This window comes from Hemiscyllium ocellatum, chromosome 6 (genome assembly GCF_020745735.1).
Source record: "Hemiscyllium ocellatum isolate sHemOce1 chromosome 6, sHemOce1.pat.X.cur, whole genome shotgun sequence".
In the NCBI taxonomy this organism is placed as follows: Eukaryota; Metazoa; Chordata; class Chondrichthyes; order Orectolobiformes; family Hemiscylliidae; genus Hemiscyllium; species Hemiscyllium ocellatum.
In genome coordinates, this window is record NC_083406.1 from 68,463,120 (window position 1) to 68,590,768 (window position 127,649).

Consider the following 127,649-nt stretch of genomic DNA (forward strand, 5'->3'; position numbering starts at 1 on the left):
ACAAAAAACAAAAAGGGAGTGGTAATGGCTGTAGTTTAACAAATATTTATCTAATGATAAGTATGCATTGCAGAAGAAGAACTGCTCAGTTCAAATGCAGAAATGTGAAAAACAAAGTTTTATACTGTCACGTGACAAAAAAGACTCAAAATGGACAGTTTATTATCTGAAATTGTTGAGCTTAATGAGAGTTCAGAAGGCTACAAATTGCCTAATTGGAAGGCGAGATGCAGCAAAAAAATGAATTAAAGTGACGAGAAACTGGAAAACTCAGCAAAGTGCTTACAGACAGAGCAAAGCAGTCATCTAATCTGCATTTGGTCTTACTAGTGTAGAAGGCACAACATTGTGAACAGCAAATAGATTATATTGAAGGTATAAAAGTAAACTACTTCTTCCAGGTGTGCGGGAGTGTTGGAAAGGAAAGAGTGGTGATAAAAGGGCAGATGTTACAAAGCCTACACTTGGAAAAGGGACAAGATTTGCTTTTGACTGTAGAGTGAACAAAGTCATCATATAGTGAAGAGTCCCTTCAGAATATTGAAGGGTGTGGGGGAAAATGTATTTTGTGGTGGCATTATGTTGGAAGTGGCAGGAATCGAAGGTGACCTTTTGCATGTGTAAGTTGGTGGGGACAAGAGTAATCCCTATCAGAATGCTGGGAGTGAAGGGAAAGGGTGAGAGCATAAGTGCAGGAAATGTTTTGAAAAAGGGACTGTACACAACAGTGTAGGGGCATTGGGAATCTTTAGATGATGTAAAAAATGGTGTTCTAAAAGGTTGCCTTATCAGAGCAGATGCATTAGAGACAGGGAAACTCAGGCGGCAGATTGCAAGAAAGTGTAAATGAGGTAACAATAATTAATAATGAAAATTGGCAGACAGCCAATCTGGATTTGATCCACATTGGTACATATAGTCAGGTTGACAAAATGGCATAATACAAAAATATAATCAAAACTGTGAAATTCTATGACTCTTCATTCAAACTGCCAAGGTTGGTCAATGTAAGAGTCTTTTCTCCTCCGGTGTTTACAATCCAGTCACAGGATCAAAGTAATTCTCATTCCATTGAAGTAAAAGGCATTTTTCTTTGATAGATCAGTTTATATCATGTTATACATGCTGTTCTCTTATATAGCAATTTTCATAAATGGGGCATTTCTCACTAAAGAGAATTGCGAAACACGGAGTTTCTGAAGTAACAGCACTAAATGTATGAGTAATCTTAGAGATTCCAAGAATAACACATTAAAAAGTGTTGCATGGAGATCAGATTGGTTTTTAATCGAAAGAAAGGTTGATTCACATTTAAAGGTTTTGCTGTAATGAAAACAAAGCAAAGGTCGCTTAAAGTAAAGTTTAATTTAATGTTGTTACAAGTAGCATTTTTGTACTTGTATTTTTATTTCAAAGCTGAACAATGCATTCCTTGCAAAGCAACATGTTACAAACAATTAAAACAAACTACCTATTGCTCTGTCCTTTTTCTGTGGTGTTGAGAAAGGACAGGCAAGAAACAAGATGTACTCCCCACACATCCTTGAATAAAGCTCTAGGATTTAAAATCATATTTTTCACCTTCCAAACTTTACTAGTTTGTGACTCTCATTGAAGTAAATGGGTGAAAAAGACAGGGCTGATCAGTGCAGAAACAGAGAATGAGCAGTAGTGTCCACATGAAACACTAAAGATCCAAAATGGAACACAGTATATAACCAATCCTGATGCTGCAACAGTCATCCACATTTCCCAGAAGTACAATTACAAATGAACATTCAGGGTTGAGAAAGAGATTTTTAATGAAATACTTACATTAGGAAAGGATAGACTTAATTATGATGACAGAATTCTAGCAGAGACACATACTTCAAGACTACACACAGTGAAACTGGGGAAAGTAAGAGGACATCATATCTTATGAAGGAAAGGTAAAATCAGAAAATTAATAGCAATATTGCAGTAGTAAAAAGGTATGGACAGGAGGTTAGAACTTGCACTTGTCCATGATCAATTCAAATCTATACTGCTGAACAATTTGTTTTTGTTTTCAACAGACACTAACTGATAAGTGCAAATCTAGTATAATGTACAACTTATTGCATATGTACAAATTTAAGAGACCCGTGCTTAAAAATTCTTGTATTTACCAATGCTTATTTGCAAAAATCATAATAAATTGATCCTAGAGCTTTTACAGACACGTTTAAGCGGTGCTTTTGACTAGTCACAAGTAAAACAACAGACTGAAGCAAATTCCAATAAAGAAGTTGCAGATGTGTAGACTCTTGCTAAAACTTCCTGACAGTATATTACCATCATAACATATTGATGTCATTTCATTTGTCAATTAGAAAAGCCCTAATATCTTTTCAACTCCTGGCATTTCATTGACTTGATCTGAGCCTCAATTTAAAAAGTAAAGTGCTAGCTAATGATTTATAACTTGGTCTTCAGATTGGAATTTCCTTACAATTCTATAATTTTGCAACATTAATGTAATTATATGTAGTTCATATTGAATAACTGTTTTAACACACTAATTTTGAAATTACTTAGAATGATTTCAGGAGAGTTCCTGAAGTTTTTTTTTTAAAAGTTAATTTTCTTTCATTGCATCATTAAATGATTGAACATGATAAATATTAAAGGTGTATAAATTTTACTCTGTTGGCATAAGGCTCGATGCTTTATTGCTTTTCTTCCACCACACTCAATGAAATACAGTGCAAACATTTCCTCTTTGGCCTGAATTAAAAACATTGCTACTTTTATGACCTGTCATTTTGTATAATGTGGTGACACAGTCATGCAGCAACATCTACTGGAATTAGCTTTAACTGAAAGCTGCATCACTGCTTCATAGTTACACAAAGATTCTTAAGCTTATTCGAATGATTCTTTTTCATGAAATCTTGACTAAATAATTTGTAACACCAGTTTCAGTACATTACTGCAGTTTGGATAATTCAAGATCACAAACTGGGCCTCAAACATATTCTGATTTAATTATATGATGAATATTTTACGACAGCAGTGGTAATCAGAAGTTCAACAGTTTTATTATTCTTCAATATTTTTAGTGCACTTTAATAGAGAATTAATTTTGTTATTATAGATTTATCAAAACAGTTGCAAAAATCAAGTTACTACACAATATCCTTAAAGGAATGATGACTTATAGACAAACCTACTTAGCATGAAAACACTACTAAAAAGATAGAGGACCAAACTAGAACTATACATTACTGCTTCTATATAACATTTACAGATTACCAGTTTCATTAAAATTGTCAATACTGGACAACTAGGTCTAGTACAAGTAACTAGCTCTCTAAACATCTGAATCCTTAACTATTTTTTTCAATGAAAATAATGATATTTGCAAACATATTGTATAGGCTGCAAAGTACAAAGAATAAGATGAAACCAAAATCAATGCACTTGTAACTAAACAATGATCAAAAGTTACAAATTCCAGTTTCAGTAAACATAAAAGTTCAAAGTACGTTTTGTAAAGAGTGGAAGAACAAGAATTTTGCTGTGACTAAGTAGGAGTCCCATGTGTTCTCAAATCAACGTATCCTCTAGAAATCAGTATCTGTTACTTTTAATTTCAACCAAAGTTATTTTATTCAGTTAGAACTGTGATGAGATGAATTAAAAATGCATGATTTGATATTTTGCTGCACTTGATATTTTGAACTATTGTTTTTCCAGAAGAATCCACAAATGGCCCCTCTTGTGCTTTAAATCAAAAATGGATTTTTATCAAAAATATTCATCTGGCATCTGGACATCCAATGGGACAAGACGAACTATCACTATTTCTCTGAATTTCTAAATTCGCTTCTAGAAAAAAAAGAGAAAAGGGAAATCATAAAACTTGAATAAGTCATATAGCCTCAAACTTTTAAAAAGAGCTCATCACATACTGGCTCAGATTCTGCAGTCAATGGCAAAGTGCAGATTTGACACTGAGAATTAATTAAATTTTGCAGACTCTTATCAGAATTTCATCTCTATCACTATGATAGCATTGCAACTGATCCAGTTTCCTGTATTGATATTTAGAGCACGGAGCAGCAGTGTGTCATCAGGATGCCCAAAAGTCAATCCTATTAAAAGGATTTTCAAGCACATGCAAACAAAAAGCTGAAAGAGCTAAAATAAAATCAGTTTTAAAAAAGTGTTTACATAAAGCAAATTAAAGATTAAGAAACACACGTGTGGTGAAGGTAGTAGTTAAGGTATTCTAAGAAAACCATTTTTAAAAGTTTTTAAAAGTAATTTAGCTTAAAAATATACTATAATCGCTCAAGGAATATTAAATCTTCATTTTCAGAGCCAATTCTGTTGTTCATCAAGTTCTATTGTTTAGATCACTATTCGAAACCCAGTTACAGCTTAATGAACAAAGTGTAACTTTTTAAAAAGGGGTTTCAAATGGTGATGAGGTTGAAAGGTGAAATACTTCATCTCACTGGCTTACAGCTCTGGAAGAAGACTCCAGTGACAGACAACAATTTTCAGGTTTTTGTGCTCCTGACATCATGGTAAAGGCCAGGTAGTGCCTGATAACTGGCTTTTAAATTAACTGCTTGATGCTTGTGGGCAGGTAACCATTCCAGGTATAAATCAGCCTCTAGCAGAATGGATGGAGCAAACATTGACTGTGCCACCTGCTGCTGTCGTCACGGTGAAAATTCTGTCCTTTTAGTCAATTAACACTTAATTTAAAATATGCCCTTCAGTATCCAGGAGAAGTTTAATGTTGCCTATATTCATAAAAGTCATGTGTTCACCTGCTTTTGTTTCCTAATTATATTGTTTTACTCAAATTGATAAATATCAATGTAAAAACTTCGCTTTAAAAAGTGACACTGATAGTGGGTTAAAGTTTGGCCAGAGGATAAATTTTATACCCTCCTGTTTTGCTTCTAACTATATTAGGACTCCAGTTTTAACTAAAGTTCATTTTTATGTTTGCTATTACATAATAAAGGAGAAAGAAGTAATGGATCCAATTTTGATCTTTCTACTGACATTCCTTCATATTGAATTACAAGCTCATCACTTTTGTCCTTTTAACCTAATTGCTATCTATGTCGTCACAACTTTGAGCTTATCAACAAGCTTCCTTCAACATACACATGACGTTTGGGTAAAACAGGTAACATTGGGAAGTGGGAGTTTCCAAAATTACCACAAAGGGTAAATATTAACTATGCATTAAGTTGATTATTTCCTGGATTACATCAAAGACCCAGAATCTGCACAAGATACATTTTTAACACATTCTGAATGGGTGATTCAAGACAATAGGTCATCACATGTCTGTACCCAAAGTTGAACTTAATTGCTGAATTCTGAAAAAAAGTCTATTCAGTATTTCCCCAACAGTACACCCAGCTGGGAAACACAAGAGTAAACAAATTTGGACTGTAGATCTGAGCAAGTATAAGATAAGATATGAAGTCTTAGCTAGTGGCAGACCTAGACATCAGGTTACAGCTACCTCCAGCAACCACCAGCACAGTATCTTCCAGGTCAACTTTCACATCTCAACACCAGACACTGGCCTCACCTCAAGGTGAACTTTATTGGACTCAATGTCATTGAATAATGATCCTTACCAATTAAAGCTGCAGCTTCATCCTCTTCCATTAGTCTGTCATCATGCTGTAATGACTCAAAGGTTGAGGAGTTTGGGAAGGTACTTGTTTCAGCTCCTGCACCTTCTTGTAAAGCACCACTTGAATTACCAACTGGGATACTGTCAGGCACAGTTTCTGGTATAACTACTTCAACATTTTCATGAGTATCTACCTACATAAACAACAAAGACACAAATGGAAACAATAAAGACATTAACAAAAAAATTTAATATAAGAAAAACACCCCACAGCAATTCAAAGACTCGGTCAAAAACAAAACAGTCGAAAAGAGGAGAGTCGAGGACAGGTAAACAAATGTTTGGTCCAAGTGTACTTTTAGGAAGATCGTTAGAGAGAAAAAAAATGGAGAAACAAAAAAGAGATTTAAGGAGGAAATCACACAGTAAGGTACATATGTGGGTGATCGCTAATTGTGCAAAGATGAAGCATAGAGAGGAGCATATAAGTGAGGAAAATAAAGATACCAAGGATAGAAGTTTAGGGACTCTTGGATCTCAATGCCAGAGATACTGCAAATATGTTCAAATAGCAGAACGATCAGATAGTCAAGAATGGTCATACCAGACTGAAAAATATAGTATATAGTCATTGGAGTTAGTTGGTGTGGATCACTCGGCCAAAAGGCTAAAGTGAAGTCCAGATGTTGGGTGGACGGATAGTGCACATAATTACAGACAATACAAAATTGCAAGGTAACGTTGGAAGGGCAGAAACTGAATTGAATGAGATTAAAATAGGGAGCTGGAAGGAAAAATAAACAGTCAATGGCAATAGTATTACAGTCAAGGACTTCAAAACATTGAAACATTGGGCAAAAGGACAGTAGCTCGAGAGGAGGAAGAGAAGATGTTTGAAGGATGGCTGATACAGAAAGCTCCAAGTAAGTAGGTCGAGCTATTTCAAATGTCAGTTCAAAAGAGACATGTGGCCAAATTAGTGGAAATAGAGTTAAGGGTGCAGAAACATAAGTACATAGGGAAGAGTAGGTATTTCCAGCTGGTTCTGCCATTCATAATAATTACCGATTTCCAACATCAACAACATCTCCCCACATTAGTCTCATATGCTTCAAACTCCAGTACTCAAAAGATTTATCCATTTCTTACCTTAAATACAGTCAACATCTGAGTATCCAGCTTTCTGGAGGACAGGCATGCAAATATTCTAATCAGGAACCTAACTTGAACATTCACTAGCTGACAATATGCCATTGGAGCAGACTAACTCCCAACCTGCAAGGCCTAGCATCACCTGGGCTGTTTGGACAGGTCCTAATGTGACGTAGGAAACTGGTATGTTGAGGATTGCCATGAAGATGCTGTTGCCACTGGTAGCCCCTCTGAAAGCACACTGTACCAGATTAGAAGGGCCCAAACCACCCTATCCTACCATAAAACAATAGGGTGGCTTCCAAGCCTCAGCAAGTGATCTCCTAAAATGTCACAGAATCCACACCTAACTGGGCAACATTTTGGCAAATAGAGTAATATATGGAAAACTATGAAGTTGTTCAAAAGAACAGAATATTTTTTAAATGGAGAAAAACTGCAGAATGCTGCAACACAAAAGGCCTTTGGGGTACTTGCGCATGAAACACAGACAGCTAGTAAACAGGTGCAGCAGTAATTAGGAAAGCTAATGAAAGGTTGGCCCTTATTTGAAGAGGAGAGAGTGAGGACTGCAGATGCAGGAGTCAAGAATTCCTGATGAAGGGCTTATGCTCGAAACATCAACTCTCCTACTCCTCAGATGTTGCCTGACTGGCTGTGTTTTACCAGCACCACATTGTTTTACCCTAATTTCAAGAAGGTTGGAATATTCAAGCAGGAAGGTAGGAAAGATAACATTTCATTGGAAGGAATTCGAGAAGGCTTACTAGGATGAACCCAGGTATGGAGGGCTTGACCTCTGATCAAAGGGTAAGCAGATAGGGACTCGACTCACTAGAGTTTAAAATAAATGAAAGGTGATCTTATTGAAGCATACAGGATGCTAAGGAGCTTGACAGGGTAAATGCTGAGAGATTGTTTGCCCTCATGGGAAGGTCCAGGACCAGAGGGCTGTCTCAGAATTAAGAGATGCCAATTTAAGACTCAGATGAGGTGGTTTCCTTCTCTCATAGGAATGAGTATTTTTGGAGCTCCTCGCCAGAGAGCTGCAGGGGCAGAGTCCTCCTATATATTAAAGACGGAGATATATACCTCTGATAGTGATGGCTAGCACAAGGGACATAGCTTTAAACGGAGGGGTGACAGATATTGAACAGATGTCAAAGATAGTTTCTTTACTCAGTCGTAAGGACTCGCCAACTTTAATGGCATTTAAATGGTCATTGGATAAACATAATGGATGAAAATGGAATAGTGTAAGATAGATGGGCCGCAGATTGGTTCCACAGGTCAGCACATCATTGATGGCCGAAGGGCCTGTACTGTGCTGTAATGTTCTATGTTTTATAGTTAAGACTTTTGATTAGTGCAGGGTCAAGGGATATGGAATGAAAATGCAGAAAAGTGGACATACTGAATGGTGGAGCAGGCTTGAAGGATCAAACAGCCTACTCCTGTTCCTATTTCTAATGGTCGTATGCAGCTAGTAAAAAGGTTAGTGGTAACAGAGAAATGTTGTTAATTGGTCAACTAAATAGTTCAATTAGTCCACTGATCCAAAACTCTCTCTCTCTCTCTCTCTCTCTCCCGTCACTAGTAAAAGGCTATGACTTATATAAATGCTGCCTCTATGGAGCACCAGCAGCACACATACACAAAAGCAGGCACCATTCACATGCGACAGAAGCAGTTGCCCATTCAGGGTAAACCCAGACCAATAGTTTCTTATTCTGGGTCTAAGGCCTCCCTGTCCACACTGCTACCTCTGTTCTCCACCTGCAGTGGACCACATCTCTCAGACTGCAAAGTCAAAATGAATGATTTCTGAATTACAACTCCACATTAAGACTATGACTGGAATAGAGTGGTGCTGGAAAAGCACAGCAGTTCAGGCAGCATCCGAGCAGTAGGAAAATCAACGTCGATTTTCCTGCTCCTCGGATGCTGCCTGAACTGCTGTGCTTTTCCAGCACCACTCTATTCCAGAATCTGGTTTCCAGCATCCACAGTCATTATTTTTACCTCTTAAGACTATGACTAGCACATGTTCCATTTAGAAGTTGCTAATCCACCTGAAACACGTGTCTCCTGTCATGAAAACAGGGCACATTCGATTTCAGCATAAATTCAAGGTAAGAGCCTTGCTAGCTAAAGGCTGAGACAGCACAGCGGATTGATGGTTGCTTCTGAAAACTAATTAATGAAGTTGGGGCAGTATACAAATACATTTGCACCAATGTCCAATAGAAAATTGTTACATCAGCAGCATGTGTTTGGCCTCATCTCAAAGCATGTCATGGAGTGCTGACATCACCAGTCCCATGCATTGGCAGCCATCTGGAATAATCAGCCCACAGGTAAAATGCCATAGTGACAGGACAACAACTTCTGCACTCCGCCCTGCCTTCCTTCCCTATATTATGGGAACTCCTGCATCCCAACCCAAACCTAGGGGTCTGATGAATAGGTGTTGGGTCACTAATGCCCTGCACAACTGTGGTGAAATGTCTTCACTCCTAACCTGAAGTCCATTTTACCTGAATATTAAAACTCCACGATACATCTCCCCAAGTCCATCTGAACACAGATTTTGCATCAATATGATTAAAAAAAGAATTGTTTCATTTTTCCTACCTTGGAATACAACGTAACAAATTATTTACATCTGCCATGGTCTTGCAAACAAATGTAATCTGTTCTGCTCATTACTAATAAATTTAATTTGCCTAGTTTACATGGCGATTAATATTTCCCATGACTTGTATTACCTTAGTTACATACATTTCTAGTTTGCAGATTTCTTGCCTGCCGTACACCACCATTACTGTCAGCATGCTTAGAAAATATTGCTGAAAATTATTTATATGTCTTGCTGTTTTTCAGCTCCACCCAAATTGAATTTTCTTCTTGAATTTCTGATCTCCGTCCCTCTCTATCAGGCTGCTACTCCTTTTCCATTTTGCCCATCTCTTCTGAAATATATCTTTTCATATCTAGTTCTTAAAACTTTGAAACCAGGTCTCCATAACAGCCCAATAGGCCAAAGCAAATGATTTCCCATCTGTGCCACTAATTCAAGTAACCTGTAAGTGAGACAGGTAGGGGGATTCTGAGTTCAGGAGTGGAGGAGTCCTCAGCTCTTGACCTGGTCCAACAGGTATGAGATTCTTGCTCCCTGTACAGATGAGGGAAAGGGCTGTGAACAGGATAAGCCAGCTGACCACAGCACTATTCAAGAGGAGGGAGCAAAAAGACAAGTAGTTGTTATAGGGGATTCTATAATTCGGGAGTCCCACAGGGTGTGTTGCCTGCCCTATGTCAGGGTGCAGGACATCTCCAACTGGCTTGAAAGGATATTGGAGCAGGAGGGAGAAGATCCAGTTGTTATGGTCCACGTTGGCACTAACAACATAGGCATGGCGAGGAAGGAGGACCTGTTTGGGGATGATCAAGCACTAGGAGGGAAATTGAAGACCAGGACCTTGAGGGTCATAATCTCAGGATTACTGCCCAAGCCAGGTGCTGATTGGCATAGGGATAAGAAAATTAGGGAAGTAAACATGTGGCTAAGAGATTGGTGTGGGAAAGAGGGATTCCATTTCATGGGACATTGGCATCAGTTTTAGAACCAGGGAGATCTGTATCGATGGGACGGTCTCCACCTGAACCAATCTGGAACCAGTGTTCTGGTGAAAAGGATAAATAAGGTGGTCAGTAGGACTTTAAACTTGTGAGTCGAGGGAAGGGAAAGGGAAAGCAACAGGGAGTATGGAGTCAAGTAGAAAGATAAGCAGCTGGTTAGCCAGTGTACAGGGCTTAAGTTCAAGACATTCTAGGAATGAAGCAAAAAGGAAGCATAGCTTAGGACATATTACGAGAAATGTTGGAAATCATGAGGATAAGAAAACGAGCATTAAGGTACTTTACTTGAAAGCTCTTGTATTCGTAACAAAGTAGATGAATTAACAGCAAGAATCATCATGAATGATTATGATGTGTTCGGCATCACAGAGACGTGGTTGCGGGGGTTCAGAGCTGGCAGTTGAACATCCAAGGATTTACAACTTATTGAAAAGACAGGGAGGTGGGCAGAGGGGGTGAGGTTGCTTTGTTAGTAAAGAATGAAATTAAATCTATGGCACTGAATGACATTGGGACAAATGATGTGGAGTCTGTGTGGGGGGAGTTGAGGTAGCACAAAGGCAAAAAAAAAAACCATAATGGGAGTTACGTACAGACCTCCCAGCAGTGGTCAGGACCAGGGGCGCGAGATGTACCAAGAAATAGATAGGGCATGTCAGAAAGGCAAGGTCACGGTGTTCATGGGGAACTTCAATATGCAGGTGGACTGGGTAAATAATGTTACCGATGAATCCAAAGAAAGGGAATTCATAGAATGTTTACAGGATGGCTTTTTGAAACAGCTTGTGATGGAACCCACAAGGTAGCAGGCTGTTCTGGACTTAGTACTATGTGATGAGCCAGACTTTATAAAAGATCTTAAAGTTAGGGAACACTTAGGAGGCAGCGATCATAATATGGTAGAGTTCAGTCTGCAGTTTGAAAAAGAGTAGGCAAACTCAGATGTAATGGTGTTACAGTTAAATAAAGGTAATTACAGGGGCATGAGAGAGGAACTGATGAATATCGATTGGAAGCAGAGCCTCGTGGAGAAGACAGTAGAAAACAATGGCAGGATTTTCTGGGTGTAATTGAGGACATAATGCAGAGGTTCATCCAAAAGAAAAGGGAAAGATTATCGGGGGGCACGGCAGATTTAGACACCATGGCTGACAAAGCAAGTCAGGAAATGTATCAAAGAAAAAGAGAGGACTTATAAAGTGGCCAAGAGCACTGGGAAATCAGAAGGTTGGGAAGACTACAAAAACAAACAGAGGATAACAGAGAGAAATAAGGAAGGAGAGGATCGAATATGAAGGTAGACTAGCCAGTATTATTAGAAATGATGGTAAAATGACATCAAAATTGGAGGTGTAGTGGACAGCAAAGAAGGTTACCTCAGATTACAATGGGATCTTAATCAGATGAAGTTTAATTCAGATAAATGCGAGGTGCTGCATTTTGAGAAAGCAAATCTTAGCAGGACTTATACACTTAATGGTAAGGACCTAGGGAGTGTTGCTGAACAAAGAGACCATGGAGTGCAGGTTCACAGCTCCTTGAAATTAGAGTCGCAGGTAGATAGGAGAATGAAGAAGGCGTTTGTATGCTTTCCTTTATTGGTCAGAGTATTGAGTACAGGAGTTGGGAGGTCATGTTGCAGCTGTACAGGACATTGGTTAGGCCACTGTTGGAATTTTGTGTAAAATTCTGGTCTTCTTCCTATCGGAAATATTTTGTGAAACTTGAAAGGGTTCAGAAAAAATATTTATCAGGATCTGCCAGGGTTGGAGGATTTGAGCTACAGGGAGATGTTGACTAGGCTAGGGCTGTTTTTCTTAGAGCGTTGGAGGCTGAGGGGTTACCTTATAGAGGTTTATAAAATCATGAAGGGCATAGATAGGATAAATAGACAAAGTCTTTTCCCCAGTCCAGATGTAATCGGCATAGATGTAGGGTGAGAGGGGAAAGATATAAAAGAGACCTAAAAGGGGCAACTTTTTCACTCAGAGGGTGGTACGTGTATGGAATGAGCTGCCAGAGGAAATGGTGGAGGCTAGTACGATTGCAACATTCTAAAAGCATTTGAATGAGTATATGAATAGGAAGGGTTTGGGGGGATATGGACCAGATACTGGCAGATGGGACTAGATTGGGTTGGATATCTGGTTGGCATGAACCAGTGGGACTGAAGGGTCTGTTTCCAATCTGTACATCTCTATGACTATGACTCTAAACATTTCTTTCAATACATAAGAAACAGCTGTTCACTTTATATATTAATGATCTGGGTAAAGGGACTTGGGGCATTCTGGCAAAGTTTGTCGATGATACGAAGTTAGATGGACAGGCAGGTCGTTCTGAGTAGGTGAGGAGGTGCTGAAAGATTTAGACAATTTAGTAGAGTGGTCCAGGAAATGGCTGATGAAATTCAATGTGAGCAAATGCAAGGTCTTGCACTTTGTATAAACAAAAGCAGGCATGGACTATTTTATAAACAGTGAGAAGATTCCTAAAGCCAAAGTACAAAGGGATCTGGGAGTGCTGGTCCACGATTTTCTAAAGGTTAACTTGCAGGTTGAGTCCTCGATTAAGAAAGCGAATGTAATGTTGTTATTTATCTCAAGAGGGTTGGAATATAAAAACAGCAATGTGCTTCTGAGACTTTATAAAGCTCTAGTTAGGCCCCATTTAGAATACTGTCTAATTTTGGGCCCCACACCTCAGGAAGGACATACTGCCACTGCACCGTGTCCAGAGTAGATTCACACAGATGATCCCTGGAATAGTAGGCCTAACATACGATGAACAGCTGAGGATCCTGGGATTGTATTCATTAGAATATAGAAGGTTGAGGGGCAAACTAATAGAAACTTACAAGATAATGCATCACTTAGAAAGGGTGGACACTGGGAAGTTGTTTCCATTAGGCAGTGAGACTAGGACCCGTGGGCACGGCCTTAAAATTAGAGGGGCTCAATTTAGAATGGAAATGAGAGGACATTTCTTCAGCCATTGTCATGGAGTGCAGTGGAGGCCGGGACATTAAATGTCTTCTAGGCAGAGATTGATAAATTCTTGATTTCACAAGGAATTGAGGGCTACTGGGAGAATACGCCCATCAGCCATGATTAAATGGCAGAGTGGACTCAATGGGCTGAATGGCCTTACTTCCACTCCTATGTCTTTTGGTCTTATAATCTTTGAAACCTTGCTTTCTCGTTTGGACCGTAGCTCCTTAAATTCTCACAGCAAAACATAATTCCCAGTTCCCTGTATACAGTTGTTTCCTATACCAAAACACACTGGATGTTTTTCTGCTTCTTCTCCAGCAGATGCCTTTTACCCTTTGAAAAGGAAGTGTGTAATGAAGACCTTCCAATCGTCAAAACAGTGGGAGAAAGGGGCAGATATGAAGAAATTAAGGGAACACTCCTGAATATGGGTGAAAAAAAATACGTTTTAGAGAAGAGAAAAGGGCACTGAACGTAAGGAAGAGAAAGCAAGGAAAGCCACAGTGGAAACTGTTCCTTTGTGATCTACAAAATTCTTTGACCTGTGTCTCCAAAGGTTCCTCTTTGATGACATCACCCATGGAACTGATCTATTTCAACCAGTTGTAATCAAAAATGATAATTGATGTCCTACTACATATTTAATGAGCTTGTCACATAAGGCTGCAGAAGGATTTGATGGTTGGATAGGTGGTAACTTTATTCCCTAGATAATACCAATCTCATTGAAATCATTACTGCACCATTAGCTCCAGACAAATGTAGTAAAGTCAGTGCTAAGGACTCAAACCACATACCCTCCACAGTGTGTTCAACTGTCCACAGAGCCTGCCTGTAGTGGAGGCAGTTGCCACATGTCCTGGTCTGCCAGCAACACCAACCCCTTTCCCAATCTTTTACAATTTCAGCATGCCATAGTATCCATTAAAATTATTCCACAAAAGTTATGGAGTCAGAGTCATGCAGTACAAAAATAGACCCTTTGGTCCAACCAGTCCATGCCAAACATAATCCCAAACTAAACTTGTCCCACCTGCCTGCTCCTTGTGGATATCCCTCCAAACCTTTCCCATTCATGTACTTCTCCAAATGTCTTTTAAACATTGTAATTGTACATACATCCACCACTTCCTCAGGAAGTTCATTCCTGATATGAACCACCCTGTGTAAATAATTTGCTCCTCGTGTCTTTTTTAAATATTAAATATCTCACCTTAAAAATGTACCCAGAGTTTTGAAATCCCCCATCCTCGGGAAAAGACAACCATTAACCATTTTATAACACTTCTACAAGGTTACCTCTCATCCTCCTACACTTTGTTGGAGGTCCCAGACCCCATCTTTCTCTGGCGCAGTTATAGGTGAGCAGGCTACATACACAGAAATGATGATGAAAAACAGAGCCTCAAATAGTCAGAGAAATCCGCAAGTTATTTCAGTTAGGTAAAGTTAAGTTGACTGGTTGCTGTCTTTTTATGTCATGATCCAAGTTTGAATCTAACTAAGATGATGAAAAGTCTCCATTCTCTAATGTTTGCAAAAGGTACCTACTTATTTGAAATATTTACAATTAGATGCATTTAAACACCATGTTATTTTGCATCCACCTGGATCTGCTGGATTTAATGGCCACTGTAGTGAGCCCATCCAGGCTGGCAACACCACTATACCTATTCCTGTATGGCCTGCTACAATTAACAGTCAATTAGACAATTATCTGGATAGTGTGTGGACAGTGTCAGGGTTCCTGGGTTTGGAAATCCCACTTCCAGAAGCTGCTGGCCAAAGGCAGGTCTTGACCCTTTCCACTTAGCACCCTAACTAGGGAATCAGGAAAATGTCAGGATCTTCATCCCAAGGCCTCACTGCCTTATTACCAAGACCTCAGCTTGCTCCCAAAGTGAACTGCGCCCAATGTATCTAGCTTCTGGCATACTTAGTTATAGAGATGTACTTCATGGAATCAGACTCTTCGGTCCAACTCATCCACTTCGCAACCTAATCTTGTCCCATTTGCAAGCACTTGGCCCGTATCCCTTTAAACCCTTCCAATTCATATACCCATCCAGATGCCTTTTAAATGCTGACACACACTTTTCAATTGTGAATCCGCAAATTTCAAATTGCGGCTACAAACTTGGTCAGTATGGGGATTGAACCCATGCTGTAATTGTATCAACCTTCACTACTTCCTCTGGCAGCTCATTCCATACATGCATCATCCACCGTGTGAAAATGTTGCCCCCTAGGTCCCTTTTATATTTTTCCCCTCTTACCCTAAACTATGATTTTATAAACCTCTGTAAAAGGTCACCCTTGAGATTGTGGTGCTTGAAAAGCCCAGCAGGTCAGGCAGCATCCGTGGAGCAGGAGAATCGACGTTTCAGGCATAAGCCCTTTATCATTCCTGAAGAGGAGTTTATGGCCGAAATGTTGATTCTTTTGCTCCTCAGATGCTGCCTGACCTGCTGGGCTTTTCCAACACCACACTTTCAACTCTGATCTCCAGCATCTGCAGTCCTTACCTTCTCATCTACAAAGGTCACCCCTCAGCCTCTGACGTTAGAGGGAAAATAGCCCCAGCCTATTCAGCCTCTCCTTGTATTTCAAATTCTCCAAGGAGAAAGTGAGGTCTGCAGATGCTGGAGATCAGAGCTGAAAATGTGTTGCTGGAAAAACGCAGTAGGTCAGGCAGCATCCAAGGAACAGGAGATTCGACGTTTCGGGCATAAGCCCTTCCCGAAGAAGGGCTTATGCCCGAAACATCGAATCTCCTGTTCCTTGGATGCTGTCTGACCTGCTGCGCCTTTCAAATTCTCCAACCCTGGCAACATCCTTGTAAATCTTTTCTGAACCCTTTCAAGTTTCACAACATCCTTCTAATAGAATTGCACACAATATTCCAAAATTGTCCTAACCAATGTCATGTATAGCTGCAACATGACCTCCCAACTTCTATACTCAATACTCTGACCAATAAAGGAAAGCATACCAAACACCAACTTCACTATCCTAGCTATCTGCGACTCAATTTCCAAAGAACTATGAACCTACACTCCAATGTCTCTTTGCTCAACAACACTCCCTGGAACTTAGTGTAGAGGTCCTACTCTGATTTGCCTTTCCAAAATGCAGCATCTTACATTTATCTAAATTAAACTCCATCTGCCACTCCCCAGCCCATTAGCCCATCTGATCAAGTTCCCGTTGTACTTTGAGGTAACCTTTTTCCCTTCCACTACACCTCTAGTTTTAGTATCATCTGCAAACTTACCAGCTATACCTCCTATGTTCACATCCAAATCGTTTCAGAGCAACACTGTAGAGTACGAAACATCTCTACCACGTATTAAGACAAGAACCAATATAAATATTGAAAAACAAAATGGATGATTGTAACACATGAGTTAGGCACACAAGTGTATGAAGATTCCAAAGAGGTTTCACCAACATTATACTGATATAAACATTCATGAAAAAGCTTAACTCTCAAAACCAAACTGTTCACTACAGACAACTGAAGCCTAATGCTCCAGAAACACCAGAAAACTGTCAACAGCACAATTCCTCTTGGAGGTAGATAGAAGCATTAGTTGTACAACAATGCAGTGATGCTGCCTGGGTGCCGCAGAAGCAATGGACAGAAGTAGTCCCCCTCAACTATAGAAGCCAAGTTACACTGGCAGACCAAGAAGTAGATCCTCTTCTCATGAAGGAGCTTCTGTGGAAAAATTTGGATGCTGTCAGACTCCAGTAGTTGTACACCTGCTCCCATTGCTAATTATCCATATCCCAGAAACCTTGGATTGTCCTATTCACGACTCTTGCTTTTTTCACACTGCAGCTAATCTTTAAAAGGCTCCAGTTTCTTCCAGTCTTTCTCTCCTTTGGAGTCTTTCACAGAACTGCCTCCTCCATCCTGCACTCAGGATCTCAGGCTCTACCCCACAAGCTGTTGAGGCCACCACTACTTGCCCCAGAAAGGACCCATAGGACCTGACCAATTCCTCTGCTGCCTAGCACTCTCCCAACTTATTGCAGTCTACTGGCAGTGATCCTCAAAGACTGAGCGCTCCACAGAAGTTGGGGCCTGACATCTAGAATCTGACTAAACTCAGATGATAACTTCCCCATTACATTCATTTAAATATGCTGTACAAGCAGAATTATCTGTGTCTTCATGACGCTACAAATTTTCCAGTGAGTGGCTCAGCCACACAGATAGGAAGAGAAGTTGCTACAGCCCTCTGGGTTAGAGAAAAGAAATTCAGTCAGAATCTCCCCTTCAGATCACAAGCTAGTGTCTCTGCTAGAAATAGATGCTTTATGCAGCATTCCTTTTGAGCCCCAAGAATCCTTAACCCTAATAAGTAGAAAATGTCCAGGATAGGCATGACATTAACAAAAACTGACAAGAGAAAAACAATTGTTCATAAAATTTGACAAATACTCCCAACTGTTTTGGGAATTATGCAGTGCACTTACTGGTAATATACAACAACATGTTCAATGAGGAAAAAGTTTATTTTTATATCCCATCTTTTATATCTTCAGGACAACATAAAGCATTTAAAGTCAGGACATACTTCTGAAATATAGGCACTGCAGTAATGTGGACAAACAGCAAATGGAAAAGATAAGTTGTTTTGGTTGTGGTTGCGTGATGAATGTTTATCAGGACACAATGGAAACTCCCCTGTTCTTCCTTCTCTCATACTGCCAAGGGATCTATTAAAACCACCTGTGCAGGCCAATGCTTAACATTTCATCTGAAAGACAGCACCACTTATGCAGCACTTCTTTAGAAATGAGATGAATCATCAGCTGATAATATGTTCTGCTTTCTGGAGTGAAGCTTAAATCTATAGTGACAAGACTGGGAGGTAAGAGTCTTACCATAGAGCAAAGGACAATACTTAGAGTCATAGAGATGTACAGCATGGAAACAGACCCATCGATCCAACTTGCTCATGTTAACCTAATATCCTAACCTAATCTAGACCTTTTGCCAGCATCCGGCCCTTATCCCACTAAACCCTTCCTATTCATATACCAATCTAGATGACTTTTAAATGCTGTAATTATACCAGACTCCAGCACTTCCTCTAGCAGCTCATTCCATACTCGCACCACCCTCTGTGTGAAAAGGTTGCCCCTCTCACCCTAAACCCATGCTCTCTAATTTTGGACTCCCCCACCCCAGGGAAAAGACCTTGTCTATTTATCCTATCCATGCCCCTCATGATTTTATAAACCTCTATGGAGTCACCCCTCAGCCTCCAATGCTCCAGGAAAGGTAGCCCCAGCCTATTCAGCCTCTCCCTATAGCTCAAACCCTCCAACACAGGCAACATCCTTTGAAACAGATTTAATATATTCTGCTAACTACACACTTCTTTTAACATTATACCAATTAAATAACTTAGTACTTCACCCAATTATTTCTTCCATCACTTACCATAAAGCCAAGTGCTTTAATGACATCAAGTTTACACATTGGACAGGTTCGATGCTCAAGAAGCCATGGATCGATACATATTCTATGGAATACATGCCTAAAGAACAATACAAATCATAAGCAAATTGTTGTAGCCACATGAAGCAGTTGCAAACCACAGCTAGCCAAATTATTTCTTGCTGGTCACGTTTTCCGAGATTGGTTTAGAAGTATGGTATCAATTCAATCTCGATTAAATTCTTGTAAGCTGGAGGCAAAGAATGTACGACTATCTAAGAATGTACAACTTCTGTTGCAGTGATGTTGATATTTGCACCAAATGCTAAGACATAATAGTTTCCAATGAGTTTTCAAAGAGTGAATGTAACTTATAATGGTAAATGAATCTAAGCACAGATCAGATCCAAAAATATTTTAATTGTCGCTTAATTGAGTAGCACAAAAAAGCATTAACTTGATTTTCATTCTACTATTTAGTATAAAAATAATTACCATATGCAGTTTTGGTGTTCTTAACGTCAGTACATACTTGCCACAGGGAGAGTCAAGGGGTGGTTCATGGAGTTAAAGGATTGTCCCATGAGGGAAAACAGAGTGGACTAGACCTATATTCCCTGAAGTTTAGGAGATAGTGATTTAATTTACGTATCTAAAATTCTTCTGTTTGACAAGTACTTCCATTGTTTGAGGAACCGACACACAGAAGATGAGGGGATCAATCATTTAAAACTACAGTGACAAGAAATTTCTTCACTGTGTTCTGAATCTTTATAGTATTCTATCCCAGTGATCTGTGGATGCTCAATTGTTGAATATGTTCGAGATGGAGACTTCTGGATATTAAAGGAATTAATGGATATGGTGACAGGTGGAAAGGTGCAATTAGGATAGAAGCTCCACCAGGACCTTTTGGAAAAGCAGAAGGTTCTAAAGGGCAAAATGGTCTTCTCCAGTTACTTTCTTCAAGAATCACACAATCCCTACAGTGTCAAGCCATGCCATTCAACCCATCAAGTCCTAACCTTCCCTGTAACCCTGCACTTCCCATAGCTAATCCACCTAATCTGCATACTCCTGGACACTATGGGCAATTTAACACAGCCAATACACCTAACCTGCATATCTTTGGACTTGTATGCTTGCACTTTCAATTACAGGCCACAGAAATTTGAGGGTTTGAGGAATAGGGATGGTTATTAATGCTGATGCTTTAAACAGAACTTTATTTATATGACAATCACCTGTGTACTAATAAGAGAAAACCAACTCTCCCCATCTGACTGGTTACATGACCTGTGTACATAATTGCACACAATTTTAGGATACTATTGTGAATTATCGGAAACCACTGAATTAGAGAATCCTCCTAATTGTGTAAGGATTGGAAGATATTTACTCAGTTATAATGCTAAGTTTGAGTTAATTTTTACACTTCAAATTAATACCATTAAACCCAGTCCCAGTTTGTGTTTTTAGTCAAAATTAACGAGAGAGATTCAATACCAAACTGGCACTACTATGCATGCTAAAACCTACACCTCACTGTCTGCGTTTACAAATGATTTTTTTTTAAAAAGAAACAAAATCCAATACTAAAGAATAATAGTTACAGGAAAACCTTCCAAAAATCAGATACAACTGCATAAAAAATACAGATGACAATCCACTTCATCCTTTACTGTAACTGGATTGCACTACCAGAAATGCATAAGACCTTGCATTACTCAATAATCTTTCCTAGGTTAAGTGGATTAGCCATGGGAAATGAGGGTGACACGGATAGGGTCTGGGTGGGATGCTGTTCAGAGGGTTGGTCTGGACTTGATAGGCCGAATGGCCTGCTTCCACACTGTAGGGATTATATGATTCGCTTATTGGATTTACTGTGCATCTCTCCTCTTCTTTTGAAGGGAAAGAAAATGTGCTCTACATGGGGAAATCAAAGGAAAATAGCAAACTGAATTATAGTCATTCAGTCTCACATTAGTGTTTAATTGTCTCAATGGAAATCAATTGCTCTCCATCTTAAGATGTTTTACTTTTAAAGACTGACCTTTTTCAGCTACCTTTTTTTTGCACAGATGGCTTGTGTAAATTATACTCTATTTCCAATTCTTCTTGTGGAGGAACCCTTCCCTTGCCCAGAGCTGGATGACTTGCGTAGCATCAAGATGATCATTACAGCTTTACAGTAGCTCATTTTTCCACTTCAATTTATTAATGCTATTATAGTGAAGACCAAAAAAATTCCCAAACTCCATTTCATTTAATTCACGAGTGTGTTTTTAAAAAGTTGGTCTTTATAAATTAAAGATTATTCAGATTACTTTCTTGTACATATTCCTTCAGGTTAAAATATTACATTACATATCACATTAACAAAAGGTACATACTTGCAAGGAAGAATTCGCACAACATCTCGGGATCTATATACTTCAATACACACAGCACAGCCATCAATATCCAAATCTACTTCCTAACAAGAGTAAAAACGTTTGAAGTTAGATGAAGAATCGGACTGGATAAACAATAAGATACATAAGTATGCACATTTTGATTTAAGCTGCGGACAGTTTGGTTTTATAAATTTAAATTTATTATTGGCTTATTTTCAACAGTAAAAAAAGTTGAGGTATGAATTGAGGTATAGAAAGTGAAGGGTGGAAACAGACAATTTTGACGGTGGGTTGAACATAAGATTTAAAGACAGCTTAGAGTCAAGAATTCAAACAAGAAACATTAATGAGCAGGAATAGACCAGTTGGCTTTTCAGGCCTGCCCCATACAGAACATCAAGGTTTTAAAAACTCTAGTTTGGTTGATGTCCAAATGGAGAAATGAGAAAATCTTCGTTTAATTACTATTGTCTCAAAACTATTAAATTCCTTTCGACCCTCTTTATTCCCTAGATCTCAACTGCCTCAAGAGTGTACTTTCCCACTCACAAAGGTTTAAAACCCCTTCTCATGCAAAACAGTACATTTGGTGGTGTAAAGAATGTTTTGCATTAATTTTGCATTATTTCCTTCTTCCTATTAATAAAAGCTGTTGGACTTTTGAGGATTGAGTGACTCTTGAACTTTCAATGAATTATGTAATTGAAACCAGATCTTTATATTTATTTCGACTTTGCAGAATCTTTACATACTGAGTAAAAACTCTTATCCTTGTTCTTCCTCCCAAAATATACTCCCAAACTTCTCCAGCACTGCGGAACAAGAATTAAACCCATTGTCTGTCAAAGATAAAAAGTGAGAAGTGACACAAGACAGGTCACTTGAAAGGTGGATGTGGGGGATCAGTTTTAGACAAGTTGAAATATTTGTCCAATGCCGAGACCATTCAATTCTTCAGAGAGATTATTGAACTTTAAATATCATATTTGGCTGATTGTTAGCTCTCCTGCCTCTAAATCACAAGTTTATAGGTTTAATCAAGTCCTGTTCCAAGACTCAACTACATAAATCTACGCTAAGACTTCTTTGGGAATGTCAGACTATTAAGAGATGCATCTTTCAGATGAGACATTACAGAGCCCTCTCAGATGTAAAAAAATCCCAGAACTGTTTCTGATACCCTGGCAAATATTCATCTTTTTAATGAACATGACCAAAGCAAATCAATCACCGGATTAATTGTGGTATTATTTGTTGTAAGCAGCAAGCTACTGTATTTTCCAATATCGTATCATTCTCTACATTGCAATAGCTGGGAAGCAAGCTGAGATTGTGAAAAACTGTTTAAATACATTTCTTTTTCTTTCTATTGGCCATTTACAACATTCGGACATAGTACCTTATGGAGATGACAAAAGGGCCACACAATGTCCATTACCCTACGATGATAAGTGCCATCCAAAAATGAACCACCAACTCAGTGGGGAAAGAGTGCAATTTTCAAAGCGGACAATCCATTTATTTTTGTGTAGCAATCAGCCTGTAATTAGGCTGTGTGGGCGGAGGACTGTGTGGTGTGGCACAAGGGGCATTGTACAAAATATGGAGGTAGTCCATGCAAACCAAGAAAATATACCATAACACGTTTAAAATGCCCCAAATAAAAAAATCAATTAGCAGTCTTAGTTTCTGAAAAATAATCCAAGTATCCTTTTGATTCATATGAAGCAAACTTTATGAACTGTGCAAAACAAGACCGTACACCCCTGGCAAAACTTCACTCCCTGCAAGTTGTTGCTAAAATAAAGTTAAAACCAAAATTCTGCCAACAGACATACAGAACAATAGTGCCTTACCCTATCTCCATGCCTGACAGTATGCAGCTGAAGTTTACTAATAGCTTTCTTGGCTTCTCTCCTGTTGTTCTTGTTTTTCTTGTTCTGATAGATGAAAAAAAAATGATTATATTCAAAGCTAGTATGTTCATATCTTTTTAGCTAGTCTCCTAAATATTTAAAGTCTAGATTAGAGTGGTGCTGGAAAAGCACAGCTAGTCAGGCAGCATCTGAGGAGCACCTGCAGTGCTTTTCTAGCACCACTCTAATCTAGACTCTGGTTTCCAGCATCTGCAGTCCTCACTTTTGCCTCCTAAATATTTAAAGTTTAACCCAATTTTAAATTTGTAGAACCTGCTCTAAAATCCAGCTGTACAAGTTGCACTGCCTCTATACCCCTTGGCAAAGAACCTGATTGATATTATGCTCACTTGAAAGAAGTAAAATGGATCCAAATCATCCAATTTGGCAAGTGTCCATTCTTCACTGAAATTGTGCCACCACCATAAATAGTAAACACTGAAGTATTAGTGTCCTTAGCCTGCACATTAACCCAAACCATAAATACTTTTTCAAAGATTACTTCCCAAAAGCAAGCTGTCCAGACTAGAAGTGATACTAATCCAGCTGTATCAAGGTAATTCAATCTACATGTAGCCTAATTCACAATGGCTATAGGAATCACTGGAGGCTAACACCAAAAAAAGCTACATGCAGCTAAGAGGAGCAGGAGCAACCTCAGGGCTGCAATCAAAAACAAAATGGCCCGAAATTTAGCTTCCTTTTTTTTTTAAAATAAACAAAAGGAGACCTGTTGCTGGTCTCCAAAATTCAATGAGTCAAGTTACATGAGCCCGAAGTGGCCTGCTGCCCCAGTCCATTTCATCTTCCCACTGCTGTTTGACCTAACTGGAATATCAGTGAAACCTGTTTGAAAAAAAAATCCTAATTTATTCATTAGTTAGGCCACCTTTGAAATACTGCATTCAATTCTGGTCTTCCTGCTACAGGAAAAAGGTTATGAACTACAAATGGTTCAGAAAAGATTTAAGCATGTTGCCAGATTTGGAGGGTTTGCACTATAAGGAAAGGCTGAATAGGCTGGGGCTACTGTCCCTGGAGCATTTGAGACTGAGGGACGACCTTGCTGAAGTTTATAAAATCATGTGGAACATGGATAGAGGTGTCCAAAGCTACAGGGGCTAGGTTTAAGATGAGAGGGGAATGTTTAAAAGGGACCTGAGGGGCAACTCTTTCACGCAGAGGGTGGTGCATGTATGGAATCAGCTGCCAGGGGTGGTGGTGGGAGGCTGGTGCAATTACAACATTTAAAAGACAGCTGTATGGGTACACAAATAGGAGAGTTTTGAGAGATATGGGCCAAATTAATTTAGGATATCTAGTCGGTATGGATGAGTTGAATGGAAGGATCTGCTTCTGAAATGTATGTCTGTGACTCTATAATCTGCTAGTCACTTTACACAATTGCAGTTCTTTCCAAGGCTTGTTTACTTCTTTAATGATGCAGAGCAATTGAGCACTAAACACGGTTCACTTGTGAGTCGAGAAATCAAGTGTCATCAGGCCAGCTGATTGTTCTTAGTGACATTTTCTGTTAAATAATCCACAAGATTTGAGATCTTTCCATCTCAAATATGGTTTGCTCAGCTCTCAGCCAGAAAACAGAATTCAAGTTGCAGTGTTGCACATTACCTCAAACTAGATTTACCTCAGTGGACAGAGGTAATGAACAAACTATAAAAGTAAAATACACTATTACTTATTGCCATAAATAGGAACAAAAAAAAAGTTGCTTTTGCACCTTTACCAAGACAATGGAACATAATAATTAAAGAAAGTTCAGTATAAAATCCTGCTCAAGTCACTGCTACAATGCATTAACCTACACTTTACTGGAAAAGATTTGAAGGCTTATCAACATTCAAAGTACTACAATAATACAGCAAACTGATGGAGATTGTAAAGAAAGGGTACTTTAAAACCAGGATTTAAAAAAGGGAAAATTAGAAGGAATATGCTGTATATAAAGAAATGGATGTAATTCAGCATGAACATTCTTATTTGTAAAAAGATTATAATGTGAGAGAGCAAAAAAAATGAAAATGTAAAATGCTAATTTAGAAAGAGAAAGTATTCACTTCACACATTGTGATTATTATATAAACTATTTAAGTAAAAATCTAAGCGGTGCACTGATATTCAAAGTCATGCTTTATTTAAAAGATATGAACCTGAAAGTCTGACCGAATATTTCAGAAATATGATGGAAATTTTAAAATATTTTTAAAATTTTCTTCATAAATATTTACCTGACTTGAAAACTGTGATCCTGCATATAGAAATCTCTGGATGTAATAAAAAATGAGCCACGCCAGGGAGATGATCATCATTGTTATGAAAGCAATAATTACAAATACTACTGACTGAGAGCTCATCCACTCCTGCACATGTCGGGTACCAACAGTTATGGACATGATCACTGGGATACCTCGGCGAGCTAACTCTAGAATTTCCATCCCCTTTGAATTGCCAATCATGATAGCAACAGTATTTCCGGTCCCTGAGAATAAAGAGAGTAAACTGTTAGTAAAAGATCATATCCAAATATGAAGTAGAACTGGAATAAAAGAAAGTGACTCCATTGAGAGATTTCAAATTAAAAGATGGATGGCAGGAATCAAGGTTAAACGTAGCTTCCATCAAGAATCATATTTCTTTGTATGGACATCAGTTTCATTGTTTAAAAAAAAATCACACAACACCAGGTTATAATCCGACAAGTTTATTTGGAAGTACAAGCTTTCAGAGCATTGCTCCTTCATCAGGTAGTTAGTGGAGCAGGATCATAGGGCACAATTTATAGCAAAGGATCATAGTGTCATATAACTGATGCAATACATTGAACAAACCTAGATCGCTGTTCAGTCTTTCACCTTTTAGAATGGGTTGCAGATTTCGATTCATTAATATGTAAATCCCAGAACTTCTTTCAAGTCACATTCCCGAGATAACTTAAAAAGGTTCTATAAAAAAAGTTCAGATGATACATTAAAAGGTGTGAAGTTAGAGTCTGTATGTATTGCAACCTTGAGTCAGACGGGTTCTATTTCCAAAGTAGGAATTTATAAAATGTCACATAGATTAACTGCCTACAGATTGTGTGCTTTTTGAACAAAATAGAATGTATCTGCAAATGCAAATTCACACCATAGACTTGTGTGTGTGGACATGCATGTGAGGAAGTGTGAGAGTGTGTGTGTGCATGTACTTGATAGGAGTGTGCGCATGAGTGTGATGGAGTATATGCCTGTGAGTGTGTGTGTGCGCATGGGTGAGAGTGTGGGGGAGGTGCATGTGTATGCGCCTGAACGAGTGTGTATAAAAGAGGGTCTGCATTAGTGAGAGTAAGAGAGTGTGTGCGCGCACACTCGCATGCTTGTGTTTGAGTGTATAGCATTCTATTTTGCTCAAAAAGCACAGAATCTGCAGGCAGTCAATCCATGTGTCATTTTATAAATTCCTGCTTTGGAAAGAAAACCAGTCTGACTCAAGATTGGAATACATACAGACTCTAACCTCACACCTGAGCTGAGATGTCACCTTTTTGACAAAACCTAAGCTATCTCAGGAATGTGACTTGAAATGAATTGCGGGATTTACATATAAATAAATTGAAACCTGCAACCTATTCTAAGATGAAAGACTTAACAGCAATCTCCCTGGTGGTCGAGTGGTTAGGATCCGGTGCTTTCACTGCTGCAGCCCGGGTTCGATCCCTGGTCAGGGAAGCAATTCTCAGTGGGTTTGTTGGCTACCCATTCTCCTTAAATGCGTTGTACAGTCATTTTGGGGCAGCACGGTGGCTCAGTGGCTAGCACTGCTGCCTCACAGCACTAGGGTCCTAGGTTCTATTCCAGCCTCGGGCAACTATCGGTGTGGAGTTTGCACATTCTCCCAGTGCCTGCGTGGGTTTCCTCCGGGTGCTCCAGTTCCCTCCCACAGTCCAGGTGAATTGGCCATGCTAAATTGCCCATAATCTTAGGTGCATTAGTCAGAGGGAAGTGGGTCTGGGTGGGTTACTCTTTGGAGGGTCAGTGTGGACTGGTTGGGCCGAAGGGCCTGTTTCCATACTGTAGGAAATCTAATCTAATATATTATTTCATTTGCATTGCACTGTGATCTTTTGCTATAAATTGTGTCCTACGATCCTGCTCCACTAGCTACCTAATAAAGGAACAGTGCTCCAAAAGCTTGTACTTGCAAATAAATCTGTTAGACTATAACCTGGTGTCGCGTGATTTTTAAACTTTGTCCACCCCAGTCCAATACCAGCATCTCCACATCAGTTTCATTGAATATTTCAGCAAGAAGCATTGCAAAGTGTTTATAACATTGCTGCAACACTGTAGTTGAGCCTCTGCCAAATGATCCTCTCTAGCTATCTTCCCATCGTAAATACTTATTAAAAGCAGCTCATCTGCAAAGCCGTTGGTATTGGCTGAGCACAAGCACCTACAATATACTGCTATGTGGGAATTGAGGTGAATAAAAAAAAATCTGGAATGTAATAAAATTTAAACAGGTGGCTGGGTTTGTTGCCAAAAATACCGATCAGTTTTTAAAACAGACGGAATAAACAGATGGCTCACACACTATGAAACTGCCCCAAAATCTTATCCCTTCAAATGGGGAAGCAGAATTAAGTACATGTACAAAGGACATGGCATTATACAGAGGGGGAAATTACTGAATGTCAATGGAAGCCTGCCACATGAAGGTAGATGGCAATTACCTGGAGCGCCATTTTTTACCCAACAAGCTCAACAACAATAATACAGAAACATCAAGATAATACATTGACCAATATTTCTGTACTTTTTTGGCACCAATAGTGCTCACCCTTTAAAATTAAAATGTTATCCTTCACGTCATACTGTGGTTAAATGTGTCACTATCTTGGGATGTCACAACTTCTGTTCCCACTTCCTCTAACTACAACCACCAGCGATGCAGAATTTGAACTCCACCTTCGGCTTGAACAGTGTGAAACTAGCAGATTATCACAACAGTTCTCAGGAGAATCCATTGCAAGGCATCCATCATATGCAAGCCTTCATTAATTTGCTTAATCTTCAACAGGAGAAGACTGCATATAATTCCTATGAAATGTAGGGGATCAAGGTGACATTGGGCAGCTGGTGGCAGAGTAGTAATATCACTGGACTAGTCATCCAGATGCCCAATTTAATGCTTTGGGCACAGGAGTTCAAATCATACCACTGTAGCTGCAGGAATTTAAATTCAAGTAATTCATAAATCTGGAATTAAAAGCTAGGTTCAGTAATGATGATTCTCTCTAAATGGCGTAGCAACCAACTCCGTTCACAAACAATTAGCAGTGGGCAACATCTCTGCTGAGGATGTAGAGGATGGTGAAAATGATGCCGTATTCCAATTGGCATCTTATTAGGTACACGCCTACGTAGGTTTTGTGGCAACCCTGTAAACAGCAAACTATACTCTGGCTCCTTAGTTACAAGATGGAATATGCTCATTTATTCTATAATTTGTGCTCTCCTTTTCTGCTGAACCATTACAGTAAATTGTGATGCAGAAGTACTGGTGGTGGTGAGGAGGAGACAAAACATCTCACCTGCATAAGTTAATAATGAAGAAATGAAAGTAGGAGGATTGGACCAATAGAAACTCTTGAAGCAAGACTCTGTACGTCAGCCCAAACCTACTGGAAACACCTCTGGTTTACAGCTTTCCCACTATGAAAATTCATTTTGGATGCTATCTTATTTGTGTAAATGTATTAGTATGACTGGGTGATTCACTACATGCAAGAGACCTGCAAGAGTGAGGAGAAGATGAGGATGTAGCTGCTTTGTGGTGCAGACTGAAGATAAGACTGGCCCCAGGTTAGGAATTAAGAGAATGAGATTATATCAAATGAATATTCAAATAACATCAGACCTGCTACAAAGTCTGCAATCTGTCTCTGAGAATATTGGGCAATGGATAGCTGTACCCTATAGTCCATATTTCCAGGTTACCTTGTTCACCTTGTGACAGCACCTCACAAATGCAGAGGCTGAGGCCCTGTGATTGGTAGTAAAACGTAGTTTCAGTCCTGATGGGTTGAAATGCCAACCGCTGTCTCACAAGGCTTTCAGAATCAGATATCAGCAATCTATGACCAATTTGCTGATCAAGAATAAGAAATCCAGGACAGAGTGGAAAGGAAATATCAGGAGCCAATCTGCATAAGGCTGCAGTTGATTAAGAGATAGTAAAAGGTATTCCCTTATGAGCACCTTGGAAAATGAGATGGAAGAGACAACACCAGTGTAAGAGATTGAGATACCTGTGTTGACTGTCACATATGTTGTGTGCGCCGAGGTGGTGGTGGCATAGTGGTGTTGCCTCTAGACTAGTAATTCAGAACTATAGGCTAATTTGGATGAACAAGGGTTCAAATACCGTCATGATAGATAGCCAAGTTTAAATTCAAGAAAATCAACTGGAATTAAAAGCAACTATATAAAACTGTCAGTTGTCGTTAATATCCATCTAATTCAGTAATGTATTTAAGAAAGGAAACCTGCCATCGCTACCAAGTGCTGCCTACACATGATTCCAAACTGACAACAATGACAGTGCAATTAGGGATGCACAACAACTGCTGGCCTAATCAGTGACACCCACATCCATGATTAAAATTTTAAAAGGTCAACCATTCAACACGATAGTAATCTACAGATTGCAGCTAGAAGAATGAGGAGAGACAAAGATTACAAGAGTATGTACAACGTGTGCAAAGATTAGGGGTGGCTTCTGTCCCTTTTGAATTCTTTGTATTTGAGAAAGATGTGGACTTCTTGCCCAAGTACCCTTCACTAGCCAGAAGCCCACAAAGTCAAACATGGCCCTCACTGAATGGGCACTCCTACCATCCATAATTTTTGAGCAGAGGCAAGATGGGAATACAGACGACCCAACATTTCTCTGTGCTTGCAAAATTACAGTAAGGATGGAAATGGGGAATGTCTGGTGATCAAACACCAATAGCATGATGTTATGGTTTCCTTCTGTGAATCTTCTTGGATCGCATGGATTAGTTGGAGCAGCAGTTAGAAGCAATGAGGAATTTACAGGAGCTAGGAGGTGCGATAGATGGCAGTTGCAGGGAGAGAGACAAACTGAAGATACAGTCAGGTAGAGGAGTGACGTCCAGGAAAGGTAGGTGAGGGAGGCAGGTAGTGCAGGAGTCTGCTGTGCCTATCCCCATCCCTAACAAGTATGCGGTTTTGGAAAACGTAGGGGGTGATGGATTCTCAGGGAATGTAGCACTGACAGCCAGGTTTCTGGGACTATGGCTGGCTCTAATGTAACAATGAGGATGCCAGATTCGAAGCGATTAATTGCGATAGTGGACTGTCTAGTTGAAGGCACAAGTTTCTGCAGCCAGTGAGAAATCAGAGGGGTATATTGCCTCCCTGGAGTCAAGATCAAGGATAGCTCAGAGACAGTGCAGCATATTCTTAATGGGAAGATGAACCAGCAGGAGGTCATGCTACACATTGGAACGAACAACATAGTTAGGCAGGAAGTTAAAAGGTCCTCAATGATAGCAATATCTGGATTACACTGGTGCCACAAACTAGTGAGAGTAGAAATAGGAGGTTAGAACAGATGAATGAATGGCTGAGGAGCTGGTGCAGGGGAGAATGGTTCATATTTTTGGATCATTGGAATCTCTTCTGGGGTAGAAGGGACTTGAACAAGAAGGACGGATTGCACCAGAATTGGAAGAGGACTAATATACTGGCAGGGAGATTGGGAAAGGAATAAGTCAAACAGATGGGATAGGCAGGAACAAAACAGAGAACAAAAGGTAGGAGTGATAAACTAAGCTGCATTTATTTCAATGCAAGAGGCCTAACAAGGTAGATGAACTCAGGACAGGTTTGGAAACACAGGACTGGGATATCATCGTAATTACAGAGATGCAGCTCAGGAATGGACAGGACTAGAAGCTTAATGTTCCAGAATACAAATACTACAGGAAGGATATTAAAGGGGGGCAAGAGAGGAGGGGGTGTGGCATTTTTGATTAGGGGTAACATTACGGCTGTACTTAGGAAGGATATTCCTGGGAATACATCAAGGAAGTTATTTGGGTGGAACTGAGAAACAAGAAAGGGATGATCAACTTGTTGGGATTGTAGTATAGACCCCCTAATAGTCAGTAGGAAATTGAGAAACAAATTTGTAAAGAGACCTCAGTTCTCTGCAAGAATAATAGGGTGGGTAGGGTAGGGTAAGGTAGGGGAACATCGACTGGGACTGCCATAGTCTTAAGGGCTTGGATGGAGAGGAATTTGTTAAGTATGTACAAGAAAACTTTCTGATTTAATATGTGGATGTACCCACTACAGAAGGTGCAAAACTTGACAGACTCTTGGGAAATAAGGCAAGGCGGGTGAATGAGGTGTCAGTGGGGGCACTTTGGCACCTGTGACCATAATTCTATTAGTTTTAAAATAGTGATGGAGAAGGATAGACCAGATCTAAAAGTTGAAGTTCTAAATTGAGGATGGCAAAAGGCAGAAACTTTCAAAAGTTGAATGGGAGGGGCAGGTTCGCAGGTAAAGGGGAAGCCTTCAAAAATGAGATAGAGTCCAGAGACAGTATTTTCCGGTTATGGTCAAGGGAGAGGCTGGTAGGCGTAGGGAATGCTGGATGACGAGAGAAATTGAGGTTTTGGTTAAGAATAAGAAGGAAGCATATGTCAGGTATAGACAGCAGAGATTGAGTGAATCCTTACAACAGTATAAGGGGAGTCAGAGTATACTTAAGAGGGAAATCAGGAGGGCAAAAAGGGGACAGGACAGAGCTTTGGCAAATAGGGTTAAGGAAAAACCAAAGGAGATTCTACAAATACATTATGGATTAAAGGATAACTAGACAGAGAGAATAGGGTCCCTTAAAGATCAGCATGGCTGCCTATGCATGGGACTGCAGGAGATGGGTGAGATATACTAAATGAGTATGGAAGGTAGAGAACATGGGGAAATAAATCGTGACACCTTGAAAAATTTCCATATTGGAGGTGGTGGTGCTGAATGTCTTAAATATGCATAAAAGGTGGATAAATTCCTAAACAGATGTACCCTAGACCTTTTTGAAAAGCTAGGGAAATGATTGTTGGGCTCTTTTTTGATAATCAAAATATTTCAGCAGTCACAAGTGAGGTGCCAGAGACTGGAGGTTGGTTTACAAGATGCCACTATTTAAGAAAGGTAAGGACAAGGTAAGGACAAGCCAGGGAACTGTAGACCAGTGAGCCTGAGATTGGTGACGGGCAAGTTGTTGGAGGGAATCCAGAGGGACACAATTTACACGTATTTGGAAAGGCAAGGATTGATTAGGGATAGTCAACATAGTTTCCCACGGACAAAGCTATGTGTCATGAACTTGATTACGTTTTTTGACGTAATAAAGAGGAGGACTGATGAGGGCAAACACCTTCCCATATCAGGGGTGGGCTTTCTAGGCAACATTGGTTGCAACTCACCCTGATTAGTAAAAAAAAAAATCAAAGATGCTCAATGCCACTCTGATGGCAGAAAGTCAGTCTGGGGACGGCCAGTTAAAAGTATTGATTCCACTCTCAATGGCGCAGGTGGACCTCCTAGTGATTAGAGATCGAATTTTAGAGTTTGAGGCCTTGGTGGCTGAGCCAACATTCTTGCTAGACAAGTAATCTAGAGCCTCTGGGAAACCAGGTTCAATTCCACCATGATAAATTGTGAAATTTGAATTCAAAACGTTATCTGGAGTTAAAATTGAATGATAACCATTCATTTTCATAAAAATCTCTGCTTCACTAACTGAAGAGAGAACTATCAGCCTTACCTCATCTGGCCTACATGTGATTCAGCAATGTGGTTGACACTTAATTGCCCTCTGAAATGGCACAGAAAATGATTGGGTTATAACAAATGACTAAAAATTAAATCTAAGAGAAATTAAATCTTAGTGGTCGCTTGGCGTAAACCTCAGGACTAGAAGCAACACTGGCAAATTCAGCCCCATAAACTCTACAAAGACCATTTTATAACATTTGAGGCTAGTACCAAAATTAGGAGAACAGTCTCACTGACTGATCAAACAAGAGCTTGAAAGTCAGTCAGTCATATTCACAGAAGCATACCTTACTCTTAGTCACACCATCACTGGGTATGACCAGGAGCAGTGCTATTTAGCAGGGAGGAAGTTGTCTTGGAAGTCCTCAACATTGACTCCAGACTATGAAGTATCACAGCACCAAGTTGAACACAGGTAAGAAAACCACCACTCTCTCTCAGCTGATGGATCTGTACTCCTTCATGGTGAATACCACTTAATTGAATCAGAATTCCTACAATGTGGAAGCAGGCCCATCAAAACCATTACGAACCTCTAAAATGCATCCTACCCGGACCCACATCTCCTACCCTATCCCTGTAATCCTGCATTTCCCATGGCTAATCCATCCAGCCCGCACGTCTTTGGACTGTGGGAGGAAGTCGGAACACCTGAGGAAACCCAGACAGGCCCAGGGAGAACGTGCAAACTCCACACAGTTTGTAGCCCAAGGGTGGAACCAAACTCAGGCCCGTAGCACTGTGAGGCACCAGTGCTAACCACTGAGCCACTGTGCTGCCACTGCATTTGGAGGAAGCATAGAGGATGTCAACATTCATTACCAAGGGTAGCTCAGCAGCACCACTACCGACCACGCTGGTTGAATTGTAAAGGTCATAACTACTAGACTATCTGCAGCAGATGGTGACGAAAAGAATATATACCTGGCAGCATCTTCATCAGCATGCCAGAGGTTAATCTGTTCATGACAGTATCAACAGGAATGACCACCCTACACTGTCTCTAGAAACTAAAACCCATCTTCATAAGTGAGGAAACCCTGTACTGTGTCCATTTCCAAGGTGGTGAACAGTATAGATTTTTTGAACAGATCAAGCAATTCAAGACTGGGCATCCATGAAGCACTGTGGGTAATCAGAAAATGAAATTGTACTCCAAAACAATATACAACCTTATGTCCTCATGGATGCCTCACTCTACCATTATCACAAAGCAAGGAGATCAACCTGGAGTTCAATGAAGAGTGCAGGAGGGCATGCCAGGAGCAGCACCAGGCATTGCCTTAAAATGAGTCGTCAACCTGGTGAAGCTACAATCCAAGTTTACTTGTGTGCCAAACAACATAGGGAGCAAGTGAGAGATAGGGCTAAGCAATTTCACAGTTAAAGAACTCAGATCCAAGGTCTGCAGTTGTGAATAGTTGTAGATAAATTTAAAAACTCACTGGAGCATGGGATTCCACAAATATCCCGTCCTCAAAAAAGGGAGAGTCTGGGAAATCAGTGCAAAAGATAAGGTTAAAGCATTTATAAGCATCCTCAGCCACAAGTGTCAAGTAGATATTCCATCCCAGCCTCTTTTAAACGTCCTCAACATATATCAATCTTCAGCTAACTCAATACGCTCCATGTGACAGGAAAAGAAATGGTGATGGCACTGGATGTTGCAAAGGCTTTGGGTCCTTACAATATTCAAAGTTTGTGAAAAGATTTGTATTTCGGGTGCTCGTTGTTGTGATTCTGTTCGCCAAGCTGGGAATTTGTGTTGCAGATGTTTCGCCCCTGTCTAGGTGACATCCTCAGTGCTTGGGAGCCTCCTGTGAAGCACTTCTGTAATCTTTCCTCCGGCATTTGTAGTGGTTTGTGTTAGGAGTCCTGGTGGTCACAGTAGCCTGGCTGTCAGTTCGGAAATGCTCTTGATGTATGGTAGTGTGGCTATCCAAAGCAGCATTTCCGAACTGACAGCCAGACTACTGCGACCACTAGGACTCATAACAGTACACAAACCAACAGTCACTCTCAGACAACAACTCACCAGAACGAAGGACCAGATACCCAGCATGAACATAACCAATGTAGTGTACAAAATCCCATGCAAGGACTGCACAAAACACTACATAGGACAAACAGGAAGACAGCTAACAATCAGCATCCATGAACACCAACTAGCCACGAAACGACACAACCAGCTACCCTTAGTAGCCACCCACTCAGATGACAAGTAACGTGAATTCGACTGGGACAACACTACTATTATAGGGCAAGCCAAACAGAACAGCCAGGAATTCCTAGAGGCATGGCACTCATCCACAGATTCTATCAATAAGCACATCCACCTGGACCCAATATACCAGCACTGCAACTGACAACTGGAAACGGCAGATTCAAACCACTACAAATGCCAGAGGAAAGATCACAGAAGCACTTCACAGGAGGCTCCCAAGCACTGAGGATGTCACCTAGACAGGGGACGAAACGTTTGCAACACAAATTCCCAGCTCGGCGAACAGAACCACAGCCCTTACAATATTCTAGCAACTCATACCGGGCACAAAAAAGGTGATGATTGTGGTCATCGGAGGGTCAGTGAACTTAGCTCCAACACATCTCAGCAGGAGTTCCTCAGGGTAGTACCCTAGATCCAACCAAATTTAGCTGCCTTATCAATGATGTTTCCTCTATCCTAAGATCAGAGGTGAGAATGCTCACAGATGATTTGCAGAACATTCAGCATTGTTTGAGAGTCCTCAGATACTGAAGCAGTTCATGTCCAAATCCAGAAAGACCTAGACAATATTAGGTTCAGGTTGACACGTAGCAAGTAACATTCATGCCATCTCCAAACAGAATAAACCTAAACATGGCTTCTCAACATGCAATGCTATGACCATCACTGAATTCCCAAATTAGCAACATGCTGTGGTCACCACTAACCAGAAATTAAACTGAACTGGCCATGGGTATACTGTAGCTACCAGAGCAGGACAAAGCCTAGCAATTCTGCAATGAATAACTCATCAACTGACTTTCCAAAACTTGTTCACCAAGGTAGCACAAGTCAGGAGTGTGAAAGAATACTCCCTATTCTCAAGAAACATGACACCGTTCAGGTCAAAACAGACTGACAACATATCCTCAAACATTCATCCCTTTCACTGCCACCAATGCTCAGTAGCAGCGGGTTGAACCATCTACAAGATGCAATGCATAAATGCACCAAGGTTCCTTAGACAGCACCTTCCAAACCCAGGATCATGTAAGGGCAGGATAGATGGCAAGTGACAGCAGGTGAATGAGAGGCCATGCATTACAAAATACTTGTACATTTTTATAAATATAATGAATACAAATTAAGATCTAAATGCCTTTTAGCAATAAAAGTTACTGCCTTCTTATCTAATTTAAGAAACTTGCCTGGCTAATTTCTTTATTCTGACAAGTACATATGAACTCGCAGTACAGCATGCTATTTTAAAGTTCAAAAACCGGTTGCAATCAAATAAATGGGAAGTTAAGAAAAATAAGAAATCCTGTCCTTACCAGGTCAAAATACAAACTTTTCTGCAATTTCCTCACCCACTTCCTTCAATACAGAAGTGATTTCAGAAACAAGAACAAATACACAATAACTTTGGCATACATAAACTGTTCTGCTGCCATTAAAAACTGTTCGCAATGTTATGAATCAGTTACCTTTGCTCAAAAAGTAAGGTTATTAATCAGTTAGAACTCATTTTTTTTTGTTAGACAATCTCATTTTTATGCAATCAGAACATTTTTAATGTCTGTACCTAAAATTTCAGTAATCTTTTAATAAAGACAACAACCTGTTTAGGAGGCATTGATGACGTCAGGGGGTGATGTATAATTGCTTATGCAACAACATAAGAACAATTCACACCATTGCACTAACAACAAAGAAACACATGCGTTTTCCCAAAAGGACAAAATTACAATTTAAAAACAAGATTATCCAGTTATGGGCAACTGTTTTTACAAACTGTGATATACTAAAACTTACCAATGTGATTCATGGTTACTGTTGCATTCCCAGTACCAAGAAAGTTGTAAATCACAACTGCAGATGCCAATTTTTTGGCAGCATTCAAAATTTTCTCCTTGAAAGTACAATTGCCTCTAGCAATCAGAGCGATCCATGGTTCCCCTGACCTAGGTATGAAGTATTCGGTGTTGGGGCCACATCCCAATTGGTCCCGGTTGGACCTAGGGATCCCTATTACTCCCTGCACACTCTCTTTAGGTGAACTATCACCGTATCTAGAAAAAAAAAGAATAAAGCCCATAACAAACATACGACTTAAATTCTCCTTTGTTAAAAAAAGCTTCCCTTGTCTACCCTCCCCCCCCCCCCCCCATGCTAATCTTGATATCTTGCTCTCTTCTTTCACACCTGATGAGCCATCTTTCCTTTGCTACCCTCACACCCTTCCCCAAAACTACACCATTCTCTTGCCCTTCCTTCTTACCTAATCCCTAGCATCTATCATTCGTCATTTAAACTTCCCTTACTCCTCCTCCACAATCACTATCCTCTCTTCAAATCCCTATCCTCCAAATTCCTTCCTCCTACACCTCTCCTTTCCTTCCTTCACCACTTCTCTGCCAAACCCCCCCATATTCTCCCCGAGTCTCCACTTCCTCCTCTCCACTAACCCCTCACCTCCTACCCCAACTTCCTAGCACCTCCCTCCCCAATCTCCTGACTCCAACCTACCCCCACTTCTCCTACTATAATTCCACTCCCTATCCCCTTCTCCCTGATCCTCTCACCTGTCCCTCTATTACCTTCTTTCCCAGGACCTACCCCCATACCCTCAAAGCATCTGCCCCTTCAAAGCCCTCCCCCAGCATATGCCTGGTGCCCAGTACTTATCACACCCATGTCCCAGGTGCCTGGCCCCCCATTCCCCCCCCCCATCTCTTCACCTCCTGCCACTCCCCTCCACCTGTACCTGCAGCTCCCCCCTCCCCAGATCTTTTCCCCACCCACCCCATACCTCCCCTCCAGATCACCTACAGCTCACTCTCCCCCACCCCCATACCTGACACCCCCCTCCCTGTACCTGACCCCACTCCCTCCTCCCCCCAGTACCTGCCCCCCTGCCCCCAGTACCTGACCCCCCTCCCTCCAAGTACTTGAACCCCCCTCCCTCCCCAGTACCTGACCCCCCCTCTATCCCCCCTCCCCAGTACCTGACCCCCCCACTCCCTCCCCAGTACCTGACCCCCTGCCCCCAGTACCTGACCTCCCCTCCCTCCTCCCACCCCAGTACCTGACCCCCCTCAGTACCTGACCCCCCTCCCTCCCCAGTACCTGACCCCCCCTCAGTACCTGACCCCCCCCTCCTCCCTCCCCAGTACCTGACCCCCCCTCAGTACCTGACCCCCCCCTCCTCCCTCCCCAGTACCTGACCCCCCCTCAGTACCTGACCCCCCCCTCCTCCCTCCCCAGTACCTGACCCCCCCTCAGTACCTGACCCCCCCCTCCTCCCTCCCCAGTACCTGACCCCCCCTCAGTACCTGACCCCCCCCTCCTCCCTCCCCAGTACCTGACCCCCCCTCAGTACCTGACCCCCCCCTCCTCCCTCCCCAGTACCTGACCCCCCCTCAGTACCTGACCCCCCCCTCCTCCCTCCCCAGTACCTGACCCCCCCTCAGTACCTGACCCCCCCCTCCTCCCTCCCCAGTACCTGACCCCCACCTCCTCCCTCCCCAGTACCTGACCTCCCCCTCAGTACCTGACCCCCCTCCTCCCTCCCCAGTACCTGACCACCTGCCCCCAGTACCTGACCCCCCAGTACCTGACCACCTGCCCCCAGTACCTGACCCCCCTCCCTCCTCCCAGTACCTGACCCCCCCTCCCTCCTCCCCCCAGTACCTGACCCCCCCTCCCTCCTCCCCCCAGTACCTGACCCCCCCTCCCTCCTCCCCCCAGTACCTGACCCCCTGCCCCCAATACCTGACCCCCTCCCACCTCCCTCCCCAATACCTGACCCCCCTCCCTCCAGTACCTGACCCCATGCCCCCAATACCTGACGCCCCTCCTCCCTCCCCAGTACCTGACCCCCCCTTCCCCAGTACCTGACCCCCCTTCCCCAGTACCTGACCCCCTGACCCCTCCCCCAGTACCTGACCCCCTGCCCCCTCCCCCAGTACCTGACCCCCTGCCTCCCTGACCCCCGTACCTGACCCCCTGCCTCCCTGACCCCCGTACCTGACCCCCTGCCTCCCTGACCCCCGTACCTGACCCCCTGCCTCCCTGCCCCCCCGTACCTGACCTCCTGCCTCCCTCCCCCCCGTACCTGACCTCCTGCCTCCCTGCCCCCCGTACCTGACCTCCTGCCTCCCTGCCCCCCTCCCCAGTACCTGACCCCCTGCCCCCAATACCTGACCCCCCTCCCTCCCCAGTACCTGACCCCCTCCCCAGTACCTGACCCCCTGCCCCCAAAACCTGACATCCCTCCCTCCCCAGTACCTGACCCCCTCCTCCCTCACTCCCTCCCCATTTCCTGAACACCCCTCCCTCCCCCAGTACCTGACCCCCCCTTCCCCAGTACCTGACCCCCCTTCCCCAGTACCTGACCCCCTGACCCCTCCCCCAGTACCTGACCCCCTGCCCCCTCCCCCAGTACCTGACCCCCTGCCTCCCTGACCCCCGTACCTGACCCCCTGCCTCCCTGACCCCCGTACCTGACCCCCTGCCTCCCTGACCCCCGTACCTGACCTCCTGCCTCCCTGCCCCCCCGTACCTGACCTCCTGCCTCCCTCCCCCCCGTACCTGACCTCCTGCCTCCCTGCCCCCCGTACCTGACCTCCTGCCTCCCTGCCCCCCTCCCCAGTACCTGACCCCCTGCCCCCAATACCTGACCCCCCTCCCTCCCCAGTACCTGACCCCCTCCCCAGTACCTGACCCCCTGCCCCCAAAACCTGACATCCCTCCCTCCCCAGTACCTGACCCCCTCCTCCCTCACTCCCTCCCCAGTACCTGATACCCCTCCCTCCCCAGTACCTGACCCCCCCTCCCTCCTCCCTCTGCAGTACCTGACACCCTGCCCCCAGTACCCGACACCCCCCCGACACCCTGCCCCCAGTACCCGACACCCCCCCTCCTCCCTCCCCAGTACCCGACACCCCCCTTCCGCCTTCCCCAGTACCCGACACCCCCCCTCCTCCCTCCCCAGTACCCGACAGCACCCCTCCCTCCTCCCTCCCCAGTACCCGACACCCCTCCCTCCTCCCTCCCCAGTACCCGACACCCCTCCCTCCTCCCCCCAGTACCTGACCCCCCAGTAGCTGACCCACCTCCCTCCTCCCCTTAGTACCTCACCCACTGTCCCCCAGTACCTGACCCCCCCCCTCCTCACCCAGTATCTGACCCCACTTCCCTCCTCCCCCCAGTACGTGATCCCCTGCCCCTTGGCACCTGACCCCCCTCCCTCCTCCACCCCAGTATCTACCCTCATCCCTCCTACCTCCCAGTACCTGACCCCCAGAAACTGATCCCCCTCCCTCCTCCTCCCCCCAGTACCTGCCCCCCTGCCCCCTGAACCTGACCCCCCTCCCTCCCCAGTACCTGACCCCCTCCCCAGTACCTGACCCCCTGCCCCCAAAACCTGACACCCCTCCCTCCCCAGTACCTGACCCCCTCCTCCCTCACTCCCTCCCCATTTCCTGAACACCCCTCCCTCCCCCAGTACCTGACCCCCCCTCCCCATTTCCTGAACCCCCCTCCCTCCCCCAGTACCTGAACCCCCCTCTCCCCAGTATCCGACCCCCTCCCCCGTACCCGACCCCCTCCCCCGTACCCGACCCCCTCCCCCGTACCTGAACCCCCCTCTCCCCAGTATCCCTCCCCAGTACCTGAACCCCCCTCCCCCTCCCCAGTACCTGAACCCCCCTCTCCCCAGTATCCCTCCCCAGTACCTGAACCCCCCTCCCCCTCCCCAGTATCCCTCCCCAGTACCCGAACCCCCCTCCCCCTCCCCAGTACCCGACCCCCTCCCCCTCCCCAGTACCTGACCCCCCCCCCACCCCCCTTCCCAGTACCTGCCCCCCAGTACCTGACCCCCCCCCCACCCCCCTTCCCAGTACCTGCCCCCCCAGTACCTGACCCCCCCCACCCCCCTTCCCAGTACCTGCCCCCCCAGTACCTGACCCCCCCCCACCCCCCTTCCCAGTACCTGACCCCCCAGTACCTGACCACCCCACCCCACCCCCAGTACCTGCCGCTCTCGCTGCTCCCGGACACGGTCATGTTGCTGATGGGGTCCAGGTAGGCGGTGCTGACGAACGCCGTGTACCACTCGGCGCTGCGGGCCGACACCGGCAGCAGGAAGATCAGGAGAGGCGGTAAACACAGGCCCGGAGCCCACAGCCTCATCGTCCCCGCGATCACTGCCCCCTGCTCCCTGCCCAACGGGGACCAGCTGCTCCACTTCCCGGGCGACGGTGCGAGGCCTCGCCGCCTGTCAACGCCGGCCCCGGCCCGAGCAGTCACTCTCACTCGGGGCTGTGTGTGTGTGAGCCGGGGAGGCTCTGACACTCGGTCTCGGTCTCTGTCCCAGATTCCGGCAGCGACAGTCCGCTCTTCAAACCGTGTCCTCGGGCACGGGCTGCTCCTGCCTCAGTGTCAATGTTTAAACACGGACAGCACCAGGCCACATGCTCAGGCCGCCAGAGCCCACCCCCCGGACTGCACCCACTCTCTGACTCCCCACTCCCCTTTACACACTCACCCCGTCCCCCTCTCTCCTTTACACACTCACCCCGTCCCTTACACACTCACTCCGTCCCCTCTCTCTCCTTTCCTCACTCAGTCACTCCTTCCCCCGTTCTCTCTCTCTCCTTTACACACTCACTCCGTCCCCTCTCTCTCCTTTCCTCACTCAGTCACTCCTTCCCCCGTTCTCTCTCTCTCCTTTACACACTCACTCCGTCCCCTCTCTCTCCTTTCCTCACTCACTCCGTCCCCTCTCTCTCCTTTCCTCACTCACTCACTCCGTCCCCCGTTCTCTCTCTCTCCTTTACACACTCACTCCGTCCCCTCTCTCTCCTTTCCTCACTCAGTCACTCCTTCACCCGTTCTCTCTCTCTCCTTTACACACTCACTCCGTCCCCTCTCTCTCCTTTCCTCACTCACTCACTCCTTCCCCCGTTCTCTCTCTCTCCTTTACTCACTCACTCCGTCCCCCGTTCTCTCTCTCCTTTACTTACTCACTCACTCCGTCCCCCTGCTCTCTCTCTCTCTCTCTTTCCTCACTCCATCTCTCGACACTGCCCTGTTGTTCTGACCTGACGTCAATGGGAGTCTGCAGCTCCCTGTAAGCTGTCACTACCTGGCTGCGACAGCATCTGCTCTCTTCCTTCTCACCGAAATTTAAAGAGAAACCAAACCCTCCGGAGCGCCCAGGAACTGCACCTCGGTCTTCTTCTCAATTACGCTCCTCAAATATGATTCATCGGTTCAACATGCTGTGGGTTTTGATTCTGTTCATTGAAATGGTGCTGTCATCAGGGGGAAAAAATAAGCTACAGACTTTTCGGGGAGAGAGGAGTAAAGTCAGATGTATATGCAATTTTTGTTACAATCTAGCCATTACGGAATGTGATTCGATTGAATTGATAGAGCTGAGAGGCAGGCCTTTCGGCCCGCCATGTTTATGCCAACCCACAAACACCAAATCGCACCAATTCCATTTGCCTGCACTTGGTGCATGGCATACTATGCCCTGGCATTTTATATGCTCATCCAGATGTTTAACTTATTTTATTTCACATTTATGCAAATCTTTAATCCAAAATACATGTTTTGTAAAGTATATTTCTTTACAAAAATGATACCTTTGGAATTGTTATGTGCAATTTAACTGATAAAGCATGCCAGACTGATATTGGTTGATTTATCCACTTTGAGGGATGAATCCCAGCTCCATTTACTAGTTTCTGCCACGACTGCGCAGGAGAAGAAATCAAGGCGATAGGAGAACTTTTGAATCATCGGCTCCATGGTGAACTTAGGTCATTATTAAATGAGACACAATGAAGCAACTTTTACCCAGAAACAAATTCCCATCAGAGACTCTAGTACAGATTGCTGCAAGTACTGAAAATTTTTTAAAAAACAATAAATAGTGGAAATGCACATTGATCACCTGGAACACTTTCTTTCCACAGAGGCTGCCAAACTTTCTCATTCTTTTTAGCCACTGATTCCACCAGACTACCATATTTCAAATTTCCAGTGTCTGCATATTTTGATTTTATGGAATAATCAACATTGGTCCATGAAGTTTGCAAAATATTCCATGCTGAGTTTAAATAAAATAATTTAAACCATAGCAAGCTGCATGGCACAGCAGATGAGAGTGAATTTGATTGTTAGTACCCCCTTTAAAAGAATAATGAACAGCATAATTTATTTAATCCATTTCTCTGAAAATACTTTGAACAAACAGTTCACACTTTTACCAGTATTATAGTTAACATTGTAGTTGAATATGACAGTGTCAGAAACTTGCGTTCACAACAAGAAATCTTAAAAAAACTTTTCAAAATCACAGCAAACTTGTGTCCTGCAAATTTTCACAGCAAAAAAATTTTTTAAAACTATTCAAAAACACAACACAATTGAGCCCTGCAAATGGTAAGGTCCTAGGGAGTGTTGCTGAACAAAGAGACCTTGGAGTGCAGGTTCATAGCTCCTTGAAAGTGGAGTCGCAGGTAGATAGGATAGTGAAGAAGGCGTTTGGTATGCTTTCCTTTATTGGTCAGAGTATTGAGTATAGGAGTTGGAAGGTTATGTTGCGGCTGTACAGGACATTGGTTAGGCCATTGTTGAAATATTGCGTGCAATTCTGGTCTCCTTCCTATCAGAAAGATGTTGTGAAACTTGAAAGGGTTCAGAAAAGATTTACAAGAATGTTGCCAGGATTGGAGGATTTGAGCTATAGGGAGAGGCTGAACAGGCTGAGGCTGTTTTCCCTGGAGCATCGGAGGCTGAGGGGTGACCTTATAAAAGTTTACAAAATTATGAGGCGTATGGATAGGGTGAAAGAAAAAGACGCATTTGGATGGGTATATGAATAGGAAGGGTTTGGAGGGATATGGGCCGGGTGCTGGCAGGTGGGACTAGATTGGGTTGGGATATCTGGTTGGCATGGATGGGCTGAACCGAAAGGTCTGTTTCCATGCTGTACATCTCTATGACTCTATGAGCAGTCACCACTTATGCAAAAACATCACATGCTGTTCCATGTATATGGAGACAATTTGCTGCAGCAACTGTGACTTGTCTGATGAGAGGGGAAAGATAAAGGAAACAAAGATGCCATTTTTGTTTTTTCTGTATTTATGTTCCATGCTTTTACTATGAAAACATGGTAAAATTTCCATGAATACAACCATTCATTAATATTCTCTTCCTTCAAACCCTTCAGACTTGGTCAATTTAAAATAATATGATTGATTTGTTCTAAATAATCTCAACAGAAATAAAATTGATGTCACCCCACGACACGTCTATTTCAACTCTTATATTGTCAGGGTTTTGTCATTGTCGTGTCAAGGTAAGTTATGAACTATATGGTATTCCTAATGTACTGGGACAGAAATCAGTAATGCATTACATTGACTTGATTAGATTCTGGATAGCTGAGACATTCCAGTTGATGGGGTGCATTAAAACGCCTGGATTAATATATCATCTCTCTATTTCCAATTACATTCTTTAGCTCTTCATAAGATAACCTACCTTTCCTTTTGTTTTAACACAGTCATTTATAGTAAATCCCTAGATTGCTATTTCCTTTACAAAGCACAAATAATTTCAACAAGATTAATTCAATAGGAATCTGATCCACAACCACCTGATAAAGGAGCAGTGCTCCGAAAGCTAGTGCTTCTGAATAAACCTGTTGGATAAACCTGGTGTTGTGTGATTTTTAATTTTGTCACCTAAGTCCAAAACCAGCACCTCCAAATCATGATTATTCAAATTAGATTCTTTTTACAGAAGTTCAAATTCCAGGGGTGCATGAGGTATAGAATTAATCTGTGTTTTTTTTAACTCTATTCTTAGGAGGTGGTTCATACAGGTAAGGCATTATTTTTCTTGACAAAAAGGCATAAACAGAATATTTAATAGGTGAGGCCAGACCCGGGGAAACTTTTAAAATGAGGGGTAATCCTCTTAGGACAGAGATGAGAGGAAATTGAGTTCTCTGTGCTTCAGACACTTTGACCAGTTTATGTATTAAAAACACTTTACAAGTGCTCTTGTCATGTGGCAGACAAATGGACACAGAGGTCTGTTTGCATTCAGCTCAAGTTAATTAGAGTCATAGAATAACAGAGACGTACAGCACAGAAACAGACCCTTTGGTCTAACTCATTTAGGACCGACCAGCTGTCCTAAATTAATCTAGTCCCATTTGGCAGCATTTGGCTGAAATCCCCCTAAAGCCTTCCTTTTAGTCATGTAATCAGTGGGCAAGCATAACAAATTCCCACTGTTGCATTCATTCAAGTGCAGAGTGTAACTGCAATAGTCCTTTGTGAGGAAGTGGAGTTTTCTCTCACAGCAACTTCTGATGTTGTCACTTAAATGATAGCTGCCCAATTTATCCATTATACAAGTGTTGTTAGCGTCTCTATTATTCTTGTCACAAAATCTAGCCCATTCTTGATTATGGAGTAAATCTCAAATTAATTCAGCCTAAAAGGTTTGATCCTAGGCATTTTCTTATAGCTTTTGTTGTCTATGTTAAAAAAAAGTATGCTTACATTACGCTTACATCACCAGTCTTTGAAAATATAGTTAACTTCTAACCTTTTTCTGTGTACTCTTTCTGGAATAAATTTTGAACACAAGACTCATAGAACATAGAACAGTACAGCACAGAACAGGCCCTTCAGCCCACAATGTTTTGCCAACCATTGATCCTCATGTATGCACCCTCAAATTTCTGTGAGCATATGCATGTCCAATAGTCTCTTAAATGTCCCCAATGACCTTGCTTCCACAACTGCTGCTGGCAATGTATTCCATGCTCTCACAACTCTCTGTGTAAAGAACTCGCCTCTGACATCCCCTCTATACTTTCCGCCAAACAGCTTAAAACTATGACCCCTCGTGTTAGCCATTTCTGCCCTGGGAAATAGTCTCTGGCTATCAACTCTATCTATGCCTCTCATTATCTTGTACATCTCAATTAGGTCCTCTCTCCTCCTCCTTTTCTCCAATGAAAAAAGTCCAAGCTCAGTCAACCTCTCTTTGTAAGATAAGCCCTCCAGTCCAGGCAGCATCCTGGTAAACCTCCTCTGAACCCTCTCCAAAGCATCCATATCTTTCCTATAATAGGGCAACCAGAACTGGACGCAGAATTCGAACTGCGGTCTAATCAAAGTTTTATAGAGCTGCAACAAGATCTCACGACTCTTAAACTCAATCCCCCTGTTCATGAAAGCCAAAACACCATATGTTTTTTAACAACCCTGTCCACTTGGGTGGCAATTTTAAGGGATCTATGTACCTGCACACCAAGATCCCTCTGTTCCTTCACACTGCCAAGAATCCTATCCTTAATCCTGTACTCAGCTTTCAAATTCAACCTTCCAAAATGCATCACCTCGCATTTATCCAGGTTGAACTCCACTTGCCACCTCTCAGCCCATCTCTGCATCCTGTCAATGTCCCACTGCAGCCTACAACAGCCCTCTATACTGTCAACGACACCTCCAACCTTTGTGTCATCTGCAAACTTGCTGACCCATCCTTCAATCCCCTCATCCAAGTCATTAATAAAGATTACAAAGAGTAGAGGCCCAAAGACAGAGCCCTGTGGAACACCACTCACCACAGACTTCCAGGCAGAATATTTTCCTTCTACTACCACTCGCTGTCTTCTGTTGGCTGCCAATTCTGTATCTAGACAGCTAACTTCCCCTGTATCCCATTCCTCCTGAGCTTCTGAATGAGCCTACTATGGGGAACCTTATCAAATACCTTGCTGAAGTTCATATACACCACATCCACAGCTCGACCCTCATCAACTTTTCCAGTAACATCCTCAAAGAACTCAATAAGATTTGTGAGGCATGACCTGCCCCTCACAAAGCCGTGTTGACTGCATTTAGTCAAGCCATGCTCTTCCAGATGGTCATAAATCCTATCCCTCAGAATCCTTTCTAACACCTTGCAGATGACAGACATGAGACTGATTGGTCTGTAGCTCCAGATGGTCATAAATCCTATCCCTCAGAATCCTTTCTAACACCTTGCAGATGACAGACATGAGACTGATTGGTCTGTAGTTCCCTATTTCCTTTATTGAAGAGAGGAATTACATTTGCCTCCCACCAATCCTCCAGTACGACTCCAGTGGAGAGCAAGGATGCAAAGATCTTCGCAAGCAGTGAAGCAAACACATTTCTCACTTTCCAAAGCAGCCGAGGATAAATCTGGTCTAGCCCTGGTGATTTGTCAATCTTAATGTTTGTCAAAATTTTCAGCACATCAGCTTCCTCAATCTCTATCCATTCCAGCATGCTTACCTGCTCCTCAATGGTTTCATTCACTACAAGGTCCTTTTCTTTAGTAAAGACAGACGCAAAAAACTCATTTAGGGCTTCCCCTACCTCCTCAGACTCTATACACAGGTTCCCTGTGCTATCCCTGATCGGCCCTACTCTTTCTTTGATCATTCTCTTATTCCTCACATACATGTAAAGTGCCTTTGGATTCTCCCTAATCCTTCCTGCCAAGCCTTTTTCTTGCCCCTTCCTGGCTCTCCTCAGACCATTTTTGAGCTCCTTCCTTGCCTGTCTGTAATCCTCTAGAGCTGAACAAGACTCTTGCTTCCTCCACCTTACGTAAGCTGCCTTCTTTCTTTTGACAAGAAGCTCCACCGCTCTCGTCATCCAAGGTTCCTTTATCTTACCCCTTCTTGCCTGTCTCAGAGGGACATATTTATTCATCACTCGCAACAACTGTTCCTTAAACAGTCTCCACATGACTATAGTGCCTTTGCCATGGAACAATTGCTCCCAGTCATGCTTCCTAACTCATGTCTAATCGCATCAAAGTTTCCTCTTCCCCAATTAAATATCCTCCCATTTTACCTAATCCTCTCCTTCTCCATAGCTATGTAGAAGGTGATGCAGTTGTGGTCACTATCACTAAAATGCTCTCCCACCACAAGATCTGATACATGTCCCGGCTCATTTCTGAGCACCAAGTCTAGAAAGGCTCTCCCCTCGTTGGCCTGTCAACGTACTGGGTTAGGAAACCTTCCTGAACACACCTTACAAAAACAGCTCCATTCAAATCTTCTGCTCGAAGGAGGTTCCAATCAATTTTGGGAAAGTTAAAGTCACCCATTACAACAACTCAAGTTCCATCATTGCTCTATCATTAAACCACTAAAACAAATAGGAGAAACTACACACTGCTGGAACTTCAAATTAACAAAGCATTCCTTATTAAAACATAATGTGAGCATTTCCCAAATTTCTGCAATATTTACTCTCTATCTAGTTCTAAACGTCTGAGAAAGGATATTACTTGCAATATTCCACGTGTTTGAGCTAAGACATTCGAATCTTCTTCCTCTCTGACATACGGCTGGCTCTCTTCCACAAAGGCTGGTCTTGCAGGTCAGAGTGGATCTTTTCCCAGGTCTTGTTTGATGGTTGTATGACGTTCTGTCATGAAGTTTGCTCTGAGTCTTCCTTGGAAGTCTTGGTTGCATCTTCACTGAGGGCGTGGCTCCTGAGTGTGTGCTTTTAACTCCCTTTGGTCATAGGTTAACAAGCTGGGTTCAAATCATTCAATGTGGTTGCACTGTCACCTTTCCTGTGCCAGGAGGTATTCAGGGTATGTCCTCAGGCAGTCAAAATACTAGAACATCTGATCAACCCTTCTCCAATATAGAACCTTCAGGCTGATTGTAACTGGTTCCCCTTTGACCTTGGTTTCCACTGCTGTCTGTAGCAGATAGCTACTGGCTCAGACAATTGAGCGAAGAAGTTATTGAATGCAAATATTGTTCTTAATCACATGAAGACTCCCAGCTACTTGGGTTTTTGTTCTTCTCAAATCTCTCAGAAAGACCTGAACCTTTATCATTAACTTCTTAACAATGCTGTTCTGACATTCACTTCTCACAATAACAATGTCAAATCTCCCTTACCCTTATCTGTGGTCAACACAGTCCACCCATTTTTCCTCTTGCTGCTTCTCACAACAGTAACTCTTTTGCTCTTGCCCACATTCTTTCATAATATTTTCACTCCATGTTCACTAAATATCCGGCCAATTTGTTTTCCACCTCAAGGCTCTGTGAAAATCACTGTAGGTTTCTTTTGCTGGTTACATGCAAGGGTAAATCCTCCACCTACTTTTTCTTCACAAATTCAATGAAGATACAGCCTTACTTACAATCCATGCACGAATGATGAGGCTCGTATTTTACAAATTGACATGGATACAAGATTGGCACCTAGCAGAGAGTTGGTAAAAATATGTCTTTTTCAGTTTGGAAGATGTAACAAATGCTGTGTCAAAGGGATCAGTGCAGGGACCTGAACTGTTTGCAAATAATATAATTGACTTGGATGAAGAAACACAAATTATGATTGCTAAATTTTCTGATGACACAAAGATAGCTTGGAAAGAAAGTTGCAAAGAGCAAATAACAAGGCTACAAATATGTACAGATAGGTTAAGTGATGATAGATAAAGATGTGACAAACGGAGTATTATGTGGGAAAACGTGAAATTGACTGTTTTAACAGGAACAAAAAAAAATCATATTATATAAGTGATGAGAGTGTGCAGAGTTCAGATCTCTATGAGGATCTGGGTGTCCTAGTCACAAAAGGTTAGTATGCAATTATAGCAAGCAGGTGAAAGTGAGGATTGCAGCTGCTGGAGATTAGAGTCGAGAGTTTGGTTCTGGAAAAGCACAGCAGGTCTGGCAGCATAAATCGATGTTTGTGGGGGGAAAAAAGGCATCAGGAATGATGAAGGGCTTTTGCCCAAAATGTCGATTCTCGTGCTCCTCAGATACGGCCTGACCTACTGTGCTTTTCCAGCACCACAATTTCAATTATAGCAAGCAGCAAGTCATGAGGAAAGCTAATCGTATATTATCATTTGTCATGTGGATGCAGAACTCTCAAATACTGTTAAATATTTTTAAATCGGAGGTAGATAGATTCTTGTTATCAATGGTTGAAAGGGTATGCGGAAATGTGGATCTGAGGTTACAATAGCTCAGTCATGATCTTAGTGATTAGTGGAGCTGGTTCGAGTTGCTGAATGGTCTACTTCTGGTCCCTGTTCATTTGTATGTCTGCTTTAAAGGCTGGCCTAACTGACTCTCACCCTTGTTGGTTCTTTCATTCCAGCGATGCAGCTGTCTCTGTCCCCAAATTGAACTGTTTGCTTCTGTCAGTCAGAAACCATTCCACTAATCAGTGTTTATACCTCCAACTCTGACCTTGAAGGTAAACCACGTCATTTTTATCTGTAATTAGATTCAAGTTTGTTTGAATTGCAATTATTTATGAATTCCTTATCAGTTCCTCAATAAGATAATCCCATTTCTCCACATTCAAAACTTTTAACTTCTAAATATATGTTTTACTCTAAAACACGTGAATAATTAAGTAGATTTTCACAAAAGCACTGCTCATGATGAAATTGCAATATTATGGATATCCATTGCAGATGTTTTCTCCTTTAATGAATATTTCCATTCTGTTCACAAGTTGGATCTCGATTTCATTGTGCTTGTCTTTTAAACTACCCCTCCTATTTTATTTACAGCTTTTTAATCCTTCTTTATAAGGAAGATGGCCTTCATGTTGTGAGTTTAGATTTACGATGTGTCAAATTAAAATGGATAAAATTCATTCATTTACAATTATTAAAAGCCTCAGTAACAAACAGCTAACATATAGAAAAAAGTTAGATTCACAATGCACAATTGTTCTTTGTAGGTGTATATTTGCCAGACTCCATAATATAAAAGTCAAATGACACAGTCCTTTGCACAAATTGCAAATGCTAGAAAATTTCAGGCACTAGATCATTGGAATAAGGTATAGCATGATAATTTCTTTCTTAAAAATGCTGACATACTTGACAAACCTTAACTTGGAAGCAGTATAAATATGTGCGGAATTTATAAGTACTTTTAAGTATGTTTAAGTAGGAATTTTACAAGTTTGTACCAATCGCAAATGGATCAATTGCAACTTTTTTTTCAATAATATGAAGTACTGGTTTATGTGAACTAATGATCCTTGATTTGGAACCAGTACAAACAGGAAAAAAAGATCATTGGGATGCCTTCTGGGGAAGGTGGGACCTGTACATGAAGGACGGGTTGCACCTGAACTGGAAGGGGACCAATGTCCTAGGTGGAAGGTTTGTTGAGTGGTTCAGGAGGGTTTAAACTAGTATGGCAAGGGGGTGGGAACCTGAGCTATATACCGGTGGAGAGAGTTGATGGAGATGAGGCAATAGCAAGAGGTAGCGCTGCCAGTGGGGAAGTAACTTCCTGGGAAGGAACCAAGGGGTCAGTTAAAGTGTGTTTGCTTTAATGCAAGGAGTATCAGGAATAAATGTGATGAGCTTAGAGCATGGATCAGTACCTGGTGCTATGATGTTGTTGCCATAACAGAGATGTGGGTTTCTCAGGGGCAGGAATGGTTGCTGGATGTTCCAGGGTTTAGAACATTTAAAAAGAATAGGGAGGGGGGAAAAAGAAGAGGTGGTGTAGCACTGCTAATCAGAGAGGGTATCACAGCTACAGAAGTTACCATTGTCAAGGAGGGTCTGCCTACCGAGTCAGTATGGGTGGAAATTAGGAACAGTAAGGGAGCAGTCACTTCATTAGGGGTTTATTACAGGCCCCCCAGTAGCAGCAGGGGGATTGAAGAAAGCATAGGTCGGCAGATTTTGGAAAAGTGTGAATGTAGTAGGGTTGTTGTAATGGGTGACTTTAACTTTCCCAATATTGATTGGAACCTCCTTCGAGCAGATGGTTTGGAAGGAGCTGTTATTGTAAGGTGTGTTCAGGAGGGTTTCCTAACTCAGTATGTTGATAGGCCGATGAAGGGAAAGGTCATTTTGGATTTGGTGCTCGGCAATGAGCCGGGGCAGGTGTCAGATCTTGCGGTGGGAGAGCATTTTGGTGATTGTGTCCACAGTTGCCTCACATTCTACATAGCTATGGAGAAGGAGAGAAGCAGACACAATGGGAGGATATTTAATTGGGGAAAAGGAAGCTATGCTGGTATCAGACGTGAGTTGGGAAGCATGGATTGGGAGCAATTGTTCCATGAAAGGGCATGATAGACATGTGGAAAGTGTTTAAGGAACAGTTGTTGCGAGTAATGCATAAATGTGTTCCTCTGAGACAGGCAAGAAGGGGTAAGGCAAAGGAACATTGGATGATGAGAGTGGTGGAGCTTCTTGTCAAAAGAAAGAAGGCAGCTTACGTAAGGTGGAGGAAGCAAGGGTCTTGTTCAGCTCTAGAGGATTACAGGCAGGCGAGGAAGGAGCTCAAAAATGGTCTGAGGAGAGCCAGGAGGGGGCAAGAAAAAGGCTTGGCAGAAAGGATAAGGGAGAATCCAAAGGGACTTTACATGTATGTGAGAAATAAGAGAATGATCAAAGAAAGAGTAGAGCTGGTCAGGGATAGCACAGGGAACGTGTGTATAGAGTCTGAGGAGGTAGAGGAAGCCCTAAATGAGTTTTTTGCTTCTGTCTTTACTAAAGAAAAGGACCTTAAAGTGAACGAAATCATTGAGGAGCAGGTAAGCATGCTGGAATGGATAGAGATTGAGGAAGCTGATGTGCTGAAAATTTTGACAAACATTAAGATTGACAAGTCGCCAGGACCAGACCAGATTTGTCCTCGGCTACTTTGGGAAGTGAGAAATGTGATTGCTTCACCGCTTGCGAAGATCTTTGCATCCTTGCTCTCCACCGGAGTCGTACTGGAGGACTGGAGGGAGGCAAATGTAATTCCTCTCTTCAATAAAGGAAATAGGGAAATCCCCAGCAGCTATAGACCAATCACTCTCACATCTGTCGTCTGCAAGGTGTTAGAAAGGATTCTGAGGGAGAGGATTTATGACCATCTGGAAGAGCATGGCTTGATTAAATGCAGTAAGCACGGCTTTGTGAGGGGCAGGTCATGCCTCACAAATCTTATTGAGTTCTTTGAAGATGTTTCCAGACAAGTTGATGAGGGTCGAGCGGTGGATGTGGTGTATATGGACTTCAGCAAACCATTGTGAGAGTTGTGAGAGCATGGAATGCGTTGCCAGCAGCAGTTGTGGAAGCGAGGTCATTGGGGATATTTAAGAGACTGCTGGACATGCATATGGTCACAGAAACTTGAGGATTCGTACATTAAGTTTACTTTGCATGAGGATCAATGGTTGGCACAACATCGTGGGCTGAAGGGCCTGTTCTGTGCTTCCCCATGGTTGGGTCATTCAGAAGGTCAGGAGGAATGGGATACAGGGAAATTTAGCTGTCTGGATACAGAATTGGCCGGTCGACAGAAGACAACGAGTGGTAGTGGAAGGAAAGTATTCTGCCTCGAAGTCAGTGGTGAGTGGTGTTCCACAGGGCTCTGTTCTTGGGCCTCTACTCTTTGTAATTTTGATTAATGATGTGAATGAGGAGATTGAAGGATGGGTTAGCAAGTTTGCAGATGACACAAAGGTTGGAGGTGTCATTGACAGTATAGAGGGCTGTTATAAGCTGCAGCGTGACATTGACAGGATGCAGAGATGGGCTGAGAGGTGGCAGATGGAGTTCAACCTGGATAAATGCAAAGTGATGCATTTTGGAAGGTCGAACTTGAAAGTTGAGCACAGGATTAAAGACAGGATTCTTGGCAGTGTGGAAGAACAGCGGGATCTTGGTGTGCAGGTACATAGATCCCTTAAAATTGCCACCCAATTTTCAACAGGGTTGTTAAGAAAGCATATGGTGTTTTGGCTTTCAATAACAGGGGGATTGAGTTTAAGAGCCGTGAGACCTTGTTGCAGCTCTATAAAACTTTGGTTAGACCGCACTTGGAATACTGCGTCCAGTTCTGGTTGCCCTATTATAGGAAAGATGTGGATGCTTTGGAGAGGGTTCAGAGGAGGTTTACCAGGATGCTGCCTAGACTGGAGGGCATATCTTACGAAGAGAGATTGACTGAGCTCGGACTTTTATCATTGGAAAAAAGAAAGAAGAGAGGGGACCTAATTGAGGTGTACAAGATAATGAGAGGCATAGATAGAATTGATAGCCAGAGACTTTTTCCCAGGGCAGAAATTGTTAACACGAAGGGTCATAGTTTTAAGCTGTTTGGCGGAAAGTATAGAGTGGATGTCAGAGGCAGGTTCTTTACACAGAGAGTTGTGAGAGCATGGAATGCGTTGCCAGCAGCTGTTGTGCAAGCGAGGTCATTGGGGATATTTAGGAGACTGCTGGACATACATATGGTCACAGAAACTTGAGGATTCGTACATTAAGTTTACTTTGCATGAGGATCAATGGTTGGCACAACATCATGGGCTGAAGGGCCTGTTTTGTGCTGTACTGTTCTATGTTCTATGTTCTAAGTTCAGAAATAAGCCTTCAACCTGGCACGCATAAAAGAAGTCACAACATGGGAGAGCAAACAGGACACATTTTTGTGGTCTCTGTATGTAAAAAGTTGAATTAAATGGAACAGAAAGCTGAAGACAGGAAACAGCTGAGATTGGACAATTCCACTCATTTTGCCAGAGGTAACCAGATCATTTAAGAAAATCTTTTGCGAGAGTCAGCTAAAACACTCAGTGGGGAATTTTTACCGTCAAGACAGTTCTGAACCTGATTAAAGAATGTATTATGAGGGTGATGACTATCTCTGGGAAACTTGGAAGAAGTATTACGCCTCTTGCAGGCTACTTGAGGACCAAATCAATTGAGTTGGAAAAGTGAGCGATACCATATACTGGGAAGACTGGAATATTGCATATGGTACCATATTTGTAATGCTTGTACTGTATTAAGACCATCTTTGTTATATCTACCATTCCAAGAATAATTTATGTTCTGTATTGACTGCAATCTGCATGTTAACTCGTGTTTACTTTATATTGTTTCTGATTTACACTGATGTAAAATTACAAGAGTGAAATCTCTTTGGTAATTTCTTGGGCCTCATTTGGTAAATTTGTCTTTTTTTCATTTGTGGTTCCCCCATTGGGTTCAGAGTAATATGAGCCTTGAATACTTTATTAACTATTATCTAAGAAAGTGAGAGAGAAACTGGGAAATTATAATCTAACTTGATAAGTTCTTTAATTAAATGGTTAATATTAAAACGTAATTAATCAATAATTAAGGACCAGGTGATAAACATTTAGAGAAATTTGAACTAATTAAAGTCAGCCAGTATTGATTTGTAAAAGTCATGTTTTTGAGGAAGTAACTCAAGTAGTATACTGGAGATGCCAATGTTTATACCTGTTATGGACTTCCAATTGTCATACAATATCTTCTACACAAGAGATAATTATCTGAAGTTACTTTTCATTGAAGGCAAACTAATAACCCCTGGTTAGTAGAATGGTGAGGCAGTAAAAGGTGGAGATTAAGGATAATGTCATGTAGTACAGGCTGTTACGGACCAGGCCAGACCTCCTTAAAACATTTCAAGAAAGTAGCCCAGACCCCAACTTTGCGAGTTGTTTTAAGGAGATGTAAAGTGAGTACTCCAGGAGTGATGCAGCTGGCCCAACCACTTAGTTTTAAACAAAACCGAATTTTATTTGCAAGATTACCAAATGAAACACAAACAAAAGAGAACAGAACACAGAATATGTTGTCGCATGCACTGAGGAACAAGAGGTTTTAAGATATTACATTAATATATGCTTTGTGAAAATATAAAATCAGGAATCCCACAATTATGAATTAGTTGTAACAGTCTTGATCGGCTATTATTAATGTGATCTATTTGTGCTAAGAGTTCAGTTTGAAATATGTCCTGGAATATGTTACATGGTGCTGATTGTGGGCTACCAATAGTTAATGCTGTGTTTCCCACGTGCATACCTTGTGATGATGCTGCTCCTTTAACAAGGTTATTTTGTCCTTGTTTTTTGTTCAGGAGGTTATAAAGACACAGGTTTTGAAATGTCTAGGTTTGATCTACTTGAAGAAGCTTTTAAGTTTAAAAAAACATATAATGAAGGGGGAATGGCCAGTTCTCCCACCCCAACTTAATGATGCTGTTCCAACTACTTTGCAACAATCGCAATAAACATCCCTTGGCAATAAAGGTAAATCAAACACAGGACCTTACAGGAGAGATGTCAGAGAGCGGGTGCATCAGCATGGACCCGCTTCTTTGGGTCTAGCAGTTTCACACCTGACTGCTTGCTAAAACCAAACCAGATCAGAGAAAAGCTGAGCTGGGAGAACTGGCCACTCCCCCTTCATTGTACAATTTTTTTAAAACTTAAAAGCTTCTTCAAGTAGATCAAACCTAGACATTTCAAAACCTGTGTCTTTACGACCTCTTAAACGAAAAACAAGGACAAAATAACCTTGTTAAAGAAGCAGCATCATCACAAGGTATGCACGTGGGAAACACAGCATTAACTATTGGTAGCCCACAATCAGCACCATGTAACATATTCCAGGACATATTTCAAACTGAACACATAGCACAAACAGATCATATTAATAATAGCTGATCAAGACAGTTACAACTAATTCATACTTGTGGGATTCCTGATTTTATATTCTTACAAAACATATATTAATATAATATCTTAAAATCTCTTGTTTCTCAGTGCATGCGCCAATTTTTTGAATTTCTATACTGTAGGAGATAGAGTCAGAGAGTCATAGAGAGGTACAGCACAAAAACAGATCCTGCGGTCAAACTTGTCCATGCTGACCAGATACCCTAACCTAATCTAGTCCCATTTGTCAGCACTTGGCCCATAAGCCTTAAACCCTTTCTCTTCAATATCTAGATGCCTTTTAAATGTTATAATTGTACCAGCCTCGATCACTTACTCTGACAGCTCATTCCATGCAAGCACCACTCTCTGCGTGAAAAAGTTGTCCCTTAGGACCCTTTTAAATCTTTCTACTCTCACCTAAAATCTATGCCCTCTAGTTCTGGACTCCCCACCCCAAGGAAAACATCTTGTTGATTTATTCTATCCAAGCCCTTCATGATTTTATAAACTTCTATAAGGTCACCCCTCAGTGTCCAACTCTCCAAGGAAAATAGCCCAGCCTTTTGAGCTTCTCCCTATAGCTCAAATCCTCCACCCTGGCAACATTCTTGTAAATATTTTCTGAACCCTTTCAAGTTTCACAACATCTACTGATAGGAGGGAGACGAAAATTACACACAAAATTCCAAAAGTGGCCTAACTGATGTCCTGTACAGCTGCAACATGACCTCCCAACTCCTATCAAATAATTATTTTCTTAACCTGAATTAGTGGTTCAGTGATTTTATACAGATATTGTGGATAGAGAGCTAATTAATTAATCAAATTAAAAATATATTGCTTTAATTAGTTATTTGTTTTCTATTCCAACATGGAAACTGCCAGATTATTCTTGGTTCATATGTGTCAGGATATGTTATTTTTTATATTTATTTGAGATTGACATTTTATGCAATTCTCTTCTGCTTTTCATAGAGACTAATAAATTAGAATTTGTTCTTCAAGGCTAATATCTTTACCATGAATTAATAACTGCTAGGAAATAAGTATTTTAACTTTTACTCAACCATGAATTCATAACTGATAAGGATAATCATTTTTATTATACACAGAGTGTTCAAGACCAATTCAAACATCTAATTATGTACATTATGTTCCCTTGAAGCATTTTCTGGTTTTGCAGAAACACTTAAATGTAATTCAGCTGAATTGTCAGCAACAGAGATCCAAGGCTGTACAGATAAAACTTGCAAATTGGAGAATTTGTTTCTACTGACACTGGGTTGAGCTGGGCATTTCTGTCACAAGGCTGTTCTTTGACTGTCCTTGTAACTTGACTCCAGCACAGTAACTCAGTGAAATCATTCTTATTAAAGACACAATTGGATAATATTGGCAGTTTACATTTTCTGAGGATGAATTCTGGTTAGTAAACATTAAAAGTAAACAATAGTAGTGTGGTGCCTCAAACCTTGATATATATGAAGAGGGTTTTAGCAGCAGAAGTGCATTACTATAGATGTGGAAATGGGCTGTTGCAGTCATGCGTAGACACGTGATCAAAAGCTCATCTTGGATGAAGATAGGTTTGTGAACAGTCTGGTTTAGCCTCGGGGAGAGGGAAGCAGTGGCCCGCTAGGTTTTTATAATAGGAATGGCTCAGAAAATCTGATCAGAAACTCCATTTTCAACCCTGATCCGACTGAAAAATATGAAAACTGCCTTTAGATCAGTAGTGTGCTGGGGACTCCTGGACAGGAGTCTCTTGTGATGAAACAGCAAAGAACTGTTAAGGAAATATTGGAACTGATGGGGGAAGAGAATCTTTGCTGAAACCGGGCCTCCTTTTGCAGCAGTAACTGTGTCTAATTTTGAAGGTTAAATGTAGAGCAGTGCTACCAATCACTTTGACAGCTACTGTGAAGGTTGAAGGATATTTGAGTATGTGAGTTGGTTGAAGGTGAGTAAGGGGTAGAGTGGCAGGTGGGGTGAGGTTGGTTGTCAGGAGGGTGAGAGGGTATGCTGTCAGGTGTGACCAGGTAGATTGCCTTGCAATTGGATGAGTGCTTAGAGTAGGCCAAGGGTCAGACTGGGAGGGGAGGTGCTGGGATTAATGGTAGTGGTGGGGAGTGGTGGTTACTGGTCCAAAAGGAAGCATTTAGTAATGTGTCACAAGTGTTGTTGGCTCCTTCAACAGTGGTGGGGGGGGAACCAGGGTTGGGAGTGAATGTAGGATCAGGTTGGGTAGAGGCAGGGGCTATGGCAGGTTGGAGGAAGAGAGCTAATCCTGAGGCTTGTGGGGTTTTGGGTCCAAGGATTGGGGCAGGAGAGACTTGTCCATTAGATTGGGTATAGGGAAGATGGGTTGGGTCTGGCAATTACAGAGAGGTGTTGCATAGGGATGGGAAGTGCTGGTTTTGAAGGATCTGTCAGGTGTCTGTGAAGTGAGGAGTTGGGGGGGATGTTGTTTGGGCGATAGTATAGTTGGAGGGTCAGTGATATGTCAGGGTTAAGATTAGTAACCACCCAGGAGTTCCAGTAGTTTTTTTTTGTAAATATATCTTGCAAAAAAAAACATTTTTGACTTTATTGAAAATATAACAAATACCAATATAATAAAGAAAACACAAATTACAGTACAACTACTGTCTACTAACTACTCTCCCACCCTATAATACAAAACCAAACCAAACATTGTGCAAAATAACACCAATAAATAAGTGACTAATAAAACAAAAAAACATACAAGAACACAAAATAACAATGCTCGATGCAAAGCTCCCAAACAAAAAACGGGAGCGTTATATAAATACCCATATTAACTCAGGAGACTCCCCTCCTGGGCCCAGGGCTCAGCAAACCTAACCATCCTGGCTAAACGAACGCCCAAGTTACAATTGCAGGCAGATCTGTGTCCAAATAACTCAAAAAGGGCTGCCATGTCTTATAAAAAAGGTCTGTTGTGTGGTGCGCCATATTTGTAAAAACAATCCAAGGGAATGTGCTCCATAATTAATTTCCCCAATCCCAAAAAGCCCGGTGGGTTCCCAGACATCCAATTCATCAGCATATTCTTCCTGCACAGTAAGTAAGAATATTAAATAGTTTCTTCCCATGCCCGTCTAAAGATGATAAATTTCGTAGACCTGGAAGGACAGATATTGGGTCTACTTTAACTTCAGTCCTCAATACCCTCACTATCTCTCCCGGCACAGCGCTCCAATAAACACGGAGCCTGTGGCATGTCCAGAAGCAATGGGTAAGAGTACCTACACTTATTTTACATTTGGGGCACATTGGAGATGCCCCTTTTTTAAACTTTGTCAGATGATCTGGTGCCAAATGAACCCTGTTCAGAACTATTAACTGCATAGCGCATGTCAGAGTCAGAGAGATGTACAGCATGGAAACAGACCCTTCAGTCCAACTCGTCCATGCCGACCAGATATCCCAACCCTATTTAGTCCCATCTGCCAGTACCTGGCCCATATCCCTCTAAACCTTTCACACGTTCTCCCGAATGTCCTCCCACGTTTCAGAAGGTACCTCCCCTCCTCGCTCTTGCTCCCAAACCTCACATAGCCAGTTAATATCCTGCCAGGCCCTACCACCCAGCAGGCGGTAGAGGGCACTAACTGAAAGGATGCTTGTGGAACGTAGCAACAACCTCTCTGTATCGGGCTTAACGGGCTTAGTGAGAAGTGTAGTCTTCTTCTGGATGAAATCCCTAAAAAACGGAAAAGATCTCTGCTGGGCAGCCCGTATTTGTAGCTCAAAAACATTATAACCTCTCCCTCAAACAAGTCTTCCAAACTGGAAACTCCTCTTGCTGCCCAAAGTTTGAATCCTGAGTCCATCATCCCTGGTTGGAACCCTGGCATGCCAACTATAGGTGTAAGTGGTGAAGTCTTGGATAAACAACCCTCACTCTGATGCATCGCCCTCCATGCCTTGACTGTACTAATGACAATGGGGTTCTGGCAGTGGTCCATAACTTGCCTCATCTTATTCATGAACAACAGGTTAATAAAAGGGCACTTTGCCTGGAAGGCCTCGATATCCAGCCATATTGAGCCTGGATAGTTACATCAATCACACACAAACGACAGCAGGGAACTCAACTGATACCTCCTGATGTCTCGGAAATCAACTCCTCTCCATCCTTGAGGCAACTGCAATTTAGTAAGTTTGATGAGAGGCCGCCCACCACATCAGACGAAGGAACTAAACCAACCCATAAGTTTCCGCAACGTTGACCTGGGAAACATTATAGGGAGCATATGCAAGGGATAAAGCAAACAAGGAAGACATTCATCTTAATAAGAGTTGTTTGACCCAACCATGAAATTGGAAGAGCCTCCATCTCTGGCGATTCTGCCTAATATTGTCAAGCAGGTGAGCAGAATTAGTCTGAAATAACCGATCAAACATGGGCGTAATAAAGATACCTAGATATCGGTAACCCGCCCATGACCACTTAAAGGGGAACCTAGGGCCACCTTCAACCTCTGGCACTTCCTTCAGGTCCCCCAAAGGCATAACCTCCAACTTTGCAAAGTTAATCTTACATCTTGAAATAGCCCCAAATGAATTAATACATTGTATTACTTGGGGTACGGAGGTCATCGGATCCAATAAAAACAGAAAGACATCATCCACATATAGTGTAATCTTGTGTACCCTTGATCCCACTTCTGGAGCAGTTATATGGACATTCTCATGAATGGCCCCTGCCAGTGGTTCTATCACCAATGTAAATAACAATTGTGAGAGGGGGCAGTCTTGATGACTACCTCGCCAATCCTAAAATTCCCAGCCTTCACCCCATTGGTGATGACCATGGCCAGAGGGTGGTGATGTAAAACCTCCACCCACCTAGCACAGACCCCACCTAATCCAATCTGTTCTAAGACATAAAAGAGATATGGCCATTCCGCCTCGTCAAATGCTTTCTCAGCATCTAAGGAAATCACCAACCCCTGGATCGATCTTTGCGGACATGCTTGGATTGGAATCAGCAACCTTCTAATATTATTAGAAGACCTGTGGCCCCTTATAAAACCTGTCTGGTCCTCTTTGACAATATAGGGCGACAACTTCTCCAATCTCAGCGCCAAAATCTTAAGACAGAATCTTAAAATCTGAATTTAATAGAGAGATGGGCCTGTATGAGGCACAATCCTCAGGAACCTTCCCCTTCTTAAGAATGAGGAAAATATTAGCTTTTCTCAAAGGTGGTAGTAGGTATTCATGCATATAGGAGTGATTGAACATTTCCAGTATCAGCCCTGACAGAATCCCTATAAACTCCTTGTAAAAGTCACCTGGGAGTCTATCAGAGCCAGATGCTTTCCCACTCTGAAGTTGCCTAGCCACCTCCTGTTTTCCTGAACTGTCACAGGGGCATTAAGGAGAGAGACCAGGCTTCCATCTTGGCCCACCTATTCTCGCAATCTTCAGACCGATACAATTCAGAGTAAGAAACCCGAAAAGCCTCATTAATCCTTTTGGCATCATATGTAAGGATCCCGGCGCTGTCTCTAACTGCAGTAATGGATTGGGGAGCACGCCTTTTCCTAGTCAGATGCGCAAAATACTTCCTTGGCCTATCCTCAAACTCAAACAGCCTTTGTCTAGCAAAAGCAAGTTCTTTCTTTGCAGTTTGTGTAAGTATTGAATTCAAGGCAGCCCGAAGGGCCGTGATCTGCTGTAGCTTGATGGCCTCAGAAAATGTACCACCTCAGTGGCTTTCAGCTGCATCTCCAGTAGATGCTGCCGTCCCCCCTTCTGTCATTTCCGGCTAGCCGAATAGGAAATGACTAATCCCCTAGCAAAGGCCTTAGCAGTCTCCCATAGCATAGACAGACTACTAGCCATGCCTGAGTTGATAGTCAAGAACTCCTACTTTAAGTAGTAAAGGATGAAAAGAATACTCGATCATAACCCCTCATTGTAACAGACGAATGATTTCCTTTGATGTTCCAGGTGCACCAAAAGAACAAAAAAGGGGAAAACAATAATGGGCACCCACAAAATTTCCCATAATGAAATCCAGTTATAAAAATATGATAGCTACAACACATTCCAAGATTTTTGTTTTTTTAAAATTATTCAAAAAAGAGAACAGAAAAGGGAAAAGGGAAAGAAGGAAAAGAAGATGAACATTAACCATATTCTTCAGACCAATCAGTCTATTTTAAATTGTCTTCAAAGTTCTTGGCTTTATCCACCGAGTCAAACGTATAAACTGACTCGTCATGGCTGAAATGTTCACTGAAATTTTTCAGTGTTCCAAATCAGGGAAGTTGTTATTTGGAGCTTTTGATTCCAGGGCAATTTCCTTTCAGTCAGCTACATCTGAATCTATGCATGGTTCCAATGCGCAACTCCAGTTCCACATTGCTGCAATATCCATCTGGGCATTGGAATATCTGAGCCAGCTTCAGACCTCCAAGTATTCAATTGGATACTGCATGTCAGATAAAGAATGTGGCAATTTAAAAGGTGGATTTAGTGAAGGAGCTGAGTGTTGTGAATATACATGTGAAAACTACTCACAAAAACAGAAATTGCTGGAGAACCTCAGCAGGTCTGGCAGCAGCTATGGAGAGAGTTAACACTTTGGGCCCAGCAACTCTCCTTCAGAACTTTGAAATCAAAATCTTGCAACACCAGAGATAACAATCCAGGTTCACAAAAGAGAAGCTATTACAAGTGACATTCTGGTTTTGAATTGAAAATGGAATGAGACTTATGAGAATGGAACCAGTTAAGAAAAGCTCCAGCCAAATAAACAAGTGAAACTGAGGAGGACTTTGTGACCAACCATTCCCTTACTTTTCCAATTGAACAGCCAACATTGACATACAACCTGTAATGCCACCGACATCTTACAGTCAGCCCCCATAGTCATTCCATTCCCTCCACACAATTCATTTCTCACTCTCTACTTTCACAAGAACACACAACTCCAGGGAGATATGGAAAATTCATGTAATCCTCATTGTCAGTTGCAAAAAGGTCATGGAAATTGTCAGGGTGTTTGATTTTTGATGATGGAGAGACAGTAATTTCCCAGACACCTGACCTGGGATCTTATCGACTCACAATGTGGACTGGCGTTGGGACAAAATGTGAGTCCTGAGCCCATTTGGGAAGTCTGTGGGCAGCAGGGGCAATTTGACAAGAAACAGCCAATGGACAGAAGTGGCTGCAGCATGAAATTTAAAGAATAATGAATAGGCATCTTCATTTTATGGTGCTCTCAAAGAATTGGTTATTGTGTGGCAGGTCAAAAATGGCAGGGGAGGGGGAAGAGTTCTTCCTCCTTAGGCCACAGAGTACACCAAGGGAGATAACTAGGCTGTCACTTGGTGAAGGGTCTATCACAACTAACTAGAATCAGGCACTGGAGGTGGGACAGCAGTGATGGCATCTTTTAACTACATGACATCTTGATTAAGATTGCGTGAATTGTATACTCTTACGCAAGGCTGAATTAAACTGATTTTGATACGTAAGGAAGTCAAGGATTATGGTAGCTCAGACAAGAAAGTGGAGTTCATGTCACAATCAGATCAGCCGTGATCTTGTGGACTGGAGATGGAGGTTCAAGCGGCCAAATGGCTACCATTATGTTCTTACATGAGAGGTCTGACAATTAGATTAGAATAGATTCCTTACAGTATGGAAACAGACCCTTCTGTCCAACAAGTCCACACTAACCCTCCAAAGAGTAACCCACCCAGACCCATTCCCCTACTCTATATTTACCCCTGATTAATGCACCTAATACTATGTGCAATTTAGCATGGCTAATTCACCTAACCTGTACATCTTTAGATTGTGGGAGGGAGCCAGAGCACCCAGAGGAAACCCACGCAGACACAGGGAGAATGTGCAAACTTCATATGGATGGGGATTCCCCAGGCAGGCATCAAACCCAGTCCCTAGTGCTGTGAGGCAACAGTGCTAACCACTGAGCCACTGTGACAATTGCATATGGGAATACGGGCACATACATTGCCCCTGGCAACATTCAGAATATCTTGTACACGCATGCATGAAACCTTCTGGTACTTATATACCAGGTAATAATTTATGGAGGTGGAATCCCTTTCAATTGACAAATACTCCAGGCAGATCTTAAAATGCCTTTATTTGTCTATCACATGTTCATGAAGTCAAACTGTGCACCTTTATCACTTGACAGTTTTAGCAAGTTTGACAGCAATTTTAGGATATTTTAATATTAGCCAGCAAAAGTAAAACATATGTTATCACAAATTTTATTACAATTAACACATTACACAAACTCTCCAATACAGTAGCTGAAGAACAGCTGAACACAGCTTTTGCATGACAGAGAACAGTCTTGCTTTGATCATGTAGCTCACTATTATACTACCAACACATTAATGTCAAGGTTACATTTGATCACACCAACATGAATAAATTGCTGCTAACAACAAATGCCTTGCCATGGACCTTTTCATATTCTGGCTATTACAAAAGATGATTTAGAAACAGTACATCTAAACTAACTCAGAATAATACAAGTTACAACGGTGTGTTATTTCTGAAAGTCACATTTTGCACTGGGTAAAGCTCATGGTGGAATAACAACACTTGGAACCTTGCAGGCAAAAAGAATTCTGAACAAAGTGTGCAGAATTTTACTAAAAAAGCCTAGTTTCAAAGCACAATCTCATATTGTATATGAAACATTACAATACTGAGGGCTATTAACTGTGCTGAATACCTCACATTTCGTGCCTGGAGTATGAGCGTACTAATGTGGTAATGTGTGGCATGTGTAGGCAAAAAGTATTGGTAAGGAGAAGAGGCAAATTTGCCCATGCTGCATCACACAACGTATCTTCCAACATGACTGGGTCAAAATCCTTGAGGCACGATAGCAACACTTTTCATGTACGAACCGCAACTGTTCAAGAAGAAGGCTCACCACCACCTTCTTGGGAACAAAGGTTATCAATAAATGTTTGTGATGCATACATCCCTAGAATCAAAAATAAAAAAATGTTCCTGCTGTACTTAATCAATATACCTTTATAAGAAACAAACTTTTCCAGTCTGAACACAAGAAAATTAATTCACCAGAACTGCAAACAATGCCTCCTTTTTGAAAAAAACATTTCTTTTAGAACCTATTCAGTGTTCATTGGGCTTGCTTTGAAATAATCTTCCAGTGGGATGATGGCAACCCCTCCAAACCAGTCCTGAAGCCACACATGTTGAATATTCATTTTCATAAAGAACCAGTTATGGTCTGGAGGCCATTTCTTCATTACAGGATGCCTGTTTACACAAATAGTTAAATTAATTAGCAAATACTATATTCGTAAGAGAGGACATCTCTTTTACATCTGCATTGTAAGTACAACTGTGCATTTATTCCTGATTATATTTATGTTTAAAGCACTTTATAATTGTCATAGCAGTTTTAATAGCAAAGCTTTCCTCTGAGAATTCAATTGCAGATTATGAGATGAACCATTGAATTGAATGCAAGTTATAAACTGATATTTTTAATCTACCAAAAACCGTCCACGCATGTAAAATGGACAAAATGTAGAAAAACTATAACTCAAAACTTAAGAATAATACAATGCAAATGCTTGTACTTCTGCAGCACTCATTATGCACAAAGACTTAATTTTGGGTAATGCTGAAAGAGCCAAAGACTTCAATCTTCACAGTGGAGGATGCATCTCACATGCTACAACATGATGATGGGAGGTGAGGACCTCCCATTCAATTGTAATCACTAAAGGGGTAGAGTTGAGTAAATTTGAGGGTCTAAAGGTAGATACGTCCCCTGGTTCTGATGGAATGCATCTCAGAGTGCTGTAAGAAATGGCCGAAGTCATAGTAGATATGTAAGTGGTAATTTGCCAAAATTCAGTGGACTCTAGACAGGTCCCCACCAATTGGAAGACACTAAATGTCATGCTGCCGTTTAAAAAGGGTGTAGGCAAAAAGCAGTAATATAGGTCAGTTAGCTTAACATCTGTAGTTGGGAAAATGCTGGAGGCTACCATTGAAGAGGAAATAGTGATACATCTGGGTGGAAAGGGTTCCACCAGGCAGACACAGCATGGATTCAGGAAGGGAAGGTCGCATTTGACAAATTTACTGGAGTTCTTTGAAGACGTAATAAGCATGGTGGATGGAGGGGAGCAGGTGGATGTTGTACACTTGGATTTCCAGAAGATGTTCAATAAGGTGCCACATAAAAAACTCATCCATAAGGTCAGAATGCATGGAGTTGCGGGGAATGTGCTAGCATGGATAGAGGACTGGTTAACCAATAGAAAGCAGAGAGTTGGGATAAATGTGTGTTTCTCTGGTTGGAGATCAGTGGTGAGCGGGGTACCACAGAGGTCAGCGTTGGATCCGCAACTGTTCGTGAAAAAGGAGACCAAGTGTAACATAGTTTGCTGATGACACTAAATTGAGTGGAAAGGCAAACTACAGAGGATGTGGTGGGTCTGCAGAGAGATTTAGATAGGTTAGGTAAGTGGGCAAGGGTCTGGCAGATGGAGTACAATGTTGGTAAATGTGAGGTTTTCCACTTTGGAAGTAAAAATAGGTCAGAGCATTATTTAAATGGTGAAAGATTGCAGCATGCTGTTGTGCAGAGCGAGTTAGGAGTGCTCGTATATGAATCGCTGAAAGTTGATTTGCAGGTATAACAAGTAATCAGGAAGGCAAACGGAGTATTGGCTTTCACTGCTGGAGGGATTGAAGTTAAGTGCAGGGAGGTTCTGCTGCAATGGTACAGGGTGTTGGTGAGGCTGCATCTGGGGTATAGTCTCCTCACTTGAGGAAGGATATACTGACTTTAAAGGCAGTGCAGAGGAGGTTCACCAGATTGATTCTGGAGATGAGGGGGTTACACCAGGAGGAGAGTGTGAGCCGAAAATGTGTTGCTGGAAAAGCGCAGCAGGTCAGGCAGCATCCAAGGAATAGGAAATTCGACATTTCGGGCATAAGCCCTTCATCAGGAATCAGGCTTATGCCCGAAACGTCGAATTTCCTGTTCTTTGGATGCTGCCTGACCTGCTGCGCTTTTCCAGCAACACATTTTCAGCTCTGATACTCCAGCATCTGCAGACCTCACTTTCTCCTCAGAGATTTGAGCCGCCTGGACTGAACTTGCTAGAATTTAGAAGATTGAAAGAGGATTTTACGGAAACATATAAAATTACGAAAAGGTTAGATAAGGTAGAGGTAGGCAAGTTGTTTCCGAGACGAGGACCAGGGGACATGGCCTTATGTTTAGGGGGAGTAGATTTAGGATAGAGATGAGGAGGAACTGCTTTTCCCAAAGAATAACGATCTATGGAATTCTCTGCCCAAGGAAGCAGTTGACGCAGCTTCATTAAATACATTCAAGACACAGTTGGATGGGTTTTTACATGGTAGGGGAATTAAGGATTATGGGGATATGGGTAGGCGGAGCTGAGACGATTGATGGATCAGCCATGATCTTAATGAATGACAGAGCAGACTCTAAAGGCCAAATGGCCTACTCCTGGCTTCTATTACTATGAAACTATGAATAGTTCAGTGAATAAGTAGATATTAAGTTGTCATGTTGGACGAAGCAGAATCAGATGGAGCCAAAAGATTAGAAATCTCTGTTTTGCGTATTCTCGATCTTAGGAACCACAGAATACAAAAATCTATTCCTGCAATAATGACCAGACAATTCTTGATGAAGTGTTTTGAAAAACATAGGGTTGAATTTTTTTTTGGTTAAGTGTCAGGTTTGTCATCGGGATATTCTTGCTGAATCTTACCCAACTAGGTTCATTAACAGCCCATCCACCCCGGTTTTAGTGCTTCTCTTGTCTGATTCTACCTCCATTCAACCACTCACCTTTCCTAGAAAAACTCACCATTGGCAGGATATTCCGGAATGAAACAGTGCCATCATTAAAAGGCTGCTGTCAGCCCAGAGGTACCCTGCACAGTTCCTGATATTTGCCCTAGACAAGGCAGAGAAGGGAAACATGGTGCCCTCTTTTTTGAGTGGAAACCTGGAGTCCTGCTGGATGGACTGGTACAGAAATGGAATCTCCTCTTTCCCCAGGACCAGCAGTGGAGGCTACGATACCCAGACCATGCCAGCCTGGTTCAAGGTTGCCACTCTATGTTCTACACTCTCACTATCGCCTTGCATCTTACCTTACTTACACTCATCCACCCCAACCTCCGACACCAGCATCATTCCCTCGGGACACCTCCCCACCTGCACCAATAAGTAGCATCTGTGCCCCACTTTTATCTCTTTTATAACCAACCTCTCTTTCATTCCAGGAGGAAAAGAGCCTACAGTAAGACACTAGATTTGGCTCCTCATCCTTTAGAAAGAGAGGAACCTGACTGACTGCTCCAAGAAGAAAACCAACTGCATCAAGTCCCCAGACTGGTATCAGAAGCTGCTCTTGTGTCACTGTACCAAGGCTTTGACTTGACTGGGTACTGACAACCATGATAAATCTCCTGGCTGTGTGTCTGAGCTAAAGAGCACAGCAAATTAGTGGTGCAGTGAGTCTGGCATCTATGCCTGAGGGGCAGGGTGCAAAAGGTCAGGCGTTGGGTGCTGTGAGCATTCATGTAGGATCAGAATGAATGAACACTAAAATGGATGCACATTCATGAGTGCAAAGTGTCCTTCCAAATCACAATAATAGTTGTAAGTACACCTCAAGGTACAGCACTGAAGTGTAGAAATGTTCTATAAGCCAGTTAGAATCTTGCCATAAGGGTTCCTATAGGCTAGCATGCATCCCAAGCCAATGTCCGTGGATGTGGTGTATGCGTGACTGTTGCCGGTAGAGCATGCCTCAAGATATTGTCTCCAACATGGAGGCACTTTGTAGCAAGTGGCAAGCTGAAGTTGCCAAGTACCCCACCATGACTTGCATATTGCAAATTGCTGGCAGCCCGTTTGCATATGGCAGGTCTTATGATAGAAAGCTACATAACAGTAAGGCAGGATCTGCTAGTTAATACGTTTGTGAGCAAATAAAAATTCCCCTAAATTGGCAACTTGCCACTGCCTACTAGAATCTTGTTTTGATGTACTGAACCTAATTACAAAAATCCAACGAATGGTTCCTGACATTGAGATTGGCTTGACGATAGGAGACAGGATGGTGGGGGAAGGTTGTTTTTAGACTGGAGGCCTGTGACCACCAGTGTTCCGCAAGGATTGGTGCTGGGTCCACTGTTGCTTGTCATTAATATAAACAATTTGGATGAGAATATAGGAGGCATGGTTAGTAAGTTTGCAAATGACACCAAAATTGCTGGTATAGTGGACGGTGAAGAAGGTTATCTAAGAGTACAATGGCATCTTGATTAGCTGGGCCAATGGGCCAAGAAGTGGCAGATAGAATTTAATTCAGATAAATGCAAGGTGTTACATTTTGGTCAGACAAAACAGAGCAGGACTTATATGGTTATTGACATGGCCCTGGGGAATGTTTTCAAACAGAGAGAACTGGGGGTTCAGGTACATAGTTCCTTGAAAGTGATGTCACAGGTAGACAGGGTGGTGAAGAAGGTATTTGGCAAGCTGGCCTTCATTAGTCACAGCACTGAATACAGGAGTTGGGATGTCATATTGTGGCTGTACAGACTATTGGATTACTGCATCCAGTTCTGGTATGGGAAGGATGTTATTAAAGTGGAAAGGGTGCAGAAAATATTTCCAAAGATGTTACCAGGACTGGAAGGTTTGAGTTATAAGGAGAGGCTGGATAAGCTGGGACTTTCTTTGCCCAGAGCATGAGAGGCTGTGGGGTGACTTTGTAGAGGTTTATAAAATCATGAGAGGCATTGTTAAGGTGAATAGCCAGTGTCTTTTCTCTAGGATGGGGAGTCCAAAACTAGATGGCATAGGTTTAAAGTGAGAGGAGAAAGTTTTAAAAGAGACCTGAGGGGCAACGTTTTCATACAGAGGTGGTGCCAGAGCAAGTGGTAGAGGTGGGTACAATTACAACATTTAAAAGACATTTAGACAGATACATGAACAGGAAAAGATTTAGAGGGATATGGGCCAATGCAGGCAACTGGGACGAGTTTAGTTTGGGAAACCTGGTTAGCATGGACGAGTTGGTTTCCATGCTGTATAACTCTAAGACTCTAGGCCCCGCTGGTTTTCTAACACAATTCTGCCACATTTCTCATTATAGCCCTGTCATTCAGGTTCCTATAAAATTCCACCCATAGCTTTAAAACTCAACAAAGTCTTGCTGAATAATCAGTCTAATTGTTAATTATCCATTCCTTCACTTACAGAAATTCTACAAATGGGGAGAAACAATCAGATTGATTTATTTTTGTTCTTTTGAACCATGATAGTAGGTCCATTACTTACAGGCCACAAATTAGCTTAAGCAAAATCAATTATGTAAGCACTGCATCCAGTAGTTTAAAAGCACATCACATTTTATTCCTCAATTATTGTGGAAGTGGTACATAATGCTACTACAGCATTCAGAACAAAAATAATGGTATTACCTCAACTGTGTACAGTCTTGGTATATTCTTCCTGCACAAAGTGCTAACAAGCAAGATAACTGTATTCTGTATGCTTAAAAAGACAAACCTTGAAAACATAGCTTGTCTTGCAAATTCAATTTCATCAGCAGGCACAGTCACCATTTGACCAGTAAGAGTCAGCCTGGCACATCTTGGGTCTTCAAGGTCAATGACATTTTGTCTGTACACAAATAAAACAGAACATAAATACTTAACAAATGAAACACAGTTTGAAATTGATTGCATTATAGAATATTGAGCCTTCAACTTGACTTTTTCTCCTCCCATCAATTCATCCATTGCCCAAATCTCCCAAAAGGCACACCCAGTTTGCTATTAACTGTTATTTTAGCATTACTTCCTTCAAAATTTTCAGAATCAACCCAAAACTATAACTATAGTCTATTCCTGATCATTTAGTCATTCATTTTTACAAAACAAAACTGTTCAATAAGTAGAAATAAACAAGATAAATAACACAGCAAACTGTCATCCCTTTTCTCTACTTTGAACTAGTTTTGATCAGTTAGCTGCTTCTCATGCTCCTTTAAATTCTACTCCCTCTTGCCCAATGATCTCTGCTGATTTCTGTTTGTTTCTTACATGTATTGACTCTACACGTCTTTCAGAATTCCTGTTTTACTCTTAACTGAAATGCCTTAGGCACTCTCCTCAAACTCTGATTGCTTTCATAATAATCCTCATCTTCCTTGAGCTGCACCTTAGATGACTGAAACAAATTTACACTGGCCTTACTGTGCCCCAGCCCAGAATCTATTCTCTCATTTCCATGTCACTCCAATAATATTTCATCTATGTGATATGTCTCCTCCTTCCTGGACCCCATTTTCACTTAATCTTTGCCCAGTTAGACTTTCTAGTTCTGTGAATTATTCCCTCTCCTTAGGCATTGTTCTTATTCCCTCCAAAACCTTCCTCAAAAAATCCATCCTGAAACCTAATGTTAGCATTAACTGATGTCTTGTTTCCAATTCCCTTGACTCCAAGCACTTTGAACGTGTTCCCAATGATCTCTCCTACCATCTCTGGTTCAAGTTTCTGCAATTCGACTTCTGCCCTCCTAAAGCAACAGACAGACCCAAGACAAAGTCACAGATGATATTTTCTGTTGCTGGGCCCTGAGGTATGATTCAAACACTATCGTCCATCTATGTGCGCACTTCAACTTGGTTGAATATAATGCCTTTCCCCAAAGTCTCCCATGTTCAGCTCATGTGGGATTCCACATTTACACAAACGATTATAGCCACAGCATTTCCATCAATGTCCTTTCTTCCCATTCTTGTGTCCCCTCCAGAATTAATTCCTACCTCACTTATTTACATAATTGTTGAAGATCAGCAGAAAAACATCTGAAGACATGCCATTAGCTTCCACATGTATACCAATGACATTAATATTTTTACATATGCAGTGCCTTTCTGTTCAGTTAAACTGTTTATCAACATTTTATCTTGGACAAGTCTCAAGCTCCTCCAGCTAAACACTGAGGCCACTACCTTTGGTCTCAAACACAAAGCTTCCTCACAAATGACTCCAAACCCCTCTAAGACCATTCCTGGTTATCAACAACCTTACTGTTCTCTGTATCATACAGACCATATACCTGCAACTTCAGTACACTGTTAGCCTCCAACCCTACCTCAATCTAATTTCTATTGAAACATTTAGACTTGCCTTTGTCACATACAAATCAATAGATTTCTCATCCTCCACAAACTGTGCGCAAATCCTTTTAGTTTTTTCTGTTCCATATGTCACCTACATATTACTTACTTTGATATGTCCAATGTCTGAACCTTAAAAATTGTTCTTCATTCTCTACATGGCCCTGTCCCTCCCTGGACTAGGTTTCAAAGAGTGGCTTCTCCAAAATGGTATTAGATCCAGAGGTTAGGTCTCCATTTCTAACAGATCCTCACTTGAATTCAGTGCTCAAATTCAATCATGTTCCATTCTGCTAGAGGGATATCTATTTCCCACCATAGGTGATTTACAAGTTTGGAGAGTACATACGAATGTCTGCAGTGGGCAGATAAAATCTATAAAACCTGTCAAGTTGTCAGTTAACTTTTTACAGCAGCTATTAAGGGATTGGCTGTCTTTGATGTGGAGCTATGAACACAAATGTCAGCTTGTGTGAGGGATGAAGTACTGAAAGGGATTTAAATGTACTGAAGGGGTTTTAAATTTTTTAGTGAGTCTGTAATGGATAATCAGAACTTTATTTCATTTTCATATGATTTCTGAAGTCTGCAAATGCCAGATATTGGGTGAGGTGACATGGTGAGTAAAATGGCATGGAGTACTGGGTGGGTGAAGCATGTATTAGCCCTAAACCTCCCCTCCTCCAAGGAAAACAAACCCAATCTCTCCTCATATCTGAGAATTTTCATCTCAGGCAACATCCTGTGTCTTCTTAAAACCCAAGTGGTTTCGTTAATTCCTCATTTCTCTGTTGAGTGGCTTTGGGTCATTTTGTGTGCCAAAGATGCTAAATGCAGACTGATGTTGATGATGCACTAACAACAAAGTGCATTTCTATAGTGCCTTTAAAGGAGTAGAACATCTCAAGTCACTTCCTATGTGTGTTAGCAAACAGAATTTGACAAAGACTATAATGACAAGTGACCAAAAGCTTAGTTTAAGTGGTAGGCATTCACTACTCATCCCTAATTGCTCTTAAGGAGGTGGTGGCAAGTTGCCTCTTGAACTGCTGCAGTCCATTTAGTGTAGGTACACCTACTATGCTGTTAGGATGGTATGTGGCTTGAAGGGCAACCTGCAGGTGTTTGTATTCCTATGTATCTGCTGTCCTTATAGTTGATAAAGGTCATGGGTTTAGAATGTGCTATCAAAGGAACCTTGGTGAAGTGTTGCAGTGCATCGTGTAGATGGAACACATTGCTGCCACTGGTGGCGGAGGTTGTGAAAGTTGAAGGTATTAGATATGATGCCAATCAAGCAGGCTGCTCTGTCCTGTGAGGTATCAAGTGTTGTTGGAGCTGCACTCATCCAGGCACGTGGGGAGTATTCCCATCACAGTCCTGTCTCATGGCTTTGAGAAGGTGAACAGACTCTGGGGTGAAAGAAAATGATTTACTAACCACAGAATTCTAAGTCTCTGACTTGCTGTTGTAAAACATTATTTATATGGTTGGTCCAGATTAGTTTCTGGTCAATGGTAATCTCCAAGATGTTTATAGTGGGGAATTCAGTGATGGCAATGCCATTGAACGCTAAGAGGTGACAGTTGAATTTTCTCTTGTTGGAGATAGTTGTTGCCTGGCACTTGTTGGTGGGAATGCTACTTCTCATCCAAAGCCTGGATTTTGTCCAGATCTTTCTGTATTTGGACAAGGACTGCTTCATAATCTGAGGAGTCCTAAATGGTGCTGAACATTGTGCAATAGTTAGTGAACATCCCCACTTCTGACCTTATGATGAAAGGAAAGTCATTGATGAAGCAGCTAAAGTTGGTTGGACCTAGGACATTATCCTGAGGAACTCCTGCAGAGATGTCCTGGAGTTGAGTTAACAGCTTCCAACAACCACAGCCAAAATCCATTGTGCTAGGTTTAATTCCAACCAGAAGAGGGTTTTTCCTGATTCCCACTTATTCCAATTTTGCCAGGGTTCAGTGATTCTACACTCAGTCAAATGTAGTCTTGATGTCAAGTGCAATCACCCTCACATTCCCTCTTGAGTTTAGCTAGTTTGTCCACATTTGAACAATGTTGTTAAGAAGTCAAGAGCTGAGTGGGCCTGGTGGTACTAAAACTGGGTATCAGTTTTTTGGTTACTGATGCTCATGTGTCACTTGATAGCACTGTCAACAATACATCTGCCACATTACTGATGACTGAGAGAAGACCAATGGAACAGTATTTAGCTGGCTGATACTTACCTTGCTTTTTGTAGACAAGACATAGCTGAACAATTTTCCACGTTGTCAAGTGGATGCCAGTGTTGTAGCTGGACTGGAACAGTTTGGCAAAGAGTTTTGCAAGTTTTGGAGCACTGGAGTTCAATACTATTGCTGGAATGTTGTCAGGGCACACACTTTTTGCTGTTTCCAGTGCCTTCAGTCATTTTTGATATTAATTGGAGTGAACTGGATAGGCTAAAAGCTAGCATCTCTGATGCTGGGAACTTCAGGTGGAGATTAACCCTGATCACCTCTAGCATTTCTAACTAAAGATGTGAAGGACTGTAGAGCTTAGGTCTGATCGGTAGTTGTGGGACCACTTAGCTCAGTCTGAGGAACGTTGCTTATGTTGGTTGGCATGAAAGCAATCCTGTGTTGTAGCTTCACCAAGTCGACATATCATTTCTAGGTATGCCTGCTACTGCTCCTGGCATGACCACCTGCATATTTGATTGAACCAGGCTTAATCTGGCTTTCAGCACCTCATGGGTACATGGTTTTGAGTAGCTAGATCTGTTCAAAATCTATCCCAATCAGCATAGTGATAATGTCACATAACACAATGGAGGGTATCTACAGTGTGAAGGCAGGCTTTTGTCTCCAGAATGACTGTGCAGTGGTCACTCTTACCAATATTATCAAGGATAGCTACCTCTTCTATAAATAAATTGGTGAGGACCCTAGGTCAAGTATTTTTTACCTTGACTAGTTCCCTCACATCTGCCACAGCAGCTATGCCCTTTAGGATTTAGCCAGCTTATTAAGGAATGGCATTATGAGTCACTCAATATTAGACATGAAATTCACACCTACTGCGCATACTGCACCCTCGCCACCCTCAGTGCTTCCCTGAAGTGGTATTCAATATGGAGAAGAACTGAGACATCAGCATGCTTTTTTTTGAGGGGTGGGGGGGGGGCACGTTGAGGAGATAATAGGTGATGGTGATAATGAGCAGAAATCTTCCTTGTGCCATGTTTGACTTGATAACATTAGGCTTCATGAATTTTGGAGGTATTGTTCATCCCTCCCAGAGCAACCCCCTCTTAATTGTATAGCACTGTGCTGTCATCTCCGATGGGATAGGACAAACTCAGGGATAGTGAAAGTGCAATATGGAACACTGACTACCAGGTATGATTTTGGGAGTATGACCAAGTCATGGGAGCGACAACTCTCTCAATTTCAGCAGATGTTACAAAGTAAAACTTTGTCAGGTCAATAGAGCTGTGTATGCTGTTGTCATTTCCAGGTGGTCCATCTGATTTCATTATTTTAATCAGATACTGTAGTGGTTAGATACAACTCAGTAGCTTGCTTGGTCATTTCAGAGGGTATTTTAGGATCGACCACATCACTATACATCTGAAGTCATATATAGGCCAGATTTCCCTACCCTCCAGGGCTTGATCAGTTTTCACAGCAATTAACAATGATTTCATGGTCATGATCAGAGTAAGGGTTTTTCTGGCCCCCACAATGGTCACATCTCTGTATCTGAGCCAGGCAGCCTAGATTCAAGTCCCACTTTTCCAGAGGTGGTGTGATAACTGGTTAGAAAATACCTCAGTAGCTTTTGTTCTAATTCCAGGTTTTTATTAATGAATTAATCTGTTGAGTCTCTGGATTACTGGGTCAGTGACAATAACACTGTGGCACTGCTTCCACTGTGAAAATAAGGCTGAGAATTTTAATCAGGGGACAATGTAGGTCACTGAGCACTTCAGTGATGGATGAGCATGACTTGCTGTGAGTTAAAACACATTCACCAGAGTTTTGGCTGACCTACAGAGCGTTAAGTGGAGGCCAGCCAGATATAGGCTAGAAAAGTCAAGTCCGGAGGTAACGGGATAAGCATGGCACTTCAGTACTTCCAATGTTTATGGATATTACCTCTGTTTTATTTTGTTGAGGAGATAATGTATGCCCTAGTACCTGCCAGTTTGGTATATACTACTTTCATTCAAATGTAATTGGAGGCAATTAGACTTTCCTGAACTTTCTGTTCCCCATTCAGAGTTGATGAATGTCATTACATCATTAGTCACAAGGTAACATTTTGTATTGTTCTACTGTTGGAAACAGACTCAATTTGCTTAGTTATAGCTCTGAACTGGAATTTTAGATTTTCACACAAAACAGGCACACAGCCTGGTGGAATCCAGCAGCACCACCTCTAAGTGCTCCTTAAGGCCACTCATCACCCTGACATGGAAATATACCCAGTGTTGCTGGGTCAAAATCCCCAAACTCTCTCCTTGCCCACACCAAATGGACTACAGTGGTTCAAGAAGACAGCACACCAATACATTCTCAAAGGAAACCAGGGATGGACATTAAATACTGGCCCAACTACTGACACCCACATCCCACAAATGAATAGCAAAAAACACTTTGCACTGCCAGTCCATAGTTGGCATGAGGTAGCCCAAAACGTCTGTGTGTTCACGTCACATTTGAATGTCGTCAGTGAATTCTCACACCGAACAGGAATGACATCTGTTCCTAGGGGTCAAGCATGGGCTACTAGCTTTTCTGACAAAACTTCTGTCTCCCAAATATTTCTGACATTTAAAGACTCTGCACAGGCAACTGACTGCCTGGTACAAATTAGCAAATGTATATGGCACATACCACTTGCTTGCCTCTGCCATGAACACCCTCAGCATAATATAAAACAAAGAGCTGCAGATGCTGGAAACTGGAAGCAAAAACAGAAATTGCTGGAAAATCTCAGCAAGCCTGTGTGGCCAAATGTCATCCGAACTCTGTTTCCACACTGTAGGGAATCTAATCTAAACTTCAGCTACAAGTTCGCTGACGACACCACCACTGTAGGCTGGATATCAAATAATGACAAGGCAGAATACAGGAAGGAAACAGAATGCTTAGCGATGTGGTGCAAAGATAACAATCTCTCCCTCAGTGTCAGCAAAACAAAAGAGCTGGTCACCAACTCCAGGAAGCGAGAAGGAGGACAACATCCCTATCTACATCAATGGAGCTGAGGTTGAGATGGTCAAGAGCATCAGGTTTCTCGGCATGACGATTACCAATGATCTATCCTGGACCACCCACATTGATGCAATAATCAAGAAAGCACAACAGTACTTCTTCTTCCTCAGGAGGCTAATGAAGTTCAGTATATCCATAAGGACCCTCACCAACTTCTTTGGATGCACCATGGAAAGCATTCTATTTGGATGCTTGGTACAGCAAATGCTCTGTTCAGGACCGTAGGAAACTACAGAAGATTGTGAACACAGCTCAGACCATCACGCAAGCCATCCTTCCGTCCATTGACTCCATTTACACTCTCATTGCCGCAGAAAGACAGCCAACATGATCAAAGGATCCTCCCACCCTGGTTATAATTTCTTCCAACCTCTTGAAGCAGGTAGAAGATATAAAAGCTTAAACACACATTTCCAACAGGTTCAAAAACAGCTTTTTCCCTGCTGTCATTAGACTTCTGAATTTCAAATCTAACATTGCTTTTTGTACACCTTCTGTGCCGCCTTAACTTTGTATGCCTCACTCTGTTCAACCATCCTATAATCTATATGTCCTTGTGTTATGATCTGCCCGTACTCCACACAAAACAAAACTTTTCACTGTATTTAGGTACATGTGACAATAATAAATCAAACCAAATCTGTGGGAAGAAAGGAAAGCTCATGTTTTGAGTTCAGTCTACTAAGACCCCCAGCCTATCTGGCCTGTCCATGTGTAAATGCCCCCATGGACTGCCCACCAAAGCTCCAGACCAATAGACTCAACAACCAAGATCCATTCACCCCAGCTGCACAGCCAGGGACTACTGCACTCAGACATCGTGAGAGGGAAAGAAAGAAGAAAATCTATTGAGGGTACTTTGGAAGCACGTGTGAAAAAGGACTGGATATGACTGTCTGCATAAAAGTGGTAATTGTCATGTGTTTACGATTCACTCTGTGTAAATGTTTAATGCATCTTTACACCATCCAACAGCATTTCTTTCCTTGTTCAGCCTCCCAAATGTTTGGCTCCCCTGTGTAAACAAAGGTGTTGCTGTCAATGAGTTGTCCAGCAGTAGCTGTGCCAGGGAGGTGCAACATGTTAGAGAGGATCACAGCTGGCAGTTGACCAGGGAGTGTGCAGCCTGTGTACCTGCACGCCATACTTGATATGGCCCTGCGACCAATATTCTTTTCCTTTCAAAACTCGGAGATTGGTGTTTGCTGCAGCCTCACTGCCTCACTGATAGAGTCGTTTCCCCACCAACTCCGAGTGCATTCAACACCATTTCCTTCCCTGTTGCACACTGTCAGTTTCCAGCATAATGGAAGGTGGCAGTGACCAGTCCTGTGCCATTGGCGTCTAGCCTCAGCCTGACCATACGAGTGTGCACCCAAACCTTCACATCTCCCTCCCAATAACCCATCATGTAAACCCCACAGGCCTTACACTTATCCAAGTCTTCACCCAATCTACCTACATGTGCCTACGCCAGTCTACCTTTCCCACTCAGCCCCTGGCATATGATGTGACTGTACTTCTTGTATTCATTCACTCCCTACCAACCCTTTGAAACAAGGGTACTCCTGACCATTGATGACTAACCCCTCTTGCATTATCCTCTTCCCAGTCACATGCTTTACCATATCTTCCCCCACCTTCCAAATCCTGATATCTCCATTTCCCAATTGCTCCACACCCCTGGCCAGAGTGTTCAGTCCCACGTTCCAGACTGATCTCCTGACTCTTAGATTAGGTTAGATTACTTACAGTGTGGAAACAGGCCCTTCGGCCCAACAAGTCCACACCGACCCTCCGAAGCGCAACCCACCCATACCCCTACATTTACCCCTTCACCTTTGAAAATAGAACCAGTCTGACTCAAAATCCGGATGCAATTTGAGTCCGGATTGCATTTTAGCAATTTAGCATGGCCAATTCACCTGACCTGCACATCTTTAGAGTGTGGGAGGAAACCGGAGCACCTGCGGGAAACCCACGCAGACACGGAGAGAATGTGCAAACTCCACACAGTCAGTTGCCTGAGGCGGGAATTAAACCCAGGTCTCTGGCGCTGTGAGGCAGCAGTGTGTGCCACTGTGCCACCCTCAAATCCTCCCTCCCCACTTCACTCCTTAGTTTCTGTGGATTGACCCCAATGGACTGACTGTGGTCCACTCCCTTGAACAACATTAAAGGTGAACAGGTTTATTTGGAAGTACTAGCTTTCAGAGTGCTGCTCCTTCATCAGGTAACTAGTGGGGCAGGAACATAAGACACAGAATGTATAGCAAAAGATCACTGCGTCATGCAATTAAAATGATATATTGAACAAACCTAGACTGCTGTTAATCTTTCATCATTTGGAATGGGTTAAATAATGTAAATATTTACATATTTACATTAATATGTAAATTCCAGAACTTCTTTTAAGTTACATTCTCGAGATAACTTAAGGCTTTATTAAAAAAGGTGACATCTCAGCTCAGACAATGTATTAAAGGTGTGAGGTTAGAGTCTGCCTGCATCCGGATTTTGAGTCAGACTGATTCTATTTTCAAAGTAGAAATTTATAAAATGTTATAGGGTTGACCGCCTGCATTGACTGCTTGCAGGTTGTGTGCATTTTGAGCAAAAATAGAATGTATCTGCAAATACAATTCTGCAAATGCAAATTCACTCCATAGACTTATATGTCTGAGTGTGTGCATGTGTGTGTGAGAGAGAGAGAGAGAGACAGAGAGAGAGAGAGAGAGAGACAGAGTGTGTGTGTGCTTGGGAGTGTATGTTTGTGAGAGTGCGTGAGTGTGTGTTTGCATGTATGCTTTTGCATGTGTCTGTGCTTAGTACAGTGCGTGCGATAGTGTGATGGAATATAAGCCTGTGAAAGTGTGTATGCATGGGTGTGAGTATGGGGAATGTGTGTGTCTGAGAGAGAACATGTGTATGACACTGTGATCTTTTGCTATAAATTCTGAGTCTTATGATACTGCCCCAACAGTTACCTGATGAAAGTGCAGTTCTCTGAAAGTCAGTGCTTCCAAATAAACCTGTTGGACTATAACCTGGTGTTGTGTGATTTTTAACTGTGTCCATCCCACTCCTGTACCGGCACCTCCACAACATGAAAAGCAGTTCTGGTACATCATGGAGGTTATTTGGAGTAAGTAGCAAGTTGATTCTGCCAGATGCTTGCTTTGGTTTCCTTGTTGAGTTTTCCTAACAGCAAATTTGGTAAGATGGGAGTTTGAATATGCATGAGGTGAATTGTGGCACTAAAAAGCCACTTTCAAGCATTAATCCCCATCAACTGGCATCTCACCACTGCCTGGCAAAATCTTTGCCTCGCTGCTTGTGAAAAGCATAAAAGATGGAATGTAATGATCTCAATGGCGACACATGCCTTGTCACATTTCTCATCTGATTCGAGCACACATTTTGTCACAGCCCATGCCACTCTGACCCTGTAAGATTTATGGAATCTATATCAGTTTTGTCACTGCTTACAAGTATAGGAAAGTTCAACACAGAAAGAGGCCATTCAGCCCAACGTGTCTCAGCTGAGCTGGATAAACTAGCTACCTCACTCTCCTAACCCTATTTATCAGTACCAGGTCCACAGCCGTACAGGTTACCAGATGTTGATCCAGGTTCACTGTAAATGATTGTTTCCACCTTAACCACCAAATTGGGCAGTGAATTCCACACAATCATCTCTCTTTGGGTGAAAATGTTTTTCTCATAGGCCCATAATCCTGTATGCCAATCATTTTAAAACTGGGCTCACTGTTGACTAATGTCTTCACTAAGGGAATTGGGTCTCCCCTGTGCACTCCAATGGACTGCAGCGGTTCAAGAAGGCAACATTAGCATCATCTTCTCAAGGGCAACCAAGGATGGCTAACTAATGCTGAGCCAGTCATTGATACATACATTCCATGAATGTTTAAAAATAACTATCCAAGACCGTCTTTACTTGTACGCTTCAATTAAGTCTCCTCTCTTCCTCTGTTCTATGGAAAACAGCACTAGCCTGTCATATCTTTTCTCATAGCTGTGATTTTCAAGTCTTGGCAACATTCCTGCTAACCTCCTCTGTAATCTCTCTCCTTTTTATAGTATGGTGACCAAAACTGTAGACAGGATGCCAACTGCAGCCTAACCAGTCTTTTATATAGTTACAGCATTATATCCTTGCTCTTGTATTCATTATCTTGCTCAATGAAGGAAAGCATCCCACATCCCTTCTTTATCTACCTGTGCTGTCACGTTAAGTACCTTTGGACATGCATGTCAAGGTCTCTCATTTCCTTTACTCTTCTCAATACCACTCTGCTTATTGTATATCCTGTTGTATCATGTGTTTTTTTTGTGAAGATAGAGCTGAAGTAGTTATGCTCTCATGTTAGTCCTAGGCCTGCTCAGTGCTCCAGCGAAGCCAAATCAAGCACCCAAGTTTTCTGGAGAGTCTCTTTCTAGCCTTCGGGAGTCAATATTGAGTTTGGCTACTTCAGATAGTGATTTTGATTACATCCCACCCTCCCATGAGGGTTGGCTCACAGTAGAACTGACCTATTTCTTACTATTTGGCACTATCATTTACACCCATTTTGCATCTGCATGTCTCCTTTACTATCATTCGCACTCCCTTTGTCTTTTCCTCTGAGTATCCTCACCATCTGTTCCACTCACCACCTCCTTCTTTGTCAACAATATAAAAACCATCTTTTTCAAGCCTCCTTCAGTTCAAATAAAGAGACATGTAAGGTTTGAAGAGTTAACTCTTTCTATCTCCACATATGTTGTCAGATCATCATTTCAGATCTACAGCATCTGCATTGCTTTGGTTTTATCATTAACCATTAAGAATCATGTCTATATCTTCCTCCTCATACAAGTTACTATGTGCCTGGTTGTGGGCCCAACCCTTTCCTAGTCATCCTTTTGCTCTTAATGTACCAATAAAATATCTCTGGATTTTCCACAGGTTTAGCTGCCCACTATTTAGTTGTTACCCATTCCTTGCTTTTCTCATGTCCTTTTTCACTTCGTCCCTATATTTTCTATTCTCCTGTAAACTTCCTAAAGTATTTTTTGAGATTGTCACAAGCCTTATTTTTTCTGCTTTATCTCACCCTCGGGAGCTCTAGATTTGGCAGTATCCCTTTTTTTTAAAACTGAGACATGTCTGCACAGAGTTGAAAGAATCTTGCTTTTGAATATTCCCACTACTTAGCCACCGACTTTCCTTCAAGTACCTGAAACCAGTCCATCTTTGCTAGACCATCTCTCAGCTCTATAAAGTTTGCCCTCCCTCAATTTAATACTTCCATTCCTTTTCATTGTCCCTTTCCACTATAATGTGAAATCTAACTGTTTTATGATCACCATCTCCAAAATAGTCATCCACTACTACTTCATCCAATTGTGTAGCTTTATTGCCTTAGACTAGCTCTAGAACTATGTCCTCTCTAGAGCAGTAATACTTTGCCATCTTAGAGTGACCAGAACACAGAAAGGGGGGTAGACCATATAGTCCATTGGAAGAGTTCATTACAATCATGGCTGAACTTGAGCTTCATTTCACATTTCTGCTTGCTCCCTTTAACCCTCGATTTCCTGAGAGACCAACAATCCCAGTCTTAAATACAGTAATAATGGCACATTCACAACTCCTTGGGAGTACAGAATTTCGAAGATTCACACTCTTTGAATGAAAAAGTTCTCATCATCTCTCTCCTAAATGATTAACAGTATGAAGTACTCCAGATAGGTCCAAATGCCAAAACATGGAAACAGGTTATTCCTGATCTTCCTTATACTCCCTTTCTTTGTTTCCAGTTTCCAAACTCATCAATTCTCCAAACTGAGCCGGATTTGCCGGCTGCTAGGCGATTTTCCAAAATATACAAATGTTTCTGAACATAATTATATTATTCTTTATAATTTGCTGCCCTTTTCCTCTTTTTTTCACTTCATTCTCAGGGTGTAACTGAGTCTGGCAGTTATTTTCCATCCTACCTGTATTTTAGACAACACAAAGCTGAGTGAGCAAATGCATGGTAGATGAAGTGTAATGTAGATAAATGTGAGGTTATCAACTTTGGTAGCCACAACAAGAAGGCATATTCTTATCTCAATGGTGACAGACTGGGAAAAGGAGACCTGGGTGACCATAAAAAACAGTCATTGCAAGTAAACATTCAGGTGCAGCAGGGAGTGAAGAAGGCAAATAGCAAATTGGCCTTCAAGTCAGGAAGTTTCAAAGGTAGGAGCAGGGACTTTAGCAGCAATTGTACAGGGCCTTGCTGAGATCACATGTGGCCTATTGTGTTGGTTTTGGGCTCCTTATTTGAGGAAGGATGTTCTGGCTATGGAAGAAGTGTGGTGAAGATTTATCAAACTGATTCCTGGGCTGGCAGGACTAACGTATGAAGAGACCAGTTAGGATTGTAATCAATACAGTGTGGAAGAATGAGAGGATATTGCATAGAAACACATAAAATTCAAACATGACTAGATAGGGTAAATATATAGGTTTAAGGTGAGAGGGGAAAGATTTAAAAGGGATCCAAGGAGAAACTTTTTCACACAGAGGGTGGTGCGATGTATGGAATGAGTTGCCAGAGGAAGTGGTGGAGGCTGGTACAATCACAACATTTAAAAGGCATCTGAATGGGTATTTGAATAGGAAGAACTTACAAGGATATGGGCCAAACGCTGGCAAACGGGACTTAATTAATTTAGAATATTTGGTCAGCATGGACGAGTTGGACTGAAGGGTTTGTTTCCATGTTGTAAATCTCTATGACTCTATTTTCTCAATGAATAGGGAGGTCTGAACCAGGGGTCACAGTCTAAGGATGCAGAGTGAGCCCTTTGGAACAGAGGTGAGGAGAAACTGGGAGATGGGGGTGGCATGGTGATGAGGTTGGTAAGGTGGCTCAGTGGTTAGCCTTGCTGCCTCACATCCCCAAGGACCCATGTTTGATTCCCACCTTGGGTAACTGTCTGTGTGCAGCTTACACATTCTCCCTGTGTCTCCTTGGGTTTCTTCCCACAGTCCAAAGATTTGCAGGGCAGGTGAATTGGCCATGCCAAATTGCTCATAATGTTCAGGGATGTGTAGGTTAGGTGCATTAGTCGGGGGAGAAAGTGAGGACTGGAGATCAGAGTTGAGTGTGTGCTGCTGGAAAAGTAAAGCAGGTCAGGCAGCATATGAGGAGCAGTAGAATCGACATTTTGGGCATAAGCCCTTCATCAGGAATGAGGATAGGGTTAATTAGTCCGGAGTAAATGTGGGGAAATGGGTCTGAGTGTGGGTTACTCTTTGGAGGGTTGGTGTGGTCTTGTTGGGCTGAAGGGCCTGTTTCCGCACTGTGAGGATTCTATGAAATTTCTTCACCTAGTGAGTTCTGAGCCTATGGAAGTTTAAAAATATATTTGGTCATGGAATGTGGGTGTCAGGCCAGCATTTATTACCCATCCCTAATTGCCCAGAGGGCAATTCTAAGTCAACCACAATGCTGTGGGTCTGGAGTCACATATAGCCCAGACAAGTAAGGCACAATTCCTTCTCAAAAAGACATTAGGGAACCAAATGGGTTTTTATGACAATCGACAGTGGTCACAAAGTTACCATGAGACTAAAATTTTATTCCAGATTTTTACCAAATTCAAATTTCACCATTTTCCATGGTGGGATGTGAAGCCATATCCTCAGCACATTAGCCAGTGGACTCTTTATTACCAGCCCAATGATGTTACCACTACACCATCATCTCCCCACATTCTCTGCCATGGAAAAGCCAAAACATTGAATGTTTTCAAGGATGAGTTAGATATAGTTCTTATGGCTAAAGGTATAAGACCATAAGACATTGGAGTGGAAGTAAGGCCATTTGACCCACTGAGTCCACTCCGCCATTTAATCATGGCTGACGGGCATTGCAACTCCACTTACCCACACTCTCCGTGTAGCCCTCAATTCCTTGTGAGATCAGAACCCTCTCCAATTTAATAACATCCTTCCTATAGCAGAGTGACCAGAACTGTCCACGGTACTCCAGAAGAGGCCTCATCAATGTCCTCTGCTTGATGTCCCTACTGCTATAATCAATGCTCTGAATGAAGATAATGAAGGCAGGCATGCTAAATGTCTTCTTAACCACCCTGTTAGCCTGGACACAACTTTCAAAGAACTGTGTACCTGAACCCCTTGGTCTCTATGTTCTACAGCACAACCCAGGGCCCTAACATTAATTCTATAAATCTTGCCCTTGCTCATTTTGTACAAAAATGCAATACCTCACATTTGTCCACATTAAACTCCACCAGCCACTCCTCAGCCCATTGGCCCAATTGATCAAAATCCTTTTGAAATCTTAGATAACCTTCTTCACTGTCCTCTATACCACCTATTCAGATGTGATCTATAAATTTACCAACCATGCTTCCTAAATTCTCATTCAAATCATTTATATAAATGACAAACAACAGTGGACCCAGTCCCTGCTGAACACACTGGTGACAGGCATCCAGTCCAAAAAACAATCCTTCACCACCATCCTCTGTCTCCTACCATCAAGCTAATTTTGTATCCAATTGGCAAGCTCTCCCTGACTTCCATGTGATCTAAGTTTACTAATCCGTCTACCATGCTGAACCTTGTCAAAAGCTTTACTAAAGTCCATGTAGACAACGTCTACCTCAATCGTTTTGGTCACATCTAGTCAGAGGAAAGGACATTTGGAATTTTCTGGAGGGCATAGGTCATAGCAACAGACAAAAGTCTGACAGTTATGTTAATTAAGGAGGGTGGAGTCTCAAATAAAAACCGAAAATATTGGCAATACTCAGCAGATCAGTTACGTGCAGAGAAAGAGTTATCATTTCAGATCAATTACTTTACATCGATGTTTCAAAGGTGGAAACTAAATGCTCAATCCATGAGACATTAACTTGCATGTATCAGAAGGTGTGGGGAGAAAATGTGAATGTGGTACTGAGTTGGATGATCAGCCATGGTGGAGCAGGCTTCAAGGTTGGGTGTCTATTTCTGCTCCTATTTTCCATCAAGTGGCCTATGCAATTGAGGACAGTCAAGAGTCAACCACTGGTTTAGAAATTAGAAATGGACTGATTAGACAGGTTATGGATGTGAAATCTTTTTCCCCATAGACTCTGACAATTAAACAATGAGATATACATTGATTCTTAGTTGTTCACCATAGCATTAGTCTTCAAGGAAGTTCAAGCGAGTTAGCTGACTCTGCTTTAGCTTCCCTGAATAAACATGACTGTCTAAACCTTGTAATTTATAATCTTCAAAGTACAGGAGTGTTTATCCCATTAGTTGAAAATGAGGGCTAATCTATTACAGACAGAAGGCAACAGAGTTTAATTCACTTCCACGTATAACCAATCTTTCACAACTTTTACCTTATAATATGATTTCTTTCAGGAGGTTGATAATTTTTGCATATAGTTTACTTTGAAACATAATCGATTAGCTTATGAAATGCAGCCATTCCTGCAATGATCTTGTCATTAATGCTCAAAATTTGATAGACTATTTTTCTACTATAATGTACATTGTAACTTTATAAATATTACAGGAGGAAAACAGATTAGTATCAAAGCAGAGAACTAGCTTAGGGGGTCAGAGTGTGACACGGTGTACTGGCATTAAGAGAAGCATACCTGCAGTAATCTGTGTCAGCCTTTGACAATGTTAGAGAAGCACTAGGGTTGGTCATCAGATCTGCAACTGTGCTGAACATTGCAGAGACGTAGAAAAATGGAACACCAGTACTATTGTCCAGGAGGCCATCGCTGATTGAAAAGATGTTTCCAAATGGCATACCTTTGATCTAGAGACAAGTTTACATCCATGTTAAATTCATAGGTTAAAAAAGAACACTTTTATATGAAAAGTGGTGTTACCACATTTTTGGCAAGAAGTGCCCCTTAACTAAAATAGCAACAGAAATTGCTGGAGAAACTCAGCAAGTCTGGCAGCGTCTGTTGAGAGAAAACAGAGTTAACTCTACTTTCTCTCCACAAATGCTGTCAGATCCACTTAGATTCTCCATCAATTTCTGTTTTGTGTCAGATTTCCAGCATCTGCAGTTCTTTGTTATGTGTTTCTTAACTGTTCATAACCATTATCAGCACCAATGACCAAAAACAACTTAGATTTCTGTCGAGGCTTTAATGCAGAAATAATTCCCAACACATTTTACAGAACAAGAAGGAAAGAAATGGAAGTCAATCGAGGATATATTAGGTTGCTTGATCAAAATATTATGCTTTGAAGCAGATCTTAATATAGCAGAGTGAAGCACAGAGCTAAAGGTGCTTCAGGAGAAAGTTCCAAGTCATGGGTATGGAACAACTGGCAATGATGGGATGAAAGGCAGAAACGCAAGGGGCCTGAAAAAGATAGTTGGAGAGGTATGTTTGAAAGTGAATTTCTGGTATCATTGGGAATTATGTGAAAGGGCCTTTATATAGGATAGGACAAAGGTAGCAGAGTTTTAAAACAATTTAGGGTAGATGATAGGTAATTCAGAAGAGAACTTCATTTAGTTAATCAAGTCTGAAGGGGGAGAAAGCTACTCAATGGGATAACAGACTTCACCATGGTGGAAGGAACTATACACAGCATTTTGTAACGCACCAATTACCATGATTTCCTACCTAAATATTCAATCCCAATGGTCTATATCAAGCTTATCCAGATTAATTTAGTTCCTCATTTATGCAACAAAAATACATGACTATTGTGAGGCTAATTCTTCCTCTAGGATCCTCATCCATGAGTTGGTGTAAGCCAAATCATTTCGTTCCTGGAGCATTCATATCTGATCTGTCAATTTTACTGAAACATTGTGTATGTTCACAGAATGTTTATTGTCTTAATTAAATGGCATTGCCACCAGATCAGCCAGAAGCCTAGCTAACACAGGAGTGTGCTTGCTATAGCAGGGTTGCATTTTCTGCCGGCTTCTTCAGTTGCAGATGTGTTGGAAAATAAACCTTCGACAAAGGAAGACTACAGAGTTGAGAAGCATGCTTGGAGTGTGTATGGAAGAGTTGAGGGTGAAGAGTGGGGCCCATTCCCCTGCAGCGTTAGAAGCCTGAGCAAGTAGTTTTTTTCCATTAGTGATGAAGAGAACATTCAGACACTGTTTGGTGTCATCTCCAGGGCCTTGACAGTGTGCAGGAAGTAACTCAATGACGTCTTCATTTATCATTTTCTCTCTCTACACTGCAAAACAGGAGTACTTTGCCCACTTGCCTACCATTCTCAACAACTCCTTTACCTCTATCACATCTTTCAATACCCAACGATCTAATTTTCACTACAAATGCACACACACCTTATCCTTACTCCTTTAACACCAGCCAGCAGCACCATTTTTCCCTTGTGGACTGTAATTTGTGGGACAAAATGCCACAAAATAATGAGAAGGGCAAGACCAGGGGAAGAAGTCTCAATTACACAACTTTCAGTAAACTGGAACAGCAGGTCATAGATATGAATGGACCTGGAAGAGTGATGGGCATTGCCACTCTCAGGCCAAGGATGCAATTGAACAGATTCTCTGACAATATTTGTAACTCCTTCATTAAATACTGGAAAAGGCACATTCAGCTGAACAGAACATTATATCACTTTGTGATATACATCTTCCTCAATTATAACTTTGCAAAACTATTCTCACTCTTCTCTGTTTCTCCTTCATCTCAGAATGCTCAACTGTCAAAGGCTTATGAAAAGGACATCACTCTCTAAAACCACTGCCAATTAATGTTGTGCTGGAAGTGAGGTTAATGTGCTGCTTGGGGTAATGTATCAGGTGTTAGTGTGCAGGAGCAGTTACTGGTGACAGAGAAAAGCAAGGAGATGTCATAAAGTCATAGAGATGTACAGCATGGAAACAGACTCTTCAGTCCAACCCATCCATGCCAACCAGATATCCCAACCCAATCTAGTCCCACCTGCCAGCACACATCCCATATCCCTCTAAACCCTTCCTGTTCATATACCCATCCGGGTGCCTTTTAAATGTTGCAATTGTAGCAGCCTCACCACTTCCTCTGGCAACTCATTCCACACATGTACCACCATCTGCATGAAAAAGTTCCCCCTTAGGTCTCTTTTATATATTTCTCCCTCACTCTAAACCTATGCTTTCTAGTTCTGGGTTCACCCACCCTATGGAAAAGACTTTGTCTATTTATTCTATCCATGTCCCTCATGATTTTGTAAACCTCTCTAAGGTCACCCCTCAGCCTCTGATGCTCCAGGGAAAACAGTTCCAGCCTATTCAGCCTCTCCCTATAGCTCAAATCCTCCAACCCTGGCAACATCCTTGTAAATCTTTTCTGAACCTTTTTGAGTTTCACAACATCCTTCCAATAGGAAGCAGAACAGTATTGCACACAATATTCCAACAGTGGCCTAACCAATGTCCTGTATAGCCGCAACATGACCTCCCGACTCCTGTACTCAATACTCTAACCAATAAAGGGAAGCATACCAAATGCTTTCTTCACTTGATCAAGATCCCATTATAATCTGAGGTAACCTTCTTCGCTGTCCACTACACCTCCAATTTTGGTGTACTGCTGGAGGTCAAGGTTCCCATTCAATGCTGCTAAAGAGATGAGGACTTCACAGGCCTAGCAACAAGTAAAATACTGATTGCTCCATACAAGCGATTGAGTTAGCGCTTGGAAAGCCGAAGCAGACATCAGCGCCAAGGCTAAAAATATGCAAGAATCCAGTACTAACTTCAAGAGTGCCAGTAGCACAGCATCGTCATTCTGCAATGTATTTTGGAGAAGTATTCACTTCCAAGATATGTCAGCCAGCCCCTTTCAACAGGGACCCACATATACACACTTTGCAACTGTGGAAGAAGCTCAAACAGTTGACATGTAGATTCTGCAGTTACATTTTGCTCCATCTTGGGCAGATTGGTACAGTAACTGGATACAGGCTTCCAAGGAATTGCTAAACATCTGCATTCCATCCTCTCACAGGCTGATAGAGGTGATTTGTTCCAGGCCCTTGGGAGTGGCAGTAGCAAAAGGAGTGGCTTTTATTGATCTCTCTCAGAACGTTAACATATACGTTCCTTTCTCACCTCTCTGTCAATACCCATTATGGTGCCAGAAAGCCAGCTGAACCAGACTGCGCCAATCAAATCCAATGTGTAGACCGAACCTCTCAGGAGTCATAATACACAGTCACCACAAACACCTCCGTACAGCAATATCAGCATTCCATCCATTCTGTTGAGAGAGACCCTTGTAGAGACTGTAGTTGCAGAAAGTTTCTGTTTCGAGAGACACCACAGTTTTAATACTTGGATGGCAAGAGAGCATAGGATGTATTCCTTTTCGTATGTATGCCCTTTTCATTGCACCTATTTAGTCTGCACTGTTAAAATGTCCATGATACAGAAATTACTTAGATATTTTTACTTATTTATTCCAGAATATACTAAAAACTGAAAGAGTAACAAGAATTCTTAATATTGATAGGTGAATGTCATTTTTCAAGCAAATTTATTGATCAGGACAAAAAAGTACTAAGAAATCAATGGCTCTAGATTTCCCTGGTTCCAAGATACAGCTTCTTCCCACTTCTTCTTCCAGTTCTCTCCAGTAAAAGCCTATGGCTTGTGACCCATACAGAACTGGTACAATGGCGGATGATAAAATCAAAGAGTTGCGTCCTACTATCAAAGGTGGATGGGCCCCACCTGATGTATCAAAAGATGAAGTTCTCCAAAAGCTAAAAGACTACATAGAGCATCAATTTGACTTATCAAAAGCCTGCACCGAGATCAGACAGAAACACTGTACCTCCACGGGACAGTGGTCCCTGGACGACATTAAAAGGGTCTGGGGAATTCAGATGAAGGAAAAAGAACGGACGAGGCAGTCTCTCAGGGACAGATCTGACAAGAAACAAAATCATGATGCGTTCCCAATATGAGCGAGATTTGACCAGTATCAAAGAGCCAACTGGAAGCAGTTGGTGATCAATTAAAAAGAGCAAAACTTGAGGTAGAAAGATTGGAAATTAAAAATGAAAAATTTTGAGTCTGAAATTAAGGAGTACAAAATACAAGCGTGTAAAGAATCAGTAACACAACTAGTAGACAAAGGGAAATGCACTGGATCCTGGCCAGGGTATCCCTGCTTATATCAACTAGAAAGTGAACAGTGGAAAGCGCAGAGATGTGAGGTGGGTTTAGAAACAGATTTGGAATCCTCCAGTGATTTTCATGAAGAAGATGATGCAAGGCATGAGTACACCCACCAGTTTTCTCAAAAAAAACCAGTCAACCCAGAGAACACTGAAAAATGGTCTAAAGAGTTACCACTCCCCAAGAAAGAGGAATTAAGACATGGGAACAACTAGAACATTTAAGAGGCATTTACAGTCTTCACCCGCTAAGTGGAGTCCCAATTTGAACTGTGATGGTGCCTGACAGCGCAGCGGGAAGATTGGCCAAGGTGTGAGAAGCCCTCGAGAAAAGCGAACAACAGATTAGAAATTGGTTATGGGAATTCAGTCCTGTAAGAATGGACTGGGGAAGAATCGCAAGTTGTCAACAGAAAGGAATGGAAGACATATTGGAATATGACAAGTGGTTGAGAACAGTTTGGTTAGAATACTTATAATGAGCAATGAGGGACCCGAGAAAATGGAGTAACCTTGGTTCCATGAAAGCCGCTTTTGTAGGGGTTCTGAAGCCAGAGTTATCAAAGATGCTGAAGATAAACCTACCAGATTGGGAAGGCAGAGGAATAATTTAAGCATATCTAGTAGATCGGTGCAATTATTTGGACAGGGATATGGGAGCTAAAGTTCGAACCATGCGGGTCACCGATGGGAAATTCGGAGAACCAGACAAACAACTATCAGGAAGATCTCCAGGCAGTGCCACTATTGCGGAAAAGAGGGACATGTCTGGCTAAACAAAGAGGCTGAGGATGCTGGGAGGACAAGTCGCAGAGAACAGGTCCCTCTTCAGAAGACAGCCCTTTGGAGGAATTTAAACAGCTCTCCTCTGTATAACAAAAAGAGTTGCTTAAGTTGACAATAAACTGCCTGAAAATGTGTTGCTGGAAAAGCGCAGCAGGTCAGGCAGCTTCCAAGGAGCAGGAGATTCGACGTTTCGGGCATGAGCCCTTCTTCAGGAATGAGGAAAGTGTGTCCAGCAGGCTAAGATAAAAGGTAGGGAGGAGGGATTTGGGGGAGGGGCATTGGAAATGCGATAGGTGGAAGGAGGTCAAGGTGAGGATGATAGGCTGGAGTATGGGCGGGGGCGGAGAGATCAGAATGAAGATTGCACATTAGGAAGGTGGTGCTGAGTTCAAGGGATTTGACTGAGACAAGGTGGGGGGAGGGGAAATGAGGAAACTGGAGAAATCTGAGTTCATCCCTTGTGGTTGGAGCGTTCCTAGGCGGAAGATGAGGCGCTCTTCCTCCAGCCGTCGTGTTGCTATGGTCTGGCGATGGAGGAGTCCAAGGACCTGCATGTCCTTGGTGGAGTGGGAGGGGGAGTTGAAGTGTTGAGCCACGGGGTGGCTGGATTAGTTGGTCCAGGTAACCCAGAGGTGTTTTCTGAAACATTCCGCAAGTAGGCGGCCTGTCTCCCCAATATAGAGGAGGCCACATCATGTGCAGCAAATGCACTAAATGATGTGTGTGGAGGTGCAGGTGAATTTGTGGCAGATATGGAAGGATCCCTTGGGGCCTTGGAGGGAAGTAAGGGGGGAGCTGTGGGTGCAAATTTTGCATTTCTTGCAGTTGCAGGGGAAGGTACCGGGAGTGGAGGTTGGGTTGGTGGGCGTGTAGACCTGACGAGGGAGTCACGGAGGGAGTGGTCTTTTCGGAACACTGATAGGGGAGGGGAGGGAAATATATCTCTGGTGGTGGGGTCGTTTGGAGGTGGCGGAAATGACGACGGATGATACAATGTATATGGAGGTTGGTGGGGTGGTAGGTGAGGACCAGTGGGGTTCTGTCCTGGTGGCGGTTGGAGGGGCGGGGCTCAAGGGCAGAGGAGCGGGAAGTGGAGGAGATGCGGTGGAGAGCATCATCAATCATGTCTGAGGGGAAATTGCGGTCTTTGAAGAAGGAGGCCATCTGGGTTGTACGGTATTGGAACTGGTCCTCCTGGGAGCAGATGTGGCGGAGACGAAGGAATTGGGAATATGGGAAGGCGTTTTTACAGGGTGCAGGGTGGGAGGCGGTGTAGTCTAGGTAGCTGTGGGAGTTGGTCGGTTTGTAGTAAATGTCCGTGTTGATTCGGTTGCCCGAGATAGAAATGGAAAGGTCTAGGAAGGGGAGGGAGGAGTCTGAGACAGTCCAGGTAAATTTGAGGTCAGGATGGAAAGTGTTGGTGAAGTGGATGAACTGTTCAACCTCCTCGTGGGAGCACGAGGCAGCGCCGATACACCCACAGGGGGGTGGTGCCAGTGTAGCTGTGGAAGATGGACTGCTCCACATATCCTACGAAGAGGCAGGCATAGCTGGGGCCTATGGCTACTCCTTTGGTTTGGAGGAAGTGGGAGGATTGGAAAGAGAAGTTGTTCAGTGTGAGGACCAGTTCAGTCAGTGGAAGGAGGGTGTCAGTGGAAGGTACGACGGGAAAAGAAGAAGCGGAGGGCTTTGAGTCTTTCGTGATGGGGATGGAGGTATACAGGGACTGGATGTCCATGGTGAAGATAAGGCGTTGGGGTTCGGGGAAGCGAAAATCATGGAGGAGGTGGAAGGCATGAGTGGTGTCCTGAACATAGGTGGAGAGTTCTTGGAGTAAGGGGGACAGGACCGTGTTAAGGCATGCAGAGATGAGCTCGGTGGGGCAGGAGCAGGCTGCGTCAATGGGTCGGCTGGGGCAGTCAGGTTTGTGGATGATCAGAGTTGAAAATGTGTTGCTGGAAAAGCGCAGCAGGTCACGCAGCATCCAAGGAGCAGGAGAATCGACGTTTCGGGCATGAGCCTCACTTTCTCCATCCGCAACCATTCGGACAGCTAAGCAGCCCATGACTATCTAGGAGCTCAGGTCCTTTCGGGGATTTTTTTAATAGGAGCTGGATTGACTCCTACATGCAACTAGCACAGCCACTGAACAACGGAAGGAAACACTGGAAGCCAAGTGGGAAGGACCCTACCAAGTGTTGCTGACCACCCAAGCTGCAATGAAAATCCAAGCGAAGAAAGCTTGGATACACGTGTCACACGTTAAACGTGCAACCAATGACTGAAGCTGAAATTTTATAAGAACTATAATGTTTGATCCAAAATGTTGAAGTTTATGTATTACTGACAGTTTGTATTTTGTCTGTTTGCTTACTAGAGACAAAGGAAAATGGAATTACATGTAAACACCTTTTTATATACGTCTGATACCTATGCCAAACGAGCTAGTGTTTCCAGTAGTTGGGTGTGCTTCCACATACCGATCCACTTAAAAGGGGACATCCTCTTAACTCCCATCCCTTTTAATATATCCAAAATGGCAGAACAGGTAATTCGCCAGAACATCTCCATGGAGGATCTGGCCAACTGACACAGCAGTCCTCAGCAGGGACAGGAGTGCATTAAAAACACATGACTTGACTCCCGAGAGCAGTGGGAGTCAGCAGGTTACATCCTGACCGCCCCTTTCAGAAACGGTATCAGCCTAATTACAACACCTCGCAATGACCTCCTTTCTTGACTCTTACTAACACCACTGAAATGGGGAGACCACCAGGAGGGATATGTTCATGTAAAATCTAGACGGGAGGGCAGGAGATGGGATACAGCAAATGTTCCCACTATTGGAATGTAACCCAGGGTATTGGCTCCACCCTTCTGACATTCCAAAATCTCACCAGCAAAGGTGGTATCATAAGATAACAACTAGGTTTACCCCTTATAACAGTACTTACGCCTGGTTACCCCCATCATGGATCGGTTGGTGTTATTAGAGTTACGTTGTCTCCTTTGTCCATCACTCATTCTCCCTACCCGAGATACTTCATTGGCAAAGATTCCAAAGGGCCATTACAAATCAAGAGAAATTCTTTGCCATCCTGGTCTACTTGTATGGGACTGCTAAATTGGCAAGAGACTATATGAACATGGCAGCCATCTTGGAACAGGTGGCCAATGATACTGCAGAGGCCTTGGATGAAATGGTAGCCATCCATAAAACAATGTTGCAGAGCAGAATGGCCCTCGATTGGATACTAGCCAAAAAGGTAAGCATTTGTGCTCTAATCAAGGCCAAATACTGCAAGGATATCCCAGATGACTCTGAAGCAATCACCAATTTAGCAGCTCATTTCCAAAAAGAGATAGACAAACTAAAACAATCCCCTTTTTCTATCTTACTGAGCTGGCCAACTGGCTGGCTGGGTTCACTGGGAACATCACTGGTACAGGGTATAGCGTTATTCGTTGTAATAATTATCATTTTATATTTTGTTTTTGTCAGTTAAATGTTACTGTCAACAGGCAGCCACAACTGCTTCTCTGCAGGTGAGACGCTTTGGCATATCTGGCAGACCTTTTATGCATCACGCACAATACGTCTAAGCCAACTTTCACTTGTGTGCTTTGTGATTCACTGAAGGAAAAATCAAACAGGGGCTCGTTAGGGCTGCCAGTGACCGAGCAGAACAAAATGGCTAACAGCTGCCCATGGCTAATGCAGCAGAACATGGCTGACAGTACTAGAGAGCTTGGGAAAATATTTGCTTAGTGTAGTTACATTTTGCTATGAAAACCTGAAGCTGTAAGTGTGATGTGTGTATTGCAATAAAAGTTGACTGAACCTACCATTGGACTCGGACTCTCATTGAAAATTATGAGCTCTTACATTGTCGAATTATGTTTCTTGCAGTCGCTGTGTGGGCAACTTTAATCAGTGGTGCACAGACTTGTTATTCTGAATAGAATACGTCAGTGTGATAACTTATGCCAACAGCATTTTACAAAAAGCTCCCAGACCAATCAAGGCATTGGAATGCAACCCTCAAGGAGCCATTAGTATGTTCCTGATGATCCTGTAACCATTATCATACTTGTGTTGCTCAGGTATAGTGATGTTATCAACCAGGTTAAGGAAGGGTTATCGCTCCCTTTTGGCAACCATCCTCTGATATTCCTGCTATCCAAGGATGGTGGAAGGCATGGATAATTATATCAGGATGGCAGCTGTCAGTGAAACTAGTTCTTAGTTCATCATCCTCAGGATTAGTGATAACTGTACAGATGCAGTTAATATTTTCCTGCATATAGGAAAACTCATCACTCTTGCAAATCTCAAATTTCTATCATTCTGATGTCAGTTGAGGGAGTAAGGTACTGTTAAGAGTTGGCTGCTGACCTGTCTCATTGAGCGATATAATGCAGACTAGGAGAGTCAGTCCCAAAGCAGCCCTGGAGGAGCCTGAGGCAAGTGTGATGATGGTCTCCTGTGACTTTGCTAATGACTATATTTATTCTAGTTGTCTGAGGGCCTTCAAGCCTACCAGGCACAAGTCAAGAGTATGACAATTTGTTCTGCATTTGCTGGAATTAATGCAATTCCAATAACAGCCAGGAAGTTCAAGGATAAAACAATTCACTTGGTTGACACATTGTATTGGGCTGCAACTTTCAGTAAAGTCATTCCTTCTATCACATGTTCACCATGACCACAATTTGTACTGTCTACAAAATGAATTGCAGCAACTAGGCTTCTTTGACAGCATCTACCAAACCCACAGTTTCTTCCACCTCGAACAACAAGGGATTCAAATGCCTAGGAAAACCATTACCTGGAGGTTTGCTTCTAAGTTACACTTCTCCCTTCAAAATATATTGCCATACATTTACTGTAAAGCCATCAAAATCCTGATGCTGTCAGTAACAGCACCACTGTTAAAGAGCATGGGTTACAGCAGTGCAGCAAGATGGCTCACCAACACTTCTCCAGGGACATTAAGAAATGGAAAACAAATACTGACCTTGTAAACAATGCTCAGATCCTGAGAACAAGTGAAAAATAAAACATGCAAGTGTTACAGAATGTCCATGAAGTTGCATCCTTGGAGGATTTAATTTGTTTTGAGGGTGCACTGTTACAGCACATGCAGCCACCTCCAGGACAACTACTTGCACTCAGTGGACCACTTATGTAGTTAGTAAGGTTTTCATCCAGTTGTTCATACTTCACAACTGACCATGAGCAGACGCAGGTGGCAGAGATGGCAGTGGTGCAACTGCATCAAAGTGGTGCAATCCTTTCCAGGCTCTACTCAACTGAAAACAAATGCTTACCCCCTCGTGTCGTCACTGAGGAGAATGCTAAATGGGCATCTGCAACTTGGCTAAATACTCACCGAATGCTCAATAGTCTTTCCACAGTAACACAAAGGATAAGGGATCCACCTCATTCACTTGTGATTGATGGGTGCAGGGAATTGTAAGACATGCCCTGAAGGAGCTCACAAGAACAGTTCTTCTCCATTGTTGTGTAGATACAGACTGATAATTAAAGAGGATGACACAGATACAATAATGATAAATTATCCCTATTGTCCACCAAGCTCATGGACAAGAATGGTAGCGTGATTGTCCAGAAGAGGGATAACGGCAAGAGAAGGACATGAAGATGGGCACTCCACTCAAAGCACTCTCACACTTTTCACTAGTTGCCTGCAACTTCAGCTCTAGCTCCAGCTCCAACTAGTAGACAACATGTTGCTTCATCTCCAAAAACCAGCATCTTCCCCTGGACAAGGACAAGTAGAGCTGCATTTGTTGGATCTTCAGGGACTCACCAAAGGTCACAAGCCAAAGGTTTCTCAACAGTCAGGATAAAGACCTAAGCAGGCTGCTTTCAATTCTGCTGAAGCTATATGAGATGTGACATATAGAAGAAATTAAAGTGCAAGTTCAAGTCATTGTGATTAATAAGTAGATGAATGTGCACATTTGACAAAATATTGTCTTGTTTGATTTCATACACAATGCGCTAGAAGACCCTTCAAATGTCCCTAACAACAACTTTCGAGGGTAATGGTGACAATCATAGCGATTATCAATGCATATCCTCCAGGTACAATAGAGAGGTCTTCTTCTAGGCAGCTGCAGCTGTCTGATCTACCTAATATGACAGTCAGCTTCCAGACACACTATTAGAACATAGAACATAGAAAAGTACAGCACAGAACAGGCCCTTGGCCCTCGATGTTGTGCCGAGGTTTAATCCTAATGTAAAATATAGTAACTTAATCTATGTATCCCTCAACTCACTGCTATCCATGTGCATGTCCAGCAGTCACTTAAACATCCCCAATGACTTCACTTCCACCACCTCAACTGGCAATGCATTCCATACATTGACAACTCTCTGTGTAAGGAACAACTCTCTGATGTTTCCTTTATACCTTCCTCCTAATATCTTCAAACTATGACCCTCGAACCAGTCAATCCTGCCCTGGGGAAAAGTCTCTGGCTATTGACTCTATCTATTCCACTCATTATTTTGTACCCCTCGATCAGGTCTCCTCTCTTCCTCCTTCTCTCCAGAGAGAAAAGTCCGAGCTTATTCAACTTTCTTCATAAGGGAAGCCCTCCAGTCCAGGCAGCATCCTGGTAAACCTTCTTTGCACTCTCTCCAAAGCCTCTGTATCTTTCCTGTAGTAGGGCGACCAGAACTGGACACAATATTCCAAGTGTGGTCTCACCAGAGATTTGTAGAGCTGTAGCAAAATCTCGCGGCTCTTAAACTCGATTCCCCTGTTATTGAAAGCCAAAACACCATATGCTTTCTTAACAACCCTGTTGAAAATTGGGTGGCAATTTTAAGGGATCTATGTACCTGCACACCAAGATCCCGCTGTTCCTCCACACTGCCAAGAATCCTGTCTTTAATCCTGTGCTCAACTTTAAAGTTCGACCTTCCAAAATGCATCACTTTGCATTTATCCAGGCTGAACGCCATCTGCCATTTCTCAGCCCAGCTCTGCATCCTGACTATGTCAAGCTGCAACCTGCAGAAGCCCTCATACTATCGACGGCACCTCCAACCTTTGTGTCATCTGCAAATTTACAAACCCCCCCCCCCTCAATCTCCTCATCCAAGTCATTTATAAAAACTACAAAGAGCAGAGGCCCAATAACAGAGCCCTGCGGGACCCCACTCAACACTGATCTCCAGGCAGAATACTTTCCATCTACAACCACTCTTTGCCTTCTGTCAGCTAACCAATTCTGAATCCAGATAGCCAAATCTCCCTGTATCCCATACTTCCTGATTTTATGAATGGGCCTACCATGGGGAACCCTATCAAATGCCTTGCTGAAGTCCCTATGTACCACATCCTCTGCTTGACCGTCGTCGACCTGTCTTGACGCCTCCAAAAAAAACTCAATAAGATCTGTGAGGCATGACCTGCCGCTCACAAAGCCATGCTGACTACCTTTAATCACACTATGCTTTGCCAAATAGTCATAAATCCTATCCCTCAGAATTCTTTCCAAAACTTTGCTGACCACATACGTAAGACTGACTAGTCTGTAATTGCCAGAGATTTCCCTTTTGCCCTTCTTGAAAAGAGGAACAACATTCGCCACCTTCCAATCCTCCGGTACAAATCTTGTGGAGAGTGAGGAGGCAAAGATCCTCACCAGAGGCTTAGCAACCTCCTTTCTTGCTTTCCGTTGCATCCTAGGGTAAATCTGGTCCGACCCTAGGGACTGATCAATCTTAATGTTTTCCAAAATTTCTAGCACATCAACTTCATCAATCTTGATCTGGTCAAGACTGTATCCCAGCTCCTCTAAGTTTTCATTCACAACAAGCTCCCTTTCCTTGGTGAAAACCGAAGCAAAAAACTCATTTAGGGCTTCCCCATCTGCTCAGATTCCACACACAAGTTCCCTCTGCTATCCCTGATCGGCCCTACCTTCTCCCTGATCATTCCCTTACTCCTCATGGATGAGTAAAATGCCTTTGTATTCTTCCGAGAGACCAAACAAACTGAGTATCAGTTTGTAAATGTGATTATTACCTCTTGTAACCTGTGTCCCTTCATCTTATGTACCTCTCTTGCATGCTGTGTAGGTAAGGGAAAATAAACAGGACAACTTAAGAACCTGAATACAAGGAAAATTAAAGAAAAAAATCTGCCTTTCTGAGACCAATTTGAAGACTAGGGAAATACACTCAAGTACAGTAAATTAAGTACAGGATCAGGCTCAGATGTAATGTCCCCAGAGTGGAAAATCTTTCCAATATGTCTAAGATCACAAGTGAACTGTTGAACCATAATTCGCCTCAGGAGAGAAGTGAAGGTGTAGAAATTGAGAGAAAAACATTGTGCCGGGGTTTAATAAAAGCGCTTAAAAGCAAAGTCTAGTGTTACTCTACCAACTTTGACAGACTACGTGAGTCATAAAATCAGTCACTAAAATAAACTGCAAGCGTGCAGATTAATATAAATAACCCTGAAATATTTTGGTAACTGGGCAGTTCCACTGAAATTGGGATCTACAGTAGGAATATAAGAAATACATTCACAGCTGATAACTGTTACGCATGTTTATGATGATAATCGGGGAAAACAGTGGATTATGTACAGTCAATAACAGTCTATGAAAGAGCACAAGGATTTTTGAGTGGAAAATTATTTTAGTTGCATTTGTCAGGAGCCAATTCTTTTTTCTAACAATGATCAAACGCGAAACAGGTGATATTCAGCAATTCTAAGTTAGTCACCATACAGTTCTGCATAACAATGACCTTTTAAGCCATTTTATCTTATGTTTTTGTGATAACTAGTTGTGCATCATGCTTTTGTACAATCGAATGTAATTGGATGTCTAATAATTGACTGCGATGGGTGATTAATTATTGTGTTCCTTCAAGTCTGTAGCCTTGGTTAGTATCCAAGTTTTGACAAAACGTTTAAGCTTAGTGATCATGGTGCTGTAAAGTATATTTAATAAATTACTTGCAGAACATAAAAATGTGCGCAAATAAGATACCACCAATCCATTAATCTTCAGTACAATAAATTGCATGATGCAAAGAGGAAATCATTTTTTATTCTAGAATATTTAATTAACTCATGTCACCAACCATTGAAAGCTATGAAATTGTAGGGTCAAGCTATTACTGGGACCTGGTTTTCATATGGATATTAGTATGTGGGATTGAAGTTGGAGTAGTAATTTGCATAACTAATTACAATATTCCACAAAGCACTGTTCAACGGAAAAATAATCCAAAAAGTGATTGTTGGACTCTTCACAGAGTGCAAATTATAGAAGTAAATGTTCTCTCAGCACTGCATCCCACTGATACTTGAATCATTGCTCCACAGAAGTGAGCTGTCCAAGGTTATAATCAACGGCATCAAGAGCTGAATAAACACTGCAGCAAGAACTGAAACGTAACCGGATATACCAATGTCCTTATTCGTGCATAACACTGTGACATAATGGTAGTGTTGGTGAGCTCCAGAGGCTTAGGCTAATGGTCCGGGGATGTGTGGTCAAATCCCACTAATGATGCAATTTGCATTTCATCAGTAAAGCTGGAACATAAAGCTAACCTCAGCTATAGTGACCATGACAATTGTCATAAATTATTATAAAAACCAATTCAGTTCACTGATGCCTTGTACAGGAGGAAATTTGCCATCCTTAGCTGGTCTGGCCTACATGTGATTCTCGATCCACAGTAATGTGGTTGATTTTTCACTGCACTTAAAATGACCAGCAAGCCACTCAGTTCAAAGGCAAGTAGGGATTGGCAACAGATGCTGATTTTACCAGTAATGCCCACATCTTGTGAAAGGATAAAGTAGGCAAATCTCACAAAGAATTCTGTTAAAATTATTGGAGCTGAAATCCATGGGGAGAAAGCACAGATAGCTAAGTATTACTGTTAATCAAAAAATCATAATCAAAAATTCTTTCCACATGAAATATATTTATAAAATGTTGATACTTGTTGAAGTTACTCACTGGATTAACAGCTGGTGTGTAAAAAAGTTGAAATCTGCACAGATCAGATCCATGCTCTCTATTTTTACTAATTATCCGCTCTAATACTCCATGTTGTGAGCTCAAAGTTTGGAGTCAACACAAACTGAAAGAACTGTGGATGCTGTAAATCAGAAACAAAACTAGAAATTGCTGTGAACACTCAGTGTGTTTGGTAGCATCTGTGGGAAGAAATCAGAGTTAATGTTTCGGATCCAGTGACCCTTCCTCAGAACTGACAAAGCTCAGAAAATGTCAGTTTATATGCAGAAGGTAGGGTGGGGGCAGGGGGCAAGGAGTGAACAATAGAGCCCAAAGACAGAGAACATTTGTACAAACAAAGGAGTGAATAATGATCTGGCTAGGACCCTGAATAACTGTTAATGGGAATGTTAGTGGCTAATAATTGCTCCTCGGATGCTGCCTGACCTGCTGTGCTTTTCCAGCACTACACTCTCGACTCTGATTTCCAGCATCTGCAGTCTTCATTTTCTCCTGATAATGGGCTGTGAGCAATAACAGTCCATGTGATAACAAGGCCTGTTGCGTAGGGGTAGGCGTAAGGACATGGGAGTGCTCAAGCCCGAAAGTTATTGAACTTGATATTGAGTCCCAGAGGCCGCAGGGTCCCCAAGCAGAAAATGAGGTGGTGTTCTTCTAACTTGTGCTGAGCTTCGCTGGAGCACTGCAGCAAGCCTGAGACAGAGACGTTGGTCAGGAACAGGGTGACGTGTTAAAATGGCAGGCAACTGGAAGCTCAGGGTCTTTTTTGTGGACAGAACGCAGATGTTCTGCGAAGTGGTGACCCAGTGTACGCTTTGTTGTCCCAATGTAGAACAGACCACTTTGAAAGCAGCAAATGGGGTAGACGAGACTGCATGAATTGCATGTCCAACTGTGCTTCCCCCTTTTTGGGCTCTATCTCCACCTATTGTTTCCTCCTTATCCCCTCTCCCCACCCTCTATGCTGCACATAAACTGACATTTTCTTCACTATCATTGGTTCTGAGAAAGAGTCACTCGATCCAAAACTTTAATTCTGACTTCTCTTCACAGATGCTGCCAAACATGACGGTGAACTCTTCTTCTGTTGCCTTCGCCTCTGTACCAATTTCTTTGAACAAGAATCCTCTCCCTATCCCACAGACCCCTTTGCTCCAACATTCTCCCTCGACCTGGACCTCTCCCTCTGGCCTTTTACCAAAACTTGACATGTTCACTGAGAACTGTTGACATGAAATTGGTCACCTTAATTTCTCTGAACCCCCCCTTACCCATTCCAAACTGCCCTTCCACTTTGTGCCCTCAGATCCAACCCTGACTTTGTTATTAAGCCTACCTAAGGTTGGTGCTGTTGTCGTCTGGTGGACCAACTTCAATATTACTGAGTGCCAGCCCTCAGAAATCTCCTCCTATCTCCCCCAGGATTATGACCCGCAATGGACCATCAGGCCATTGTGTCAAGTTCAGTCACCAATCTCACTTCATCTGGTAACCTCGCCACCACTGCCTCCAAGCTGATAATCCCCCAACCCTGCACACTCTCTTCTACCTCCTTTCCAAAATCCGCAAACAGGACTCCATTGTTTCTGTCTGCTGTTGCCCCACAGAACCTATCTCCTCCTATCTTGACTTGGTCTTTTCTCCCCTGGTCCAATCCCCCACCCCCACTTGCATTCATGATTCCTCTGACACTTGACACCAGTTTCAGAATTTCTAGTTTGTGGGCTCTAGTTGCCTCCTCTTTACCATAGATGTGCAATCCCTTTGCTACATATCCATCCCTCACCTGGATGCACTCAGGGCTCTGAAACAAAGACCTGTACTGTCCCCACCCACCACCACCCTCCTGAACAACTTTTAACTTGTCTCATTTTCTTCATGAGGGAGGGTGGCCATGGGTACCCACAAGGACCCTAGATACGGCTGTCTCTTTGTGGGTTACACAGAACATTCCTTGTTCCAGTCCTATTCCAGCCCCCACCCACAACTCTTTCTCTGGTATATCGATGATATCATCGGTGCTGCTTCCCTTTCTTGTCCGGAATTGAAAAAAAATTATCGATTTTGATTTCCATTTCCAACCCACTCTTACTTTCACGTAGTCCATCTCTGATTCCTCCCTTCCCTTCCTCGATATCTCTATTTCCATTTCTGGGGATAGGCTGGCCACCAATATCCACGACAAATCCACTGACTCTCAGTTGCCTTGATGACACATCCTCACACCCTGCTTCCAATAAAGACTCGACTCCATTCTTCCAGTTCCTCAGTTTCCGTCGCCTCTGTTCTGATGATGCCAACTTCGACAAGACAGCCTCCAAAGTGCCCCCTTCTTCCTCAACCACTATTGACAGGGCCCTCAGTCAGGTCCAACCCATCTCCTGCACTTTGACCCTCAACCCTTGTCTTCCCTCCTGCAACAGCGATACGGACCCCCTTGTCTTCACCTAGCATCCCACCAGCATCCACACCCAGAGGATCATTAACCACCATTTCTGTCACCTCCAGCTAGATGCCACCACCAGACACATATTCTTCTCTCCTCTCTTGTCAGCCGTCCTCAGGGACTGTTCCCTCTGGGACACCCTGGTCCACTCTTTCTTCAATCCCAACACCCCTCCACAGCCCCACGGCACCTTCCCGTGCAACCACAGAAGATGTAATGCCTATCTGTTTACTTTCTCCCTCCTCAGCACCCACGGGCCCAAACACAACTTCTGAGAGCTTTCCCAGTGGTTTCTATTTTTATTCTGGACTAAGTACCCTTGCTTGCTCTCGTGCTCCTCCACGTGGCCAGATATGAAACATTCTAAGAGGCCTGGCAGCTTTTTATTTCAATCCAGCAGTTAGTAAAACATGGGGCGGCTCAAAGCAGGACAGTGTCTGAAAATAACATTTGAAACATTTGGCAGTTACAAACTGTATTAAAATAAAAAACAACTAGGATAAGTATCAATAAAAATTCAGATAAATACTAATTTCCAAAATATTATTAGATTTTCCTTTGCATTGGTTACAAACCTGTTATTCATTTTGATTTATTAAACATCAAATCTTCCATCAAACTGCAGCCAGTTATCTGGTTGACAATTCATTTTCTTTTAGAGAAATTACAATCAGAGTGCACTATCGTAAATCCTACCCAATTGTTTTCTTGGACTTATAAGGAATGCTTGGTCAAATTCCGAAAACAATGCCCTAAATCCCCTGGTCTACAGATAGTGAGACACCGGATGCATTTCCAGAGACATGAGATGGGATGCCCAGTTGTCTCGACGGACCAATTTCACAGGAGTTGCCCAGGAAATGTAAATTCCAATTCGGGACCATGAGTTAGTGTGAGAGATTTGGGAGAGAACTGACTTACCAGAATAGTTATCCAGGAAATGTTAGACACATTAAAACCATGTCTAACACTTGAGGAACTATATAAGTGACCCACTAACCCTGAATCCCACTGATTATCCCACCAGCATTACTCCTGGCTATCCTGACTTTTCAAACATCCTATTGCTCCCTCACCTCCATCTTTCCTAAACCCTCTGGTCTCCTTCTAATCCATCTCTCCCTCTGCTTTCTGACTTCCACTGGCTTTCCCAGCTTTCTGTCAATCACCTAACTCTCCAACTACCCTTAAGGACCCTCATAACCCCACCTAATTCCCTACTAAATTCAGACCCCAAACTCCTGACTTCCCCCTCACCATCCTGAGGCTCTGGCCTTCTTCTGTTCTGACTCCCTGCAGTTCTCAGACCTCCCACCGCTTCTCCTGAGTCTCTGACATTCCCCCCCCCCACCCCCGACTGGCCTACAACCTTCACTCTGTTCCAAAAAGAAATCCCCTAACCCAAGCTCCCCATCCTACCACTCCACTAGTTGGCATCCTAGTTCACTCACTTTCACTAACCCATTGAAAAGCTGTTTGAGTGTCCCAAAGGGCTTCACTGTATTAATGAATGAATGAAGATTTACCAATAAAAAAAGGGGTGTAGCTCATTCCTCTTCCCCCGCTCCACATTTCTGAAGAGATCAAGTATTCAATCCTGGCCAGAAATGTGGAGCTCCATTCTTGGGGAAAATAATAGGAGCTCAGTAGCAATCTGCTCTCGAATGCTACTCCTCAGAAGATCCCAAACCCCAGGCCCAAATACAGGAGAGGCCTCTTACTCAACTAAAGCTGATGTGCATCAAGGTGCTCAGGAGGTGCCAATCAGGCTTAACCCAGAATTTAAAAGGATGTTTAAACATCTGATCGGTGGATTTTGCCAGATGCCCAGATTGCTCCATGATTCTGATGGGATCAGATAGCCAGAGTCATGGAGACTTAGATTATTTGCTTTGCGCTTACTTTGGCCTTTCCAAAGGTTTATTTCAGAGGGTTTCAGGAATGATAAAAAAACTAAACTGATTCTAAATCAGTTGGAGTGTCAAGGCAGTACAGCATCTACAGCAATGTTAACTCTGTACCCGGTCTCCATATTACCATCCTCCCCGGGGATAATGTTAACCCTGCACCCAGTCCCTGCGATCCCTCCCATCCTGGGATAATGTTGACCCTGCACCCAGTCCCTGCATTCTCACCCCTCTCCTGGGATATTGTTGACTTGTACCCAGTCCCTACATTCCCTTCCCTCTTCCAGGATATTGTTGACCCTGTACCCAGTCCCTGCGATCCCTCTCATCCCGGGATATTGTTGACCCTGTACCCAGTCCCTGCATTCTCACCCCTCTTCCAGTATATTTTGACCCTGTACCATAAGAACAAAGGAACATGAGTTGGCCATTCCATCCCGTCCTGCCATCCAATGAGATCATGATTGGTTTGTGGCCTAATTCATACAACTGCCTTCAGCCCATATCCCTTAATACCTCTGCTTCCTAACTTCTCTTCTGAACAGTTTGGTGCTAAGTCTCAGACTGTGCCCCATGGTTTTAGAATCCCTAGTAAATGGAAATAGTTTACGTTGTCTTTTCCTGTTAATACCTTGAAGATTTCAATCAAATCATCCCTTAATGTTCTAACTTAATCTTCATTGGTTTACAGTGTCACTGGGTGAGGTTGTGAGTTTCAGAGGTGACATTTCACATTTGAAAGAATGTACATCAGCGACCAGAAGACAGAGTTTAGTATCATGACACGAAAAGGGCGTGTGGCATCACTAAAGAGCTCAAGAACTGTATCATTTCAGGAATCTCTTAGTAGCTGGCTGCAGAAGAGGTAAACACTCCAGCATAAAATGAAAAGTGGACAGTTTAAATAGCATTTAGCCTTGGTTGCGCTCCCTTTGACACTGACAACAGATCTGGACCAATGTATGGGTGGTTCGGTGGTTAGTATGCTGCCTCACAGCACCAGAGTCCCAGGTTCGATTCCAGCCTTAAGCAACTGTCTGTGTGGAGTTTGCACATTCTCCCTTTGTCTGTGTGGGTTTCCTCTGGGTGCTCTGGTTTCCTCCCACAGTCCAAAGATATGCAGGTCAGGTGAATTGGTCATGCTATTGCCCATAGTGTTAGGTACATTTGTCAGAAGGAAATGAGTCAGAGTGGGTTACTCTTTGGAGGGTCAGTATGGACTTGTTAGGCCAAAGGGCCTGTTTCCACACTGTAGGGAATCTATTCATAATCAGTACTCAGGCCTCTGCTGGCACTCCACCACACTCAGGTACTGGGTTCCAACAGAGGTGTACACTACCTAGCAGTGAGACACCACGTCTTGAAGGACTTTTAACAGGACTGGTCATTGTAACTACTCTTTTATTGGCTAACAATTTAGGGATGTGATCCAAGGTAGGCAGGAATTGTATCAATCAGAGTTACATTTTGAGCAAACTCTTTGGAAGGAAAGAGTTGAGCCCCTTAACACTGCCTCAGATGGGTGGGAACACAGCAAAATTAGCATTTGTATCCGATGGAAAAGGACATGCACTCAGTGATAGCTGGGACATGCAATTTTCCTGGGCCAACCTGTTTTTAGTAAGGATGCTGGAAAGCTGAATGAGCCAGTGATGAGTGTACAACAGTTACTTTAGGGAGTGAGGAGTGCACTGCATTCATGTGCCCAGTAAGAAAAGGAGAGAATGGTGTGGCCTGTCCTAAACCTGATCTTTCTGCAGCATATTTCCCTGCAGCTTGGGGAGAGAGACGGAAAGAGAAAGAACTGGCATCAGTGACGGTTGCGATTGTGTCCAGGTGGCACAAGAAATATTTCTGGCAGATTTGTTGCCATAGACACCAACAACCTGTGACTACAGATCTCGGTTTCACGAGTGAGTGTTTGTGGAACAGGTCTGTGAAATTGTAGCAGCATCTGCAGTGATAGAAACATGGTTTGCAGCTGGAGTTTGGCAGAGCAGCAAAAGATTGACAGAAGACAGGCGCAAGATGACCCTGAGTCAGTGGGCAAGGGGAACCCAGCATGAAGTTTGCCAGCAGCAGCCATTTTTTAAAAAATTGTTCATAGGGCATTGGTATTATGGGTGACTTCAATCTGCATATAGAATCATAGAATCCCTATAGCTTGGAAGCAGGACATTCAGCCCATCAAGTCCACACTGACCCTCCGAACAGCATCTCACTCGGAACCATTCCCACACCCCCCACACCTTCTCCCTGCATTTCCCATGGCCAATCCGCCCAGCTTGCACACCCCTGGGATACTATGAGAAATTCAGCATGGCTGATCCACTGAACCTATGCATCTTTGGACTGTGGGAGGAAACCGGAGCACACCCACATAGACACAGGGAGAATGTGCAAACTCCACATATGGCAGATTCAAACCCAGGTCCCTGGCACTGTGAGGCAGCAGCACTAACCACTGAGACACTGTGCCTCCCCACGAAGGGAAGGAGTGCCAAGTACTGGCTAGGACTCGAACCCAGGCCTCCCACATGGTGGGAGAGAATTCCACCACTGAACCACCAACGCAAGCAACTGCTGCTGCTGCCTGGATTCCAACCGTAAGACCATAAGACATAGGAGTGGAAGTAAGGCCATTCGGCCCATCGAGTCCACTCCACCATTCAATCATGGCTGATGGGCATTTCAACTCCACTTACCCGCATTCTCCCCATAGCACTTAATTCCTTGAGACAACGAGAATCTATCGATCTCTGCCTTGAAGACATTTAACGTCCCGGCCTCAACTGCACTCTGTGGCAATGAATTCCACAGGCCCACCACTCTCTGGCTGAAGAAATGTCTCCGCACTTCTGTTCTGAATTTACCCCCTCTAATTTTAAGGCTGCGTCCATGGGTCCTAGTCTCCTCGCTTAACGGAAACAACTTCCCAGCGTCCACCCTTTCCAAGCCATGTATTATCTTGTACGTCTCTATTAAGTCTCCCCTTAATCTTCTAAACTCCAATGAATACAATCCCAGGATCCTCAGCTGTTCCTCATATGTTAGACCAACCATTCCAGGGTGAATCTCCGCTGGACACGTTCCAGTGCCAGTATGTCCTTCCTGAGGTGTGGGGACCAAAACTGGACACAGTACTCCAAATGGGGCCTAACCAGAGCTTTATAAAGTCTCAGTAGCACAACGGTGCTTTTATATTCCAACCCTCTTGAGATAAGTGACAACATTGCATTCGCTTTCTTAATCACAGACTCAACCTGCATGTTTACCTTTAGAGAATCCTCGAATAGCACTCCCAGATCCCTTTGTACTTTGGCTTTACGAATTTTCTCACCGTTTAGAAAGTAGTCTATGCTTTTATTTTTTTTGCCAAAGTGCAAGACCTCGCATTTGCTCACATTGAATTCCATCAGCCAATTCCTGGACCACTCTCCCAAACTGTCTAGATCCTTCTGTAGCCGCCCCACTCCCTCAGTACTACCTGCCTGTCCACCTAACTTCGTATCATCTGCAAACTTCGCTAGAATGCCCCCAGTCCCTTCATCCAGATCATTAATATATAATGCGAATAGCAGTGGCCCCAACACTGAACCCTGCGGGACACCGCTTGTCACCGGCTGCCATTCCGAAAAAGAACCTTTTATCCCAACTCTCTGCCTTCTGTCAGACAGCCAATCCTCAATCCATCCCAGTAGCTCACCTCGAACATCATGGGCCCTCACCTTGCTCAGCAGCCTCCTGTGTGGCACCTTATCGAAGGCCTTTTGGAAGTCTAGATAGACCACATCCACTGGGTTTCCCTGGTCTAACCTACTTGTCACCTCTTCAAAGAATTCCAACAGGTTTGTCAGGCAAGACACAACCTTTCGCGTGTGTAGCAAACGTGATAACCACGACACTACAGAAAGACAATGCATATAGACTGGGTGAATAAAGCCAACGGAACATAATATAGTAAAATGTGAGGTTATCCACTTTGGTAGGAGAAACAGATGTGCAGATTACTTTTTAAGTGGTAAGATGTATGACAGTGTAAATATACAAAAGGACCTAGATGTCACTTCTGAATTAGAATCCCTACAATGTGGAAACAGGCCCTTCGGCCCAACAAGTCTATGCCCACCCGCTGAAGAGAATCCCACCTAAACCCATTCCCCATTACTCTACATTTACCCCTGACTAATGTACCTAACCTACACATCTATGAACAGTATGGGCAATTTAGCATGGCCAGTTCACCTAACCTGCACATCTTTGGATTGTGGCAGGAAATCGGAACACCTGGAGGAAACCCACGCAGACACAAAGAGTATATGCAACTCCATGTAGACAGCTGCCCAAGGTTGGAATCAAACCCAGGTCCCTGGGGATATGAGGCAGCAGTGCTAACCACTGAGCCACCGTGCTGCCCCAGTTTCAAGTATATTTTACACTGGGCCAGTTGGCAGTAAAAGGACTAGAGCATGGCACACATCATAATCAGAGATTCCTGAATTTCACACAGCCTGGCTACGTGGAGCATTGGGGTCATTAACGTACAGAATTTTAGAAATTTGTAGGATGGAAGGAGGCCATTCAGCCCCTTGAGTCCACAACAACTGAAAAGAAGCCATCCAGCCTTATCCCAATTTCCAGTTCTTGGTCCATAATCTTATAAATTACAGGTATTTCTAGTGTATTTCCAATTACTTTGAGGACTTCTCCACCAGCCTTTCAGACAGTGCCGCCTTCATCACCATCCTCAATATTCCCCTCAACCAAAACCTCCTGCTTCTGAGTATAATTACCTGCCTTCTGGTTATGGACCCACCGTCCAAGGGATTGGGCCTTCCAACACACTCCATTTAGACCTCTCTTAACTTTAAACCCTTCAGTTAGTTCTACCCACAGCCTCCTCTGTTCTAAAGAAAAATATCTTATCCAATTTAGCCTATCCAATTTTTCCTTATAATGAAAACACTGACAACATGCTTATAAATCTCCTCTTGTACTTTCCCCAGTGCAATCATCACATCTTTCCTGAAAGAGAAAGAGAGAGGAGGACCAAGAGACAGTCACCAGCACCGAGAACAGCGTGAGGCTGATAATCCCAAAGAACGCATGAGAGTGGTGAGACCAGTTTTCTAAGTAGCACGAGAGAGAGCAGGGACAGCAGATTCCTAAACAGAACGAGAGAGAGCAGGGACACAGATTTTTGAACAATGTGTGAAAGCAAGGACAGCATCTTCACAAAGAGGGGGCTTGTGTAAGAAGGGCAGCAGCAGCAGCAGGAGATATAAACCAATGGCAGAGAACCCCTTCACCCTGTTTCTACCTCTCAGAATTGAAGTGTGGAGTCACAGGAAAACAATTTGGTGATTGTTGGATATTTCTCCCGTGACTCGTTTGAGTGGTTTAAAGCAGGAGGCGTTATTGCAGCTAAAGTATAAAGAAATTCACTTTAAAAGTATTTTATATCCATATTAGTTTACGAGATAGAAAGGAAATGGCTGGACAGGTGGTGTGTTGCCACTGGAGTATAAGGGCACTGTCAGTGCTTCGAGGTATCTGTTAACTTCATCCTTAGCTCTCTTAAATTATTTAAGGAATACAAATGTTGTCTTCTTTTTGGTTCTACATGTAGCACTTTACATAGATTAGATTAGATTACTTACAGTGTGGAAACAGGCCCTTCGGCCCAACAAGTCCACACCGACCCGCCGAAGCGCAATCCACCCATACCCCTACATGTATAGCTTGCATTAAATTTAATTTGCCACTGTTCTGTCCACTTAACACACATTAAACCCCTTTCTTGAAATTTCTCCAATCCCTTCCAATTGCTCTAAATTTGGTACTGTGCAAATTTAATAGTGTTGCATTGTGTTTCTGACTCCAGATATATTGTGGGAGTTTTGAAACACTAGCAGTCGTAGCATTTAGCCCTGGGACATACGATCCAGTATAACAACCCTCTGCTCTAGCACTAACATAACTCCTCTAATGAGTGTTTCCCGAGAGGAAACATTACTGCAAAGTTATTACACTAATTCCTGGTACAGGTAGTCACTGCTCTGCCAAGCACTTGTCACTCTGGAACCTATGCATTCAGGGTAAAAGCTGCCCCCATATTAAAGGCGCAAAGATGTAGCTGCTGTACCTTATCCAGGGTGGAGATGGTGGCCAGAAAGCCCCAGATGCTGGAGTGGACCATGTAGCGGGCGGTGCGCGCTTTTTCCCGCTGGGGCTGCTCGGTGGCAACCTGCTCCGGCCCCTTCGCACTCAGCCCTTCCCTGCGGTAAGAAAACATCCTGGAGGGGAAGCTGAGGACCTCTTTAGGACTGGGGAGCTCGGCCCTGGAGTTCCCATCCTGCTCCTGGTAGACAGCGGCGGGGTAGGAGGCTTTCCAGATGCTGCTGCTGCTCTCGAACAGGCGGTTGGGCATCACGTCCACCTCGACCTCCTCGTCCACCTCGGCGGACACTGCTTCCTCCTGGTTGGTGACCGCCCAGGACACAGAGTTGACGATCACATACCCGCAGCTGCAATGCACTAGGTAACCCAGCAGGAAGGCAAGGGAGGAGAGCGACAGCAGCATTGCCATGGCTCACCCCCCCCTCAGCAAAGCAGATCAGCTCACTCACCAAGGCGCCTGGATGTTTGCATGTAAACAGTCTTTCAACAAAACAGCCTGAAGAACACAGCTTGCACTGACATTCAAAGCAGCACCATCTGCTGGCAAGGCCAAACCTTCTTCCACCCTTGGTATCTTTCAGTCCATGAACAGTATCCTAGCTTCCAAATCGGCCAGTTTCGAATAAAAGGGGAAAGCATTGTTTGGGAAAAGTACCTGGTAAACCTGTACCCCTGTTATACTTTCGATTTCCGATCTTGACACAAAACAATTCATTTTGTATCAAAATTACTCACGGTCTTGTAAAATTGCAGGTTTCTGCAAAGGAAATGGAGGCAAAGGCACTTCTTTCACAAACAGGGATAAATTCTCCCTAATATTTAATATTTGCAAATATATTGGAGGACGGGAAAAAATTTTTGGCTGTAAAACGCTGCTCCTTTTTTGAGGTGTTGGAGGTGATTTCCTCGAATTCCAGGAGCAGCAATTACTATTAGATATGCTGTTGGATTGTTTGGGAACTTTGGTGAAAAAAATGTCAAAACAACAGCACTTTCAGAAAGGAGAGAACAGACAAAAGCAGCACATGGTTACATCAGTGCAGGAGAGAGAAAGAAACCCACATTGCTAACTGACACAGAGGTGAACCTACTTACTGCCTTTGCTGTTTGAATTCATTTATCACTGGACATCAGAGTGCGTCTGGGAAAATTAACAAACAGTGAAATTCACAATTAATCTTGAAGGAATCTGTTTGGGAGAGGTCACAGCAGAAGCAGATAAGTTAATATTTTTAAGTGTGGCCTTACAGAAAGTCTGCAGTAGTGTATAGAGTGGGTTCTTTCTTGATTATATGTTTTGTTGAGACCTGTCTCTTGATTAAGCTTAAAAATATAAGCCATAAGTATTAAGTTAGCCTAGATCAGTGTTTTGTAGAGGAACAAGATGGTGCTATTTTCTGGGTCTGTAGGTTGGAAGAAGCAAAAATAGCCTTTAGTAGAGTGATATGCTTTTTTTGTTAGATGTGGGAGTTGAGAGAGAGTTTATGGGTTACTGAGGATTATATCTGCAATAAATGCCATTGGTTGCAAATCCTATCAGATCAATTGGAGAGACTGTTAGAGGCATTGAGGAATTTACAAGAGCAAGGGGATGTGATGGATGGCAATTATAGGAAGGGAGAAAAGTTGCAGATACAATCACGTAGATTAACTGCAGGAAAGGTAAGAGAGGTAGGCAGGTAGTGCATGGAATCTTCTGTGGCAATCCCCATTTCAAACAGGTATGCTGTTTTGGAAAATGTAAGTGGTGATGGACTCTCAGGGGAACATAGCACGAACAGTCATGTTTCTGGTATCAAGACTGGCTCTAATGCAATAGGGGGTACATTGAGTTCCAAGAGATCATTTGTGTTAGGGGACTCTCTAGCCTGAGGCACAGACTGACGTTTCTGTGGCTAGCAGAGAAAAATCAGAATGGTATATTGTCTCAGAGATGGTGCAGAATGTTCTTAAGGGGGAAAGGGACCAGCAGGAGGTCATTGTACACATTGGAACCAATGACATAGGAAGGGAAAAGATAAGATTTTGAAGGGAGATTATAGAGAGTTAGGCAGGAATTTAAAAAGGTCCTCGAGAGTAGTAATATCTAGATTACTCCCAGTGCTGCGAGCTGGTGGGGGCAAGAATTGAAGAATAGAGCAGATGAATGCATGGTTGAGCAGCTGGTGTATGGGAGAAGGTTTCACATTTTTGGATCATTGGAATCTCTTTTGGGGTAGAAGTGACCTGTACAAGAAGGACGGATTGCACCTGAATTGGAAGAGGATGAATATACTGGCAGGGAGATTTGCCAGAGCTGCTTGGGAGGATTTAAACTAGTAAGGTGGGGTTGGGTTGGTGGCTGGTTAGTAAGGTTAGATTTCATGGAATACAGGGAGAACCATCCATGTGGATACAGAACTAGCTCAAAGGTAGAGACAGAGGATGGTGGTGGACGGTTGCTTTTCAGACTGGAGGCCTGTGTCCAGCGGAGTGCCTCAAGGATTGGTGCTGGGTCCACTACTTTTTGTCATTTATATAAATGATTGGATGTGAGGATAAGAGGCATAGTTAGTAAGTTTGCAGATAATACCAAAATTGGAAGTGTAGTGGACAGTGAAGAAGGTTACCTCAGAATGTAACAGGATCTTGATCAGTTGGGCCAATGGGCTGAGAAGTGGCAGGTGGAGTTTAATTTAGATAAATGCGAGGTGTTGCATTTTGGGAAAGCAAATCTTAAGCAGGACTTATACACTTAAATGGTAAGGTCCTCGGGAGTATTGCTGAACAAAGAGACCTTGGAGTGCAGGTTCATAGCTTCTTGAAAGTGGAGTTCCAGGTGGATAGGATAGTGAAGAAGGCATATGGGATGCATTCCTTTATCGGACAGAGCATTGAGTACAGGAGTTGGGAGGTCATGTTGCGGCTGTACAGGACATTGGTTAAGCCACTTTTGGAATGTTGTGTGCAATTCTGGTCTCCTTCCGATAGGAAGGATGTTGTGAAACATAAAGAGTTCAGAAAAGATTTACAAGGATGTTGTCAGGGTTGGAGGATTTGAGCTATAGGAGAGGTTGAATAGGCTGGCGCTGTTTTCCCTGGAGCATCGGAAGCTGAGGGGTGACCTTATAGGGGTTTATAAAATCATGAGGGGCATGGATGGGATAGATAGGCAAAGTGTCTTCCCTGGATTGGGGAGTGCAGAACGGGCAACTTTTTCACACAGAGGGTAGTACATGTATGGAATGAGCTGCCAGAGGAAGTGGTGGAGGCTGGTACAATTGCAACATTTAAAAGGCATCTGGATGAGTATATGGATAGAAAGGGTTTGGAGAGATATGAGCCAGGTGCTGGCAGGTGGGAGAAGGTTGGGTTGGGATATCTGGTCGTTATGGATGAGTTTCCGTGCTATACATCTCTACGACTCTCTGACTCTATGTAATTAAAACTAAAAAGCAGCTCATAGCAATATTTGGAAGTTGAAATGTTTTTTTTCTTTCAATGCTTCCAAAGTTCAGCTTGATTCTGTGCCACCAGAAGGAAGGCCTGGAGTGATGTTCATAGAATCCCTATAGTGTGGAAAGAGGCCATTCGACCCATTGAGTTTACACCAACCTACCCAGACCCAGCTCCCCTACCCGATCTCCATGGACACTACAGGGCAATGTAGTGTGGACAATCCATCTAATCTTTAAGAAAGAGATATTTTTACCTAAAGATTAATTTACTTCACTTTCGCTGTCTCAAATATCTGGAACTCCCATTCTAACAGCGATGAGGGTTTACTGACCCACCATTTTCTGCAGTAGTTATAATCACGGAGTGATACAGAAACAGAATCCTCAGTCCAACCAGTCCATGACGAACATAATCCCAAACTAAACTAGCCCCACCTGCCTGCTCCTGGCCCATATTCCTCCAAACCTTTTCTGTTCATGTACTTGTCTGAGTGTCTTTTAAACATTGTTACTGTGCCCACATCCACCCACTTCCTCAAGAAGTTCACTCCAAGAAGACGGATCACTATTACTTTTGCAAGGGCAGTCAGGGATGGGCTGGCAATAAAGGTTAGCCCAGTCAGTAACACCTACCTCCTATGAAATAGTTTAAAAATGTGACATGTATGGATCTTTGTGCTGCTGTCAGTGCTCCAGTATATACATTCCCCTTTACCAGTGGAATCGTTGAGCATTGCCCATGTTGTATTGCAGTCTGCTCCTTACTTCTTGGTTTGGATCACTGAGACAGCTACCTGTAAGGTGAGCTGTACCCCGTAAGGTACTTCCACACTATTGTGTGGAACTTCAGAAGTCTGAGACCTCAGTTTGAAAACCATTGTTATTATGTGCCTCTCAGAAAATAAGGGCAAATTCTCACACATTCCCCCATACTAACTGCATATACACTAAATTTTCCTCACAGATTCTGGCAGCTTGTGGAATCGTCAGTCTATAAGTTATAATGTCCAATTAATTGTCAGGCTTCTCAACTGCTCCAAAAATTAAGAGCTATTAAAGAAGCTTTCTTTTCATTACACACAGCCATTTGTCATCTAGCAAGCAACCCAAGAGGCTGATTAGTACCAAATTTCCTGAAAAAAATTTAAATTATTGGATTAACTTTTTCACCATTTGATGTTATTTGCATCATATTAGGAGATAAGGAGAGAAAAGGCTTCCAGCCATGCTTCTGTTCTGGTATATGCATTTTACATGACTGAGTGGCAGTAGATTTTCATTGTCGGCTGAAATTAAATGAGGAAATGGTGTCTGAAGTTTCACTATTGATGTTTGCAAACTTCATATCTCTGGTATGGCAAAGCAAGCAACACCACATTTATTGTCCATCCTTAGTGTAACAGGCAATTTAAGCACATCCACTGCACAAGGATTACAAAAGACAGATTCTTTATTGTACTGGCAACAAACCTTTAAAAATATGAACGGAAAAGCATAAGTTAGAAGAATTAACCATTTACAATGGATATTTGTCCGATGTTACAGATACTTCAGAATATTATTGTGGAGCTTAACTCTTGACCTCTAATCAGTCAGCTGCCAGGATCGGTTGGAGGAACTTCTACTACTAACTTTTTGTGACCATGCAAAACCATTAACCTCACTACCCAGACATAATGGGGATTTTTCCTCTCCTTGTCATTCCCAAACTCAGGAGTTTTGCCCAAATGTTCACCTAGGTCTCCTACTCCTCGAAGACCAGAAGTAAGAACAGAAAATTGACCATTCAGCCCATCAAATCTGCATCACTATTCAATGAGATCATGGCTAATCTAATAATTCTCAACTCCACTTTCTTGCTATTTCCCCACAACCCTTGATTCCATTGATTAAATATCTGTCTATCTCAGGCTTGATTATATTTAACAAATCAACCTCTGTGATTTCACAAATTCTTCAGATTTACTGTCCTCTGAGAGAAGGAATCCTCCTCATATCTGTCCTATCTGGGTGCAATTATGCCCTCTGGTCCTAGATTCTCTCAAGAGAGGATGCAAACTTTCTGCATTTACTCTGCTAAGCGCCCAAAGAATTATGCATGTTTCATAATAAAGTCTCTTCATAATTTTTGAACCCTAATGAATACAGGCCCAATCTGCTCAAATCTCCTCATAAAACTGCTTCACATGCCAATATAGCACCTTTTAAATAAGGTAACCAAAACTGTTCATGGCATATTAGATGTTATCTGACTGGTGCCTTGTACAGTTATAGCAAGACATCGCTATTCTTATACTCCATTCTCTTTGAAATAAAGGCCAGCATTCAAATTGTTTTCCATACTGTTTGCTGTATGCAAGTTTATTATGATTCATGCAGAGGAACTCCCAAATTTCTTTGAAATACAGTGTTTTGCAATCTTTCTCCATTTAAATCATACTCAGCTCGACTATTCTTCCTGTTAAAGTGCACAACCTCACATTTTCCTACATTATATTCCATCTGCCAAGTTTTTTTATCACTCACTTTCCCTGTATATACCCTTCTGTAGACTCTTTGTGTGTCTTCCTCTCCTCTTGTCTTCCAATCTTTTTGTGTCATTCAGAAACTTGGCTAGAGCATGTTCGCTTCCCTTGTCCAAGTCATTAATATACATTATAAATAATAATTATAAATAATGGTCCCAACACTGGTCCCTGTGGCATCCCCTATTACAGATTGCCATCCTCCTCCATGACAATCCTTAACACTAGTGCTCCATAAGGATGTGTACTCAGCCCCCTATTGTACTTGCTGTACTCTCATGACTGTGTGATCAAATTTCATCCAAATTCCATCTACAAATTTGCTGAAGATACCACCATTGTAGGCCAGTTATCAAACAATGATGAGAGAGTATGTAAGAAAGAAATATAGTGCTTAGCGATGTGGTGCAAAGATAATCTCTCCCTCAACGTCAGCAAAACAAAAGAGCTAATCATCGACCTCAGGAAGTGAGGAGGAGGGAACACCCCAATCTACATCAATGGAGCTGAGGTGGAGATAGTCAAGACCGTCAAGTTCTAGGCACGATGATCACCAACAAGCTGTCATGGACTACCCACGTTGATGCGACGGTCAATAAAGCACAACAATGCCTCTTCTTCCTCAAGAGGTTAATGAAATTCGGCATGTCCATAAGGATCCTCACCAACTATTACAGTTGCACCAAAGAAAGCATTCTATCTAGATGTATCTTGGCTAGGTATAGCAACTGCTCTGTCCAAGACTGTAAGAAACTATAGTAGGTTGTGAACACAGCTTAGCCCATCACACAAGCCAATGTTCCATCCATTGATTCCACCTACACTCTCATTGCTGCGCAAAGACAGCCAATATCATCCAAAACCCGCCCATCCTGTTTATAATCTCTTTCAAGCTCTTCTGTCAGGCAGAAGTTACAAAAGCTTAAACGCATTTACTAACAGGTTCAAGAACAACTTCTTCACTATTATTAGACTCTTGAACGGAACTCTCAAATTTCAAATCTATTGGTGATCTTTATTTTTGTGCACTTTCTTTGCAGCCGCAACGTTGTTTTCCTCTCTCTGTCCAATCATCCTATGATCTTTGTACGGTATGATCTGCCTGTACTACATGCAAAACAAAACTTTTCACTGCATCTAGGTATGTGTGACAATAATAAAGTAAATCAAATCAAATTATCTAGAGAATGCATTCCTTATCTTACTCTCTGCCTTCTATCAGTTCGCCGATCCTCAAGGCATGCTAATGTACAACCCCCTAACACCATGGGCACTTATCTAATATCCTTATGAAACACCTTCTGGAAATCTAAATATGTTACTTCCACTGATTTCCCCTTTATCTATGTTGACTGTTACCTCCTCAAAGAATTTAATAAATTTGTCAGGAATGATAGCTCTTTCATGAAGCCATACTGAATTTGCATGTTTATGATATGTATATTTTTAAGTGTTCTGCTAATACATCCTTAATAATAAACTGTCATTTTCCCAGTAATATTTGTTAAGCTAACTGATTTTTAGTTATGTGTTCTTTATCTCTTTCCTTTTTTAAATAATTGTGTTACAATGACAGATTTCCAATCCTCGGCCACTTTTCCAGAATTTAAGGAATCTTGGAGGTTTATTATAAATGCATGCTCTATCTCAGTAAACTCTTTCCTTTAATATGGATGCATCCCTTAGGTCCAGGGAATTCATTTGCTTTTAGTCCAATTAGTTTACCTAGAATTAGTTATTGAATCCCCACAATGTGAAAAGTTGCCATTCACCCCATCAAGTCAGCACATACTCTCCGAAGAGAATCCCACCTAAATCCAGCCTTTATCCTCTTCCCATAACCTTTCATTTACCATGGCCAATCCTCCTAATCTGCATATCTTTGGACTGTGGTGTGAGGCAGCAGTGTTAACCACTGAGCCACCATACCATGTTGTATTTATTTCTGTTCTGCCTTTTGCCCTTTAATTGTTTAGAATTTTTGGAATGCTATCATTGTCTTCTATTGTGAAGACCAATGCAACGTATTTATCCAATTCCTCTGTTATTTGCTGCTTTCATATTATTATTTTACCAGCCTCATTCTTCAAGGAGCCTATGTTCACTTTGGTTTCTCTCTTCCTTTTTATATATGTAGAGATTCTCTTGCTGTCTACTTGGAAGTTTCACTCAAAGTTTATTTTTACCCTCTTTATTTTCTTTGGTCTTCTTATGATTTTTAAAACTTTCCCAACTCTCTGTCTTGTCACTAATCTTTTGTACATGATATTTTTTTTCTTTCAAATTGGTGTTATTCTTAAGTTTCCTGGTTAACCGTGGCTAGCTTATCCCTTTCCTAGAATCCTTCTTTCTCACTGGGATGAGTTAAAAACTATTTTCTTAAAAGTCTGCCATTATTCTTCAGCCATCCTTGCTGAACTCTTTTCCCAGTTCAATTCCAGCAATCTTTGTCATTCCTTTGAAATTACCCGAACTTAAATTCAGCACAGCTGTTTCTGACCCAAGCTACTCACTCCTAAATGGTCACTGTTTCTAGGGGATCTTTTACTCTGATTGGTGGTTGGATTCACAATATGTTGCTCTAGAAACAATTTGACTTTTCAATCTACATGAAGATTAATATCACTCATGGTTGATGTATTGCCTTTTTGCATACCTTCATTATCACCCTATATATTCTTTATCCTATAGTATAGCTACTGTTAGGTCTATTTATAGATTACTCCCATCAATGTGTTCTTCCTGTGTTATTTCTAACCTACACCCAAATGTGTTCCACACATTCTGATCCAAGATCATTTCTAGGTATTACATTTATTCCATCTCATACTAGCAAAACTACCACACCATCCTTTACTTCCTTTGTTTCCTTTTGAAAACTCATGTACCTCAGATTATTTGGTTCCCTGTTTTTATCTCTTTTTAACAAGTCTCTATAATAGCTGGAGGATCATATCCATTAACGTCTAGTTGTATAATTATTTCATTTATTTTGTTCAGAATACTATAGGTATTCAAGTAAAGAGCCACTTATTTTCCGTTTTTAGCATCTTTTTGCCCTTTTGAACCTATTTGCTGCAATTTATCAATATTTGTATATCTGGTCACTCTCTTATGCCAGTCTGGTTATTGTTATCCAAATGGATGGGTTGTAATGCAGTCATACCCTTTTGCTTTGTGAGCCTCTCCTAAACCCTCCCTCCGATTCATTTGTTTGGCTCACTTCACTATCATTTCCCAGTTTTTCAGCCATCATCAATGGCTATGGCCTGCTTTATTCATGACCTTGGTTCTTCAATACTGTCCCAACATCTGGAAACTCTGCTCCAACTCTTGGCTTCTGTCCCTTTGTCTCTCACTTTCTCTGTCTCTCCATGAAACTTCTCCAGGTCAGAGGTGCTGCACTCAGTCTGGCTAGATCCCAGCAGTTATATGCCTACTCCAATCCCCCATGACCCTCTCACCATTATCACAGCTTTCTAATCACAAATCCTGGTGTTCTGTTCCTTTTCTTTGCCCCTTGCTAATGGTCTCTGTCCTCATTTCCCCCCGCTCACTAACAATACCATTTCCTGTAGGGAGAAACTGATCATCCACCATCATCTGCTGATCTCATTATACTGAGACAGTGGTGGTGAACTGTCCTCTTGAATTGCTCTGACCTTTAAGTTGTTTATTTATATTAAATCACCATAATAATTTAAAGTCTAATATGATTCTTCTTCAGATATGAAATATTTCTTGCTCCACAAATGCTGCCAGATCTGCAGAGGGTCTCCACCATTTTCTGTTGTTGCTTCAGATTTCCAGAATCTGCAGTATTTTGGTTTCTTTCATGGTGATGGCTCTTACATGATGGTATTAGGTAGAAGATTCTATAATTTTGACTGTGACAATGAAGGGATAGTGACATATATGCAAGTTAGTATGTGGTCTTGGGAAGGAACTCAGCAGGTGATTATTTTTACTCTTGTACTTTCTCAGATATTGGAGTGGGCGAAGTAATTTAAGTAAACTTGGGTTCCCATCTATATAGAAGGGGAAATAAAATCAACTTGGTTGAGTGTACAAAGTTAGAGGAATTCATTTTTTTTTGTCACACTTCATAACTCATTTCACTGGAAATGTAGGTTAAGTCTGGATACTTGTCTGCCTAGTGTACGATAGACTCATACATAGGGAAACTCAAGTTACATAGAAACAGTCCAGTCATTGTTTGTTTGCAGTAGTGCTATATAAATGCAAGTGGGTTTTGTCATCTTCATATGAATAAATAGACTTAGTCTCATTAACCTCTAGTTACAGTTCTTAGAGGCGACATGTAAGATGTGGTATTTTTCCCCATCCCACTGAAAGAGATTCTATATTTTTCCATCCCTTTTCATTTATCCACTTATCAAATTTATTATTAATTATTTGCATATTTTTGGCTTCTGCTGCTATTTGTCAGCTCCCTTGCATTCATTTTGCTTGCGTTCTGTCCTAAATCCCTGACATTTGAACCTGTATTTATGGCCCCTCATTCCACACATCTCAATTGCTAATGCAAGTCTGCTTCCATCTACCATGTACAATCTTTCAGAACATTAAATATTTTTATTACATCAGAGTATCATCTGCTACTCTGATGAAAATGCTTCATTTTTAAAAAAGTTATTTCTTTTTGCTTTCCTCATATCAGGGAAATCTGCATTGTAATTTCTCTGAAACCTCAATAGTATTTCTTTCGCGTACTTATCTCTTTCAGGTTTTAAATAAGCTCATCACTGGATAGAGCTGGCTATTGCCTGATTCAAGTTCAGTCTTCTCGGTTAGCAGAATGGGTCCCACCTGTAATCGGAATGGAAGAGTGACAATACACAGGGATTTATGGAAATGGACAGGTGGAAGAATGTGATGGTGAAATCATGTAGCAACTAAATGATCAAATTGAAAATAGATAAGAACTAAATGATTTGTTCCAGCTGGAAAACATTTTAGAACAGAAAATTTATTTTTCTCTTCTCCTGTACTGAACACCTTATCTTTTGTTGGATACGATTCTATGGGTGTCAGTAATTTAACACAACTGTTAAATCCTTATTAACATAAATAAATGAAAAACATAAACTAGTTAAAACTCATAAGCACACACTGAAGTAAACATATATGATCTGATAGCCATTACGGAGACCTGGTTGTAGGATAACAAGGATTGGGTTCTGAATATTGAGAGACATAAAATGAAGAATAGAAGGTTAGGTAAAGGGAGATGGGTAGTGCTGTTAATCAAGGATAGCATTTGTGTAATAGTTAGAGATTACTTTGATTCACGAGTACAGGGTATAGCATTGGTCTTGGTAGTGGTGAGAAATAAATAAAATAACTCACTAGTAGTTGTGGTCTACAGGCCTCCTAATGTTAATCATAATGTTGGAAAAAGTATAGAAGAAGAAATATTAAGTGTGATAAAAGGATGGCAATAATTATGTGTGACTTCAAGTTATGCATAAAGTGGACGAATCCGAGCAGTAACTTGGATGAAGAGTTCATCGAATGCTTTCAAGATAATTTTTCAGAGTAGCATGTTTTGGAGCTGACCAGAGAGCAGGTTATACTGTAATGTGACAAGATTAATTAATATCCTCAGAGTTAAGGCATCCTCAGGTAGCAATGATCACACTACAATTGAATTTTACAACCAATTTGAAAGGGAGAAAACTGTGGCTTAGATTAGTATTTTCAACCTAAATGATGGCAGTCAGTGGGTATGAAAGCTGATCAGTCTGAAGTGAACTGACATACTATGCTAGGGGATAGATTAATACAGATGCGATGGAAAACATTAAGGGCAATTTAAATTTGCAAACATGAGTGGCAAATCAGATAATTGATCAGAAAATAAAGAAGTGCAGAGAATGGCTCAGTTTAAGCAGGGGAAGAAATTAGAGTATGAGACTTCAAGAGGAAGATGGATAGCAAGAGTTCCTATAGATATTTAAAAAGTTGAAAAGTAAGTCAAGTGAATGTTAGTCCTTCAGTAAGTGAGAACATGGAATTAAAGAGGAAATGGTGAATGAAGTTAAGTATGTTCCTGATTTCATTCTATAGCTATAAATCAGAAGGTGGGAGAAAGAGAGGAATTTGGTGAAACTACAATCATAAAGTAAGTGGAATGAAGAAAACTGATGGAGTAAGAGAAAAGAGCTGTGAACTCGGGAAATTCATAGTAATCATGAATAGTCACCATGATTTGTCAAAGAGAAATTGTGTTTAACTATTTTATTGAAGTTCTTTAATTAATTGATTGAAGTTCTTTGATAGAGTGTGTGGTGGATAAAGGGGAGTCTGTTGATATATGATACTTGGATTTCCAGGAGGCATTGGATAAGTTGCAATCAACAGAGGTTATCATGGAAATTAGAAGCTCATAGTACAGTATAAAGTTAAAAATCACACAACACCAGGTTATAGTCCAACAGGTTTAATTGGAAGCACACTAGCTTTCGGAGCGACGCTCCTTCATCAGGTGACAATTAGCTGATGAAGGAGTGTCGCTCCGAAAGCTAGTGTGCTTCCAATTAAACCTGTTAGAGTACAACCTGGTGTTGTGTGATTTTTAACTTTGTACACCCCAGTCCAACACCGACATCTTCAAATCATGACTACTATAGTACAGTATAGAGTAACATATTAGTGTGGATAGAAGATTGGATAGCTGGCATTAAACAGACATTATGCACAATTAAGTCTTTATCTTATTGGTGGGATGCAACAAGTGGAGCCCTACAAGGGTCAGTGCTGGGCCTCAACTTTTTAAAATTTACATCAAAGACCTAATGAGAGGATCAAAAGCATGGTAGCTAAATTCACAGATGACACAGGTAGGAAAATATGTTGTGAAGAAGGTACAAGGAAGTTTGAGATGGACATAAACAGTTTGAATGTGAGGGCAAAAATCTGGCAGATGGAGTATGATGTGGAATATGAAGTTCTTCACTTTGGCAGGAAGCATGTAAAAGAATATTCCTGAAATGGACAACAACTGAGGAATTCCAAGATCCAGAGGGATTTAAATGGTTAAATAATTGAGACACAAAATGTTAGTATGCAGAGACAGCATAACATCAGGAAGGCCAATGGAATGCTATCCCTTATTATGAGAGGAACTGAACAAAAAAGTGATGTATTTTACTTAAGTTATACAGCATTGGTGAGATGACATCTCAAATACTAACTACAGATTTGGTCTTCTTATTTAAGAAATTATGTCAATACAGTAGAAATGTTTCATTGGAGATTTACTAGGTTAATACATGAAATTAGTGTGATTTCTCATATGAGTAGGTGAAGCAGTAGGTGGAATTCAGAGGATTGAGAGTGACTCAGTTGAACTGAATGGTCTTACAAGGTGGATGTTTCCTTTCATGGGTCACACCAGAACCAAGGGCACTGTTCTTAATTTAGGGATTGCCCATTTCGGACAACGAAGGAGAAAAATGTTTTTCTCTCAAAAGACTGAGCAACTTTGGAACTCACTGCCTCAGTGGGTGGTGGAAGCAAGGTAATTGAATACTTTTGAAGACACAGGTAAATAGATGAGGCAAGGGAATCAAATGTCATTGACGGGTAGATGAGAGACAGGATTTATTCACATTGGCAGTGAATAGACTTGTTAGTGATAGGCAGCATGGTTTTATGCTGGTTGAATTGTTTAAGGAGGTGACAAGAATGATTGATGAGG

The 127,649-nt window shown here is 42.3% G+C and overlaps 2 protein-coding genes across 2 annotated transcripts; both read right to left on the reverse strand.

The window, feature by feature from the left end:
• Nucleotides 1–1,354: 1,354 nt before the first annotated feature.
• Nucleotides 1,355–41,778, reverse strand: LOC132816734 (E3 ubiquitin-protein ligase RNF149-like). The gene is made up of 8 exons (XM_060826640.1): nt 41,311–41,778; nt 37,089–37,345; nt 25,442–25,692; nt 23,133–23,216; nt 21,274–21,356; nt 18,881–18,977; nt 5,637–5,829; nt 1,355–3,852 (listed from the first exon to the last, which is right to left on the reverse strand). The coding sequence occupies exons 1-8, from the start codon at nt 41,466–41,468 to the stop codon at nt 3,782–3,784; spliced, it is 1,194 nt and encodes a 397-aa protein (XP_060682623.1). The 5' UTR covers nt 41,469–41,778; the 3' UTR covers nt 1,355–3,781.
• A 23,279-nt stretch (nt 41,779–65,057) lies between these two features.
• On the reverse strand, nt 65,058–114,422 carry creg2 (cellular repressor of E1A-stimulated genes 2). Its single transcript, XM_060826641.1, has 4 exons — nt 113,930–114,422; nt 88,071–88,240; nt 71,490–71,603; nt 65,058–66,163 (listed from the first exon to the last, which is right to left on the reverse strand). Exons 1-4 carry the CDS (start codon nt 114,371–114,373, stop codon nt 66,013–66,015), a joined length of 879 nt encoding a protein of 292 aa, XP_060682624.1. The 5' UTR covers nt 114,374–114,422; the 3' UTR covers nt 65,058–66,012.
• Between the last annotated feature and the right edge of the window lie 13,227 nt (nt 114,423–127,649).

What these genes read in the sequence shown, in the direction of transcription:
- LOC132816734 (XM_060826640.1), bottom strand. Translation starts at nt 41,468, where the DNA reads ATGAGGCTGTGGGCTCCGGGCCTGTGTTTACCGCCTCTCCTGATCTTC. An exon ending in CTGTCAGGCATGGAGATAGG is followed by an intron (nt 21,357 to 23,132) that starts GTAAGGCACTAT and finishes TACTCTTGTTAG; the next exon opens with GAAGTAGATTTGGATATTGA. An exon ending in TGAAGCTGCAGCTTTAATTG is followed by an intron (nt 3,853 to 5,636) that starts GTAAGGATCATT and finishes TTTTTTTTCTAG; the next exon opens with AAGCGAATTTAGAAATTCAG.
- creg2 (XM_060826641.1), bottom strand. Translation starts at nt 114,373, where the DNA reads ATGGCAATGCTGCTGTCGCTCTCCTCCCTTGCCTTCCTGCTGGGTTAC. An exon ending in CCATCTCCACCCTGGATAAG is followed by an intron (nt 88,241 to 113,929) that starts GTACAGCAGCTA and finishes ACTTGTCTCTAG; the next exon opens with ATCAAAGGTATGCCATTTGG. An exon ending in GCTGACACAGATTACTGCAG is followed by an intron (nt 71,604 to 88,070) that starts GTATGCTTCTCT and finishes ATTTGTGTACAG; the next exon opens with ACAAAATGTCATTGACCTTG.